We start from the raw sequence: 140,853 nt of genomic DNA, 5'->3' as shown, positions 1-140,853 counted from the left end.
TTTGCACCTTCCATCGGAAGGACATTAAGCTGGAGGACCCTTCCTTCTGCGAGCCCTGGTTTTTGGTGCACATGAAAGAGCCCATGACACCCTGAACAAATTTTGAAATTCCTGCAACATCTTCAGATGAACGTCAGGCCTGGTCAGCCGATTAGTGAAAGACTTGGGCTTAAAAAAAAAATACAACTTCCCCAATCAACAACACACAAAGATGGGAATATTTAAGTTGGACCGTTAAAGAAGTCGGAGAGATCGATGTATGATCTGAAATGATCTTTCATTGTGCTGTATAAGAAACCAATGCACCGGTTGCACACAGAGGAGTTCAATGGATGAATCTCGTTTGTCAGTCTCAGGAATGCAAAACCTTCACGAGGATTTCTGAAACATGGACAGCTGAGTACTGATTATCATGTTTCCATTTCTGCTTGCATATTCTCTCTAAAATGCATCACTGATTCCATTAAGATTGGTTCGAATGTAGTCCTAATCAATGATGGGCTGTAGTTCTAACAAATGGTTTAGACTGACATATCACTCGGAGAATGACTTGCTTTCGAAATAAAAGAGCCAAGAGAGCGATGGAAGGATGCCTGCAGAATGAGAAAATGGGCGATGGCAGAGGAAGAAAGAAAGAGGCTTTCTCAAACGGCATGGTAATTACGGTATTGTGGAACTTGGAGCTCCTGACTGAGATGAATTGGGTTAATCAGCTCCCACGAGATGGAGCTGCAGAACAGAGGGCCTTGCCTGGCAAATCAAGACGCATCTTTGAGATTGTATTCCAGATCCCTCTACTTGAATATGTGGCATGGATACCACAATGGTGAATCCAAATTTATATATTTTAAAATGTTTCTCTGCAATTATGAGTTTAGAAAGTACATCGTCAGGCCCAGTCTGCTGTGTGTGCACAGTGTACACACTCATTTGTTTGTGAGTCGAGTATTGTGATACCATATTGTGCATCGCGTGAACAACAGCGGAGATCGAAGGGAGGAGGTTGAATATGTTCACAATGTGAGATCGTCGTTAGCAGCAACTGCCCTGAATAACTATTCGGACACACGAGGTTGAACTGGAGCAGGTAAGGTGGTGGTAGAAATTTGTCTACGTGAAACGAGAATGGGACAATTAAAGGAGTGCAGTGAACTGGGTTGCGTTTCTCGTTTCTTGATCCTGGCTGACTTCTCTTGATCCTGCGAGTGGTCTGCTTCCAAAAAGCTAGCTAATCATTCTGAGACTCGTTTGTGCTGGCATCGATTTTATGGTCTCTCTGTGTTCGTTGTTCTTCGTATTGAGTGTTAAATCCTTTGTATTTTTTTTCGTGCGAATTCTATTTATTTCGACCCTGTGTTTAACGCTTGGTTAGTTTTGGGCGACTTGGTCTTTTTTCCACCCCAATTGGTTCCCATACCAGCTCGCTGTGTGTTCATTCCCTGTTCCATGATACACCACCCTCACTTTAATTATTTCATGACGAGAAAACATACCCGGCAGGTCCCTCCTCCCACCCTTCCCCTCCCCACTCTTACCCCTTCCCTCGCCCCACCCTCCCTCCTCTCACCCCACTCCATTCTCCCACTCTGTCCCTTCCCTCCCTCCTCCCCAAGTCCACACATTCCCCTCCCTCCTTCCCAGCTCCCCAAATTCCCCTCTCTCCTCCCCAAGTTCACACATTCTCTCCCTCCTCCCCACCTCCCCTCCCTCCTCCCCAAGTCCACACATTCCCCACCCTCCTCCCCACCTCCACACATTTCCTGCCCTCCTCCCCACCTCCCCACCTCCCACATTCTCCTCCCTCCTCCCAAAGTCCACACATTCCCCTCCCTCCTCCCCACATTGCCCTCCCTCCTTCCCACCTCCTCACATTCCCCTACCTCCTCCCCTCCCTCCTCCCCACATTCCCCTCCCTCCTCCCCAAGTCCACACATTCCCCTCCCTCCTCCCCACATTCCCCTCCCTCCTTCCCACCTCCCCACATTCCCCTCCCTCCGCACATTCCCCTCCCTCCTCCCCAAACGCACACATTCCCCTCCCTCCTCCACACATTCCGCTCCCTCCTCCACACATTCCGCTCCCTCCTCCACACATTCCCCTCCCTCCTCCCCACATTCTCCTCCTTCCTCCCCACATTCTCCTCCTTCCTCCCCACATTTCCTTCCCTCCTCCCCAAATCCAAACATTCCCCTCCCGCCTCCCCCACCTACTCACATTCTCTTCCCTCCTCACACCTCCACCCTGCTCCACCATCCTCCCATTCAGGTACCCGGCATTGCCCAGGATCGAACTACATCTATTAGACGACCACAATTAAGCATTATTTAGAGACAAACATTTTATTTATCAAGCTGTAAAATAATATAATGAACAGAAATATCAACAAAATTGAACATATTATTGTAATGCTTTTGCGAAGACAACATTGAATGGTTTTCATCAACATGTAATTTGTTTGGTGTTCCAACTGTCGAGCAGCTAACATTTCGATCCATCCATACATTGGGACCATAGTCTGTGCAGAGTGTTGGTGCTGCCTAAGCAGTCTCCTTGGCTATTTGGCACAATCCTGGATGGGTCGCCAATCCAACACAGGATACCAGCAAGCTGGCACTCATTTTGCCGACCTCAGAAGGATGACAGGCTGAGTCAACCCCACCTGGTATTAATTCAACAGCCAAGGGGGATTTGAACTCAAGATCCTAGGATCCCAAGCTCACCACCCTCACCGTTAAGGCAACACCAGGTATACATTTCGATGACCATGTGAAAAAGATATTCAAGGCCTGTTTTGTTGTCAGACAATGAGAACGCACTCACCAAACAATTATTTCGGTGTACAGTACATGGATCAAAATCGCTTTTTAAAATTTTTCGGAATTGAGTGGAAATTTTTCAAAGAGTAAGTTAATAAAAATATTATTACAATAAAATGCTATACATAGATGTGTGTGGTTATCTTTTACCCTGTTCAGCACAAGGCTGTGAGTAGCATCATTGACTGAGGGTGTGGTAGTGCTGCAGGTGAGAGCAGGAATTTGGAATTTGGCCAGGATGCCGGAGATCGGTGCCCTTCTCTTCACGCAGGACACCGGAAAAGGGATCTTTAATGTCTGCCAATTAATTCCGGCAGATTTGGCGCTCAGTTTATCATCTATCTGAAAGACTGCACACTCATTGATTAATCACCTTGCTTGTGAAACACCAGGATGACAGTTTATAGCTGTGCTGAGATAACTTCTGTCTAATAAAAAAAAATTTAAACGACAAAATTTTCTCCCCGTCACATTTTCTTTGTCAATCTTGCTCCTGTTGACCACGTGTTCAATAGGCCCTTGCCTCCCTACCCACTTCTTGCTAAATTTTACATTGATTAAACCCTTCCCTTTCCACCCCACCTCAAAACCTTTCCCCTTTCTGCCTTCTCAAAATGACCCCAAATGATAACGAGGGGGTTCATAGAACACCTTACCCCGCACAGTCTTGAGAAAAAGGACACGGGATGGGTCGTTTTAAACTCTTACTTTGCATTTCCGACCACAATCTATATTTCTTACGAGGCACCATTTTGTCTGAGTCTCAACAATATAAACTATCGCTGAGAGCACGAGTAGGAAATTTGATTGGTTGAGATGGCATAAAATGGTGTAATATTTTGTCCAATTACTGCGAAAGTGGAGATTTTTGAAAGTGGCAAGAAGGCGATTTGTTTTCTACATTGTTCAAGTATATAATTCAATCAAAATAAAATAAAGGTTTTAAAGGCTGTAACAAAAAACAAACAAATAAAAAAAACCTTTTTCGGAAGTTTACCACAATTGGCGCAGTCTTTTGTACACCACCTTATTTAATGCGTTAAATTAGTTATTTGTGCCTGTTGTCATTTATGATGTTGCTAAAACAGTAAGTTTCCTGTTTGGAATGATTTTCAATTTTGTTTGACTGTCAAACTGACAGTCTAATAGAATTACCGCTACTCCTCTCTGCGCATGTGCACTCGAGACGACGTTCCGTACAATTTGCTGAATTCAGAGCCAACGTACTGCTAAGCCGCAGCTTCATTTTCCAATTCGTGTTATACAGTGTTCAAAATGTAACATTCAATCGAAATGAAGTTGTTCCTCAATCATAGACTGACTTCTGTAGATAGACAGACAAGTAAACAAATTGCTTCACCCCACTTTTCGCTTTTCGCACGGGGTATCAATAACTAGGCGAACTTCTGTGCCTTCGCTGATGCTGATGGGGTTTCATAAAAAGACAGCATGTTGTACTTGACAGACATATATTGGCTGCTCTTAGAGCACCCTTATTCTGGACATTTCCATCTGTCTGACCACGAAACTTTGGTCAAGCCTCAGGGCAAAACCACTCAACCGATTCCAATGAAACTTGGTAGGTAGGACCAATTTTCTGGGAATCGTGTGCTTTCGAATATGGGACCCTGAGCCCAAGCAACGGCATAGCAACGGCCCTTTAAAGTGGTCAAAAAATCGAAAAAAAAATTCGAAAAATCGAAGCTTAGAGTTCTGTGCGCAATCTATTTAGCTCCCTTCATGACAAGTTGCAGCCCTAACAAAAAAATATTTGTAGGAGGAGATAGGTTTTGGGCGAGTACATGTTGAACATTTCAGAAACGGTTAATTGCGAATATCTCGAAGAGAAAGAGTCTGATTTTGATGAAACTTGGGTGAAATGTGTACAATGTGGCATGTCCACAAAAATGAATGGTTGCTATGCACACCTCCGTTGCTTAGCAACAGCTAAAATACTTTATCGTACATCGTACACTTATTGTGGACTGTACAAAAAAATCAATACCTCCGAAACTGGACCTCCGAGGAACCTGTTTTTTTTGTGCCCAAGGAGAATGTCTTACAGCATCATATAAAAAAATATAATCTTTAGCGAATAGATAAATGGAATTACCAGGGCTGCCATTTGTTAGAGTCTCTTTGGAAACATGCCTGAAATTTCACAAGGTGGGTTTCTGGGCACAAACTAAGAGGGCTGTGATAATCATATTTATTGTGCTAAATTGATTGATCGCATGTACATGAATATCGGCTAGTTGCATCAGCCAGCTTTCCATCTAGACTCGAGAACGAGCAGCCGTGTTGCCTACCGGCTTGTCTATCTATGAATGTCAATGAGAATGTAAAATGAAGTAAAACATGTGGAAAAGGATATTTTATAACACGTAATTGTTGTTTGTGTTCCTTCCATGTACTTGTATATATCTTTATATTGCTTTGAGAATTATTACAGCATTTACATTTGTGTGCTCCTTCCGTGTCCTTTTAAAGGGCTCCTGTTGATGTAAGATAATAAATGTAATCGTTTGAACTGCTGTATTAAAGCTCGATGTACCACTTCTTCTTTCTCAATCCCAGAAGGACAGGGTGGGATCCTTAACGTCTGTCGTCCACCAACTAATGCTGGCAGACCGGACACCCGTTTAACATCCATCCGAGGGAAGGCACACACATTGATGGATCACACTGCCTGTGACACACTGGACTGACAGTTTATAGCTGGGTTGGGATTCAAATCCAGGTTAGACAGCTTAGAGGTGAATGTACGTACTGCTTGGAGTCAAGGCCATCCTGTCAACTCTGGGTTTTAAAAGAGGCAAGTAAATGTGATTGAAGGAACAAATGTTTTGATCCACATAAATAGATTATTAGGTTTCCAACCAAGTAAAAGGATTCTTACTTTTCTAATACATACATCCATCCATCCATCCATCAGGACCACACTCTGTGCAAAGCGTGGGTGCTGCCGAAGCAGCCTCCTTGGCTATTGGGCACAATCCTGGACGGGTCGCCACTCTGACACAGGGTACCATCAAGCTGGCACTCATTTTGCCGACCTCAGAAGGATGACAAGGCAGAGTCAACCCCACCTGGTATTAATTTAACAGCTGAGTGGGATTTGAACTCAGGATCCTAGGATCCCAAGCCCACCATTCTAGCCATTAAGCCAACACCAGGCTTCAGGGTAGAATGATTGGGTCTAAAACCGAAATGATGATCTGAGATCAGGTCGTTGGACAGAAGAAAGGATTTGACTTCAACTGCACTAATAGATTTCATGACCTTGCTTAAAATTGGAAGCAAGCTCAAAGGCCTGTAGTTAAGAATGTCCGTTTTTGCACCATGTTTGTGTCTTGCAGTGATGTCGGCTAACCTTCAGGCAGTGGGAAACTGCCCCAGAGAGAATGATCAAGTGAATAGAGCAGAAAGAGGATAAACAAGAGCAGCAGAGTAGGTTTTCAGGACACATGTATTTATGACATCTGGGCCTGTCAGAGAATCAGAGTCCAGGTTTGCCAGAAACCTCCTCACCTTCTCAAGTGAGAAAAACAGAGTATCCAGAAGCAGGAGTGCCAAGGGGGGGGGGGTACAAGAGGGTAGTGGAGGTGTAAAGACTGAAAGATTGGACACACAAGATTTGGAAGCAAACACAGATTTGAGGCATTCGGCCTTCTCGCAAACAGAGTTGGCTGTGGTGCTATTTGAAGTGAGGGAAGGAATGGAGGGGAAGGTGGGGGGGGGGGCAAATCTGGAGACAGACGACAAGGAATCACCAGGTCTTTGAAGAAGAAGATGAGTTGGAGAGTTCAGGCATTGTTTTCTGGCTTTCCTGAGAGTATATCCACACTTGTTCCAAGCTTTGTGGAATGATCTGAGGTTGTCTTCAGTTGGATTTGCTTTCCAGGAAGAGAAGGCAAGTTGTTTGAAGGCAACTGCCTAACTATAGGATTGTGTGTACCAGGGACAAGAGGCTAGATATGATAACTGCGGATGAGATGGTATAAATCTGTACATAAGGGAAAGCAAGCTTGCGTGGAAGGATTCCCAGGCAGTGGACACCAGTACCTGGTGTTGACTTAATGGTTAGCATGGTGAGCTTGGGATCCTAGGGTCCTGAGTTCAAATCCTGTTCCGCTGTTGAATTCATACCAGGTGGCTTTGACTCAGCCTGTCATCCTTCTGAGATCAGCAAAATGAGTGCCAGATTGCTGGGACGATTGAGCCATTTGAGTATCCTGTGTCAGATTGGTGATCTGTGTAGGATTGTGCCCAATAGCCTAGGAGACTGCTTCAGTAGCATAAATGCTATATACAGAGCCTCTGTCCCCTCTGCCAGTTACCCTGTTCTTGTTACACTCCTAACATCCAGGCTCACTGCTCAGTTCCACTCATTTGTTCCTCTTTCCTCTCACCTGTGGAATCAACTTCCCTCGTCTGTTAAGCCCCATTCTTCCTTCTCCGAATTCAAGACAGCTTTTCACCACTACATCCATACTCATGATCTATTCTACCCCAAATGACCCATTCCCAAGCACTCCCTTTTCCAGGTTATTGTGATTTCTCCTCTCCCCTCCCCCACCCCTCTCTTTTCATTTGTTACTTGTCCATTGGTTTGTGCCTTTTTTTGTTGCATCCTCACTTTCCCCTTCCTCTTCTTGCTGTCTTTTAATTGTACACAGCATAATTTTAATTGTACACTGTCTCACCCCATATGTCCTGCTCCCTACCCGATAATCTCACTCTCACTTTTACTTTGGTGTTGGTTTTTCCCCCTTTCCCTTTTGTTCACTTGCATTCTGCTCTAGCTCTTCAACGAGCCTAAATTATTTCTACAAAAAAAAAAAAGAGGTTGAAGTTAAGTTGGGGTCTTCCAAAACACATTGGATCATTAAATGTTAACTGTCCTGTTATTTCAGACATCTATGAATGCAGAACAGCAGAATATTGTTGCGGACCCAGGTTCACAGGGGTACTACGAGGGTGGGGTTCTCCCCGGGAATCGAGGCCGTCACACATGAACAAGTCTATGTTGCGGCGGGTCGCTAATCAACCGCGAACACCAATAAATTAACCATGTGACTCAGTGCCCTCCGTCTGACCACCATTTAATTGTGGTATACTCAGTCTCCTTATTGGGGAATCGTATCGTCGGCGGTTGTGACTTTTATCTTGATTGGATCTTGATTAAGGTGGCCGAGCTTACCGCGAGCACAATGCCGGACTGATGTGAGAGCCAATCTGTTGGGGAATTATATTCTCCTGGCTAAGCTAATGTGTGGACCATGCTGGACCGATGAAGGAAAAGACTAAAACGAGCTGGGTATATTTATAACAAGTGATTTATTTACACAGCAAGGGCGAGGAAAGTTCTGTGGCACAGTATTATGGGTTTATACACAGAATGTACAGCAGGGGAAAGCAAGGAATTTGTGGGTGCGGCAAAAGAAATGCAGTTATTAATAAAAGAAGACAGTGCAGAGTTACCCTGATATAAACTTCAACAAACTAACTTATGTTACGAATATTACAGTCTCTGTCTGTCTGTCTGTCTGACATACACACACACACGAGGAAATTAGATTTACCCCAGAAAGAGGAGAAGCAGTCGAGGTTTAGCGACCTCGTTGTACCTGGCACGGTCGATGGACCTATGCAACCTAATCGCTTAGGAAAGGGGAGGGTGGAATAAAACTGGGGGTGTCTACCGTGTGTGAGTGGGAGGTGCAAAATGTGGTGCAGCATGATGCAAGAGGAAGGTGTGAGAGGTGTGAATTGGTAAGCTCTTTTAGTCCATGCTTCCACAGTGGACGAGACAAAGATGGAAGAAAAAGATGTGTGAGAGAAAATTTAACGGGATGTGTGAAAATCTGTCGGTGTTATATTGGCTGTGGAACGCAGCCGAAGCCGAGCGCGATGATACGGGGATGACCCCGGCACATCTTGGAAACAACTCGCTCCGCCCCGCTCGGTTGCTGTGTCCCCTCCACTTGGTTGCACTCTTCTCGGTGAAGAGATTCGGCTCAGAGGCTGGACGAAGGAGAAAGCCTGGACGAAAGACAGATTGAGCCCGATATTCTCTCTTTTGAAGAGCCTGTGCGAGGGAGGAGCAAAAAAGCGGATCAGGATGCCTGGTGGGCGTTCCCGAGCTCTCCCATTGGCACATCGCCGTCATTCTATGCCGTAGCCACGCCCCTTAAGACTCGAGTCGAACTTGACCTCAGTCGCTCTCAGGCTCCTGCATGCAATGGAGCTCCGTAATTCCTATGGGACGTGCGCTTTTGGGGGTGCTCTCTGGCCATGAACGTGCGATGGATTCCAACTGAACGATGTTAGTTAGCAGAGCGCCAGAGGTATCCAGACATCACCGAATGAATCTCAGTGCACATTCGTGCTTCGAGTTATACATGCCAAAGTATTCTGGCTTGCAGGCACCTGCTCTATCCTCCATTCCCCGGCATCCCCAATGACTGTTGTGAGCGTCCAAGGAGCTGATGGCAGTTGCGGTGGTTATCTTGAGGTGAGGGACGTGCTGTAGCATCTGCGGTAAAGTACTTGAAGCATTCTAAGCAATTGTGGAGTTTGTGGTGAAGTGGTCGAGTGTAGGTTGTTCTGGGGATTTTTTAGGAGACATTTGTAGTGATCATCTTAAGCATTGTGGCGTCGTGGTGAGCATGGCGAGGATCTGAGGTGAAGCGTCGGTTGGTTCATGGCGCGCATATGCAAACGAGGCTATCATATCGAGCGACTGGCCTGACGTGCATGCGTGGTTTGGTTTGTGAAATAAAGGGAAGTAAAATAAGTGAAAGAAACAAAAGAATATAGGATTGAAGACATAGCGAAAAGCCCAACGCAACGCATCTTGTCCCATCTACCCGCTAGACATATGGAAAGGCCGAACTAAATGAATAAGATCGCTATATGTTGGGTGCCATTGCCTTGGAGGAGTGCCGGTTTTGCAGAACCACAACAACATCTTTATAGCTTGAAGTATTCATAAAAAAGGTAAATGCTTCGTGGAACCGAAAAAAAAGACAATTTCCAAACATTGTTTTATTGTGTGAGAAATGGCGTCGGAGGGTGGGGCTGATGTGTCATTGAGAGTTTTAACTTCCCAGTTTGACTGCAGCTCGATGGAATACTGCTAGCTACCCTCTGAGCCGGCGCCCCCAGCCAAACACATTTCATTTCTTGATGCCATGGAAACCAAGGCCCTCATAATCATTGGAATCTCCTGTGGGGAAGCTGAGTCATCAGGCCTGTTACTCTCACATCACAGACGGTCTGTGGCCTCAGTCTTCTTCTAGCTCCTTTCTGGTCTTGCCCCATCTGCCCTTTCTGTGCTTTGCCCTCCTCCTCACACCCCTCCCCCACTCCCCCACGTTTCTGTGTGGTGCAAGCCATCTGCCAGGAACCCACTTCTGGTGAAGTTCCTAAAATCCAAGCTCACCGTACTTCAACTGATTTGCTCCTCCTTTCTCTCACCAGTGGAACCAACTTTCTTAGTCTGTTCAATGCCATTCTTCCCTCCGGGCTTCCAGACGGCTGTTCACACCCATATGTATCCATTCTATTTTCTCCCCTCATTAACCCTCCCCAAGCTCACTCCTTCCTTTCCAGGTCATTGTGTTTCTGCTCCTCTCCCCTCATCCTCTTTTTCATTATTTCTTTCAATGTTGGTTCACACCTGGTTTTCCCTTCCCCTTGTTTCTGTGTTAGAGTTTGTATCCAGCTTGTTCACCCCTGTGTCCTCCTCACTCTCCCCTTCTCTCATTCTTCGCCATGCCCACTCTTCCTCCAAGTGTCCCTCTGTTGTGTCCCTATACATTGCGGTTGGTGTGTTTACCGTCTTTCCACAACATTATTTTGGATCTGTTGTGTTCTCTAGCTCTTCCATGAGCCTCAACTTTGTGTACAAAAAGAAAATGAATACAGTACATCCACCAGGTTGAGAATGTGCTGTTCTCCTTTTGCGTGTACAATACTTTGCTTCACACCTGATTTTTTTTTTTTGAATTATTTTTCGATTAGTTTGTCCTCTAATAATGACACCATTAGGGTTCGGTGCTTCCTGTGCTCAGTGCTTTTTCAGCTCACACAGTGGCTATTCCAACGCAAGCCAATTTTGCATGCCTTTCCCTTCTAATACCAGCAATTCCCTCTTCCAAGCAGCGAACAAGCTACATAAGCAAATGAGCATGTGTTGCTAATGTTCACAGGAATTAGAAAACTCATCATCGAAGCGTAAACTGTTGAAACACAGTACCAAAGTTTTTGTTTTTTTTTAAAACTCGCATAAATCTCACTCCATCACTTCTCCCCTGCTTTCTCCCTCACCATGATGAAACTGCCTCTCCCACCACCGGGAGAGGAAGATAGACAGGTTAGACCTAGATATATTGGTGTAAATATGTGCTTCAATAAATACAACTACCATCTCACATGAACTACTCACATTCATATTACAAGCGTATTTAGACTATGGATGTTAAAATGTCGACAACGTATTCGCAATAAAATCGGTCAAATTCTCTCCACACATCATACCTCTCCTGAATTGTGAAAAAGGCCTGAACAGAATATCGTTTGCAGCAAACTATTTCATTATTGTTAGCTTCGTCCGGTATGGACCTTGTGCAACGACGTCGTAAGATCAGGTGAACTTTGTGTGTGCTGCCATATTGGAGATCGAGCTCAAGTTGTCACTGTTGTTCAAGAATGAACAAAGTTGGAATTGGAATTAATTACACTCGAAGTTTGCTCAAACCCTCGATTTTTGTTGCCAAAACGATGCATCTTGAAAAGATATCAGGAGTGGAGATGGATATAAAGTTATTGTCGCTATCCTGGCTAAAATATTGTGGGAAGCAAGCGGTCTGTCCTTCTTGGGAGCTCCTTGACACCATGTTACACTGTTTGCTGTCTCAGAATGTGCTGGCTGTCTCAGTAAAATTTTCTTCACACCAAACAGATTCACAAGGTAGTTTACATGTTTCAGGTGAACGGCCTTCTCCCGATACGAAGGGCAACTAATTATATTCTAAATTTGCCAAGCAGAGTTGAAGTTGACTGCATGGCAAAAGAACAGCTGGACAAAGGCCATCTAATATATATATATATATATATATATATATATATATATATATATATATATATATATATATATATATATATATATGTAATTACTTGATCAAAACAGCTTGTCACTATGTTCTTGGATACTATTTGTTAAAATTTATTAGTGTCTCAAATTGAGACTTCATTTCAAAAGATGCAAAACGGGGAGACGCATGGCCATTGGGACTCACCCGTCACCCATGCCTGCCAAGAAGGAATGCGTGTCCCGATAGCGCTTTACCTTGGTTTTTGGCCAGCAGTTCAAGGCTGTGTCGGAATGGTGACCCGTCCAGGATTGTGCCCAATAGCTAAGGAGACTGCTTAGGCAGCACTAACGCTCTGCACAGAGTATGGTCCCAATGGATGGATGGAGTTCAATGGAAATTTTTTTCACTGTGGAGCAGATTTGATGACTTATTGCAATCTGGCACAGGGGAAGCCCACCTGTGGAGCTCGGGAAAAACAGACCAACCTGCTTGCTGAGCCAACCATAAGCCAAACAGGACCCCACCTTAGCACGCCCACACAGAAGGTCCCTGCATCCCCATAGCTTTACCATCATTTTTGCTTCACAGAGCAAAGGGTAAAACGTCACTTGGGGAAGAATTGACAACCTTTTGCAATGCTCTCATTTTCCGTAGGTGATGTGGAATACCGCTGGGGAGCCCGCTGCCTTAAGCGGCATTAGGACGAGTATCACCCTCATTTTTAAAGCAGATTATCACTCTGACAATTTAGTTCACTCAGAAATAAACCCCAAGAAGGGCTGGAGCAGTGAAAGTGATCAACCCTATATAAAGTGCAGTAAGCAGGAGAAAAGGCAATTGTACAAAACTAGGAACTTTGTTTGCATTCACGATTTAATTTGTACATTTATACACTGAAAACCGTTTTTGTTGGGCAATGTCAATTAGTTCAAGCAGGATAAAGCACAAGCATTCTTCAAATGAAAACCACCCAGCAGGATAATTTTAACATATCACAGGCAATGTTAACCAGACTCGGTGGTGTAATTGGTTGGAGCATCCACTCTGAGTCTGGAAGGTCAACGGTTGGAACCTGACCCCGAGAGAGTCATACCAGACTTTAAAAATAGGACGTGCTGCTTCCTTGATGCACAGCATTTAAGAAGGATGGAGCACAGACAAACAAGCATTGCGCAGGCTTGATGGGTCTAATGGCCTCATGCGTTGAAATTCATTCTCCGGGAATTCTTCTTACTTGGCAAAAGTATTTCGCTTACGATTTTGGACCACAGTTTTAAAGCAATCGTTTGGAAAATGGGAAATGGGGCCAAAAACGATATATAGCGCGATATCCCAAAAAGTTGTGGACGAGTTATATGACAATTGGTGAATGAGTTGGTTAGGTGACAAGAACGAGCCAATTGGATTTAGGTTCAGGTTCGAATCCAGATCTGGCCCATCAGTTGGATACAAAATGTAAACTGTTCAGCCTGGTGGAGGAATGCGCTCTACCAAGTGCCATTCTAGTTACTTCCACCACTGAAGGTGAAGGAGGTTATGTTTTCAACCCCATCTGTTTGTTTGTTCGTCTGTCTGTCTGTGAGTAGGACATCTCAAAAAGTAGTGGACGGATCCAGATGGAATTTGGTGGGCAGGTGAGGTGTGTGACAAGGACGAACTGATTAGATTTTGGTGAAGATCCGGATCCGACAACTCAATTTTTTTCGTGATTCTTCACCATTGAGAGATCGGGACAAAAATGATATATAGCATGATATTTACCTCCGCCACCGAAGGTGAAGGAGGTTATGTTTTCACTCCTTTCTGTCTGTTTGTCTGTCTGTTTGTTTGTCTGTTTGTGTACAGGATATCTCAAAAAGTTGTGGGCGTATCTTGATGAAATTTTGTGGACAGGTTCAGTGTGTGACAAGGACGAACTGATTAAATTTTGGTGAAGATCCAGATCCGGATCCGACGACGAGAATTTTTAAAGTGATCCTTCACCATTGAGAGATGGGGCCAAAAACTATATATAGCACGATATCTCAAAATGTTGTGGACAGATTCGGACAAAACTTGGTGGACACATTGAATGTGTGGCGAGGAAGAATTGGTTCGATTTTGGTGAAGATCGAATCCGAATCCGGATCCGATAATTTTTAAAGTGATTCTTCACCCTTGAGAGATAGGGCAAAACTAATATAAAGCACGATATCTAAAAAAGTTGTGGAGGGGATTCAGATGAAACTTGGTGGACAGCTTGGGTGTGTGACCACAACAAATTGATTCGATTTTGGTGAAGATACGAATCTGGATCTGAATTTGGGAATTATTTAATTTTTTTAAGTGATTCTTCACGATTGAGAGATGAGACCAAAAGCAATATTGTGCTGTATTGCATGACATTTCAAAAATGTCATGGTCTCGATATGTTCTCGTGGATCAAGTTTTACGTGTCAGAAGTATGTGCTCTACCGAGTGCCCTTCTATTTCATTCTATTTCGCCAAGTGTCACTTCATGAGTGAGTTCGAGTTTATTTACTCATTTATTTGTATTAGAAAATCACGTTCTGAGAAAGAAAGAACGATACATATGTTAAGCCACAGGAAAATAAATCCATTGAACTTGACACTAAAAAACATCAATTGGAGGTTTACTCGAGCTCTTCAATGCAAAAATAATCAAATAAACAGGAGTTGCATTGGCATCAGTTTTACTCTCAATGGACCAGTGCCATGAGCTAAGTAATTCACAGGTTAACCCCACGACAGGCATTCTGCCGGTTCTGCGTAACAATGAAAAAAACTGAACCTGTAAAATTACTTTGAAGTTTTAAAAGTTTATCCGAACTCAAAATCATATTCACCAAATGACCCCGATACACAAGACACAATACAACAACCATATATACTTCTGGTGAAGTTCCCAAATTTTAAGAACATGTCGCATCATTTTTTTTAGAATGTGTCGCATCGGACCGAGTGCTCCCATGAAGAGTTGTGGAGTGCCATGAAGACCAACGACCTTGATGTTGCCGATGGATGTCTTGGAACTCACCGGAGGGGGAAGAAGAATTTTGTCTCTCAAGGGACACTGGATACCATTGACCAGAGTTGCAGGGCCACGCTTAATGGCAGAGCTGAGCTGTTCAGGGAGCTGAAGCATAAAACTGTACGTGCGCTAAGGGTGGACAAGGAGACCTATGTGAGAGGAACCTGTGAGGGGGTAGAGCATCACCTGTGGTAAAGTGATTTTTGTCATGCTGACATGGGAATTCGTGCTTTGCGTTCATCCAAGCACATCCCTCGGTGTACTGCAGTGAGAGCGGACGGTGGTGGGCTCTTGACAGAGGAGTCTGACATGAACACACGCTGGATCGGTTACTTTGAGCAGCTGTACCAGGCTGATCCACCAGCTGTCGAGTTGGATGTCAGGGGTGTTACTATCCCTATTGCTGACTCTCCATCAACTGTGATCCACCTTCATTTGTGGAAACACAGGCTGTGGTGAACCGGATAAAATGGGAGTAAAGCTCCTGGGATCTGTGACATCCATGCTGAACTTCTCAAGGCTAGTGGAAATGCTGTATTCATGTCATTGCATGCAGTTCTGTGCTCTGCCTGGAACACAGGCCTCATCTCAACTGACTGCAAGAGGGGCCTTGTTTCCCTCTCTGTAAAGGGAAGAGTGACTGCCAGTACTGTAACAACTACCGAGGGGTGACGCTGCTCTCAGTCCCGGGCAAGGTATTTGCTCAGATAATTCTTGATAGGGTTCGCCACCATCTGCTTGAGTCCAGAGTGGTCACGCTTTACACCAAAAAAGTCAACGATTGACCATATCCTTGCTCTTCGGGTCCTCACCAAACGTAGATGAGAGTTTCTGCAGGGGCTGCTCGCAGCCTTTATTCATCTCTGCAAAGTGTTTGATTTATTGAACCGGATGCCCTCTGGAGGATTCTTGGTGTTCGTGGGGTGTCACCAAAACTGATGAATCTGATGTCTGAACTATACTCAAGCACTGAGAGTGCTGTGAGATGTGGTGGTACCATCTCTGACTTATTTCCAGTTGTTACTGGAGTTCATCAGGTGTGTCGACTGACCCCACACTTTTCAGCACTTGCATGGACTGGATTCTGGGGAGGTTGTCAGAGAGCTCAAACTGCAGTGCATTGTTTGAGCTTATCAAGATATCTGATATTGATTTTGCACATGATGCAGTCATCTCTGTGGAGACTCTGGATATCCTTTTGGGGGCCCTCGAGGTGCTGAATGAGGAGTTGGAGCCACTGGAATTATGGGTTTCCTGGGTCAAAACTAACATTCAGGCTTTCATTGACATCTTGGATGCTGCTTTCTTGTCTGTACTTGTTTGTGGTGAGGATGTTGAGGTCACGGAGAGATTCACTTTCCTTGGCAGTGATATTCATGCTTCTGCTGGCTGTGAGCCAGATATTCATGAGATACAAAAGGATATTCATGTCTGGGTCAGGCCTGGGGAGTCATGGGGTGTGGCACTGCCGGTACCTGTGCCGAAGGATAAAAGTCCGAGTCTTCAGCTCCTTGATGCTTCAAGTCTTGCTCTATGGATTTTGGACTTGGACTCTCATCAGGGATCTGAGACGGAGACTTAATTCCTTTTGTTCCAGGTCTCTTCAAAGAATCCTTGGCAATCGCTGGTCAGACTTTGTGTCCAACGAGCGTTTGCTGAGAGAGACTCAAATGAGATTCGTTACCTGCATAGTCCGTGAGCATCAGCTGCGGCTGTGTGGACATGTCTCATTCTTCTGATGCTGATCCTGCTCACCAGATTCTCTCAGCGAGGGAGCCTAGTGAGTGTAGGAGGCCAAAGGGTTGACCACGTGCCTCGTGATTGCAGTAGGTTGAATAAGCATTTCAAGGAGATGGGGGTGGGCCACGCATCTGCCTGGGGGATGGCCAGACGGAGGCCCGTGGAGTACCGGCGGAAAGTGGACACATCGACGCGCTGCTGTGGCACATGCTTCCATACCTGACTTGACCTGACAACACAAGAACATAGAAAGAGGGCGATAGAATAAGGATGTCTCCCTGAGGAAAGTTCACTGGTCTTTCAAGACAGAGAAAATATACTGGTTTTTAAGCAAAGTTTATCAAAGTAAGTGGAGTTTCCTGAAGAGTAATTTTACTGTGCAAGTCTCTCTTGCACTAACATGTCCTTACAGTTTGGCCACCAGTAATTACAGACTGGAACTTCACTGTGGTGGAGACCGAAATTTGCACGAATAATCCAGGCCCTGTTGACAGGCAGCAAGTTGAATCGGTGGCCGAGGAATGCAGTGGGAAGAGTTGGGTTGTCAGAAGTTATGAGGTTCCTCAGCTTCCGGGACACAATCACTCTTCAGTCTGAGCTCTCGAACACAAATTAGAAGCATATAAATCTCCAACTTTTCCATCCCTTGCCTCTCTCCATAGCCTTGTGACGCTTCTGTAGTCGGAATCCTTGCCAATTCTTCTCACTTATACATTCAAGACTCCATTTACAAAATTTGCCTCGGTTGGAGTCACAGTCACCTCAACCTCTCAATTTGTCCATTCCCTTAATGTGGCTGTTGGGCTGGAAGACCTCCCACTGTGATATATTTTAAGTGCAGATAAACCAAACTTGTTCATCGTGAATTATCACACTCCTGATTACTGTGATGTGACAGGCATATGTGCCAGTTCTCACAGCTTGCACATGAAATGTACAATCAGTTCCAACACTTTCTTTCTGCCACCCCATGAAACTACTTTTAATGACGTGCAGGAACAGAGGTCAATTCGATGACAGATAAACAGTAGCACGAGATTACATTATCTTAATATATTTTGGAACACTCTGTCATGAAGCACTCTCCACAATGAAGCACCACAACAATTGTCAGACCGAGTGCTCTTTGCCAAGGAAGGTGAAGCTGAGAAAAATGATGTCAGATCAGTGAAATCACTTGTGGTTGGTTGAGGGGCATTGCTCTAAAATAAATATCAAAATTACTTATTTAACTCATGGAACATGTTTATGAATATGTTCTTTCGCTTTGCATTTACTGTACATGTAAATGAGCTGTCATAAAATGAATTGTGCCCAGGATTATGTCAGATGTCCATTTCAATGTGTTTTTCATAGAGGAAGTGTGATTTTTAATTATCGATTTTACAATGACCTAAGCCTCATGGAGGAACTTGTGCATAAATCGTCTGCAGGAGAACGATATTCGGGATCAACGGACAAATAGACAGCACATCGAGTTTGAACGTGCGATTCCAGCATCATGAGAGTGGCGCAATATTAAAACAGATCAACATCGCAACTATGGAGCTGTCAACTCGAAGCAAAACCAAATGAGCGAGATTGCCCAGTAATTTTAGAACAATTTCCAACACTGTTGGACTGTTACACTGTTGGACATTTTGACTGTTACTCAAAATGTGTGTGTGAGAAAAGGATTAAATCTGTCTCGTGCCGATGGCGCGAGTTGACGGATCTGCAACTGGCATAGGTTGGCTGCAGGCTGCACCACAGACTCCAAAAGTAAATCGCAGTCGAATAAAATTTGCTGGAATAAACAGAACCGGTAGACTATTTTTCCTTTCAATGATATGTCTTCGGTAGTCATTTGGTTCACTACTCCTCTGCAACAAACTGGAGTACCAATAACTCTTCTGCTCATTGTGATGACTTTTAGCATGTTTGGAGGGTTTCTCATTGCCTAGAACCCATTTTATGTTTCATCGATACTTTGGCACTCATTTATTGGCCATATTTCTTTTTTTTATCAGCACCCCAGCTGTGGAATTCTGCGTCATGTCTATGTTTGAGTAAGCTTATGAGGAGGCACTGTGTAGAGGATTTCGCACTTTTGTTCTCAATTAACTCCATTGTGGGGGGGGGGGGGGGTTACTGCTCCATGCTGTGAGGATGCTGTGTATTTCTTGTCATCTGTGACACTACTTAGACTTGGGATTTGTTCCTTAGGTCTCGCGAGGCTCGCATTCATCTGCAGGTGTTATTTTCCTGTGATGGATGTTGCTCTGGAATTGGCAAGCTATCTTTTTTTTTTAGACTCGTGTTTCTCTACAAATTTCCTTTCCAATATTTTTTCTGAACAATATAGATATTACTTGGTGAATTTGGAGGAAAACACTAAGTTGAGACATTCTTGAAGTCTTAAAAAAAAAGAGTAGCTGTGAGGTCAATGGACGAAATCAACGGAACGTTTATCTATGCATGGCAACCACAATAGGAAGCAAGGGGAAGCCAAAGTTTCAGGCCTTTCCTTGATGGAGAGGATAATAGCCAATAAGAAAAAGAGAAAGAGAAAGAGGACACAAATTTGAAATTGATGAAACAAGAACAAATAATAATGTCGAAGAAGGTGCAGGAGCAAAATCATGACCAGGAACAGACAACAAATGTTGAAAATTTATTTCAGATTTGTACCTTTTAATTATTGCTAATGTGATTTTGTATTTAGATCTGCTTTTATTTTGTCTGTATTGTTTATCTTCATTTATACATCTGTGATTGCATCTCTAATCGGCAGCATATGCTACCTCATGCGTATGGATGGCACTCACCAATGTCAGCACATCTTGTTTTCATTTGCTCGCCTCGACTGCATGTTTTATTCTCATGTAGCCCTTTGATGAATTTTTTTTTAAAATATAAATGTCTCTTCTGCAAGTCATATGTGTAAAGTTCATACAACAGCTTGTGCACATAACACTTGCAAGACAAGGAGAGTAAGAGAGATCACTGTACCTTTGCATGAATTATATTACATTAGGAATGCAAGGAACTAATCGACATGGAAAAGCTATCCTCACATAATGAGCTATATGTCCAGATCATGGTTTGCCAAACAGGCCAAAGACTTACGGTACTTTTGGAAACAGAAGCAAATGAAGACTCCTTGATGCAACTTCCTTAGGGAAACTCCATTTTTGATTCGCTTGACTTTAAAATGGACAGATGAATATCAGAAGCTCCAACATTTCCTGAATATACAAACAAAATAGAAATAAGAACAAATAAATACATGTGATTGTGCTAATCTGTATGAGAAAGCAATTTTTGAAATATAAGCAACTCTAAAAACTATTTCGCCACTCCTTATTTTATCGTCATAGCCAACATTAGCTCTTTACTTATTGTGACATTAAGAATTCAATTCATTCTTAATTCAATCCATTCAGGACGAGCTTTACTCTGGGGGGGAAAAGCAGTCTATATTACATAAAAATGCCAAGATACATTTCATTTGCTAATGTGCACATCGTTGTATTAAATCTATTCCTTGCTCTGATTTCCCAACATGACGGTCAAATCTGATGAAATACAGATTTTTTTTTTCATGTCGTGAAAGCAGGTGAAGAATACTGCCATTTAATAGTGACTATGAAATTGACTCACCTGTCCCTGTTCATTTATATATACAGTATTCAACAACTGATATATTGTCAACTGAGACACATGGGTTCCACACTTTGACCACATTCCAAATCTCTTGCTTTGAATGGCCTTCAGAGCAATAACTGTGAATGATTCCGATGTTAAATTGGTAGATGGCATGTGAACTAAAGTACTGAAATTTCTGGAATGTTCTAATATATTGTTGCGGATTCGCGCCCGCCGGCGTGCGGACGGCCACGTAACTCGAATCGCGGCACGTCGCCCACCGGACGGACAATCCAGTCGTGACCCTCTCGGACTAACGCCGGGAACCAGTCACGGGTGGACCTTTCGGTCTCACCGCGATCGAGCCAATCGGCCCCCGCGTGGGATAGGGTTGCTCGCCAAATTCGACCTACCTAAGTACCCACACGGAGGGTAGACCGGGCGATCGCACCTCGCCGCAGGTCGACTTCGGACACGGGCCACTTAAGCGACCCGTTCCGTACTATCGGGATAACCGAGCGGTGTTATTCATCGGCCTCGACGGTTCGATTAATTATCGGGCGTCTTAGCCCACGACCAACCCTTTACGTGAAGCAAGATGGGGATTCAATGAAAGAAATGACGAAGCGAAGCGGGAAAACAGTTCAACAATAAGCACATTTATTTCACGATGAACGGAAAGCACACATATACAATTCCACCAAAAGCACATGTAAAAGAAGAAGACAAAAAGCAAATGCAACAATGCAGATCTATCCGACTACCGGCACACGGCAACACTTATACAATTTTACTTCACAGACGGCGCCGACAACACATATTCCCAAAGCAAAAGAAAAGAGAACCACCCTCCAGGATGAGGGGGTAGACGGGCCTGGGGCCGAGACCGTGTCGGGCCTACCCGTCTGATGGTGAGACGCGGAGCGGCGGTGGTGCCTCAACTCCGCGGGCCTCGCGGACAGTGTCTGGTAGGGGGTGGGAAGGGGGCCCCCTTTGTCGCGCGGGGGGAATGTGACCGCGGGGGGAAACAGGAGGGGGTTGCTGATGCTCGGGGAAAGGAGGATTTCACAAAATCTTGGGTCCCGCGACGAGCGTCTCCACCACGACCTCGGTCGCCCCGCCGGCCTTTCCCTCCGCAGTTACCCGAATCCGACGCGAGCACCCCCTCGTCCGCCTTCGCCGCCGCCGCCTCTCCACAGCTCCGTCCTCTTCACTCCGACTCCGCGAACTCCCAACTGCACTCCTCGACTGACGAACGCAGTCGTTTTTATAAGCCCCGTGGCTTCGCTCTTTCATCTTTGACCCTCTGCCTCCGACCTTTCACCTCGCTCCCCATTGGCCCGAGGAAAAGTGGGCGTGAATGCTTTTTGATCCATGAATTTGCATATAGCGACCGCCCTCCAACGCCCTGGAGGCGGGGCCAAACCGCCCCTCGCTCACCGATTGGACGGAACAAAAGTGGGCGTGAGTCGTTTTTGATCCGTTTTTCTGCGGAAAGTCCGCGATGCTTTTGAACACGCTGCTCGGTGCGCGCCCTACACGAGTCCAGCATCGGTGCCCACGAGTGGCGCGAGATGACGGTGATGCGATGGTGGCGAGTTGTGACGGTAAAGGTCGTGGCGGTTGTGGTGAAGCGGCGTTGTGGTTGGTGGTTGTTGTTGTGATGGCTGTTGAGACGTGGTTGGTGGTGGTAATAATGGCGGCTGGTCCAAAATAAAGATAGTAAAAGAAAAACGGCTATCCTGAAGAGTCGCAGCCCTCATGAATGACATTTATTCCCTCTAGACAACGGGTTTGGGCCTAACTACACATATACTTACCGAGATATCTCACCTAAGGGACCTGAATGGTGGTTTGCGAATTTGGTCAACCACAACACTACCCCCTCCCCTTTTTTACAGACTCGTCCCGAGTCGTCAAATTTTCGTGTGCCATCATGTGTAGTTTTCCCTAGTACATTTTACCTACGGATCCCTGAGTGCGACATTCATGGTATTCGTGTCCCCAAAATAAATAACCTAAGGGCTGAGTAACTACCTAAACAAACTCACTCACACGGACGACTTAAATAAAATTGCCGGCGCTAAGACAAACATGCCGGGGGCGCACTCATATTTACAGTACATCTTAACCTTAACTTACAAATTTTACACTAAACCATGGCCCAGGATCAATGAACTCTGCAAAAGAAAAGCAGTTAGCAGGGAGCCAGGCTGCTCGCATGCAGTCTCTGGCTCAAAACAATGCAGGTGACAGGGAACGTGGCTGGCTGCTCACACGCAGTCCAAGGCCTTCCCTTTTGAACTGAACGCAGTGAACCACAACGGTGCATGGGCTGCACAAACGTAGTCTCCGTGCCAGCTCAAGTGGCACACGCAATGAACACAACGAATGGATAGATGAATGGTTTGAACTGAACGCAGTGAACCACAACGGTGCATGGGCTGCACAAACGTAGTCTCCGTGCCAGCTCAAGTGGCACACGCAATGAACACAACGGATGGATGGATGGATGCAAACACGGTGCACGGGCCGCCAGTGCAGGCCCGTGTTGTAGCTGCCAACAGGGCAGTTCTCGCAGCTTGCAAACTGTTGCCTTGCGGATCCTGGCGCACATGGAAATGAACAGGGGGCGGCAAAGCAAAAATTGAACGGGGCTGGTGAACGGGGGCAGTGGGCATGGCATGGCCAAGGCAGCAGGCAAACACAGCCTGCAGAAGAAGGCCGCTGCAGGCAAACACAGCCGGCAGATGAACTGGCCGGCACAGGCCTTGAAGAAAAACAGCCGCAGACGATCCAGCCGGCACAGGCCTTGCAGCAAAACAACAGCTGCCGATGAAGTTGGCCAGCCTTTGCCGTTCCGTGGAGGTTGGTGGAGGGAGTGCGGTGGTGCTGGCCACTTGGAAGGCGGGCTCGGACCTACCTACCTGTCTCCCTCCCAACCTATCGCCTTTGCCTGTCACTGTACATACCCACTCCCTTAATTTGTCAAACCCCAATTTAGCCCCAACTTCTTTTTTTGTTTATTTATTTATTTATTTTTAACTTCCCCACTATAAATCGTCCCCTAACCCCCTTTTACGTCCTTGTTCGGCGAACCTATCCTGTCACCTAGCCTACTCCCAACCCCTACGTTCCCTTCCCGGAGGGGAGTAAGGGAGAGCTAACGTCCTGTGTCGAGGCCCAACTCAAGCCTCAGAATGGCCTCCCCAGAGTTCAGTGATCTATAACACAAAGTGGGTCCAGCGGCCCACAATGACAGCGAGGGGATGGATGGTGCGGAGGGGTACATCTCCTAATCTACCCTAACCATTTAACTGTTAAACTACCCCGGGGCTTTCAACAAGCACCTCTCGCTTAAACTATTGGTTCTATAAACCCAGATTCCCGTCGCCTGTGTTGGTGTCCTCACAATTTCGGGCCTCGCCCCCCAATTTTCTCTCCGTGCCCTCACACGGTCTCCTGGCTGGGACACGTGGCTCCCTTTGGCAGGCACGACCCTCTGCCGAATCTCCCGCTATGGCACCCCCGGGCACTACACTGCCTCCGAGCCTACCAGCTCCCTAACACCGGGGAGTGCCCCCCATGGCACCTCCCCTGAAACGCACACGTGGCAGGCTGGCTTCCCGGGCCCCTTTCCGAGGGTCACCCATGCCCACAACACTGCCCACGCGGCTAATGGCGCCCCGGGCCCCCGCACCAAGCAGGCGCACCCGTGCCCACTACTCTATCCCGGCCCCCCATGGGCCCATGGCCTACCACGGCCGACGAGCCTGGTGCCCGGGGTACCCACTCAGTGATACTCACTTTTCGCAGCCACGCTCCCAGCCCGTCAACAGGGCTCCTGCACCCCTCCAAATGGGTTTCGAGCCTACATTCACACCAACAACAAAACGACCTCCATTTTGTAAATTTGACTAACCCCCTAACTCACTCTACACTGACCCCGGGGTCCCTTGGGCGGGAGTCACTCCTCCCCCCAATCACTCATCGCACCATGCATTCCCCATTCGCTCCACTCACACACAGACCCGCTGGCCTCACTCACTCACCAAGCACATGCTTCCACTTCACTCACCAACTCTTCAACACACTCACCGCTGAACTCTGCCATCCTTCTAACTACATCCCCAAACTAACTCGTGCTCCCACGTCGTCCCTTAAACTACAGCACGTTCCTTTTAACACTACGTCGATAAACTACATCCCCTCTACACATCCAAAGTCTGTCACTGTCTCCAAATCTCAAAAATTCATTTTATTTCCCAACCTAAATCTCGCTATCATCCCTCTAACTAATCCATTCCACGGACTCCATGAGGACTTACCCCTGCCCCATGAAGTCGGTCTAACTAAGCTAACCCTTCCCCTCACTCGTTTCCATCCTGTGCCCCGGGGTAAGGGGGTCTTCCACCCCTTGCCCAGGAATCCTGTGCACCCGAAAGTGAGGCTTGCTGTTTTTTTTGTTTGTTTTTTTTCATGCGCAGCACCAGCGCGGCAACTCGCGCACTTTGCACCTGCCCGTGACGTCATGCAGCTGCACGTGTTCCTCGTCCCTCCCTGGACGGTACCATCCGGCAGGGATACCCCTCCTGCCGGATTCCAACCCCGCGTGCAGCCATGACGTCACCGTGCGCATAAAAAAACACAAGCCCCACGTCTCGAGGGGTTCCCCACGCGAACACATGTGCTTTGCCCGTTGGAGCTTAACACATACCATCGCGTGGAGAACCCGTCCGGTCCAAATCCATAATCCTGCCTAAGCTTTGTCCGTCCGCGGGATCGGCAAATCCACCGCGTGCGTTTCCGGACCGGGACTTCATTCCCGCAAGCGAGCACGTGGGGGTCTCGTGCGTTGCACAGCACGAACCTCGTGCTCACTGCTGGGTGAACCCGGCACGGTCCCCGAAACAACTACAGCCGCTACTCGGCTTTCTTTCTTCTGTCGCCGTCGTCGTCGCCATTCGACCCACGCACACCTGCGTGTTACGACGCTCACACTCCATTCCATCACATTCACACCGGGAGACGCGGCTGCGTGCTCCCGCATGCCAACCGACATCTCCCTCACATACCGCTCTCTCACACACACGGTCTCCCTTGTATAAACCATACCACTCACACGTGGTGCTCCATTCACTCGCGGTGCCTCATCCACACACCGTGCCTCACTCACACACGCGGGGGCACTCACCCGCGGTGCCTCATCCACACTGGCCGTTTCATCCACACACACGGCCTCACTCACACACGGTGCCTCACCCACACACGCGGGGGCACTCACCCGCGGTTCCTCATCCACACTCCGCGTGCTGGGAAGCACGTACTCCGGCACCATCGCCACCACACCACTCACACACGGGGTCGCTTCCACACACGGGGACGCACTCACGCCTTGCACCACACACACAGGGACAACCACACTGGGGATTTGTGCCCCCACAAGGGTCTCCGGGGCCTCTATACCCCCCAAGCTCTCCGTGCACCTGTCCACAGCACTCGTCCCCTCAACCTCGCGAAGCACGACCGAACTCACCTGGTCGTGACTCGCCTCAAGGGGGCATACTCCCTCCCCTTGTTCCTGGAGGAGGCTATCCCGCTGCTCGCACCGGGTCCCTGCACGGTCCGCCAGCTCACCCCCATTGTCCTCCACTACCTCCGTGTGTGTGTGTGCGTCACTTACGCCGTCTTCATCGTGTAGTCTTCCCTCTATTTTTTCTGTCTCCCGTGTCTCTGCCAACTCTTCACCCTTTACCTCCCTTGTCTCAACTATTATTTCTGTTGTCGTCACCTCGTGTCTCGTCTCGCACGTTTTGGTCTCCCCTTTTAATTTTTCCCTTTCGGTCATCTTCACGACCCTCGCCCAACACGTTCCCCGAATTATTTTTTCACCCGCCTCCACCGCGGGCCTGTCAGCCGTTGCACCCCCACCCAGCTCGTTTGCTCCCACACGTGGAGTCGCCATTTTTATCTCCCTGGTCACGGCCTTCATGCCCGCCTGCAGGCATCGGCCCATGTTCTGCGTCTCACCCCGTAGCTCTTTCATTTCCTCCTTCATGTTTGCTCCAATTCCGTTTATTTGCTTGTTCATTTCGTTTTTCATTTCATTTGTATTTGTATCCATCCTTTCGTTCATGCCTTTCATTTCGTCTTTCATATCCGCATTTATTTGTTGTGTATTCGCATCCATCCTCGTTTTCACTTCGTCCATTTGCTTGTTCATGTTCGCATTCATCTTCGCTGTCATTTCCGCATTCATTTGTGCCAGCATGGTGAATAGCTGGGCCATGTCGGGTGCGCTTGGGTGAGCCGTTTCGGCAGGGGTCGGGGAAGGGTTTTGGTGGAGAGGGGGAGGGGAGGTGTCATACACCGCGGCCGCTGCCGCACCCATTTCGGGCTCTGGGTTCAGTTGGGCGAGTTCGTTTTCCTGTACAACCAACATTTCCTGCATGGGGATTTCATCCTGAGCCATGGATTCTACACATTCTACATCCATTTCTAATACCCCCGGCTCCCGCTCGCCTTGAGACGCCATCTTGCTTCTCTTAAAGGGTTAATTTAGCTCGCTCGTAATTTGGAGGGAATCGGGGGTCGCTCCTCTCACCCCTGGACCGATTCCCGTGAATTTAGCTGGAGACAGGAGAGGCCGTTTTCCCGTTATCCGTTACCAGTGCCATGAGGAGGGCGATGGGTTTATATCCCACTCCTGACACCAGTGTTGCGGATTCGCGCCCGCCGGCGTGCGGACGGCCACGTCACTCGAATCGTGGCACGTCGCCCACCGGACGGACAATCCAGTCGTGACCCTCTCGGACTAACGCCGGGAACCAGTCACGGGTGGACCTTTCGGTCTCACCGCGATCGAGCCAATCGGCCCCCGCGTGGGATAGGGTTGTTCGCCAAATTCGACCTACCGAAGTACCCACACGGAGGGTAGACCGGGCGATCGCACCTCGCCGCAGGTCGACTTCGGACACGGGCCACTTAAGCGACCCGTTCCGTACTGTCGGGATAACCGAGCGGTGTTATTCGTCGGCCTCGACGGTTCGATTAATTATCGGGCGTCTTAGCCCACGACCAACCCATTACGTGAAGCAAGATGGGGATTCAATGAAAGAAATGACGAAGCGAAGCGGGAAAACAGTTCAACAATAAGCACATTTATTTCGCGATGAACGGAAAGCACACATATACAATTCCACCAAAAGCACATGTAAAAGAAGAAGACAAAAAGCAAATGCAACAATGCAGATCTATCCGACTACCGGCACACGGCAACACTTATACAATTTTACTTCACAGACGGCGCCGACAACACATATTCCCAAAGCAAAAGAAAAGAGAACCACCCTCCAGGATGAGGGGGTAGGCGGGCCTGGGGCCGAGACCGTGTCGGGCCTACCCGTCTGATGATGAGACGCGGAGCGGCGGTGGTGCCTCAACTCCGCGGGCCTCGCGGACAGTGTCTGGTAGGGGGTGGGAAGGGGGCCCCCTTTGTCGCACTATCTCAGCGCGGGGGGAAACAGGAGGGGGTTGCTGATGCTCGCGGAAAGGAGGATTTCACAAAATCTTGGATCCCGCGACGAGCGTCTCCACCACGACCTCGGTCGCGCCGCCGGCCTTTCCCTCCGCAGTTCCCCGAATCCGACGCGAGCACCCCCTCGTCCGCCTTCGCCGCCGCCGCCTCTCCACAGCTCCGTCCTCTTCACTCGACTCCGCGAACTCCCAACTGCACTCCTCGACTGACGAACGCAGTCGTTTTTATAAGCCCCGTGGCTTCGCTCTTTCATCTTTGACCCTCTGCCTCCGACCTTTCACCTCGCTCCCCATTGGCCCGAGGAAAAGTGGGCGTGAATGCTTTTTGATCCATGAATTTGCATATAGCGACCACCCTCCAACGCCCTGGAGGCGGGGCCAAACCACCCCTCGCTCACCGATTGGACGGAACAAAAGTGGGCGTGAGTCGTTTTTGATCCGTTTTTCTGCGGAAAGTCCGCGATGCTTTTGAACACGCTGCTCGGTGCGCGCCCTACACGAGTCCAGCATCGGTGCCCACGAGTGGCGCGAGATGACGGTGATGCGATGGTGGCGAGTTGTGACGGTAAAGGTCGTGGCGGTTGTGGTGAAGCGGCGTTGTGGTTGGTGGTTGTTGTTGTGATGGCTGTTGAGACGTGGTTGGTGGTGGTAATAATGGCGGCTGGTCCAAAATAAAGATAGTAAAAGAAAAACGGCTATCCTGAAGAGTCGCAGCCCTCATGAATGACATTTATTCCCTCTAGACAACGGGTTTGGGCCTAACTACACATATACTTACCGAGATATCTCACCTAAGGGACCGGAATGGTGGTTTGCGAATTTGGTCAACCACAACAATATACATATATATATATATATATATATATATATATATATATATATATATATATATATATATATATATATATATATATAAAAACAACATGCAGATTTAAATTTTTCTTTCATTTTGAAATCCCAATTCTTATCCTTATTTTTAACGAGTGACCAAAAATGCTTATGAAAGTTCAAGGAGTAACCCTATTAATTTGTTCATCAATTATTTGCATGAAAACCTAAATATTGTTGTCACTTGTGATTACTAAAGGTTTGGGCACACCTGAATTTGCTCTGAAGCCAATTGAAGGAAGACAAACAATATTTTAAGCAGCAATCACTTTTTAGCTGATGTAAAGAAATCTTTCCAAGCTTTCATTGAAGTACTCATACAAGAAGAAGAGAACGTTCTGCTATCTTATTATCAACGCAGATCCTTTCTTCAATAAGATCACAAGTAACAAGGAGGATTTCTAAAACATACACTTTCTAAAACACAGCTGCATAGACAGTGCCTTCAGGAAGTATTCACAGTCCTCGACTTTTGTCACATTTTATTGTGTTCCAGCCTGAATTTAAAATGGACAAGATGAAAAATTTTTGTCTGCAATGTACAGAAAATACTCTATAATGACAAAGTGAAAACATGTTTTTGGAATTTTTTACGAATCAAGTAAGAATGAAAAGCTGAAATGTCTTGCATCAATAAGTCTTCAACCCCCTGAGTCAATACTTTGTAGAAGCACCTTTGGCAGAGATTACAGCTTTCAGTTTTTCCCATTCTTCCTTGCAAATTTGTTCAAGCTTTGTCAAGTTGGATGAGGAGTGTCGGTGAACAGCAATCTTCAAGTCTTTCCACAGATTCTCAATGGGATTCAAGTCTGGGTGTTGGCTGAGCCAGCCAAGGACTTTCACGTTCTTGTTCTGAAGGATTTCCAGTATTATTTGGCTGTATGCTTGGAGTCTTTGTCCTGTTGGAACATAAATCTTCGCCGCAGTCTCAGGTCTTTTGCACTCTGAAGCAAGTTCTCCTCAAGGGTATGGCTCCATTCATTGTTCCCTCTATCCTTACAAGTGTCCCAATCCCTGCTGCTGAAAAGCATCCCCATAGCACGATGCTACCACCACCATGTTTCATGGTAGGGATGGTATTAGATGGGTGATGAGCTGTACTCAGTTTCCACCAGATGTGGTGCTTTGCATTTGGATCAAAGAGTTCAATTTTCCTTTCATCAGACCACAGAATCTTTTGCATCATGCTCTCAGAGTCTTTCACATGCCCTTTTGCAAACTCCAGCCGTGCTGTCATGTGCCTTTTTCTCAAGAGTGGTGTCCGTCTGGCCACTCTCCTATAAAGCCGAGATTTGTGAAATGCTGCAGAGATTGTTGTCTTTTGGCAGGTTCTCCCATCTCAGCTAAGGAACTCTGTCATTCTGTGAGAGTGGTCATTGGATTATTGGTCACCTCCCTGACCAAGGTCATTGTCTGGTTACTCAGTTTTGTCAGACAGCCAGTTCTATGAAGAGTCAGGGTAGTTCCATATTCTTTCCATTTCCTAATGATGGAGCTCACTGTGCTCTTGGGAACTTTCAGCAATCTAGAAATTGATTTATATCCTTCCCCAGATCTATGCTTCCTCACAATTCTATCTCGGAATTCTATGGACAGTTCCATGGACTTCACTGGAGAGTTTTTTCTCTGAGATGTACTGTCATATCAACTGTGGGACCTTGTATAGAAAGGTGCGTTTCTTTCTAAATAATGTCCATTCAATTGAATTGACCACAGGTGGACTCGTCAGGTTGGAGAGACATCTCAAGGATGATCAAAGGAAATTGGATACACCTGAGCTCAATTTGGAGTGTCAGAGAAAAGGGGTTGAATACATGTTGATGCAAGACATCTCAGCTTTTCATTTTTAATTAATTTGCAAAAATTTCGAAAAATGTTTTCATTTTGTCATTATGGAGTATTTTTTGTCGATTGGTGAAATTTTTTTTTTAATTTAATTCTCTTTAAATTCAGGCTGTAACATAACAAAATGTGACAAAAGTCGAGGGGTGTAAATACTTTCTGAAGGCACTGTATATCACGAGGATTAATTGGCCCGTACCCCGCACAGCAGAAGATGGGGTTTTGCAATCACTTCTGTGTGTTTGTCTGTCTCTCTGTCTGTCTGTCTGACTGTCTATGTGTCGCTCCGGTCATCAAATTTTAAACAAAGCTTTATAATGAGAATATGGAGAAGACAAATTAATAATTTTGTTGAAATACTTTTCATTATTAACCCCCATTGGATTTAGTCCGAAATGAGGGCTTATGGATTTGGTCTCGATTTTCGTGAGCGTGTGTGCGTGTGTCAGCAACCATATCTCGGATATGTATGGACCGATTGTATTCGTACTTGGCAAAGACAATGCACATCATTTTGCTTCACGATGCGATCAAAGATGGCTGACCGACGGCCATTTTCGTTGTTACAAAAAAAACAAACCGGTATTGAACACGTCCTCAACCATTTCACGGACATACATTTAACATTGTTCAAACTTCACACACAGATAATGAATGAAGGCTTATCTGTTTTCAAGATCGTCATTGAATGAAGGCACGTCATTCTGTTTCAAGATCAGATCCAAGATAGCCGACTGGCGGCCATTTTAGTTGCAAAAAAAACCTGATGTTGAACACGTCCTCAACCATTTCTTGGACATACATTTACCGATGTTCTTCAAACTTGGCAGGCAGATAATGAATGATCTCTTACATATGCACGTGTTTAATTTTTTTTTTTTAGATCACATCCAAGATGGCCGACTGTTGTCCATTTTGTTACTTAAATGTCTCCAACCATTTCTCAGAAATGCATGGTTCGATTTTATTCAAACTTGGCACAAGCACATTACATAATGGCTTACACTTGTACCTCACTTTATTTTGCAATCTGATCAAAGATGGCCGACTGGTAGATTCGCGGCCATTTTAGTTGTAAAAAAAAATCCCAGGATCGAACACTTCCTCAACCATTTATCGGACATGTGTTTACCAATACTGTTCAAACTTGGCACGCAGATCATGATTGATTGCTTACATGTGCACATCATTTTTTTCGAAATCAAATCAAAGATGGCCGACTGGTTGCCATTTTGTTGCTTAAATGTGTTCCCAACCATTTCTCAGACATGTATGATCCAATTTTGTTCAAACTTTGCACCAGCACAATACATGCAACTTACTTTATTTTGCGGTATTATCAAAGATGGTCGACTGGTAGACTGGCGTCTTTTTTAGTTGTACGTAAGTATGGGCCAGCCCTTAACTCTGTACAGCAAAATTACGAAAACAATAGGGGCAATGACGTTATGTCAATTTTACTTGATATGACTATCATTATTTAAAATTTTTCCCCTATTCTTCGACCATTTTTTGGCTATTTATTGCTTTATTTTTTTTTTAAACTTTATTTTTCTCAGCAATCACTTGTCCGATTCACACAAAATTTTCAGGGTAGGAGCAACCCCCCCCCCCCCATGGAGAATATTGTAATTATAATTTTGACACCATAGGTAACGTGGTATGGCAGCCATATTGGATTAAATGCAAAAAAATTAAAACTTATCTCTGAAACCGCTGATCAGAAAAATTTGAAACTTGGCATGTCTCATTCTGCTCCCAAAGGGGAATAATGGATTGTAAGTATGACATCATTGGTGAAGTGGTAGACCAGCCATAAGTGTTTTCATCAAAATTCTTGTTTACCATTGAGATTCAGTGTGTATGTCCAAGCCATAACATTTTTACCAATTGACCTTTTGTAATCAAAACTTCATCAAGCCTATTATGAGATTATGGTGAAGATAAATGAATAAAACGTACATTTTTTTTAAACTGTCGGTTTCGTCCAGTTTAGTTTGAGCACAAAGGGGACACAGACGGGAATTGCATTTTGAAATGCTTTCTCATTAATTATTTTTCTTATCACTGCTTGTAAATTCACCTTGCAATGTTGCCTAATTAAAGGCTTTTTCTTCTCACGGCTAACATTGTTGTATTGTTAAGTTTGTTTTGCTTTTACAGCAGGCAAAGGTCAGGGCAGAGCATGAATTGTGTAGCATTAACTACGATTTGCTTCATGAAGCTTGTTCACCCCCATGTGTCCTTCCTCCCTCTCCCCTTGTTCTAACTCTCGCTCTCATTTATACTTGACTGTTCTTGTTTCCCCCTTTCTATTTTCTTCCCTTCCATTCCACGAGCCTCGATTATGTCAACAAAAAACGATAAGTGTAGCGCGAGCTGGTGTGCTTTCTGACAAAAAGAATGTGCAGGAAGCATGTTATGGGACAAACGTTGAGTATCCATGTGAGACTGGAGCCCACAACTTGCTTTCTCCAATATTACATGAAGACGTTAATGGATATATGAGGTGTTTCAAAAAGCCCCTCGGGTCAAATCGGTCGCAAGATCCTTTTCACACCAGTTGTTGGACTGCATTGTAACGAATGCGTAGGACTGGTTTAAACATCAACTGAGTTTCCTTTCTTCTCACTCCATATAGACTGTAGCATCCGGTGAGGATGCCCCGAGCACCAAGACCACAACATTTATTTCCTTGTTCAAATTCCCTCAACTTTTAATTAACACGTCGCATATACTCTAAATTGTCAGGATCGTATGTCTGTTACAGAAAAAACAAGAATATCTGAATGAAATTACTTTTCGAAAATTGTCAGCTTAACACTGCTTTATGTAACACAGCACCATACGTGCATTCAAGTGTTGACTTAATTGAACTGTGCAATGTAGCGATATGCTGCATGTGAGGGAACTTAAAGGATGAGTTGTGCAACTGCTTCAACTAAAATGGAGGCTGCCAATAAGTTGAAGTAACAGACAACAATCACAAAACTGCAAAGAACAAAGGCACATAATATTTGAGAATACACGACTTTTGAAAATGACGTAATCCTCAGAATGCTCAGCACACATGACCACAAGTTGCTAGCAACAACAGTAATTCGGGTAGGGAACGTATTGTTGCGGTTCTGGGAACCGCATGCCTCCAAGGCAATGGTATCCAACATATAGTGGTCCAAGACAGTTATTCCATGAATATACGTTTCGATAGCCCCTTCCCTTTTGTCTTGGGGGTCAAATGGGACGTGCGTTGTGGGGATCTCATCGCTAGGTTTGCTTACACCACTAACTTCATTTCTACTTATTTCTGAAGTAAATCAGAATTTGCGTCCAACATGTGCAGCACGTGCCGTGGTCGGGGGAGGGGAATAGAAAGCCGCAACAACACCACGAGCAGACAGCGCAGCTGCGAGGAAGCAACGATATCCTCGAACGAACCTCTGCCGCAAGCTCGAGATGATCGTCTGACGTTTCCAATGATCTGGGATGAGATTGCCGGTTGCATTGAAAAGGCATACGAATGAATATCTCTTAAAGAGGCTGCACGGATGTTGTTTTTCACAACACAGAAGCAAGTGACCCAATATCGGCAAAAGCGTGGCTAGTAGCTTGGTGCAAAAAGCTACATCGCCAGAGGCCCATAATAGGAAAACGACAACCACGCCACATTGTGCACGATACGGGCGGCACGTACTTTTCAACCCATTTCTGGACTAATTATATAAGCACCCTCTTTTCCCTCCATTTCTCCATCTGACACATATCTATATCCATTTTCATTCCAAACCTCAATCCAATTATTATATCCGATCATTCCCCTCAATGCCTGACACAGATCGGAGTTGGGCCCACACACACGATAACAGAATCGGGCGAACGCGCTGGCCATGTGCTTAATGGCAGATCCGCACGCACTGTGGGGAACTGCTCAAAGGCAGACCCGTGTGCCGCTCGCGACACTTTATTATCATACAGAGCAGGACACGAATGGACACATCTTACCATCTGTGAATGGGTTTGCCATAACATCTTACCTTCTTGCCTCTCCGGCCAGCAAAGCCGAGATCAGGCAGGGGCATGCTGTACAGCTCGGGCCATCTGGCGCATCACGGAGCAGGCACATTGACAAGTGATAGCCAGGGGTGCCCGTGCAGGCATGCCGGGCCAACATTACCATCAGCCGGTCATCAGGGCATGGTCCTGGAGTTCGTGCAAGGCAATTCATGTTGTGGAGCTTGGTGTGGGGCAATGCATATCATGTCATAAGGTTGGAGCGAGACGATCCCACAGCTTGGGGCCATCTTGCCGGAAGTGGAGTGGAGCTGCTTCCGGCCATTGCAGCCGGGCCGTGTGGGGGCCGGGGCCAATCAGAGCGCCCAATTCGGGTGACGACGCATCGCTTCGGGGTGGCCCCCCGCCCCGCACTGCGGGGTTAATAAACGGCGGATGGCGAAGCCGTTCTCTCTCTCTCTCTCTCTCTCTCTCTCTCTCTCTCTCTCTCTCTCTCTCTCTCTCTCTGGATCTCCAACTCACCTTCTCCTCCCATTCACTGCGACTCCGCCTTCTTCACCCGCCGTTATCACTCTGACTCCGCCTCCTCTTCTCCGACCTTCTCCACCCACACGTCACTGACTCCACCCACCTGGTCCCGCCTACTCGCTCTCGACTCTGCCTTCTCCGCCCAAGTCCCTCCCTGCACGCCCGACGGTTGCATCTCATTCTCTGGACCGATGCGAGCTGCACGAAGTGCCACGAAGCAAGAAACAGCATGCCAGCTGTCAGGGAGGTATCGGCCAGCGGAGCATCCCCCCAAAACGTATTGGTGGCGCGACCGGCAATCGTGCAAGGTATTTAGAGACCATTAGTGTCATCTCCTCTCCTCCTTTTTCTCTTCATTAACTCCTATTCATCGGGCGGAGAGAGAGAGAGAGAGAGAGAGAGAGAGAGAGAGAGAGAGAGAGAGAGAGAGAGAGAGAGAGAGAGAGAGAGAGAGAGAGAGAGAGAGAGACAAAGAGAGAGAGAGAGAGAGACAAAGAGAGAGAGAGAGAGAGAGAGAGAGAGAGAGAGAGAGAGAGAGAGAGAGAGAGAGAGAGAGAGAGAGAGAGAGAGAGAGAGAGAGAGAGAGAGAGTGTGTGTGTGTGTGTGTGTGTGTCCTGGTGCCTGTCCTCATAAGTTAAGATTGCAGAAGATTATTATTATTATTTCTGGTAAAGTCTGCTCTGTGTCTGCTTTCGTAAGTTGCTTGTACATTATCGCACCTCACACTTCTTTCTATCCCTGCATTACACACCAATAAAACTATTCACTGTACCACATAACTTTCCTCGGTTGCTTGTAAATAAATTATTATTAGAAATGTTCCCAGCTCGTTTTTTCTGTTCTTTCATTGATCTAGCATGGTCCGAATCTTAGCTTTGCTGGAACTTTATTCACAACGATCCGTTCCTTTTAGCCGGTAAGTCCTTGGCAATGTCGCTTGGCTGCATCCGATCCGGTTTGGACAAGGCGTACCGAGGGCGTGTTCCCCGGTAATTAAATCACTTGATTAATTAGGTAACCCAGTTAAACCCATAGACGGAAGGACCTTCGGTCACACAGTTGAGTTATTGGCGTCCACGGTCGATTAGCAACCCGCCGCATCATGGAATTATCCGTGTGCGATGGCCTACAATTCCGGGGAGCCTGGTGGGAGCCGAGATAGCTTATAAACCCCCTTGTGGCCCTCTCACCTGACCCCCGGCCCACAATATATTGTGTGCCAGAAAGGATCATAACCTAAAATGGCTCAAAAGGCTTACAAAGGAAGCCAAAAATACTTGTAAAAGTACCTGAGAGAAGTGGTGCACCACTGCACAATTAAACATTTGGAGAATTCTGATCAACTCATCCAAAAAGTTGATAACTTGTCGCCCACCTTGCAACCGCAAAACCTACTGACAATGTAGGCCCATGCAAGGCCTGTGGATGGATTGTGGATGGCACCTTCTACCCGACCTCTCTGATCATCCTTGTCATTGAGTGGACTTTGATCCATGCAGGATTACCTCATGTGAACATGGCAGGCTTGGTAATTTAATGGCTGCTTGAAACTGGAAAGGTGATGCCGTCGTTCCCAACATTCAGGCAGACTTCCCAGAGGAAGGCACCATATGTGGTTTGAGTGCTTCTACACATGTATTTGAAGGTCATATCTGGGTCTGTCAATGCACAGGAGTAAGTTTTTAAAATGATGATATTTACTTTTAAGCATGTTTGGGAGAAAGGAGTGTGGGATTGTGAGTCAAAGATAAAGGGGCAGAGGAGCTCCTTGTGAGCTGATGGCCATCCATATCTAGTGCCTAACTCTGTCTGTGGACGTCCTCCTGCAGTTGGGTTACTTTTCTGAGGAGGTTGGTGGGAGGATTTGCATACTGGCCACCATAAAACCCTTCATTCCGCAAAACAAAAGAAAAATGCAAAGAAAATTGAAAACCAACTCTGTGGGAGTACATCCTGTGCAGCTGCCCTTCACGGGGCAGCTCACAAAATGACAGGATTGGGGCAAAGCCTTCGGGACCCCTACTCTTTGATGATAGGAGGAAAAACATGAGGTAACCTTCCTAGGTCAGATTGCGGTAGTGTGTGTTGGGGTGGTGCTGAGGTGTCGTCCACCAGATGGTGGTCTCCTTGGGTTAGCCTGAGGCGATCCCTTCGGGTGGATGGTTGGAATGTCCTATCCCTAAGAGAGTATGATCACCTGTCTATTTTGTCATCTGAGCTCAAGCATTTGAACATCGGTACTCTCTGAGGTTCAGCACCAATGGGAGTGCTGGGAAACGTCCACCAACCGTCCTGATACACCCATTGGGTTCCTCCCATGCCAGATGCCTAAAAATACCATGTGAATGAGTTCAGCAGAGTTCTGGGTAGAGATACAGAGAGAGAAAGAGAGAGAGAGAGAGAGAGTGATTGAGAGAGGTAGATAGATATATAGATAGATAGATAGAGATCTGCTTTTGGCAAGGTCGAAGGTACGGCATGGAAGGCAGAACTCAGTTATATATATATATATATATATATATATATATATATATATATATATATATATATATATATATATATATATATATATATATATCTCGGTATGTTTCTGAATGGTGCCTGTCCTAGTATCAGTGAAGAGTGTGTAAGTTCATGATATTGGAATAATTCTGTCATTGGTTGTTATCTCCATTTGCAGGTTTCACATTTCGCCTGGAGACACGAAACCCTCAGTCTGAACCTACAGTCTTTCTCGCCTGTGGCCTGCACCATATCCTTCATTGTGTCTTTGTAAATATTTTCATTCCCTTGTTAATAACAAACCTGCTTGTTATGAATGTACCCAGCTCACCATGTCTTTTCTTGATTGGTCCAGCACAATCCGCACACAGTATAGCAGGGAAGTTCTGCCCCACATAATATGCTCTAATTAGCCGATGCATACTCACAGCTCCACTCGGCTGCACTCGATCCAGTGAGTAATTGGAGTACACATCGAGGGCATGATACCCCCCCCCCACCCTTTGGTGCGGCCATCCACATGTAAGGCGTCAAGTGAGGGAGTGTAACCCTGCAGAATTGGCAGTACCAATCTGCACCCGTGGTTGCTCAGCAACCCACCAGAGCATGAACTTATTCGTGCCCGGTGACCTTAGGACCAGGTGTTCGGGAGGAACCTGAGCGTTTCCCCTCGTGGTTGAACTCGATCCCCGAATCTGTAACAATATTTTCAGATTTTGCTTCAGATTTTGACTCTTATTAATCATGATAGACGAGGGTAATATGGGTCAGTCCATTATTACAAACAAGATAAGACAGGTCCACACAAGTCACAAGGGGAACACATTGTAACGATATTTAACATCATATAATTTTAATAATAATGTAATTGAATAAAATGATTGTGCCTGTTGTGTCGCTACAGGGTGTTTCAAAAAGAGTGATGCAACTTTAAATGTTTATTTACAAAAATACAGAAACCTCAGGAGTGTGAACCAAATATTTCTTGAAAGCTTTTGACTTGGTATTTTCTATCACTGATTGATATTGCAGTAAGTCACTGTTAGAGTTGCTGAGAGCCGAAGGTCTGAAATTGGCATTCACGTAAAATCCTTGTAATTGACGTTCTCGATGTGTGCCCCTCCCCGTTTCAGCCAGGCATCGATTCTGACTCCAAATGTCTGTCCAGCTTTTTTGTCGGTCTCATGTGGCATTGCCTGGGGTAGTCTGACACCTCCTGCTTCAGATCATCCAGTGTGGCAAGGCGGTCGGCATAGACAAAGCCATTGACAGCACCCCAGAACCAACAGTCCAGAGAGTTCAAGTCTGGACTATGGGGTGCCCAGTCATAAGTGGTACCCAGAGCAACGAGGCGGTTTCTGAAGAGCTGCCGCAGCAAAGTGATGGTGTCACCAGCTGTATGTGGGGGTGCACCATCCTGCATAAACCAGGTCATGCTGAGCTGGTTTGGGGTGACCTTTTGGGCTCTATCATAATGCAACTTCTGGAGCATGGCCCAGTAGCACTAACCGTTGATCATCACCATTCTGCTGTTGACATTCTCAAACCAGTTTGGTCTTAGCATTCCCTATCTGGCATTGAAGGTGCAGAAGCATGTGACCATAGGCCCTTTCAGGTACCTCTCAGTGATCTTCTCAGGTGGTTCTGCCCCTCAGAAAATGTTGTTGTGGTTGTTGATGGCATCGTTCAAGTGGAAATGAGCTTCATCACTAAACCAGATCAGGTTGATCCAGTTTGGGTACCACTTCATCCTGTCACTGAGCCAATTGCACATATCAATTCTCCTCACATCATCTTGACTCAGTTTATGCCGAATAGAGATGATGTATGGGAAAAACTTCAATTCCTTAGTGAGGATATGCCAGACTGATGTTGGTTTGATGCCAATCTCCTTGGAGCACCAGTGGCAGGACTTCTTGGGACTGTCTCATATGACAGAGCCACCATTTTTGTCTTCTGCTTCACTGTCAATGGCATAGTTGAGCTACGGAGCTAGAAATCGCAGGGAACAAATAGCACGATAACAACACCAAATCCTGAAAAGGAAAGGGCTATAGGTCAAAAAACAAAGAAATAGCAGGAAGTCAAAGTTGTATCAATCTTTTTGAAACACCATACTTCGGCCAATTTACAAATTCCTCCCGTTACTTGCGAGTGGCTAGTCATTGGAGAGGTTAATGAGAAGACATGGGTTGCAAAAACCCAATTGGTTTGAGTTTCGTTCTGATGGCTGCTCAGATATCTGTTCATGAAAGACATGTACTGCAGGGTGTCTTTGTTCAAAGAAATGCCACAATGCCATCCCAGCACATCCTGCATAGGGGCATGGGACCTCCACTATCACCTTTACTACTACTATACGCAAGGTCGGATTAAGAAAGCCGAAGTAAAGGACCCCCCCCGCCATCCTCCCCCCTGGTATTGAACAAAAAAAATCCAAATTTCAAATAAAATCCAAATTTATTTATTGACAGATGTGCATGGCTCCCTCCCCTCTCCTTATACAGAGCTACGCCACCTATGTGCGGGTAGCGTTGTAGCTCTGTACTTATATTGTCAGATGTGAAGAATTACATTTTATATTTGTACTTTTTCATATAATTCCGAAACAACGCGAAGGTATTTCTAGAAAATATCGCTGGCTTAAATTTGCTACAATTTACTTCTAGCATGGCAATGAGCTGAGAAATGATAAATAAAGGTAGATGCAAATCAAGGTAAAGTTTGAGGGCTTCCCCAAGCTGTAGGACCCCTGCCTATCTATGCTCTTCAGGCACCATTGTTAATCCCGGCCTGACTTGGCAATGCCGAACCTCCAGTGTATTCCCTGTTAAAAGACTGCTTTGGTAGCAGTAATGTTCCAGGCTCGGAGCATCACTTGGATAGATGTACACGTATTACACATCCACAGTGAACGAATAAACATGGATATTCAGGTAAGGATACTTGTCACGCATCTTGGGGCATTCTTACAGACTGCAAGGGCAGTGGTCTAATAAGAACGAGCGGGCGGCCAATGCAGGTCGACTGGAGAACCATGATTTAAACTCCCAAATTGTTTAATTTACCAAGAAAGTGCACCATGGAGCACTTGAGAGACACCACCTGGTTAATAAATAAATTATATTACATTTATTACAAACACTTAGTGACAAACATTGGCATTAGAGGGAATCAACCAAGTGAAATGCATAAGCTATATAAACTCAACAATGAGCGAGCAGAGAAACTATGGCTGGGGGTGGGGAAAAAGATAGTCAATTATGGAAAAATACTGGGGGGGGGGGTGGGAAGAAATGAGGCACGTCGTGCGGAGCTATCAAAATGGAGGAGGTTCAGCACTTGTAAAGTGAAGGAAGCAGTACAATGTGCAGCACTGCTTTGGGAGACAGAAAAGGCTTGCAAAGAATGATGAAAATGATACAGACATTGGAGTTTTCATAAATGACAAGGTGGACTCAAGCCAGATGCTCAGCATCACAACACTATACCCAACAGTTCCAAGTCAGTTCTCATTCCGACAAAGTCTATTTGTGCACAAGCTGCACAAGCTGTCTAACAAGCACACATCAGGTCTCTGATCGTAATGGTCCAACTGACTATATCCTCACTATCACTGCCCATATCACTTCAAAGCCCGACTCCGACTCTGCCAGTGCTTGAGCGTGCTCACAAGGATGTCCCTTGTGAACCGGCCACAATTTCCCTCTGTCCAATCAGGACCATGTCCCGACCATTTGAACACAAACCAACACTAAAGTTGGCCATGCAAATATGGTGAAGAAAAATCACCAACAGGGAACACACCAACGGAAGGATTGAGGAACAAAACAGAGGGAAACTTGGAGAATTAAGGTAAGGATTGAATGACAGCAAGGAGAGGACACCGGGGGTGAACAAAATGAATTGTGAACAAGATGGATGCAGCCACAAATTCTCAATCACAGAAGTGGAAGGTTAAACTGAAAACCTGGAAAGTGGTGTGCTTAGGAAGGGTTAACGTGTCGAGAATAGATCATGGTTGTGGAATGCATATGACCTGAGATAGTGGTGAACAGCCATCTTGTAGCCCTGGATGGAAGAAATAAATTGAAGAGACTGAATAAGTTGGTTCCACAGGTGGGAGAAAAGAGGAGCGAATGAGTGGAGGTGAGCAGTGAATCTGGATTTTGGGAGTTTCACCAGAAGCGAGTTACGAGCAGACTGTGTGCACCCATGCGCCCTTGTGATTGAATTGTAGCAAGGAGGTCACCAGACTATTATTCCTTCAAAATTGCCAGTTGAACCTCTGGGACTACAAAGGAATGCAACAATGCTCAAATGTAGATCTGCTTTCTCAGGAAACTATTCAACAGGCTACACATTAAATTATTTATTTATAAAACTCTAGCAGGGGTACCCCCGAAATCTCCCTGGTGCTGTTCTCAATCTTGTTAGCATTTTGAAGAAATATGATTTTTTTTAATGTTTTTTTTTAAATTTGTGGGGGACAAAACCAATTCTCTACACCCACAAAGGAATGGGGTCAGGGATCATTTAATATTACCTTTCACATTGCTACAAAGGCAGAGGCACTATAGAGCAATTAAAAAAAAAGAAGTTTTTGATCCAACTTTTGTAGAAAAAATAAAATAAAATGTTGCCGAAAACACTACCCGGAACTCACTGATGAACCTCTGAAAGTTTGACGAAGATCCGTTTGGCATCTCAGAGAAAAATGGAGACACACACAGAAACACACACGTACTACTCTCTTACAGTACAGATAACTGGGATGCTTCTGCGCTTCACATCAAAAATGACATCATCACAAAAATGACGTCATCATTAAATTGTAAAGCTTTGAGTGCTCGCTCTGTTTGCAAAGGTATTAATCAGTGCGCCATTTAGTACTGTTCGGTTGTGCCGATAGTCAGTCACAATTAGGTCACAGGACCTCACTTATTTTGACTTCCTTCTGTGGGGGAATCTGTAATCTAATCGATCGTCGATGTCGATTGTCCCCCGAAAAAACACATCGATGGAACCGAATGAGAAAATCCAATCCGACTGTACCAATATCGACTTTGACATGTTAAGGAATGTTCTAACATCTCGTGTGAAACGGATTCAGGAGTATATCGATGCTAATGGCGAAGAGTTTGAGCATCCGTTGTAATTTACTGCTTGAAAGGTAAAACAATGAAGGATAAATGGTATATCCCTTCGGTGCCTAACTTATGCCACACACTGTAATCCATGTACTTTAACATAAACGAAGTGACCTCTTTTTGTCTGAACAACATATTCTCATTCATATGCTTCAAATAGTAATTTTTTATAGTCAGATATCATTGATGTCTCATGATAATTCCAAAGGGAATTGAGCCCACCATCCTCACCAAAGCGCTTAAGACCGAAATTCATCATTATCTCAACTACAATCCCACATCCCACAAAACCAATCTTGAATACAATACTTGTGTGCAAATCCCCATTAAACCTGTTCAGTCTTGCATAAGGTACCTCTGTAATTTTCCCAGGATGTTGTTGTCGTGGGTACCAACATTGATGCTTGCTTTGAAATTTGCATCAGTTTGTTATTCTGTGTTCCAAATGAGATTCGTGTGTTCTAAATGAGATTCGCACGTTTACTCAAGTGTAAAGCTTGTCAACTAGCCAGCCAAGCAGGGATCAGATTATTCAAACAAGTAACAAGGCATTTGCCCATGCAAGTGAACATCCATTTTTGCCAGTCACCGTTCAACCATGAAAGCAATTTTTCCATGGCGGTCAACCCACCAACCAAATGAACTACTGGCTCGCCATGCTATCCAAATGAGAACGGTGAACCGACAACAAAATTTATTCAAAAGCTGGTCCTTTCTTCAGACGGAAAGCAGCACGTACTGACTGAATCGATTGTCTGCTAAGTGTGGCAAAAAGTAAATGGCAGAAAAGCAACAGTGGGTGGGACATTGCTCCTGGAACCCCCCCCCCCAACTCCTGGGGGGGGGGTTCCACCGTAAACAGTACCGAGGCACGAAAAACCATGGTAATTTAAATGCTAAGCTTGACTGCACAAGGCAGAGCATTGCCTGGCCTCCGATAACTCTGGAAGTTGGCCCAAAAGGCTCATTTAACGAATGTCACCGCAGCAGCATAACCCCTCTCAGTTAGTTTGACGACAATGATGGCCATGATGGTGGTTTGTTTGTTTGCTAATTTGTTACTCAGATTTATGGGGTTATTAATCTGGCATTTTGTGCACAAGCTGCAGATGCATGTGTATTTCCATCAATAATCAGCAAGTATTGCCATCTCATTATCTAATGCAGGCAATGTGAATGCACGGAGTGATCAAAAAAAGGTTTGCAGAAATGCAACGTTTTGTCTGAGCTGATCTCTTGTTGGAGTCACTGATGAGGTTATAGGCAAGGAACAGTCCGAATGAAGTGAGCTGTATTTTTTATTTTACAACCAAAGGTCAAGGCTCATGAAGGAGCTGAAGGGCAGAGGGTTGCTGCTTAAGGTTAATGAAAACACAGGAGGCAAGCAGCTGATCGACACACACACACACACACACACACACACACACACACACACACACACACACACACACACACACACACACACACACACACACACACACACACACACACACACACACACACACACACACACACACACACACACACACACAAATGAGAGCAACTGAACTGCAGAATAGCAAGGGGAAAGGGTTAATGATGGTAGAAAATATCATGGGTTAAGAATAGGGGACAAATTGAGATGGCAAAGAACTGCAGGGAGGAATGTGAAAGGACAGACTGAGAAAGGTGATTGCAAAGAAAATTAAAACAAAAGAAAAGTTATGATTTATTAAGGTACTTATCCAAAAGTAATCTTTTGTGAAAAACAATACGATTTTCCCTGATGATATCCACATTGCAGATGGAGCAGCCGTCTTATCACCATTTCTGTAAATTATCATTTTGGATGCAGACAGTGGCTCCTGAGTTTTTTGGGGCTTTTTGCATACCAAGTCGAGGCTCGCGAAAGAGATAATACACAGAAACATATAACAAAGCAGGAGGCAAGAGGGGTGGGAGAGGCAAGCACAAAATAGTGGGAAACAGAGACAATAGGATATCTGTGGAAGGGAGAGGGATGGAGCAGGGAACATGGGATAAGCAAGATGGGACTAACGAGAATTTCAGGAAGGAAAACAGGGAATTTGAAGGAGGTGAGTTTGAGGTGGATTCACGGGGGTTGAAAGGATCGTGGTTTTGGATGAGGGAACATATACGATGGTGGTGAACAGCTCTTTTGAAGACCTGGAGGGAGGAGTGGGATTGGAGAGAGTGTGGAAGTTTCTTTTAGAGTTGGGGAAAAAGAGGGATGAAAGAGTGAAGGTGAGTAGTGATTCTTGATTTTGGCAGTTTCACCAGAAAGGGTTTTTGGCAGACCTTGAGTGCCCTGAGGTATGGGGGGGGGTGGGGTGGGGGGGGAGCATATCACAGACAGAGCAGGGGGTACAAGACCGGAAAGGAGATGGAAAAAGACAGAATGACAACTGACCTGCCTCCAGTGAGAGAGTGAAAGACCCAAAGACTGAGCCTTATCAAGGAAGATACCAAATGTATCTAAAAACCTTGGTTTCCACAGCGTGAAGTCAAGCTCGGTGTGAGGCAGGAGCACCACCACAGAGGGGGAATCAGTACTCCATCTGCCTGCAGACGAAAGCTTTGTAAGTAATTGGAAGCTCAGGTGTACCAAGGAAGGACTTTGCACGATGGAGGATGCCCTTTCGGGGACTGGCTTTGGACACCAGCTTGGAGATGTGGCTTTCCCAGGAAATATCATGGCAGATAGTGAGAACCAAAAGCTTGAATGAAAGGACTTTTTCAAGGGGATTGTTGAGAAAGTAGATGGGGTGGGGGGGGGGGGTTCCAAATGGTCCTTTCAGAGAGACATGGTGAGGGCGTGAGCTTTGTCAGGATTGAAAGACATGTTCCAAGTGTTTGACCAGCTTGTGATTTTATCCACGTTTGCAGAGAGTGACGAGGCTGCTGCCTGCCGATCAGAGGGATGAGAGATGGTACAGCAGAGAATGGAATCATTAGCAAAGAGATAAAGAGGATTTTCCAGAGAATCTCATAGATCGTTATTGTCAGGTCAGGCCAGATTACATCTGTGACCTGCTACAGGTACCATTTAAACATGTACGAACCTGTTTCCTCATCGGATTGTCGGCGACTAAAAGGTTTCTCCAACCAGGTTTCCTGGTGAGGAGGGTGTATGATATGGACACCCAGCAGGATTAAAAACAAAACCTGTCAAAGGGTGGAGGACCCCCTTGTGAGTCAACTGCCATCCATATCTAGTGTTCAAGAGTGTCTGTGGATGTCCTCCTGCACTTGGCTTACTTTGTTTTTGGAGAAGGGTGGCGGGATTTGCACTCTGACCATTGTAAAACCCTCACTCCACAAAACACAAAAACACAAATAAATCTGAAAACCCATTCTGTGGGAGTACCTCTTGTGCAGCTGCCCTCTGCAGAGTAGCTCACCAGATGATGGGATTGGGGCAAAGCCTTTGGGAGCCCCACTCTTTGATGATGAGGAAAACCACGGGGTAACCTTCCCGGGTCAGATTATGGTAGTGTGTGTCTGGGTGGTGTTGAGGTGTCGTCCACCAGACAGCGGTCTCCTTGGGTTAACCTGAGGCGGTCCCTTCGGGTGAGTGCCTGGAATGTCCAATCCCTAAGAGAGGAAGATCACATTTCTATGTTATTATCTGAGCTCAAGTGTTTGAACATGAGTATTGCAGCACTCACTGAGGTTCACACACTGGATAGTGGCAAGATTATTATGGGTAGTTGCTTACACATACTATTGGTTTGGTCACTCTGTTGATTACCATGCCCAAGGAGTTGCTGTAGCTGTGTCCAATAAGCTGACTCCAATGATAATTGAGGTAACACCGGTCAACGAGCGTATTATGAACCAAGTTTTCATCACTCCTTGGGTGTAATTTCCCTGTTCTCTGTATATGCTCCAACTGAGGTGAGTAATCTCACCGTGAAGGATGCATTCCATGCCACGTTCGATTCTTCAATTGATCAATGCCTCACGTGAGATGCTCTTCTTGTCTTGGCCGGGAAGTTCCTTGACTTTGCAAGAAGTCATGGACTTAAGGCGAATGGTTCATGGTTTGAGCGCCCATCGGCTTATCACTGGACTTGGTATTCCAATGATGGTGGTGTGGTGGAGATCCACCACGTGCTCATTGATGGACACTGGAGGATGATTCAGAACTACAGGGTGTACCAGAGTGCTCAGTTCCTCAATACCGACCACAGGCTTGTGGTAGTAACTCTGAAGTTGCAGCTTAAATCCAGGAGAACGGTACCATCCCAGCCAAGGCTGGATGTTGGCAAGCTCAAGAATGAGAAAGTAGCTGAGGAGTTTGCGAACAGGTTGAGTGGGGATTTGGGGGTTCGGGTATTTTGGGGAATCCTAAAGAGTTGTGGGGAGCCTTCAAGACCACCCTCGTTGATGTTGCCAATGGATATCTTTGGACTCACCGGAGGGCAAAGAAGAATTTTGCTCTCAAGGGACACTTGATACCATTGACCATTGTCGCAGGGCCAGGCTGAATGGCAGAGCTGAGCTGTTCAGTGAGTTGAGGCTTGAAACTGTACATGCGCTGATGGTGGACAACGATGCCTATGTGCTTGGAATCTGTGAGGGGGTAGAGCATCACCTGTGTTCAAGTGATTCTCACCCTGATTACTTGGGAATTCATGCATTGTGTTCCTCCAAGCATGTCCCTTAGTGTACTGCAGTGAGAGCGGAGGATGGTGGGCTCTTGAAGTCCAAAGTGAAGGCCAGCTGGGCTGGTCAGTTTGCGTGGCTGTACCAGGCTGATCCACCAGCTGTTGAGTTGGATGTCAGGGGTGTTAGTATCTGTATTCCTGAGTGTCAAAGCGGAAACACAGGCTTCGGTGAACCAGTTGAAATTGGGTAAAGCTCCTGGGATCTGTGGCATCCATGCTGAACTTCTCAAGGCTGGTGGAAATGCTGCACTCATGTCGTTGCATGCAGTTCTGTGCTCTGCCTGGAACACAGGCATCATTCCAACTGACTGGAAGTGGGGCCTTGTTGTCCCTCTCTGGAAAGGGAATGGTGATCGGCAGGACTGCAGCAACCACCGAGGGGTGACACTGCTCTCAATGCCGGGCAAGGTCTTTGCTCGGATATTTCTTGATATGGTTCGCAATCATCTGCTTGAGCACCAGCACCCAGAGCATTCAGGCTTTACATGAAAGAGATCAATGACTGAACGTAGCTTTGCTCTTTGGGTCCTCATCAAACGCAGACGAGAGTTTCGGCAGGGGCTGCTTGCAGCTGATATTGATCTCTGTAAAAGGGTTTCATTCAGTGAATTGGGATGCCATCTGAAGGATTCTTGATCATTGTAGGGTGCCACCAAAACGGATCAATCTGATGTCTGAACTATACTCTGGCACTGAGAGTGCTGCAAGATGTGGTGGTACCTTCTCCAACTTATTTCCAGTTCTTTCTGGAGTTTGTTAGGGGTGTATACTGGCTCCCACACTTTTCAGTGCTTGTATGGACTGGACTATGGGGAGGGTGTTGCAGAGATCAAGCTACGGCGCATTGTTTGGGAATGGCAAGATCTCTGACCTTGATGTCACAGATGATGCAGTTATCTTTGCAGAGACTCTGTATATCCTTTTGAGGGCCCTCGAGGTGCTGATTGAGGTGTCGGAGATGCTGGGATTATGGGTTTCCTTGGTCAAAACTAAGATCCAGGCTTTAAATGACATCTTGGATGCTGCTATCTTGTCTGTACCTGTTTGTGATAAGGATGTTAAGGTCACGGAGAGATTCACTTACCTTGGTAGTGATATCCTGTATCTGCTGGCTGTCAGCCAGAGGTCAATAGATATCTTGGTCAGGACTGGGGAGCAATGGGTTCACTGGATCATGGGGTGTGGCTCTGTGCAGGAGGATGAAAGTCTGAGTCTTCAAGTCCTTGGTGCTTCCAGTGTTGCTCCATGAATGTGGGACTTTGACCCTGACCAGGGATCTGAGACAGAGACTTAATTCCTTTGGTGCCACGTCTCTTCAGATAAACTCTGGCTATCGCTGGTTGGACTTTGTGTTCAATTTGCAGTTGCTGATAGAGACTCAAATGAGATTTGTTACCTGCATAGTCGGTGAGCGTCAGCTGAGGCTGCATGGATATATGGCTCATTTTCCTGATGCTGATCCTGCTCACCAGATTCAGCGAGGGAGCCTCATGACCACATGCCTCGTGGTTACAACAGCTTGATCAGCATCTCAAGGAGATGGGGATGAGCCAAGAATATGCTTGGGGGATTGCCAGAGAGAGGCCCCTGGAGTGGAGTGGAGACGGAAGCAGAAAGTGGATGCAGTGACGTGCTGTTCCGGCGGATGCTCCCATACTTGACCTGACATTGATGAAAACCAGAAAAAGCACAGGGCCAAAAACACTGCCTGAGGAATTCCAGCCTGGATGGGAAGAGGAGATGAGAGAATTCCCTTACGAGCCACGCATTTCCTGCGAGAGTGAGCCATGAGTTGAGATTGCCTTGAATACCATCAGAGAGTTTGGTGAGCAGTGCGGGATGCCAGACCTTATCGAAAGCTGACGATATGTCCAGGGAGATAGCTCTGATGATATATTTGGTATTTCGGACCTCCATCAATTGTTGTAAAGCAGAAGCAGCATGTCCAGGGTTGAGTGACCTGGTCTAAATCCAAATTGATGGTTGGAAATCAAGCCATTTGAGGAGAGGAAGGATTTAATGTCAGAAGCGATGATGAATTCCATGCCCTTGTTGATGATTGGGAGCAGGATGATTGGTCTGGAGTTGCAAGGATGCGTTTTTGCATCCATTTTATGTAGAGCAGTAATGTTTGCTGATTTGCAATGAGATGGCAGATGACCTTGATCAAATGAGTGCATGAAGAGAACACAGAGAGGGTGAGCAAGAGCAGCAGAGCAGGTTTTTAGAACATGAGGGTTGATGTCATCCGTAGCAGTTGCAGAATCTGAGTTGAGGTTTGCCAGCATGCTCTCTACCTTGTCAGGAGAAAAGGACACAGTGTCCAGAAACAGCTGACTGCGACTAGGTAAGGTGGGTACAGAAAGCGATGGGTTTGGGACACAAGATTTCGAAGCAAACACGGAGTTTAGGCATTCAGCCTTTTCACCTGCCATGTCAGCTATGCAGCCATTTGAGGTAGGGAAGGGGATGGAGGGGGAACATACACCAGAAACAGACTTAACTAGATGCCACCAGGATTTGGAGGAGGGAGACAGGTTTGAGAGTTCATACTTGAAATTAGAAATATGTTGTTTCCTGGCTCCCCTGAGGGTAGTCACACACACACTTGTTCTGAGCTTTGTGGAAGGAACTGAGATTGCCTTCAGTTGGACTTGCCTTCCAAGAGGCGAAAGCAAGTTGTTTCAGGAGAACTGCCTGGCCACAAGCTCCAGTGTACCATGGGCGGGAGGAAGGGTGGGACAACTGAAGACGTGATAGGATAAATCTGTGCAAGAGAGAGAGCAAATTACTTTGAAAAAATTCCCGCACGAACCACTCGCTCAGTGACGGAGCACGAACCACTCGCTCAGTAATGGAGCACAAACCACAGGCTCAGTGACGGAGCACGAACCACTTGCTCAGTGATGGAGCATGAACCACTCACTCAGAATGATGGAGCATGAACCACTCGCTCAGTGACGGAGCACGAACCACTCACTCAGGGTGATGGAGCATGAATCACTTGCTCAGGGTGATGGAGCATGAAACACCCGCTCAGGGTGACAGAACACAAAACACCCGCTCAGGGTGACGGAGCACGAAACACTCGCTCAGGGTGATGGAGTATGAAACACTTGCTCAGGGTGACGGGGCATGAAACACTTGCTCAGGGTGACGGGGCATGAAACACTCACTCAGGGTAATGGAGCACGAAACACTCACTCAACGTGACAGAATACGGAACAATCGCTCAGTGTGACAGAGCACAAAACACTCGCTGAGGGTGACTGAGTACGAAACACTCGGTCTGAATTACATGGTGGGCAATAGCGTCCGCAGTGAGTGAACGATTCGCTCAGAAGGATTAGCACGGTACTGCTATCGATTGTAAGGCATTGGGCAAGTGGCTTAAGCACTCATGCAAACACTCCAATGAAATGGTTGATAAGGAACAGTTACCCAGGCTGTCGCTGCATCCCATAAAGGATCCCTTTAACTTTGGAGCCGTCTTCACCACGCATGCAACAGTTAATGAAGTAAAATGAATTTGTTCAAATAATGACTTTATCCACAAAAGAGTTGCAGTGTCATGCAGAACAACCCTGGAGACACCCCAAAGTTCAACCTCCCATGAAAAAAACATTACAGTTCATCGGCCACCTTGCCTGCTCGTCTGTGCATGCGTCACCTGGTGCATCAGTTTGGGGTCTGTGTCAACGTTATAACTTTTTTTTTTTAAACACCCGTTTTTACTTTTTTTTTAAACCAGATTTGCTTTGATTCCCTGCAGAGCACCTCGCAAAACCGCTGAAAATATAGACACAGATCTGCCAGACGCTATGGATGGGGAGTTCCTCTGGGGAACAGAGCGCAAGGTCCAGCAGTGATTGTGTTAAATCATAAAGCTCAATGAAGCTTGTTAATTTTGGCATGTTCCTAAATTTTTTGTTTACTCAATATAATTCTCCAAACAGTAGAAAAATATGTTTAATGCTTTGGAAATTTCCAATTTTCTTGTGCATCTAAGGAGGAGGGAACATAGTCTAGCTTGCTTAAAGTAAATTGGTGTATCGGCTTAGTCATAAGACACGTTATTTCTTAAAATTATCAAATTTCACAACAAATTTCAACACTTGTTTAGTCTGGAAGATATCCGATCCTCAAAACCGAAATAATATTTCGAGGATATACATTAATCAGCCTGTGAGAGTACATCATGGAAAATCATATCAAATAATGCATGAAATCACTCCAAGCTACTAAATTGAAAACAATAGCACTTACAAAAGCGATGTATACAGCCATTTGTAGCTATGATGAACAGGCATTCGATAATATGAGTGAGGAAAGTGAAAAAAAACTTTATCGTTAAGAAATCGTTGCGGCCTGTTCCAAATCGAGGCATGATTGAGCAGGCCAAAAAAACATGGCGGCTGCAGACCCCAGCATGGTTACCCAGGAAACGCCTCAAGACCCCAGAGAGCGAGGTGGCCAAGGATCGCCTGATGAAGGATATAATTAAATAAGGCCGTTAATCATCTTCAAAAGGGATGTTTTAATTAACTCAATCATCCAATTTTCACTCTTGCACTTCCTTGGAGCTTTCTTTGTAAGCATGCAAAGTTTCAGGCTGCCAGGCATTATGGTTTTGGAGTTATGGAGGACACACACGTGCACACACATGACACACACACACACACACACACACACACACACACACACTTGTATAGAATACAGAAGATGGATAGTTAGAAAGATATCCAAAACCTGCCGTCACTCGTCTGTTCTGTGGTAGGCACGTGATAGCACTGGACCAATCATGTTTGGTGTTGTACTTTGAGCTGCATAACTAATGCTCGGCAGCCTCTGCTTAACTTTTTAGTCCCCTAATTTTTGCTCATTCGCTTCTGATTTTTCAAGTATATTGGTCAGTCAATTTTGTCATTCTGTCTGTGTGTTTATCGCCTACAGGTCCTAGTTTTAAAACAATCTTCATGAAACTTCAGCGCTTGGTAGAGTTTGTCAAAAGGAATAAGCCTATTGTTTTTGAGGTCTGAAGGTCAAAAAGGTCCTTCCTCAGCCCACCTGAGCTCCTTACCACATATAAAGCTTTTGCCCACAGCCTGATGGAGTACTGCTCTCCTTTCTGGGCTGGTGCTCCTGCCTCTCACCTTTCTCAGCTTCACGCTGTGGAAACCAAGACATTTAGGATATTTGGTATCTCCTGCGGTGAGGCTGAGTCTTTGGACCCCTCACTCTCTCACCACAGGCAAGTCTGTGGTCAAACTGTTTTCTTCCATCTCCTCTCCGGTCTCGCCCCCATCCCTTGCTGTTTGCGATCTGTCCCCCGCCCCCGTGTTCCATATTTCCACAGGGCGCTCAAGGTCCGCCAGCAATCCCCTTCTGGTAAAGTTACCAAAATCACAAATCACTGCTCACCTTCACTCTTTCATTCCTCTATTTTCCCGCCTTTGGAATAAACTCACACATTCTCTTCAATCTCACTCTTCCCTCCGTCTTCAAAACTGCTGTTCAACACCACCTCTTATCTTCCCCCATCCAAAACCACAATCTTTTCTACTCTCGCTAACCCACCCCAAACCTACCTCCTTCAAATTCCCTGCTTTCTTTCCCGAAAGTTCCCTGTCGTATAATGTCCTGAAAGTCCCTGTGGTGTCCATCTTGTTTACCCCGTGTTCCCATTATGTCCTTCCCTCTCCCGCCACTCTTGTCTCTTGCCCCCTTTGTTGTGCGTTGTGTGGTGGCTCTCATATGAGCCTCGACAATGTATACAATAACAAACAAAAGAAAGGTCAATAAAGACCAAAGGTCAATAACTTTGGGTGGAATTTCTAAAATCCTCAATTTTCATCCGATTAACTTGAAGTTTGAAGAGGATTTCCTCATTTCCTCATGAAGAGGAAGAGGAAATATGATTTCCTCATATTTCAGGTCACTGAATTCAACCAGCTAATCATTTTTGAGGTCAACATGGACCAAAAGGACAACATACCAAAAGGACAACATAGGCCCAAAGTCAACAACTAAGGTGGTGTTTCTAAAATCCTCAATTTTCATCCGATTGACTTGAAATTTGAAGAAGATTTGCAAAGCAGGTCACTAAATTCAACCACTAATTACTTTTGAGGTCAACAGAGGCCGAATTTCTAAAATTGTCAATTTAAATTCAAATCACTTGAAATTTGAAGAGGAGTTGCAAATTTGGTTGTTGAATTCAAACACCAATTATTTTTTCGATCAAATATGTTTTATGGATTTTTAAGTATCATGCTCTGCATGATGTCTCTCCTTGTTACTTGCAAAATCGAAGATTTTTCAAGTATATTGGCTATTCTGTTTTGTTATTCTGTCCTTTTGAGTTTGCCTGTGTTTCTATTTGTCACCAACAGCTCACAATTCGAAATCGATCTTAACGAAACTTCACCACATGGTAGCGTTTGTTACAAGGAAGAAGCCTATTATTTTTGAGGTCAAAAAGTCAAAAGGTCAACATTGGCCAAAGATCACCAACTTAGGTGAGATTTCTAAAATGCTTAGTTTTCATCCAATTGACTTGAAATTCGAAGAGGAATTATATTGCAGGTCACTGAATTGAAGTAGCCAATTATTTTTGAGGTCAATATCGACCAAAAGGTCAACATAGGCCAAAGTTCAACAACTTAGGTGGGATATCTAAATTCCTCAATTTCCATCCGATTGAATTGAAATTTGAAGAGGATTTATATTTCAGGTCAATGAATTCAACCAGCCAATTAGTTTTGAGGTAAACATCAACCAAAAGGTAAACATAGTCCCAAGGTCAACAATGAAGATTTTGTTTGCTTTGAGCCACTTACACAATCTCCTGTATCTCTTTTTCAAAACCTCCGAGTAAACTTTCCTTCAATCATTCGCTCCTATGTGTACTACAACCAACTTCTTCCTACCATGACCCAATACAATATCATTTACCCTTCCTTCAATGTCCCTAACTCCCGCTCTTTAAAACTACACAGAATTCTATACCTACGATCCTTCCGGCAGAATGAAGAATCTACATATTTAATTGTCTCATCATCTACAAAAACTGTCTCCCACACCTCATGTCGACCAATCTCAATTGCTGCACTTTCACCACTACCTGCACTCACTGCACCACCACCACCATCTGCACTCACTGCACCATCGCCACTGCCTGGTCCCACTGCACCGTGGCCACTTCGTGGTCCGTCTACATCGTCGCCACTGCCTGGTCCTGCTGCACTGTCACCACTGCCTGGTCCTGTTGCACTGTCACCACTGTTTGGTCCTGCTACACCATCACCACTGCCTGGTCCATCTACATCGTCACCACTGCCTGGTCCCTCTACATCGTTGCCACTGCCTGGTCCTGTTGCGCTGCACTGTCACCACTGTCCACTCCTGCTGCATCGTCACCACTGCCTGGTCCCTCTATATCGTCACCACTGTCCAGTCCTGCTGCACTGTCGCCACTGCCTGGTCCTGTTGCACTGTCACCACTGCCTGCTCCTGCTGCACCATCACCACTTCCAATATCCTCAGCAACCTCACTCCACATCTGTAACCAACTATTATCTACAAATTTCTCACATTCTGCGACTTGCTGCAAATTATACAGTATATCTATCCGTTACTTCAACCTAGTAATAACTATCCTCAAGTGGGCCCCCCTTTCCTACAACAGCAACATTTCCTCCCCCTTTCCTACAACAGCAAGAACCCTCTGCTTCCACTATTCTTAATATGGCTTGGGGATATAATTTTTTTGGGGGGGGGAGGGGAGGAGTGAAGGGTGTGGGGGGGTGAAGGAGTAGATACACCTTGCTTCAGTTTTTTGAGGGTGGAGGGAAAAGGGGAAAAAGGACGAAGCTGATGGTCCAGAAGCAACAACACCAGAACAAGGAAGCGAAAACGAGGCAGAAGAAGGAGGGCACGTACACCCGACTATGAAAGGTAGGCCCGACTTCAGCACTGAATTATTTTGGCCAGTCAGACATGATCTTGCTGTACAGGAATGCCATGCATAGCACGAACATGTATATTTTATCAGGCAGCCCATATTTAATGTGGGCAGAGGCAGGTCCGAAGTTTCACATTCAAGTGAAAATAATCCTTACAAAGGTTTGTGATTTTACGTACAATTATCCAATGTATACTTGTATCTATACTAATAAAAGGCAATGTGTGTGTGTGTGTGTGTGTGTGTGTGTGTGTGTGTGTGTGTGTGTGTGTGTGTGTGTGTGTGTGTGTGTGTGTGTGTGTGTGTGTGTGTGTGTGTGTGTGTGTGTGTGTGTGTGTGTGTGTGTGTGTGTGTGTGTGTGTGTGTGTGTGTGTGTGTGTGTGTGTGTGTGTGTGTGTGTGTGTGTGTGTGTGTGTACTGAGCTGTAGTAATACGACCCCAAAATATATTCGTTATAGTATCTAAACACAAGGGTACGTTGTTAGTCATGTCGGTTGTAAGAGTGGGTGCGATTAGCTGTGAGTTATCGAACAACACCACACACACATGTTAACAGATAATAATACAAGGGACTATGACTCACTACGGTAGCAGCAGCAAATTGAAAATGTTGATCATTCGAATGGGCTAAAAAAACTAACCCAGAATGTGGGTTGGGGACTATCATTGGACACTTGATACAATATAATTTTTAGTTTATACCTTGATATCACCCGAACTGACATTCAGAAGTAAGAATGTCTGGTTTTGCTTCTTCGTGGCTCTCTTGATCTTGCACTTATTGGTGAATCACTGGTAGTACTACCGAAAGTAACCCATCCCACCTGGTGCATTATCTTGATCTAAATCGAAGTGTTTGCATTTTCGGTGATGTTGGCTTCTGGAGTGTTAGTGTCTTTCCACTGATGCCCACAGCTTCTGAATTCTCCCCAACTAGTGTACAACAAGCAAGGTATTTTCTCTTTGGCTCCTGCGACGTTTGTACAGAACTCCATTGTTTCGGTGGAGTGCAGCACTGCGTGTCATGCCACCTCGTGCAGAGGCTCTGATTGGCTGAATGATCGCAGCCTTATATGGAAGTTATGATTGGCTGGTTAAGACTCACAATGATGTCATCATTTGGAGTTTCTGTTTGTGTTTTTAGTTTACTTTTTCATGAAAATAGTTCCATAACCCTCACTTTTTGAAGATGGGAACATCCCTGAAATTGATCAGTGGTCCTTAAACATATTGTTGGGCTTTTGAGAAACTGCTTTTGTAAATGTGCACTCACGAGACGTCGGTCCTTCAGAGTAGTTATTTCCGTAATAAATGATTAGAATAGTCCCTTACCTTGAGATGGGTCAGTGAGATCCAAAATGCGTTGTAACAGGTAGACGATGATTCACCCCCAAATTTTTATTTTACACATGGAAGGTTGGCGGCCAGGCGATGCAGCCATTTGATGTGGGCATGTGTTGATCCCTTCCATACATTCCCGTTGTCGTTAATTTCCTCTCCCTTTCTCTTGTCTCACACCACACATGAGTACACACACTTTTATTTAATACAGATTGTCGTTTGACACTATCTTCTCCAACATGCACAGAAAGTAACCAAGACATTAAGTACAGTTACATAACCTCAAGCTCCCCCGCTCCAAAGGGGATCCCTCATCCCGCAACGCTCAACCATTAACCCCATTGTAAGCCTTTGTGGTGCCTCTCACCTGCCCGGGCGATGTTTGGTCAGCATTGACCTGAGAGGCATCAGCTCCGTTTGTCTCCCCCATAATCATTCTTGCGTGCCTCGAACCAGCCAAATGCTCGCTCACCTGAAGCGGTGCCAAGAGGTCTGACTCTTACGACAGCCGGAAGCACCGACTTGGATGACTCGCTGCAGAAACTCTAATGGGCGGGGCTCGTGAGGCGCACAGGCCATGCCCAATGACGTTGGTTCCATTCTCAAAGCTTCCAGGCCGTGCTCATAAAAGAGAAAACCCCAGAGCATTTGTTCTCTGGGTCTTTCAACGGGTGCCAGAAACTCTTTTAACAGGTGCCAGACACACTTTTAACAGGTGCCGGACACACTTTCAACAGGTGCCGGACACACTTTCAAAGGGCATCGGACACTCTTTCAAAGGGTGCCGGACACTCTTTCAACAGGTGCCGGACACTCTTTCAACGGGTGCCGGACACTCTTTCAACGGGTGCCGGACACTCTTTCAACGGGTGACGGACACTCTTTCAACGGGTGCCGGACACTCTTTCAACGGGTGCCGGACACTCTTTCAACGGGTGCCGGACACTCTTTCAACGGGCGCCGGACACTCTTTCAACGGGCGTCGGACACTCTTTCAACAGGTGCTGGACACTCTTTTAACAGGTACCAGACACTCTTTCAATGGGTGCCAGACACTCTTTCAATGGGTGCTGGACACTCTTTTTACAGGTGCCGGACAATCTTTCAACAGGTGTCGGACACTCTTTCAATGGGTGACGGACACTCTTTCAACGGGTGACGGACACTCTTTCAACGGGTGCCGGACACTCTTTCAACAGGTGCCGGACACTCTTTCAACGGGCGCCGGACACTCTTTCAACGGGTGCCAGACACTCTTTCAACGGGCACCGGACACTCTTTCAACGGGTGCCAGACACTCTTTCAACGGGTGCCAGACACTCTTTCAACAGGTGCCGGACACTCTTTCAATGGGTGCCAGACACTCTTTCAACAGGTGCCGGACACTCTTTCAATGGGTGCCGGACACTCTTTCAACGGGTGTTGGACACTCTTTCAACGGGCGCCGGACACTCTTTCAACGGGTGCCGGACACTCTTTCAATGGGTGCCGGACACTCTTTCAACAGGTGCTGGACACTCTTTTAACAGGTACCAGACACTCTTTCAATGGGTGCCAGACACTCTTTCAATGGGTGCCACACACTCTTTCAATGGGTGCTGGACACTCTTTACCGGTGCCGGACACTCTTTCAACAGGTGCCGGACACTCTTTCAACGGGTGCCAGACACTCTTTCAACGGGTGCCAGACACTCTTTCAACGGGTGCCGGACACTCTTTCAACGGGTGCCGGACACTCTTTCAACGGGCGTCAGCCACTCTTTCAACGGGCGCCGGACACTCTTTCAACGGGTGCCGGACACTCTTTCAATGGGTGCCGGACACTCTTTCAACAGGTGCTGGACACTCTTTTAACAGGTACCAGACACTCTTTCAATGGGTGCCAGACACTCTTTCAATGGGTGCTGGACACTCTTTTTACAGGTGCTGGACACTCTTTTTACAGGTGCTGGACACTCTTTCAACGGGTGCCGGACACTCTTTCAACAGGTGCCAGACACTCTTTTAACAGGTGCCAGACACTCTTTCAACAGGTGCCAGACACTCTTTCAATGGGTGCTGGACACTCTTTTAACAGGTGCTGAACACAATTTCAATGGGTGCCAGACACTCTTTCAACAGGTGCCGGACACTCTTTCAACGGGTGCTGCACACTCTTTCAACGGGTGCTGCACACTCTTTCAACGGGTGCTGGACACTCTTTCAATGGGTGCCGGACACTCTTTCAACAGGTGCTGGACACTTTCATCAGGTGTGGGACACTATTTCAACAGGTGCTGGACACTCTTTCAACAGGTGCCAGACACTCTTTTAACGGGTGCCGGACACTTTCAACGGGTGCTAGACACTCTTTCAATGGGTGCCGGACACACTTTCAACGGGTGCTGGACACTTTTTTAACAGGTGCTGGACACTGTTTCAATGGGTGCCGGACACTCTTTCAACAGGTACCAGACACTCTTTTAACGGGTGCCGGACACACTTTCAACAGGTGCTGGACACTCTTTCATCAGGTGTGGGACACTATTTCAACAGGTGCTGGACACTCTTTCAACAGGTGCCAGACACTCTTTTAACGGGTGCCGGACACTTTCAACGGGTGCCGGACACTCTTTCAACGGGTGCTGCACACTCTTTCAACGGGTGCTGCACACTCTTTCAATGGGTGCTGGACACTTTCAACGGGTGCCGGACACTTTCAACGGGTGCTGGACACTCTTTTAACGGGTGCCGGACACTCTTTTTAGGGGTGCCGGACACATTTAACGGGTGCCGGACACACTTTCAACAGGTGCCGGACACTCTTTCAACGGGCGCCGGACACTCCTTCAACAAGTGTTGGACACTCTTTTAACGGATGTTGGACACTCTTTCAACGGGTGTTGGACACTCTTTTATCGGATGTTGGACACTCTTTTAACGGGTGCTGGACACTCTTTCAATGGGTGCCGGACACTCTTTCAACGGGTGCCGGACACTCTTTCAACGGGTGCCGGACACTCTTTCAACGGGTGCCGGACACTCTTTCAACGGGTGCCGGACACTCTTTTAACAGGTGCCAGACACTCTTTTAACAGGTGCCAGACACTCTTTTAACAGGTGCCAGACACTCTTTCAACTGGTGCCAGACACTCTTTCAATGGGTGCTGGACACTCTTTCAACAGGTGCCGGACACTCTTTCAACAGGTGCGGGACACACTTTCAACGGGTGCTGGACACTCTTTTAACAGGTACCAGACACTCTTTCAATGGGTGCCAGACACTCTTTCAATGGGTGCTGGACACTGTTTCAATGGGTGCCGGACACTCTTTCAACGGGTGTTGGACACTCTTTCAACAGGTGCCGGACACTCTTTCAACAGGTGCGGGACACACTTTCAACAGGTGCCGGACACTCTTTCAACGGGTGCCGGACACTCTTTCAATGGGTGACGGACACTTTCAACGGGTGACGGACACTCTTTCAACGGGTGCCGGACACTCTTTCAACGGGTGCCGGACACTCTTTCAACGGGCGCCGGACACTCTTTCAACGGGCGTCGGACACTCTTTCAACAGGTGCTGGACACTCTTTTAACAGGTACCAGACACTCTTTCAATGGGTGCCAGACACTCTTTCAATGGGTGCTGGACACTCTTTTTGCAGGTGCCGGACAATCTTTCAACAGGTGTCGGACACTCTTTCAACGGGTGACGGACACTCTTTCAACGGGTGATGGACACTCTTTCAACGGGTGCCGGACACTCTTTCAACAGGTGCCGGACACTCTTTCAACGGGCGCCGGACACTCTTTCAACGGGTGCCAGACACTCTTTCAACGGGCACCGGACACTCTTTCAACGGGTGACGGACACTCTTTCAACGGGTGCCGGACACTCTTTCAACAGGTGCCGGACACTCTTTCAACGGGCGCCGGACACTCTTTCAACGGGTGCCAGACACTCTTTCAACGGGCACCGGACACTCTTTCAACGGGTGCCAGACACTCTTTCAACGGGTGCCAGACACTCTTTCAACGGGTGCCAGACACTCTTTCAACAGGTGCTGGACACTCTTTCAACAGGTGCTGGACACTCTTTTAACAGGTACCAGACACTCTTTCAATGGGTGCCAGACACTCTTGCAATGGGTGCTGGACACTCTTTACCGGTGCCGGACACTCTTTCAACAGGTGCCGGACACTCTTTCAACGGGTGCCAGACACTCTTTCAACGGGTGCCAGACACTCTTTCAACAGGTGCCGGACACTCTTTCAACGGGTGCCGGACACTCTTTCAACGGGTGCCGGACACTCTTTCAACGGGTGCCGGACACTCTTTCAACGGGTGCCGGACACTCTTTCAACAGGTGCTGGACACTCTTTTAACAGGTACCAGACACTCTTTCAATGGGTGCCAGACACTCTTTCAATGGGTGCTGGACACTCTTTTTACAGGTGCTGGACACTCTTTTTACAGGTGCTGGACACTCTTTCAACGGGTGCCGGACACTCTTTCAACAGGTGCCAGACACTCTTTTAACAGGTGCCAGACACTCTTTCAACAGGTGCCAGACACTCTTTCAATGGGTGCTGGACACTCTTTTAACAGGTGCTGAACACAATTTCAATGGGTGCCAGACACTCTTTCAACAGGTGCCGGACACTCTTTCAACGGGTGCTGCACACTCTTTCAACGGGTGCTGCACACTCTTTCAACGGGTGCTGCACACTCATTCAACGGGTGCTGGACACTTTCAATGGGTGCGGACACTCTTTCAACGGGTGCTGGACACTTTCATCAGGTGTGGGACACTATTTCAACAGGTGCTGGACACTCTTTCAACAGGTGCCAGACACTCTTTTAACGGGTGCCGGACACTTTCAACGGGTGCTAGACACTCTTTCAATGGGTGCCGGACACTCTTTCAACGGGTGCTGGACACTTTTTTAACAGGTGCTGGACACTGTTTCAATGGGTGCCGGACACTCTTTCAACAGGTACCAGACACTCTTTTAACGGGTGCCGGACACACTTTCAACAGGTGCTGGACACTCTTTCATCAGGTGTGGGACACTCTTTCAACAGGTGCCGGACACTTTCAACGGGTGTCAGACACTCTTTCAACGGGTGCTGCCCACTCTTTCAACGGGTGCTGCACACTCTTTCAATGGGTGCTGGACACTTTCAACGGGTGCCGGACACTTTCAACGGGTGCTGGACACTCTTTTAACGGGTGCCGGACACTCTTTTTAGGGGTGCCGGACACATTTAACGGGTGCCGGACACACTTTCAACAGGTGCCGGACACTCTTTCAACGGGCGCCGGACACTCCTTCAACGAGTGTTGGACACTCTTTTAACGGATGTTGGACACTCTTTCAACGGGTGTTGGACACTCTTTTATCGGATGTTGGACACTCTTTTAACGGGTGCTGGACACTCTTTCAATGGGTGCCGGACACTCTTTCAACGGGTGCCGGACACTCTTTCAACGGGTGCCGGACACTCTTTCAACGGGTGCCGGACACTCTTTCAACAGGTGCCGGACACTCTTTTAACAGGTGCCAGACACTCTTTTAACAGGTGCCAGACACTCTTTTAACAGGTGCCAGACACTCTTTCAACGGGTGCCGGACACTCTTTCAATGGGTGCCGGACACTCTTTCAACGGGCGTCAGCCACTCTTTCAACGGGCGCCGGACACTCTTTCAACGGGTGCCGGACACTCTTTCAATGGGTGCTGGACACTCTTTTAACAGGTACCAGACACTCTTTCAATGGGTGCCAGACACTCTTTCAATGGGTGCTGGACACTGTTTCAATGGGTGCCGGACACTCTTTCAACGGGTGTTGGACACTCTTTCAACGGGTGTTGGACACTCTTTCAACGGGTGTTGGACACTCTTTCAACGGGTGTTGGACACTCTTTTAATGGATGTTGAACACTCTTTTAACGCGTGCTGGACACTTTTCACGGATGCTGGACACTCTTTTAACGGGCGCCGGACACTCTTTCAACAGGCGCCGGATACTCTTTCAACGGGTGTTGGACACTCTTTCAACGGGTGTTGGACACTCTTTCAACGGGTGTTGGACACTCTTTCAACGGGTGTTGGACACTCTTTTAACGGATGTTGAACACTTTTAACGGGTGCTGGACACTCTTTTAACGGATGTTGAACACTTTTAACGGGTGCTGGACACTCTTTCAATGGGTGCTGCACACTCTTTCAACGGGTGCTGCACACTCTTTCAATGGGTGCTGGACACTTTCAACGGGTGCTGGACACTTTCAACGGGTGCTGGACACTCTTTCAACGGGTGCCGGACACTCTTTTAACGGGTGCCGGACACTCTTTTAACGGGTGCCGGACAATCTTTTAACGGGTGCCGGACACTCTTTCAACGGGTGCTGGACACATTTAACGGGTGCCGGACACACTTTCAACAGGTGCCGGACACTCTTTCAACGGGCGCCGGACACTCCTTCAACGAGTGTTGGACACTCTTTTAACGGATGTTGGACACTCTTTCAACGGGTGTTGGACACTCTTTTATTGGATGTTGGACACTCTTTTAACGGGTGCTGGACACTCTTTCAACGGGTGCCGGACACTCTTTGAACGGGTGCCGGACACTCTTTCAACGGGTGCCGGACACTTTCAACGGGTGCCGGACACTCTTTCAACGGGTGCTGGACACTCTTTCAACGGGTGCTGGACACTCTTTCAACAGGTGCCAGACACTCTTTTAATGGGTGCCGGACACTTTCAACGGGTGCCGGACACTCTTTCAACAGGTGTTGGACACTCTTTCAACAGGTGCCGGACACTTTCAACGGGCACCAGACACTCTTTCAAAGGGTGCCGGACACTGTTTCAATGGGTGATGGCCACTCTTTCAATGGGTGCTGCACTCTCTTTCAACGGTTGCTGCACACTCTTTCAACAGGTGCTGGACACTTTCAACGGGTGCTGGACACTCTTTTAACGAGTGCCGGACACTTTCAACGGGTGCCGGAAACTTTCAACAGGTGTCAGACACTCTTTCAACGGGTGATGGACACTCTTTCAATGGGTGATGGACACTCTTTCAACGGGTGATGGACACTCTTTCAACGGGTGTCAGACACTCTTTCAACGGGTGTCAGACACTCTTTCAACGGGTGCTGCACACTCTTTCAACGGGTGCTGCACACTCTTTCAACAGGTGCTGCACACTCTTTCAATGGGTGCTGGACACTTTCAACGGGTGCTGGACACTTTCAACGGGTGCTGGACACTCTTTCAACGGGTGCCGGACACTCTTTCAACAGGTGCGGGACACACTTTCAACAGGTGCTGGACACTCTTTCAATGGGTGCCGGACACTCTTTCAACAGGTGCTGGACACTTTTTTAACAGGTGCTGGACACTGTTTCAATGGGTGCCGTTCACTCTTTCAACAGGTACCAGACACTCTTTTAACGGGTGCCGGACACACTTTCAACAGGTGCTGGACACTTTCATCAGGTGTGGGACACTATTTCAACAGGTGCTGGACACTCTTTCAACAGGTGCCAGACACTCTTTTAACGGGTGCCGGACACTTTCAACGGGTGCTAGACACTCTTTAAATGGGTGCCGGACACTATTTCAACAGGTGCTGGACACTCTTTCAACAGGTGCCAGACACTCTTTTAACGGGTGCCGGACACTTTCAACGGGTGCCGGACACTCTTTCAACAGGTGTTGGACACTCTTTCAACAGGTGCCGGACACTTTCAACGGGTGTCAGACACTCTTTCAACGGGTGCTGCACACTCTTTCAACGGGTGCTGCACACTCTTTCAACGGGTGCTGCACACTCTTTCAATGGGTGCTGGACACTTTCAACGGGTGCCGGACACTTTCAACGGGTGCTGGACACTCTTTTAACGGGTGCCGGACACTCTTTTTAGGGGTGCCGGACACATTTAACGGGTGCCGGACACACTTTCAACAGGTGCCGGACACTCTTTCAACGGGCGCCGGACACTCCTTCAACGAGTGTTGGACACTCTTTTAACGGATGTTGGACACTCTTTCAACGGGTGTTGGACACTCTTTTATCGGATGTTGGACACTCTTTTAACGGGTGCTGGACACTCTTTCAATGGGTGCCGGACACTCTTTCAACGGGTGCCGGACACTCTTTCAACGGGTGCCGGACACTCTTTCAACGGGTGCCGGACACTCTTTCAACAGGTGCCGGACACTCTTTTAACAGGTGCCAGACACTCTTTTAACAGGTGCCAGACACTCTTTTAACAGGTGCCAGACACTCTTTTAACAGGTGCCAGACACTCTTTCAACTGGTGCCGGACACTCTTTCAATGGGTGCTGGACACTCTTTCAACAGGTGCCGGACACTCTTTCAACAGGTGCGGGACACACTTTCAACGGGTGCTGGACACTCTTTTAACAGGTACCAGACACTCTTTCAATGGGTGCCAGACACTCTTTCAATGGGTGCTGGACACTGTTTCAATGGGTGCCGGACACTCTTTCAACGGGTGTTGGACACTCTTTCAACGGGTGTTGGACACTCTTTCAACGGGTGTTGGACACTCTTTCAACGGGTGTTGGACACTTTTAATGGATGTTGAACACTCTTTTAACGCGTGCTGGACACTCTTTTCACGGATGCTGGACACTCTTTTAACGGGCGCCGGACACTCTTTCAACAGGCGCCGGATACTCTTTCAACGGGTGTTGGACACTCTTTCAACGGGTGTTGGACACTCTTTCAACGGGTGTTGGACACTCTTTTAACGGATGTTGAACACTTTTAACGGGTGCTGGACACTCTTTTAACGGATGTTGAACACTTTTAACGGGTGCTGGACACTCTTTCAATGGGTGCTGCACACTCTTTCAACGGGTGCTGCACACTCTTTCAATGGGTGCTGGACACTTTCAACGGGTGCTGGACACTTTCAACGGGTGCTGGACACTCTTTCAACGGGTGCCGGACACTCTTTTAACGGGTGCCGGACACTCTTTTAACGGGTGCCGGACACTCTTTCAACGGGTGCTGGACACATTTAACGGGTGCCGGACACACTTTCAACAGGTGCCGGACACTCTTTCAACGGGCGCCGGACACTCCTTCAACGAGTGTTGGACACTCTTTTAACGGATGTTGGACACTCTTTCAACGGGTGTTGGACACTCTTTTAACGGGTGCTGGACACTCTTTCAACGGGTGCCGGACACTCTTTCAACGGGTGCCGGACACTCTTTCAACGGGTGCCGGACACTTTCAACGGGTGCCGGACACTCTTTCAACGGGTGCAGGACACTCTTTCAACAGGTGCCAGACACTCTTTTAATGGGTGCCGGACACTTTCAACGGGTGCCGGACACTCTTTCAACAGGTGTTGGACACTCTTTCAACAGGTGCCGGACACTTTCAACGGGCACCAGACACTCTTTCAAAGGGTGCCGGACACTGTTTCAATGGGTGATGGCCACTCTTTCAATGGGTGCTGCACTCTCTTTCAACGGTTGCTGCACACTCTTTCAACAGGTGCTGGACACTTTCAACGGGTGCTGGACACTCTTTTAACGAGTGCCGGACACTTTCAACGGGTGCCGGAAACTTTCAACAGGTGTCAGACACTCTTTCAACGGGTGATGGACACTCTTTCAATGGGTGATGGACACTCTTTCAACGGGTGATGGACACTCTTTCAACGGGTGTCAGACACTCTTTCAACGGGTGTCAGACACTCTTTCAACGGGTGCTGCACACTCTTTCAACGGGTGCTGCACACTCTTTCAACAGGTGCTGCACACTCTTTCAATGGGTGCTGGACACTTTCAACGGGTGCTGGACACTTTCAACGGGTGCTGGACACTCTTTCAACGGGTGCCGGACACTCTTTCAACAGGTGCGGGACACACTTTCAACAGGTGCTGGACACTCTTTCAATGGGTGCCGGACACTCTTTCAACAGGTGCTGGACACTTTTTTAACAGGTGCTGGACACTGTTTCAATGGGTGCCGTTCACTCTTTCAACAGGTACCAGACACTCTTTTAACGGGTGCCGGACACACTTTCAACAGGTGCTGGACACTTTCATCAGGTGTGGGACACTATTTCAACAGGTGCTGGACACTCTTTCAACAGGTGCCAGACACTCTTTTAACGGGTGCCGGACACTTTCAACGGGTGCTAGACACTCTTTAAATGGGTGCCGGACACTCTTTCAACGGGTGCCGGACACTCTTTGAACGGGTGCCGGACACTCTTTGAACGGGTGCCGGACACTCTTTCAACGGGTGCCGGACACTCTTTCAACGGGTGCCGGACACTCTTTCAACGGGTGCCGGACACTCTTTCAACGGGTGCTGGACACTCTTTCAACAGGTGCCAGACACTCTTTTAATGGGTGCCGGACACTTTCAACGGGTGCCGGACACTCTTTCAACAGGTGTTGGACACTCTTTCAACAGGTGCCGGACACTTTCAACGGGCACCAGACACTCTTTCAACAGGTGCTGGACACTTTTTTAACAGGTGCTGGACACTGTTTCAATGGGTGCCGGACACTCTTTCAACAGGTACCAGACACTCTTTTAACGGGTGCCGGACACACTTTCAACAGGTGCTGGACACTTTCATCAGGTGTGGGACACTATTTCAACAGGTGCTGGACACTCTTTCAACAGGTGCCAGACACTCTTTTAACGGGTGCCGGACACTTTCAACGGGTGCTGGACACTTTTTTAACAGGTGCTAGACACTCTTTCAATGGGTGCCGGACACTCTTTCAACGGGTGCTGGACACTTTTTTAACAGGTGCTGGACACTGTTTCAATGGGTGCCGGACACTCTTTCAACAGGTACCAGACACTCTTTTAACGGGTGCCGGACACACTTTCAAAAGGTGCTGGACACTCTTTCAACGGGTGCTGGACACTCTTTCAACGGGTGCTAGACACTCTTTCAACGGGTGTTGGACACTCTTTCAACGGGTGTTGGACACTCTTTCAACGGGTGTCGGACACTCTTTCAACGGGTGCGGCACACTCTTTCAACGGGTGCTGCACACTCTTTCAACGGGTGCTGCACACTCTTTCAATGGGTGCTGGACACTTTCAACGGGTGCTGGACACTTTCAACGGGTGCTGGGCACTTTCAACGGGTGCCGGACACTTTCAACGGGTGCCGGACACTCTTTTAACGGGTGCCGGACACACTTTCAACGGGTGCCGGACACTCTTTCAACGGGTGCTGGACACTCTTTCAACAGGTGCCAGACACTCTTTTAATGGGTGCCGGACACTTTCAATGGGTGCCGGACACTCTTTCAACAGGTGTTGGACACTCTTTCAACAGGTGCCGGACACTTTCAACGGGCACCAGACACTCTTTCAAAGGGTGCCGGACACTGTTTCAATGGGTGATGGCCACTCTTTCAATGGGTGCTGCACACTCTTTCAACGGTTGCTGCACACTCTTTCAACAGGTGCTGGACACTTTCAACGGGTGCTGGACACTCTTTTAACGGGTGCCGGACACTTTCAACGGGTGCCGGAAACTTTCAACAGGTGTCAGACACTCTTTCAACGGGTGATGGACACTCTTTCAATGGGTGATGGACACTCTTTCAACGGGTGTCAGACACTCTTTCAACGGGTGTCAGACACTCTTTCAACGGGTGTCAGACACTCTTTCAACGGGTGTCAGACACTCTTTCAACGGGTGTCAGACACTCTTTCAACGGGTGCTGCACACTCTTTCAAAGGGTGCTGCACACTCTTTCAATGGGTGCTGGACACTTTCAACGGGTGCTGGACACTTTCAACGGGTGCTGGACACTCTTTCAACAGGTGCCGGACACTCTTTCAACAGGTGCGGGACACACTTTCAACGGGTGCTGGACACTCTTTCAATGGGTGCCGGACACTCTTTCAACAGGTGCTGGACACTCTTTCAATGGGTGCCGGACACTCTTTCAACAGGTGCTGGACACTTTTTTAACAGGTGCTGGACACTGTTTCAATGGGTGCCGGACACTCTTTCAACAGGTACCAGACACTCTTTTAACGGGTGCCGGACACACTTTCAACAGGTGCTGGACACTTTCATCAGGTGTGGGACACTATTTCAACAGGTGCTGGACACTCTTTCAACAGGTGCCAGACACTCTTTTAACGGGTGCCGGACACTTTCAACGGGTGCTAGACACTCTTTCAATGGGTGCCGGACACTCTTTCAACGGGTGCCGGACACTCTTTGAACGGGTGCCGGACACTCTTTGAACGGGTGCCGGACACTCTTTGAACGGGTGCCGGACACTCTTTGAACGGGTGCCGGACACTCTTTCAACGGGTGCCGGACACTCTTTCAACGGGTGCTGGACACTCTTTCAACGGGTGCCGGACACTCTTTCAACGGGTGCTGGACACTCTTTCAACGGGTGCCAGACACTCTTTTAATGGGTGCCGGACACTTTCAACGGGTGCTGGACACTCTTTTAACGGGTGCCGGAAACTTTCAACAGGTGTCAGACACTCTTTCAACGGGTGATGGACACTCTTTCAACGGGTGATGGACACTCTTTCAACGGGTGTCAGACACTCTTTCAACGGGTGTCAGACACTCTTTCAACGGGTGTCAGACACTCTTTCAACGGGTGCTGCACACTCTTTCAACGGGTGCTGCACACTCTTTCAACGGGTGCTGCACACTCTTTCAACGGGTGCTGCACACTCTTTCAACAGGTGCTGCACACTCTTTCAACAGGTGCTGCACACTCTTTCAACGGGTGCTGCACACTCTTTCAACGGGTGCTGGACACTCTTTCAACAGGTGTTGGACACTCTTTCACCAGGTGCCGGACACTTTCAACGGGCACCAGACACTCTTTCAAAGGGTGCCGGACACTGTTTCAATGGGTGATGGCCACTCTTTCAATGGGTGCTGCACACTCTTTCAACGGTTGCTGCACACTCTTTCAACAGGTGCTGGACACTTTCAACGGGTGCTGGACACTCTTTTAACGGGTGCCGGACACTTTCAACGGGTGCCGGAAACTTTCAACAGGTGTCAGACACTCTTTCAACGGGTGATGGACACTCTTTCAATGGGTGATGGACACTCTTTCAACGGGTGTCAGACACTCTTTCAACGGGTGTCAGACACTCTTTCAACGGGTGTCAGACACTCTTTCAACGGGTGTCAGACACTCTTTTAACGGGTGCTGCACACTCTTTCAAAGGGTGCTGCACACTCTTTCAATGGGTGCTGGACACTTTCAACGGGTGCTGGACACTTTCAACGGGTGCTGGACACTCTTTCAACAGGTGCCGGACACTCTTTCAACAGGTGCGGGACACACTTTCAACGGGTGCTGGACACTCTTTCAACAGGTGCCGGACACTCTTTCAAAAGGTGCGGGACACACTTTCAACGGGTGCTGGACACTCTTTCAATGGGTGCCGGACACTCTTTCAACAGGTGCTGGACACTCTTTCAATGGGTGCCGGACACTCTTTCAACAGGTGCTGGACACTTTTTTAACAGGTGCTGGACACTGTTTCAATGGGTGCCGGACACTCTTTCAACAGGTACCAGACACTCTTTTAACGGGTGCCGGACACACTTTCAACAGGTGCTGGACACTTTCATCAGGTGTGGGACACTATTTCAACGGGTGTTGGACACTCTTTCAACGGGTGTTGGACACTCTTTCAATGGGTGTCAGACACTCTTTCAACGGGTGCTGCACACTCTTTCAACGGGTGCTGCACACTCTTTCAATGGGTGCTGCACACTCTTTCAACGGGTGTCAGACACTCTTTCAACGGGTGTCAGACACTCTTTCAACGGGTGTCAGACACTCTTTCAACGGGTGTCAGACACTCTTTCAACGGGTGTCAGACACTCTTTCAACGGGTGTCAGACACTCTTTCAACGGGTGCTGCACACTCTTTCAAAGGGTGCTGCACACTCTTTCAATGGGTGCTGGACACTTTCAACGGGTGCTGGACACTTTCAACGGGTGCTGGACACTCTTTCAACAGGTGCCGGACACTCTTTCAACAGGTGCGGGACACACTTTCAACGGGTGCTGGACACTCTTTCAATGGGTGCCGGACACTCTTTCAACAGGTGCTGGACACTCTTTCAATGGGTGCCGGACACTCTTTCAACAGGTGCTGGACACTTTTTTAACAGGTGCCGGACACTGTTTCAATGGGTGCCGGACACTCTTTCAACAGGTACCAGACACTCTTTTAACGGGTGCCGGACACACTTTCAACAGGTGCTGGACACTTTCATCAGGTGTGGGACACTATTTCAACAGGTGCTGGACACTCTTTCAACAGGTGCCAGACACTCTTTTAACGGGTGCCGGACACTTTCAACGGGTGCAAGACACTCTTTCAATGGGTGCCGGACACTCTTTCAACGGGTGCCGGACACTCTTTGAACGGGTGCCGGACACTCTTTGAACGGGTGCCGGACACTCTTTGAACGGGTGCCGGACACTCTTTGAACGGGTGCCGGACACTCTTTCAACGGGTGCCGGACACTCTTTCAACGGGTGCTGGACACTCTTTCAACGGGTGCCGGACACTCTTTCAACGGGTGCTGGACACTCTTTCAACGGGTGCCAGACACTCTTTTAATGGGTGCCGGACACTTTCAACGGGTGCTGGACACTCTTTTAACGGGTGCCGGAAACTTTCAACAGGTGTCAGACACTCTTTCAACGGGTGATGGACACTCTTTCAACGGGTGATGGACACTCTTTCAACGGGTGTCAGACACTCTTTCAACGGGTGTCAGACACTCTTTCAACGGGTGTCAGACACTCTTTCAACGGGTGCTGCACACTCTTTCAACGGGTGCTGCACACTCTTTCAACGGGTGCTGCACACTCTTTCAACGGGTGCTGCACACTCTTTCAACAGGTGCTGCACACTCTTTCAACAGGTGCTGCACACTCTTTCAACGGGTGCTGCACACTCTTTCAACGGGTGCTGGACACTCTTTCAACAGGTGTTGGACACTCTTTCACCAGGTGCCGGACACTTTCAACGGGCACCAGACACTCTTTCAAAGGGTGCCGGACACTGTTTCAATGGGTGATGGCCACTCTTTCAATGGGTGCTGCACACTCTTTCAACGGTTGCTGCACACTCTTTCAACAGGTGCTGGACACTTTCAACGGGTGCTGGACACTCTTTTAACGGGTGCCGGACACTTTCAACGGGTGCCGGAAACTTTCAACAGGTGTCAGACACTCTTTCAACGGGTGATGGACACTCTTTCAATGGGTGATGGACACTCTTTCAACGGGTGTCAGACACTCTTTCAACGGGTGTCAGACACTCTTTCAACGGGTGTCAGACACTCTTTCAACGGGTGTCAGACACTCTTTTAACGGGTGCTGCACACTCTTTCAAAGGGTGCTGCACACTCTTTCAATGGGTGCTGGACACTTTCAACGGGTGCTGGACACTTTCAACGGGTGCTGGACACTCTTTCAACAGGTGCCGGACACTCTTTCAACAGGTGCGGGACACACTTTCAACGGGTGCTGGACACTCTTTCAACAGGTGCCGGACACTCTTTCAAAAGGTGCGGGACACACTTTCAACGGGTGCTGGACACTCTTTCAATGGGTGCCGGACACTCTTTCAACAGGTGCTGGACACTCTTTCAATGGGTGCCGGACACTCTTTCAACAGGTGCTGGACACTTTTTTAACAGGTGCTGGACACTGTTTCAATGGGTGCCGGACACTCTTTCAACAGGTACCAGACACTCTTTTAACGGGTGCCGGACACACTTTCAACAGGTGCTGGACACTTTCATCAGGTGTGGGACACTATTTCAACGGGTGTTGGACACTCTTTCAACGGGTGTTGGACACTCTTTCAATGGGTGTCAGACACTCTTTCAACGGGTGCTGCACACTCTTTCAACGGGTGCTGCACACTCTTTCAATGGGTGCTGCACACTCTTTCAACGGGTGCTGCACACTCTTTCAACGGGTGCTGGACACTTTCAACGGGTGCTGGACACTTTCAACGGGTGCCGGACACTCTTTTAACGGGTGCCGGACACACTTTCAACGGGTGCTGGACACATTTAACGGGTGCCGGACACACTTTCAACAGGTGCCGGACACTCTTTCAACGGGCGCCGGACACTCCTTCAACGAGTGTTGGACACTCTTTTAACGGATGTTGGACACTCTTTCAACGGGTGCCGGACACTCTTTCAACGGGTGCCGGACACTCTTTCAACGGGTGCTGGACACTCTTTCAACGGGTGCCGGACACTCTTTGAACGGGTGCCGTACACTCTTTCAACGGGTGCCGGACACTCTTTCAACGGGTGCTGGACACTCTTTCAACGGGTGCTGGACACTCTTTCAACAGGTGCCAGACACTCTTTCAACGGGTGCCGGACACTCTTTCAACGGGTGTCAGACACTCTTTCAACGGGTGCTGCACACTCTTTCAACGGGTGTTGGACACTCTTTTATCGGATGTTGGACACTCTTTTAACGGGTGCTGGACACTCTTTCAATGGGTGCCGGACACTCTTTCAATGGGTGCTGGACACTCTTTCAACAGGTGCCGGACACTCTTTCAATGGGTGCCGGACACTCTTTCAATGGGTGCCGGACACTCTTTCAACAGGTACCAGACACTCTTTTAACGGGTGCCGGACACACTTTCAACAGGTGCTGGACACTTTCATCAGGTGTGGGACACTATTTCAACAGGTGCTGGACACCCTTTCAACAGGTGCCAGACACTCTTTTAACGGGTGCCGGACACTTTCAACGGGTGCCAGACACTCTTTCAACGGGTGTTGGACACTCTTTCAACGGGTGTTGGACACTCTTTCAACGGGTGTTGGACACTCTTTCAACGGGTGTTGGACACTCTTTTAATGGATGTTGAACACTCTTTTAACGCGTGCTGGACACTCTTTTCACGGATGCTGGACACTCTTTTAACGGGCGCCGGACACTCTTTCAACAGGCGCCGGACACTCTTTCAACGTGTGTTGGTCACTCTTTCAACGGGTGCTGGACACTCTTTCAACGGGTGCTGGACACTCTTTCAACAGGTGCCAGACACTCTTTCAACGGGTGCCGGACACTCTTTCAACGGGTGTCAGACACTCTTTCAACGGGTGCTGCACATTCTTTCAACGGGTGTTGGACACTCTTTTATCGGATGTTGGACACTCTTTTAACGGGTGCCGGACACTCTTTCAACGGGTGCCGGACACTCTTTCAACGGGTGCCGGACACTCTTTCAACGGGTGCCGGACACTCTTTCAACGGGTGCCGGACACTCTTTCAACGGGTGCCGGACACTCTTTCAACGGGTGCCGGACACTCTTTCAACGGGTGCCGGACACTCTTTCAACGGGTGCCGGACACTCTTTCAACGGGTGCCGGACACTCTTTCAACAGGTGCTGGACACTCTTTTAACAGGTTCCAGACACTCTTTCAATGGGTGCCAGACACTCTTTCAATGGGTGCTGGACACTCTTTTTACAGGTGCTGGACACTCTTTCAACGGGTGCCGGACACTCTTTCAACAGGTGCCAGACACTCTTTTAACAGGTGCCAGACACTCTTTCAACAGGTGCCAGACACTCTTTCAATGGGTGCTGGACACTCTTTCAATGGGTGCCGGACACTCTTTCAACAGGTGCTGGACACTGTTTCAATGGGTGCCGGACACTCTTTCAACAGGTACCAGACACTCTTTTAACGGGTGCCGGACACACTTTCAACAGGTGCTGGACACTTTCATCAGGTGTGGGACACTATTTCAACAGGTGCTGGACACCCTTTCAACAGGTGCCAGACACTCTTTTAACGGGTGCCGGACACTTTCAACGGGTGCCAGACACTCTTTCAACGGGTGTTGGACACTCTTTCAACGGGTGTTGGACACTCTTTCAACGGGTGTTGGACACTCTTTCAACGGGTGTTGGACACTCTTTTAATGGATGTTGAACACTCTTTTAACGCGTGCTGGACACTCTTTTCACGGATGCTGGACACTCTTTTAACGGGCGCCGGACACTCTTTCAACAGGCGCCGGACACTCTTTCAACGTGTGTTGGTCACTCTTTCAACGGGTGTTGGACACTCTTTCAACGGGTGTTAGACACTCTTTTAACGGATGTTGAACACTTTTAACGGGTGCTGGACACTCTTTCAACAGATGCCAGACACTCTTTCAATGGGTGCTGAACACTCTGTTCCCTGAGGCATGACGTCATTCATTCTGTTCTCTTTCAACGGGCGCCGGTCACTGTTCCCTAAGGCACAACATCATTTGTTCTGTTATTTTTCGATGGGCGCTGGACATCCTTTCTTTCTTCGGGGTCGGACATGCTCGCTCGGTTCTCTCATTGGACCACTATGTCACTCGCTCTGCGGAGGTTGCGCTGCTGGTTCTTGGCACTTTCACCCCTTTGGATTTTACCCCACGAACTGTCATAATGGGCGAGGATCGAGGCTTCGAGTAGGTGGACGGAGCCAAGCCGATTAATAGGATTGAACCAACGACACTTCAGACACATCTGGTAGGATCTCACACTTAGGCTATCCCCTCACACATCTTTCCTCCATTTTTCTGCTGCATCTTTCTCAGTTTCCCTTTTCAAATGAACTCGCAAAACACACACACACACACACACACACACACACACACACACACACACACACACACACACACACACACACACACACACACACACACACACACACACACACACACACACACACACACACACACACACACACACACCGCTCTTCTCCATGAACCCGAGGCAGCTCATAGTCTTTCTTCCCCCCACTTCTCTCCCTCAGCGTTGAACAGGGAGGGTACTTCTGGCCCCACCTGATAGGCTGAGGCCACAATTCCTCATTTTCTCTTCTTCTTCTTCTTTCGGCTGTTCCCGTTCGGGGTCGCCACAGCAGATCATCCGTGTGATCCGCATAGTGATTTGGCACATGTTTTACGCCGGATGCCCTTCCTGACGCATCCCTGGTCGCCTCTTACGACAGGGATATGGTACACCTATTTTAACCGGGTATACACCGGCCCAGTATACTGGTACTCATTTCGCCGACCTCGGAAGGATGACAGGCTGAGTGAACCCCCTGGTGTATTAATTCAGTGGCCCAACGGGGATTGAACTCAGGACCTTTTGGATCCCAAGCCGCAACCCGAACCATTGCGCCAACACCAGGCTGTTTAATTCCTCACTCTCTCTCCCTCCTTTTTCCCCTCGGTTGAGAATGCTTGGCCCATGTACTGTGTCAGTGGGAGGAATGTCACTTGTTAAGTTTGCTCTGTGTCTCTTTGCTTTTTCTCTGATCTCATTGCTGTACAAATTGCTTAATTTCTTCCTCATTTATTCCCATGCCGTTAAAATCCTTACGTTCCCTTTCTCCCCTTTTTCTTGCTCCCCACTTGAGTAAAATAAACCTGTTCTTGTTGAATCTACTTCCGATCTGTCCGTGTCTATCTGCTCCACCATTGGTGTAGCACTGTCCACACGCAGATAGCTGAGGAGGTGAGAATCCCGACGGTTCGGTTTGCAGGGTCTGGCGTGTGCTAGCGGCACAGCTCGGCCGCATTCAAGATCACCAGACAACATAAGTAGCACATTTGCCGAGGGTGCGTTCCCCGGTCAGAGGCCACGGGACCCCCAAATTAAATGGTTGTTAGACGGACAGACACTGGGATTCGTCGTTGCTTGATTGGCGTTCGTAGTTGCATCGTAGTTGTGTCCCAACCCACCGTGGGATGAAGTTATTCGCTCCCAGTAGCCTCAGGTCCCGGTGAGTTTGAGAGAAACTGGGGATTTCCCCCTCGTAGTAGGCTCGAACCCCAAGACCGCAACAATATGTAAGCTTGAATATGAGGTATTTCCAAAATAGAGATTGTGGAATTGCAACTCATCCAAGATCTTACCTCTCAAAGGTATGACATACTGCCGAGGAAACCTGTCACCTTTTGCAAGAGACTTGTTCGAATTAATTCCATTGTGATGCAATTACACGGCAACACCAACTTCCACCCCCATACAGCTCACTTTAAAATTCTGTAACTCCTCATAGATTAAGGGAATGATTTCTTGACAACCACAGACCAATTAATTTATTGACATGTGGCTGAATAAATTATATTGCCTTTTATATTTTCACTGACCATAATTTTCCACATCATGGAATTAGTCATGGACCTTGAATTTGGGATGCATTATTCTCTTGTGAATTTGTACGTTATTATCCTGTTGGCCATAAGAGCATCGGTAAATCAAATAATTGTGTTTTTCTATCACAAATGTCAAATGATGAAAAATATATACAAAGCTGGGACCATTTGAGGGGAGAGAAAGTGGTTCCATTGTGATTTTTGGAGAATTTATCTGAGATATCATAATAAGAATGAGGCCACTACTTTTCGAAATTAAATTTGGATAGATTTGATCTCTTCTCAATGACAATGCACGACCAAAATCTTTTGTGGGTCATGACATCATATGTGACAAAAAAACGAGTTTATTCCATCATGATAATTTCCATACGTTCAAACAAGACTTGCACAACAAGTTTATGAGCATCGAGAAAGTTTTGTGGCTGAAACACTTTTTATTTCTTTCCTTTAATACTGAGAATAATAGAGCTCAACTCGAGTGAGTGGCTTGGCCTCAAAACATTTTCAATACGTTGAGACTTTATTTAAGATGAGACTAGTGAGACTCATTGATTCAACTTGAGACTCAGCTGTTAAAATTCCAACACTTTTAAGATGAGACTAGTGAGACTCATTGATTCAACTTGAGACTCAACTGTTAAAATTCCAACACTGCAACTCGAGACCTTTCTCATCATCAAAAAAACCCTTTTGCACTTTAGAATAACAACTTACTCGTAAAATCAGGATTTACTGTACGTGATGGTAATTCCGACCAGACAGCTCTGTCATTCTTCAATTTCACTCATGCATACTGGGAATGATCAGTTTCAGTCGCAGTTACATTCCTGAAAGACATGACTTCAACTGAAAGGATGTCAACTTCTTCTTGCACATGGAGGCTGGGGCACAACTATGCTGGTGATGCTGTGCCCTTCTACCAGTACACTCTTACTCAATTCACCAACCTTGGAAGGATGACAGGCTGAGTCAACCCCACCTGGTGTTAAGTCAGTGGCAAACAGGGCTCGAACTCAGCACCCAAAGAACACAAGCCAACCACACTATCCACAAAGCTAACACCAGGCTGAGAATGTTAACTGATCAGCTATTTCGCATAATAATTCACTAAAATACCTGAGATGCATTTCAGCACTCCGATACTCCATATATAAAGTCTTTAAAAATCACAAACTTCACAATTCAATGAGGAAGAATAATCTACAATAATAAGTGTGTGTGTGTGTGTGTGTGTGTGTGTGTGTGTGTGTGTGTGTGTGTGTGTGTGTGTGTGCGTGTGCGTGTGCGCGTGCGTGTGCGCGTGCGTGTGCGCGTGCGTGTGCGCGTGCGATTGATATCGCCATAATTTTGGTTTCAGAGGGTGGAGCGGAGAGTCCTCCGAGAACTCGAAGTATCCACTTTTGTTTCGGTGAAGGATAGGGATTCATGGCCAAAGTTGTGAAGTTGTGTTGTTCTCAGAGTTTTGTTCCGAGGGTTCCTCTTCAGCATTGCCACTGAGCCCCAGACAGCCTCCAAGTGTAGTTCATTTATGGTAATGTTTCCAGGGATGGTTTGAAGTGTGTGTGTATAAATATATACAATATATATATATATATATATATATATATATATATATATATATATATATATATATATATATATATATATATATATATATATACACACGCATATACACATGAAAGATGCTGTTGTTGACTGCTGTCTCCAGATGTGGGTGTGTTTCAGCAGGTGGAATGGTGACCTACCAGGTCCCAAAGTATCCACCTCCGTGTGTATGTCTGTGTGTCCAAGTCTATATATTTTAACTTTAAATTTCTTTTTTCTCTGAAACCACCTGTCTGATCCATGTGAAACTGTTAAACACAGGAGAGACTTCCCATGAAGAATATTTTATTGATAACTCTGATGTCATCGGTCATATGGTATGGCAGCCATATTTGATCAAAGGAAAAAAATTGGACATCTTTTTCTCTGTAACCGCTCAACGATAAAATTATAACTTGGCATACTCGTATGTCATAAATGCGCCTTTGGCTATATAGTGAGATGCTCACTTTCAACTCATTTGTTCCTCGTTTTTCCTACCTGTGGAACCAACTTCTACATCCTCTTAAATCTCATTCTTACCTCGAGGTCTTCAAGACAGCTGTTCATCACCATCTCAGATCCTCCCCATTCCAAAACCATGATATTTTCTATCCTCATTAACCCCATCCCGATCCCTCCTTCCAAATTTCCAGTTTTCCATCCTGAGTTTCCTTCTGTGTCCATATTGTGCACCCCACTTATCCTCTCCTGCCCCTCATTCCTCTGCACACCCATTGTTTGTCCAAGTCTGCCTTTATCCTGACCTTCGGTTATGTTGTTGGTGCTTCCCCCCTCTCTCAGCTGTTCCTTTTGTCCTGTTGTGTCCTGATCCACTCAGTGTATTTGTACTAACTCTTCCACGAGCCTTATATATATGTATATAGACTGTGTCGATATACTATATATATATATATATATATATATATATATATATATATATATATATATATATATATATATATATATATGACATCATTGGTGAAGTGGTATTCCAGCCATAATTGGTTGAATCGAAATCCTTATCTAAAAAAACCAGAAACTTAATATATTTGATCTCCGACCCGATGCGAGTGAAGAATTAAATTTATGGCGTCATTAGTCATGTGGACTGGTGGCTATATTGGATTGAAAATAAAAACATTTTAAAAATCTTCTCCAGAACTGCTCAACAGATCGATGTGAAACTTCATACATATATTTTACTAGCCATAGAGAATAGAGTTTGATATTTTTTTTTTTTCATATTCACCTTCATTGATGCAATTTATGCTCATGTGCACAAAAGTGGTTGTTAATAATCGAATAATTAATAAATAAAGCTGCAGATAATGGTGATGTATGTGATATAATTGGGTGCATGGATGAAACGGGTACATGGGCCATAACAGCAGTGGCCTATAATGGTAGCGTGTTAAGTTAACGATGGTATATTTGTTCAGAATGAGTGCGTGAGGTGAAACTATGCGCTCTACCGAGTGCCGTTTTAGTTTCATATAGGTTTTATCATTCTGATGTTGGGGTTGAGTCGTAACACGGGCTAAGATTGGTTGGACATAACACCCCCTAGCTCATAACACATGTTGTGCTGCCATAGTTTGAAAGTTACAGCGCTTGTCTCATAAACTATGTAGGGCTGAGTGAATCAGGCTTATTGATTTGACTCTGCATGACCTAGTTAGATCTTGGAAGCTAAGGCTGTACGTGAATGGGAGATTTCCATGCATGGAAGGGCAGGCTGTTTAAAGCTGATCATGGAAGGCGAGATCTAGCTCATTTGGTATAGCAGTTTCACTCCTGAGCAGTCTGGTCCTCAGTTTGTTTCCCTGTGTCAGAGTCAAATCACACTTACACTGCTATTGTGGGACAGTGCCTGCAGGAGCTGCTGCATCCTGGACCGGAATCTTGGAGTATTGCCTTCACATGAAATGTTAAAGATCCCACTGTAAATTATTAAATGATGAGGCCATTATGCCAGTACTCTTCCGGAAATCCCTGTCTGGAGATAAAATGTGATGGGTAAAGGAATGGTAATGTTAATTACATTCATGAAGAAATTGGGGGTTAGGACACAGAAGATAAGTCAACTGTTAGATTAACTAATTAATGAGGTGTGTACATGGAACAAGTGTCAGGACACAAGTATCTTCCTACTTTATCTCACTTACATTGTTTCTGCAAATTGTAAAAATGCCCCAACTAAACGCCCATTAAGAAAGTACTTTTGACCTGAATCAATTTAAACATTGATTGCAGCAAAGATTGAAACAAAGGGTCCCATTTTGGTTGTTTAAACAGTGCAAGACTTAAAAGCTGACTTACATCGTTAGTTTTAAGTTTTTCCATGTTGGTGCCCAAGGAAAGCTTTGGTGAATAAAAAAAGAAAAAGAAGAATCAACCAATCTTCATTACGACTGCAAAAACTTTTTGCTTGGCTTCTTTGTTCACCAAACTTTTTAAGCACACCTCATGTCTAAATGTATCGGAGTTTTTATGAAGGTTTTGACGTTTGATACCACGATATGTGCAACACAATCTCATTCTTGCTGTGCAATGATCTTGATTGAACCACTTTGCCCATGAGCTTTTTCAACGTGAAAAAAAACGTTGCTGCTCCTGGCAAGGAATATGCTCTTTGCCTGCAAAATGCAATTAGGAGAGAATTGGAACAAGATCCATCTGATGTGAATCAAAGGCACACGTTTGAGGCCACTGGTGGTGCAGCGAGGCAGGCATTACACGGATGCTTCAACCACAAAAGAAAAATGAAAATTAATGTCCCGAGGCGGAATGAGATTTCAAAAATGCCTTCTCTCTGTTCAGTAAATTCCCATGCAGCAATATGGGAGTTCAAAACGAGCTTCGAAAATTAAGATATTTTCTTGCGATGGAAATTAGTCACTCATTATATGTTCAAAAATGAAGAGGAAAAGGGAGAGTGACCATCACAAAAGCATTTCCAGTTATTTCCTGTTTCCCTAACCCCAACAACTCAACATTCACTGAAAAATCTACTGTGGGGTATTCTCAGAAAAATCCTCAACCTTCATTCTCATGAGATCTTATTCTGCTCAATAAATATACTTAATCTCACGAGGGGCCCCATTTCTTACTCGAGATGCATAAAATATAGGACCAAGAAGAGCACTCGTTGAGCGCATACCTCAGCGAGGCTGAACAGTTTGCGTTTTGTATCCAATTGATTAGCCGGATCTGCATCTGGATATTCACCAAAATCGAACAAATTCTTCCTTGTCACACCCCCAACCTGTCCACGAAGTTTCGTCCAAATACATACATAACTTTAAAATATCCTACAAACAAACAGACAGACAGGGGAGAAAACATAACGTCCGTCCATCTCCAGTGGCAGAGGTAATAATGGCGAAACGTGTGTGCAGTAAAGCTGTCTGATTTTTTTGCCTGTGGTATATTGAACCACTGCCCAGAAGGTATAATATATGTATAAAAAAACATAAATAATTGTGAACATTAAATGTGGATATGGAAATGTATATATCTATATCTATCTGTATATATATATATATATATATATATATATATATATATATATATATATATATATAGTTGCAGGCTGGGGGTCGGTGGCTGGAGAACGACCACGAGGTGGGGGAGGTTTGTCGTCTCCCACCAGATTCCCCGGAATTGCAGGCTGTCGCTCTGGATAATTCCATGATGCGGCAGGTCGCTTAACCGACCATGGACGCCAATATCTCAACCACGTAGCGTAGGGTCTATTTGTCGATAACCAATTTACCTAATTAACTACGCGATTTTGACTACCGGGGAAACCACGCCCTCGGCACATCTTGCTCGAACTGGGTCACTCTACCGACTGCGATAGAGTTCCAACTATCGACTACCAACTCTGGTTCAGGTGCAGCCGAGCGGAAACTGCCAAAGCCGTGCCGGCTGGAATGAACGGATTATCGGGTAAAAAACCCGTCTAAACTCAGATCAGAACCATGTTGGACCAATGAAGGAAAAGACAAAAACGAACTGGGGACATTTCTACAATTGTTTATATACAATAAAAAGACACAGGGAAGACTTAATGCGGATATGCAATTAATATTTACAATGATCAAAAACAAACACTTAAACAGTTTCTACATATAAGACGGGCCCACACGGAGACACACACACAAATGAAAATAAACCCAGAGTTCTTTATTGGACCCTCACAACCGAGGAGAGAGACGAGTTGGGGGTCAGAGTCCAGCTGGTTACCTGACCGTTGGAGGAAGGGGTGCTCCGTGGTGCGGCACCTGACAATGGTCGTTGGTTTGGTCCCCAGTCACACCTGTGGGACTCGTGGCGGAGCTCAAGTGGTGAAAAGCGGGTCCACGGGGGGGGGGGGATCAGGTTCGCTCTTTCCTTTCCTTGTAGAGGGCCAGCAGGGACACGTTCACCGCCTTCACGACCTTCTGCTCAACCCTCCGCTTCAAAAGAGCTGCACGCTCAACAACAACCCTCAGAGCCCTATCCAAAACCCTGTCAGAAACCCGTGGAGAACTTCCTCCAAGACCCTTCTTCCTCAATCGACTCTCAACCACCACAACCCAGTCAAAAACCTCAGAAGAACCTTCGTAACAACCCCTGCCTCAGAGAGTGCTCAGGAATTTATGGACCTCCCTCAACGGGGCGGGCTCGCTCGAACAGACGTCACTCCCCGCCCTGATTGGACAGGCTCCTATGGGTTTGCCTTTTCTGGGTGGGGTTTCGTCCCCTGCCGGGAAACCCCACCCACTCTTCCACGCGGGTTCATACTTGTCGTGGAACAGTATCAATGTTGCAAAGGTCGTTGTGAAAGAGATACAACGTTTGTGGAAGCCGAGAAACTGGAACCGCGAGATCGTGCCTCAGCACGTCAGGGTGCGAGAAGGCAGCCGGTTGGCGGTGACGGGGGATGGGATGGTTGTTAGATGGCGTGTTCAATGTAATAACCTAACTAAAATAAATCGCAATGCACGCTTTTGATTCTCCCACTAGACAAAAGGAAAGAGATCTGACTACACACATACTTAACGACATAACTGACTTTTGGGACATCTGTATGTTGAATGCATATGGTTTCCAGATCCGAAACAATATATATATTTTATATTAATGTGTATATATAATATGTATATATAGATAATATTTATGTATATATATATATATATATATATATATATATATATATATATATATATATATATATATATATATACATATATTGTACATATATATGTATGTATGTATGTATGTATGTTCCCGAAATACAGCCAAAACGGTACACGACAGCGCAAAATTTTTAGGGCCACCTTACTCACCATTCGCCTGTGGTGTGCAGTATCAAGTTTCGTTCAAAATTGGGCAACGAAAAAAAAATTAAAATATCAATTCCCGATTCAGTCAAGTACTCTTTGGGAGTATTTGATCAATGCAAACAGCCTCAGTGATTTAGTTCGCTGGAGCTATCTTTTTTTTTCATCAACCGCTGTCACAACGGGAACTCAACAGGTTCACAGGTCGTCTCGTGTGTGTGTATATATATATATATATATATATATATATATATATATATATATATATATATATATATATATATATATATATATATATATATATATATATATATATATATATATATATGAAATGGAAAATACACATTCAGGCCAGAAATAGAACCAAGGTCCTCTGGTGAACCATACCAATACACAGACACATTCACATACACTTGGATGTAAAAGTGTGAGTCAAGTAAGAACAAGCACTGGCATGGTCTTCCAGAGGGCCAGGGTTGAATTCCTGGTCTGAGCAAGTATTTTAGCACATATTCAATACTTCTGCCACCGAAGGTGAAGGAGGAAATGTTTTCACCCCTCTCTGTCTGTTTGTTACTTGCAAAATCGAAGATTTTTCAAGTATATTGGTTGGTCGATTTTGTTATTACTTGCAAAATCGAAGATTTGCTGCTTTGTCTGTCTGTCTGTCGCCTTCAGGTCACAATTTTAAACCGATCTTCACGAAACTTCACCACATGGTAGAGTTTGTCATAAGAAAGAAGCCTTTCTTTTTTAGGTCAAAAGGTCAAAGGCCAAAGGTCAACAAGTTCGGTGAGTTTACTAAAATTCTCAATCTTCATCTGATTGACTTGAAATTTGAAGAGGATTTATACAACAGGTTGCTGAATTCAACCACCATATTTTTGCGGTCAGATTTATTTCATGGATTTTGCAAGTCGTGCTCTGCACGACGTCTTCTTGTTTGTTTGTCTGTTTTTCTGTCTGTCTGTCTGTCTGTGTGCAGGATTTCTCAAAATGTTTTGGACGGATGCGGATGAAATTTGGTCGGCAGGTTGGGTGTACGACTCCAGTGCCCACTCTAACGAGTGCCTTTCTCGTCTTAAGTTTGTTTCCATGTTCATTTACAACTGTGTGTATGTATGTGTATATGTATATATATTACAGTTGGGTGCAAAAGTATGACTCCACTCGGAAATTTATTAATTGAGACCAGATAACAAAGTAAACGAGAACAGCATTCGGGAGAGCACATACCTCTGCCAGGCTGAACAGTTTATGTTTTGGTTCCCACTGATAGGCCGGATCTGGATCCGGACCTCAATCAAAATCTCATTCGCTTGTTGTTCTCTCCGAACCACCTGATCCACCAAGATTTGTCACAACTCGTCATTAACGTTTTGAAGCATCATGCTATGCAGTATATCGTTTATGGCCCCATCTCTCAATGGTGAAGAATCACTTAGAATTTTTTTTTTTGCATATTCGGATTTGGATTTCACCAAAATCAAATTGATTGGTCCTTTTCACACACCCTGCCTCTCCACAAAGTTTCATCTGAATCCGTCCATAACTGTGAGATATCGTGTTGTATGTCGTTTTTAGCACTATCACTCAATGGTGAAGAATCACTTTAAAATTCTCGGATATGGATTTGGATCATCGCAACTCAGTCAATGTGTGGCTCTTGACAGAATCCTTTCATCCCCTCTCCCTGTCAAGGCTAGAATACCCAAGGCAGTATTCTGGGCCCAGTCCTATTCCTGATCTTGCTAAATGATCTCTCTGACTTTCTGAAAAATCCTCTTTATCTATTTGCTGATGACTCCACATTCTGATGTGATATTCCCCATCCTTCAGACAGAAAGGCTGCAGCCTCTTCCCTATCTTCAGACCTTGATGAAATCACAAGCTACCCAAACATTTGGAATATGCCTTTCAATCCTGACAAATCTCACACTGTCACTTTCTCTCTCCAAAATGATTGTCTGGCATGTCCCTCCTCCCCATCTACTTTCTTAACAATCTTCTTGAGAAAGTTCCGTCATTCAAACTCTTAGGTCTCACTATCAGCCATGATCTTTCTTCGGCAAACCACATGTATACGTTCATTGCACAAAGTTCTTCCAAACCTGAACTTCCATCTACCTACAAGGCCTCCAACTGCAGCTTGATGCAGTTCTGCTCTCCCTTCTGGGCTAGCTCCCTGCCTCACATCTTGCTCAGCTTGATGCTGTGGAAATAAAACCTTCAAAATTCTTGGAATCTCCCATGATGAAGCTGAATCTATATGTGCCGATCACTTCATGATCGCAGAGAGATCTGAGACTTCTGTCTTCTACCACCTCCTTTCTGGTCTTGCGCCCTCTGATCTTTCTGTGCTTTATCCCTCCAGATTTCTGCAGGACACATATGGTCCACCATCAACCCCCTTCTGGTGAACCTACCTAAATCCAGGATCACTGCTCACCTCCACTCATTCGTTCCTTTTTTTCCCACCTGTGGAACTGGCTTCCACATTCTCTTCAATTTCATCCTTCCCTTCAGGTTTTCAGGACAGCTTTTAACCACTATCTCAGATCGTCTCCAATCCAAAACCATGATCTTTTCTACCCTGGTGAACCCCCCCCCCAATCCCTCCTCCATCCAAGTTTCCAGTTTTCCCTCTTGGAATTTCCCTCTGTATTATTCTTGTGCACCCCATACATTATCTTATCCACCCCATGCATCCTCCCCAGCCACCCATTCCTCCCCACACCATTTGCTTGGCCAAGTGTCTCTATCTTGATCTTCTACTCTGCTGTTGGTGTCCCCCTCCCCTCTTCTCTTCTCTTCTCTCTCTCTGAGGTTCCTTTTGTGTGCATCTCCACCGTTACTTTTGCATTCTGTTAAGTCATGATCATTCAATATACGAGCTCTTCCTCGAGCCTCGACAAATGTATACCAAAATTTATATAAACATAGCCTAGTTATGCCATTAGTTCATATTTAGCAGAATAGTATAGTATCTGTGTGAAAAGGATATCACATATCAAAGTTCATTCAGATGATAATTGTGTTGACCTCACCCTCGAAATGTGTCGAAGCCCCCACTTTCCTTTTCTCTCCTTTTTAACCCCTAGCTTCATTCCTTTCTAATCTATCTGTGTTTCCCTTATATTGAACTGTTGGTCCAGCTCAGCAAGTCAAATGGAACCCCTCGTAGGCCAATATGGCAGACCTTGCGACCACGTGCTGAGATATACTGCCACAACTTCCTGGCAGAGGTGGGCATGTCGCTGGGAGAGCCAATGAGCATGTGGTTGTGGGGTGGAGGGAGTGGGGGGGGTGGAGTGTTGGACATACAAAATCACAGCTCGTTTTGTCTCGTCTCATGCAGTTTGGTAAAAGGGTCAGAAGAGGGGTTCTTGTGGACCAGTTCAGTATTTGAAAAGTTTGGCACAGCAGTAAGTTCGGGAGAGGGTTGAAGCATGGTGGGACAACTTGTGGAAACTTGGCCAAGTGGTGCGATAAGGATGGAAGGACACGGACACGAGTATGCCCAAATGAACCCACATCTACCAGGCACGTCTCATTCCCACAGATAAAAGCCTGCCATCTCACCCTTGCTTGACTCCTCAAGACCTCATGCAGGCATCGCGAGTGGAGAATGTTCTCGAGCTCTCTGGTCTTGTCCATTTCCTATCTGTCAGGTGAATGAGGAGATAATATAAATTTGCTAAAAGCTGATCGAGGTATCATAGGCGTGAGGGTTCTTGTATGTTTATAATTGTATCGTATGATAATTGTAATAGTCTCTATGTACTAAGCGAGTGACGTCACAGCGGAAGGTAAGACTCCACCATATTGAGTGGCAAAAAATCATGGCAACCACACATGTGTCACCCGAACTTCTGGGCTATTTCCATGGATTAGATGATATTTCTAAGAAGAGGTACTGCGAAAAACTGAAGCTGTGTGGTCTTAGTGAAGATCCTTACATTATTTATCAGGATAAATGGACAACAGAAAGGAAATTTTAGCCTCAAATCATTTTCCCTGACATCTGTGTTTACCTTGTTGAAACGCCGAGTCCTTGCACTCAAGCCAGCCTGAAAGTCTTCACGAGTAGGGACGCTTACTCATATTATGTCGCCGGGTTTGTTAGTGACATAATGTCAACGAAAGCTGACAAGAACTGTATTATCGTGAGGGCAAAGGTCAGCCTGTTTTCTTTCATTTCACTATTATTGTATTATCGTTGTTGCTTGTTTTGTTCAGCAACCGGCGTGACTTTTTTAACCTGACTGCTGCCACAAGTTAATTTCAAGTGAAGTTCTTGTCTAAATGCTAAGTTTGTAGAAAATCTTCTTCGTTCGTCAGTTTGCTTACAGATACATTATATTTTTTCCATGACAAACATCCGGTGTCATGCCACACTGCTGTGGATATTTCCAAGTGCTAGTTTTTTTTATGTTTTATACATATCGATGTGACTTTCTGTGGTGAAACAACTCAGAACTGTGCACGTTCGACAGCTGTTAGAAAGGCGATCTGGTCTATCTCATTGTGTCAATAAAACAAGGGATATAATGCATTTTAATGATACAAATTAGACAATATTTTGTTACCACCGGCTATTAAATACCAACTACTGAAATAACGTGTCAGAAATTAGTTACATACCGGAGACAAAATGAAGGCCTCACAACCAGTCATGTTCGCCAGGTCGCCATTTTTCTTTTCTCAGAACCGATATCCAAAGATTTCGTCGGTCTACTTCGGCGGAAAAGCGGTAAAACTGGACTCCGGAGCCTTTAGTATATCGCTGAGTACATCCCGGGGCACAACAACTCTTACCCATTTGCAGAAAAAAAAATCGCTTGCTTTGAAATAACGGTGTCGTTGAAGGGGAGACCATCGGTTGTTATGGACACGGTAATACCTTCTTGCCACTCAATATGGCAGAGCTGCCAGAGTCACGTGACCGGTGACGTCATCTGAATAAGGCCTATACATGCTTTTTATCTCTTCCCTGTTCTTCCCATGTATTATGATTATTATTATTATTATCAGTACGTGCCCGTACGTGCATGCCCGTACGTGTGTGGCCGTACGTGCAACACCAAAAAAACTTTCCAACCGCGAGCCAGAAACAACAACTACACAGGCCGTTCCTTCGCACGTGCGTGGCCGTACGTATACCTCCCAACGCCCTACCGATTTTGTTAGTCAGACAAACCGCATTTGTAAATTATTATTGGAAAAAAAAATTGTTGTGTTTTTTCAGTTTTGTGTTCCTTTCTCACTGACAAGATCGTATTACACGCGGCCGCTTCTACATTCTACAAAACTCGTGCCTGACCTTGATTTCTTATCTCGTCAGCGATTGGTTATTGCTTCCAAACGAAGCATGACCAATCAAATGGGACGACAGGAAACAGCGGGCATTCATTTCAAGACAATGCACTATTTTCCATTCCTCATCAAAGACTGCAGTTATCAGAGAGGACTCATCGCTTCAGTTCACGACAACAATGCAAACACCAGAAAAGAAAAAAACCACCCCCACGCTGGGTCAACGAGTTTAAGCCAAGTTGGACAACAGAGTTCAAGTGTATCAAGGCTTCGCGTGAGGTAAACTGTAAATATGTTATGAAATCAGAGTGGCCAGTCATTTTATTCATAAAGATGTATCAGTGAGTTTATGTAAACTCTTGTGTACACGTATGGGCACATACATGTGGAGCTTGGACAGTCAGTAATTTATGGAAACGTGACTGATGATCATGATGTCTTAGAAAAATAAAGATTGGTGAGTAGATCAACCATGTTAAGTTTTCTCTTTTTCACGAAAAATATGTTGATATATTTCAGCTAACTGTGGTCTCAAAATGCAGGAGATTGCACCATTTTGCTTCATTTTTTTGAAAAATTTCCGGGGGGGCATGCCCCTAGACCCCCCTAGGGACACGTGTGACGCCAGCCTACCGCTTTTCCTTCCAAAAAGGTTGGCAGGTATGCCGGTACGTGCAAACCAAAAAAAAACAAAACTTTCAAACCGCGAACCAGAAACAACCACACAGGCCGTTCCTTCGCTCTCGCGTGCCCGTACGTGCGTGCCCGTATGTGCAACCCCCTCCCCCCAAAAACCAACAAACAAACAAACAAACAAAAAAAACTTTCAAACCGTGAGCTAGAAACAGCCACACAGGCCGTTCCTTCACTCTCGTAAACGACGACTTCATTGAGGCATTGTGTTTATCTATAAATGCGCATAAAAAAATCGAGAAATTATTACAATACATTGTCGTCACTATCCGGAAGTAGTGCATGCCCGTACGGAATGTTCCCATGCATTCCACGAAGTAACAACCACTGTGATACTTACACACACAGAGTTAATTAATATCAAGTTTACCTCCCTGTCTTTGCTTGCCATGACATTCGTTGCCATTGACCATTGCCACTCCTATGCCACGGTAACTAAGGCGCCCTTTCCCCCATCATAACCGGCACGGCACGTGACGTCATCGACACGTGACATCATCGTCGGCCGGCCTCGCACCGGCCTACGCAACCACGCCTACGCAGCAACGTGTCCTTTCATTGGTTGGTAAATAAATGGCCATAACCTGGGAAGCACTTGTCCGATTAATATCAAACCTTGAAAAGGCACATCCACAGGGCCCCAGCAATATACCTGGCATGTTTCAATTCGATCGGACCAGTGGTTGACGAGAAACAGTGGTTACAGGCACACACACACACACACACACACACACACACACAGATTGCTGGAATTATAGATAGATTAATATCATTGATTAAACCTCTTGGTCTGGAATACGTTTCTTTAATTTGACATTTATAATCGCAGCTTGAGTAATACTCATGGCAGTTGGGAGTTGGCACTTATTCTCGTCAGGACGTCAAAAACTCACATTATCTTATGGTTCCTCGGGGTCCCTCAGCCCCATAATTCTGAACTAGCATAACCCACGCTCTGTGCAACATGTTGGGGTGGGTGTGTTTGAGAAAGGGACTGATGCAGAGTATCAGTAGTAATTTTACTTTAATGCAGTAAGTGGAATACGATTTCACTGTTTCAGAACCATTTTATTTACTTTTTTGTACCATGCACCTCATATGGTCTTTGAGATAATGTAAGCCGAATATCACGTTACTCGAGTGCAGAACAAAGTCGAAGATAGCGCGACACGAAACCACAAACTCGGAAATAATATATAAGATGAACAATGAACCTACCACAGCGACAGATTATTTGAAGAGTTTTCTGTACACCAAAAAAATGAAGCAAATATCTATTTGACTTTCCCGGTGGGTGGACTCTGCAGTGGCCTGGAAAAGAACTCACTCCCCTTCAAAGTTTTCACATTTTGATGACACCTGAGCTTATTTCATACTTTCAAATCAAACTTAATATATAGAGTCTTCACAAGCAATTCCAAAGTGATAAAGCTAAAAAAAATGCAGATAAAATGTGAACAAGTGAGATTAACAGAGAAAATTAGATGATTCTCAGTTGCATAAGTATTCAAACCACAAACCCAATCCCTAATCAACCCAAAACCACTTCAAGAGCAAATTATTTGTTTGAAAAGTTACAAAATAAGTGTAGTAGCTTCCAGCTGAATGTAATCAGTGGTTCAACTTAAAATTTAAACCCCCCCACTTATTGAAAGAGTTTCAGGTGCAACTCACTTGGTCAACCAATAAGGCAAATGTGAAGACCAAAGAGCTTTCCAAAGAAGTCAGACATAAAGTGGTGGAGAAGCAACATTCAGGTGAGGTTTATAAGATTTCAAAGTCACTCATTATTCCTTTGAGTAAGGTGAAATCCATCATTAAGTGGAAGACGTATCATACCACCCAGGCTCTACCCAGATCAGGTCGCCCATCCAAAGTCAACAGCTGGGCAAGCAGGAAACTGGTTCAGAATGTCACTGTAAATCCAATAATTACTTTGAAAGATCTGCAAGGTTCAATGTCTGAGACGGGGACCAGTGTTCATTCATCAACAATATCCTGTTCCCTTCATAATGCTGGCCTCTGTGGGCAGGTAGCAAGAAAGAAGCCATTCCTGAAAAAGATGCATCTAAAAGCTCATATGGAGTTTGTAAAAAATCATCTTCATGATACTGCAGGCATGTGGAGAAACTTTTTGTGGTCAGACGAGACAAAAATTGAACTTTTTGGTCTAAATTCAAAGCGTTACATCTGGCTTAAGCCAAACACTCCACATCACCCAGTCAACACCATCCCTACTGTCAAGCATGACAGTGGCAGCATCATGCTATTGGGCTGCTTTTCATCAACAGAGACTGGAAAGCTTGTCAGTTTAGAAGGGACAATGGAGCATGTAAAGTACAGGAGAATCCTTGAAGAAAACTTCCTGGAGTTAGTCATGAATCTGAAACTGAGTTCACATTTGAATTTGAAACTGCTGAATTCACATTTGAGCAGGACAATGATCCGAAGCACAAAGCTAAAGCCACACTGGAGTATCTGAATAAGAAGAAAATAATGTTCTTGAGTGGCTCAGTCAAAGTCCTGAATTGAACACAATTCAATATTTTTGGTGAGACTTGAAGATTGCAGTCCATCGACAATCTCCATCACACTTGGCAGAACTAGAGGAATTTTCACATGAAGAATGGGCAAATATTTCACCATCTCACTGTCTAAAGCTGGTAGAAACCTACCCCAAAATGATTTGTTGCAGTCATTGCCACAAAAGGTACTTCCATCAAGTACTGACCTCGGGGGCCAAATACTTTTGCTACCAGTGAATTTTGATTTGTATATCTTTTTTGCAGGTATTCCTGACCTGTAACCTCCTTCAAATGTAACAGTGTTTTGATTGATCTCTTCAGTTATGAATAAAAAAATCATTTGGAAAATTTGTTTCTTCATAATTTGTAATTCATCTCAATGTGGCATTACTGGTCGGGTTGAATACTTTTGCAGGCCACTGTAGACTCTACAGACAGTCCATCGCTAAATCGACTGTGATCATTCAGGTTGAACATTCCACCCCGTATGCACTAATAGGGTGTCCACCGTAACAATAACTTCACCACAACCTACTTTGTCCCCTGATCTTTAAGTGTTTCATATGCCCTGAACTCTAACACCATGCTATACTGGTGACCTTCCGGATGTGACACTGTTCCTCCAAAAGTTTCACTGATGCAATACTCATTGGAGTTTTGGACACGAGTATAACAGAAGTCAATATTTTGCCAAATTATTTCAGAAGCATGGGCTTGACCTTGGTGAATGAAGATTTAGGTCTCAGATTCTGATTCATTATGCTGTCTCAGGCACAATTGTGAAGCTTACATTCTGTACATATACACTTACACCGATGACCCATGGGAATTTGGTAAGATTATTTCCCCATCTCTGCGAACAGTGTGATTGAAGATTTGGGTGTTTATGTTTGCATGGGAATCTCATGACAATAACTGCTCGAGCTGTTGCTGCCTAGAAATTGGAATTGGATTTAGGAATGCAAATGTATTGCTGCAATACACAGGGATCGAGTTTCAAAAAAATAAAATTCACTGCTTCTGTTTGTCATACATTTTAACAGTTCAATATTATAATTTTAAAGTAACCACTCCAATAATTATCACTCTCAAGATCCGAATGTAGAATCTTTGAAATAATAATGTTGTTTTACATTGTTATTCAACAGGCGTGGAAGTAAAACATCTTAAATTTGTGCTGAAAATATGTAATCATGACCCATCTAGTGTTGCAACTATAAATTCAAATTATCGACATATTCGGACTACGTTTCACTCCAGTGCCTACAGAAAGTCTGCACCCCCATTCAAAATTTTAACCTTTTGTTGTCTTTAGCCTGGAATTATATTCTATTAAAGCAGACTTTTTCAACCTTATTCACACATCGTAACCTACAACTTCCAAGTGAAAAACAAATTCAACAAACTTCAGAAAATGAATTTAAAAATACAAAACTAGAATATCTTGGTTGGATAAGTATGCACTCCCCTTATAAAAGCAAATTACAAGAAAAAGAGAAATCAGAGATTGCAGACCCTCACCAGGACTTTTTTTGAGTGGTGTATTTTTATAGGTTTTTGGGTAAATCCAATATGGTTGCCAACCATGTGACCTATTATATCATATGTGTGAACCCATTGTTCCTCATGGACAGGTTGTCATACGTGTAAAGTTTTGCCTCGATTTGTTCAGCTACTTCAGAGAAGAAGAATTTTGGAGGTTTTTTTTTCTTTAAACAATATGGCTGCCGAATCGCGTGACCGATAACATAATGAAAAAGTTTCTGTGGACCATTTTATCCCTAGATGACCTTCAAAAATTTTCATATTGATCGGATGTGGCGTTATACTTATGCAATTATTACGTCATAACGAGGGCAGCTATAACGTCATAAAATTCACACTCATTCCCCATGAGGAGTACTTGCCACATGCCAAGTTTCAATTTTTTCCTTGGTGCGGTTTCAGAGATAAAGAGGTCCAAAGTTTTTCTGTTTTTCAAATATGGCTGCCACACCACGTGACGTATGACATCATAATTATCATTAAAACATTACACGTGAGTAGGAGCATGAATGGTGAAAATTTAATCTCAATTGGATGAGCAGTAGCGGAGATAAACACGAAAGTTCTGTGAGGACAAACAGACAGACAAACAGACCCAAATGCAATACCCTCCCCTTTGGTGAGGGTAATTAGCTCAGGAGTAACCAATCACCTTCAAAATCACACACCAAGATAATTGACCTCCACCTGTGTTATATTGTCGTGATTCTGATTCTTTCAGAATAAAATCAGCTGTTCCTGCAGGTTTCTCCTGTTGGGTAGTGCATTTCACAGCAAAGTCTCAACCATGAGAACCAAGGACCTTTTAAAATACCTCCAGGATATAGTTGAGGAAAGGCACAGATCAGGTGATTGGTATGATAAGGTGATCATATCAGGTGATCAGGTGATCGGTATAAACATGTTTCAAAGGCCTTGAATATCCCTTGGAGCACAGTCAAGACGATCATTAAGAAGTGGAAGGTGTATTATATGGTACCACCAAGACCTTGCCAAGATCAGGCCATCCCTCCAAACTGGATGACCAAGCAAGGAGATCATTATGAGAGTGAGGATTCATCACTTCTTTGGTGTAATTCCCTGGTCTCTGTATATGCTCCGACTGAGGCGAGTGGTCTCACCGTAAAGGACGCATTCTTTGCCACGCTCGAGTCTGTGGTTGATCAGTGCCCCAGGCGAGATACTCTTCTCATCGTTGGGGATTTCAATGCATCAACTGGAACTGATAGGGATGGTTATGAGACATGTGTTGCTCCACATGGGTCTGCAACTGTGAACCAGAATAGCACTAAGTTCCTTGACTTTGCAAGAAGTCATGGAATTAGGGTGGCTGGTTCATGGCTTCAGTGACCCAGGCTCATCCCGAGACTTGGTATTCCAATGCTGATGGTGTGGCAAAGGAGATTGATGATGTGCTCATTGATGGTCGCTGGAGGATGATCCAGAACTGCAGGGTGTACCGGAATGCTCAGTTCCTCAATACTGACCACAGGCTTGTTGTAGCAACTCTGGAATTGCAGCTTAAATCCAGGAGAATGGTACCATCCCCACCTCGGCTTGATGTTGGCAAGCTCAAGGATAAGAGGGTGGCTGAGGAGTCTGCGAACAGGCTGAGTGGAGATTTGGGGGGTCTGGGTGCTTTGGGGGATCATGAAGAGTTGTTGAGTGCCTTCAAGACCACCGTTCTGATGTTGCCGGAAGAAGTCCTGGAACTCACCGGAGGGCGATGAAGAATTTCGTCTCTCAAAGGACACTGGATACCATTGACCAGAGTCACAAGGCCAGGCTGAATGACAGAGCGGAGCTGTTCAGGGAGTTGGGGTGTAAAACTGTACATGCACTGGGCGTAGACAAGGAGGCCTATGTGCGAGGAATCTGTGAGGGGGTAGCGCATCACCACTGGTAAAGTGATTCTCGTCCTGCTTACAGGGAAATTCTGGCATTGCATTCCTCCAAGCCCGACCCAAGGTGTACTGCAGTGAGAGCAGTGGGTGGTGGGATCTTGATAGAGAAGTCCGAATTGAAGGCACTCTGGGCTGATTAATTTGAGCAGTTGTTCCAGGCTATTCCACCAGCTGTTGAGTTGGATGCCAGGGGTGTTACTATCCCTATTGCTGACCCTCAAATCAACTGTGGTCCACCTTCGTTTGTGGAAACACAGAATGCGGTGAAATGGTTGAAATGGAGTAAAGCTCCTGGGATCGGTGGCATCCATGCTGAACTTCTCAAGGCTGGTGGAAATGCTGTACTCGTGTCATTGCATGCAGTTCTGTGCTCTCCCATCCCAACTGACTGGAAGAGGGGCCTTGTTGTCCCTCTCTGTTTAGGAAAGGGTGATAACCAAGAGTGCAACAACGATCGAGGGGTGACGCTACTCTCAGTGCTGGGCAAGGTCTTTGCTCAGATAATTATTGATGGGGTTCGCCACCATCTGCTGAAGCACCAGCGTCCAGAGCAGTCAGGCTTTACACCAAAGATGTCACCAATTGACCATGTCCTTGCTATTCGGGTCCTCACCAAACGTAGACGACAGTTTCAGCAGGAACTGCTTGCAGCCTTTGTTAATCTCTGTGAAGCGTTTGATTCAGTGAATCGGGATGCCCTCTGGAGGATTCTTGGTCTTTGTGGGGTACCACCAAAACTGATCAAACTGATGTCTGAACTGTACTCTGGGGCTGAGAGTGCTGTGAGATTTGGTGGTACCATATCTGACATATTTCCAGTTATTACTTGAGTTCGTCAGGGGTGTGTGCTGGTACCCACACTTTTCAGCACTTGTATAGACTGGATTCTGGGGAGGAGGAGGAGAAATCAAGCTGTGGTACATGGTTTGGGAATGTCAAGATCTCTGACCTTGATTTCGCAGATGATGCAGTTATCTTTGTGGAGACTCTGCATATCCTTTTTGGGGTCCTCGAGGTGCTGAATGAGGAATTGGAGCTGCTGGGATTATGGATTTCCTGGGTCAAAACTAAGATCCAGGCTTTCATTGACATCTTGGATGCTGCTTTCCTGTCTGTACCTGTTTGTGGCGAGGATGTTGAAGTCACAGAGAAATTCACTTACCTTGGCAGTGATATTCATGTCTCTGCTGGCTGTGAGCCAAAGGTCAACAGATCTCTGGGTCGGGCCTGGGGAGTCATGGATTCACTGGATGATGGGGTGTGGAGCTGCCAGTACCTGTGCGGAAGGATGAAAATCTGAGTCTTCGGGTCCTTGGTGCTTCCAGTCTTGCTCTATGGATGTAAGACTTGGATTCTGACCAGGGATCTGAGATGAAGGCTTAATTCTTTTGGTACAATGGAGACTTAAGATTGAGACTTGGAGATGGAGACCTAATTCTCTCTCTTCGGAGAATGCTTGGCTTTCACTGGTCAGACTTCATTTTCCTGACACTGATCCTGCTCACCAGATTCTCTCAGCGAGGAAGCCTTGTGAGTGGAGGAGGCCAATGGGGCGATCACATGCCTCGTGGTTGTAGCAGGTTGATCAGCATCTCAAGGAGATTAAATGGGCCAGGCATCTGCCTGGGGGATAGCCATCCAGAGGCCCCTGGAGTACTGGCGGAAACCAAACTCAACAACGCGCTGGTCCGTCGCATGCTCTCAGACCTGACCTGACCTGGGGTGGACACTTATCCAACCAAGATATTCTAGTTTTGTATTTTTAATTAATTTTCCGAAATTTGTAGAATTTGTTTTTCACTTGGAAGTTTTGGATTACAATGTGTAAATGAAGGTGGAAAAAGTCTGATTTAAGGCAATTTTATTCCAGGCTATAAGGCAACAACAGATGAAAATTTTCAAAAGCGGTGTTGACTTTCTTTTGGCACTGCATTTACGTGAATGTGTACTCTATTTTACTCTTAAATATAATTTTTTGAGCCTTTTCATAACATTTAATGTGCCATCCAGACATTCAGACATTCAGACATTCAGATATTATACATTAATATAACCAGACAATCAGCCATCCGACAAACCAGGGAGTTGAATACGTTTAACCTTTCAATCTCCGGGTTTACACGTCGAGCTTTGATTTTTAATATCACATGAAACCGACTACTCTGATGTTGCAAGTGCTGGGATGATACATTTCAAAACACACCATATTTTGCTGTGGATCTGGAGTCTCCTGTTGAATCTAAATAGTTTCAGACAGTTAATATACAGCAATATTCTGACATGTAAACATTCTAAAATATCTGCTGTTTTCCCTTCGATGGTGTTTGGAGATCTGCCCACTCTTCTGATGTAGGTCAGAGGAGCATTCAAATGTTTGACGAATGTCCAAAGCATCGGAGTTAATTTTTTGAATTTGTCAGTATACATGGTTATTTGGAAAATATGTCAATGTATTAATGACATATAATTATATGCACCTCATTAGACTTTTTGCCATGTCTTACACTGTAGTAAGAATTTTATTCATGTTGTAAGAATTTTGGAGCGTGTCACACAGAAGAAGGATCTGGGGGTGGTAATAGATATGGGAGGTAAGCAGGCAGCACAGTGCCTGGTGAGCTACAGGTAAACCAAATAGGGTTTTAGGCTGTATAAGGAGGGGGATCAATTATAAATCAAAAGAGGTGGTGTTAACATTGTACAGGAATTTATTGAGGGCCACATCTAGAATATTGTGTGCAGTTCTGGTCACCACTGTTCCGGAAGGACATATATGCCATTGAGAGGGTTCAGCGCAGAGCTACTAGATTCATTCCGGGCAGAGCTGGACTCAGCTATGAGGAGCGGCTGAAGGAGACAGGGCTTTATTCACTAGAAAGGAGGCGGTTACGAGGAGATATGATAGAGATGTTTAATACGATGAAAGGTATAGATAAAATAAGTGCAGATGAATTATTCAACAGAGTAGACAGTGATAGAACCAGGGGCCATAGCCAGAGAGTAAAGAAGAGGAGAGTTAAGATGGTAGCAAGGCAGGGGACTTTCACTCAGAGAGTAGTTAATGCATGAAATGGCCTCCCTGGAAAGGTCGTGGCAGCAGAAAAAGTAGATAAGTTTAAATTAGAATTAGATAGGTACTTTAAAGTTATGGAGATAGAGGGGTTTGGGGATGTTGATAAGATGTTTACGTAGTTTGAGTATTGATGGGTGATTGTGTACGGAGTGCTGTTGGTGGGGGTCTTGTTAAAGGGGGGGGGTTGTGTGGTTTATGTGTGTTTTTAACCCAGCCCATGCTCCCTCCTGGAGGGGAAGAAAAGGGAAAAAAAAAACCCAATTTTTTTTTTATTATTTCATGAATTCAAACCATTTTTTTATTATTATTTATTTTCTTCCTTGGATCTTGTGTAGATGGGTTCGTGTGATGTTCGCGCAGGTATGATGGGCTGAATGGCCTCCACCTGTGCTGAATTTCCTTGTTCCTTGAACTATTTTAACACTCCCCATCTGTACTTCCAGTTATGTCTCACCGAAATGGCAAGATGAATATATTAGAAAAGCTCTCCTGTTGATTTGGCATTCATTCAGTGACTTTTATCAAGTGCCAGAGTAAGCAGAGATAGTGAAAATGTCAATGAACAACGTGTGCACGTCTTAATGGAGGGAGCATTCCATGTTTACCACTAAAGCAAAGGTGTACATCCCAATGATTTTACCACTTGCTCATTAACTACAAGGTACTGAAGTGAAAAAAATTGATTTCATAGTCACTCAAGCAAAGCAGGAGAAAAGATGATTTAGGTTGGCCTTTTTCGATGTGAAAATAGATGCAGTGCGAGGATGAATTCGTTATTATTTAACAGTAGGATTTGCTTTGGTTCGAAGGTGATTTCACATCTTTCCCATTTTAGAATTGTCCAAAAGCTGAGAAGTTGAATTTTATTTATACTTGACTTTGGATCTTGGGTTATTCTCATGTGCAACATTGTAATATGCGATGCATCTTCCTTGGAAGGCGTTATCAAGCTGATTATTTACGCACATTCGGATTCTGTAGCTGCCTGGGATAAAACTAGTCATGCAGCTTTGAGCCATGACAAACATATGTCGACAGGAAAGTTTGCAGCTTATCTTCTTTATGTTTCTCTTGTGAACCACAAAACTTTTTTTCCGCAATGTGTAAGGCTCGTGATTAAATGGAAGGTGAGGGACGTTGGGACAAAATTGAACAAATCAACACAATGTATGTGATTTAAACGAGGAGTTACAGCATCAGTACCACCGGGTGGAGACTCAAAAAGCAAAATACCAGACAGAATACCCCAATAGTTTAATTTCACAACAATCCACACTCATCGGAAGCAATTCTATTTGAAAGTATGTACAACATTAATTCCACAAACATATCAACCTGAAGATACTCGTAGATGTACCCCATAACATTATGTGTTATATAAATGTGATAAGCATTGGCTTGACTACCTCATCCATTTCTACGTCATGTAAAAAGGCTGCAGTGGCCTCACGACGCTTCGTGAATAGTACAATTAGAGATCGTCACACACATAAAGTGGTGAGTGGGGGACACATAAACATGAAAATAACATGAATCATACCTTTTTATGATTACTGGTATTGGTAGAAGTTTAAAGTAGCCAATTTATGGAATTCCTGTGGAGTGTTTTTCTTTCATTTATTCAAAAAGCTGCTCTGGCAGATTACCTGCATCGACAGAAAGGTAGGATTGTCATTTTTGTGTGTTATTTTTCAATTGAATGTTGTGGACAATGAACTGAGATGTAGGTACAAACTCTAAATCCAGCTAACTATACAAACATGACAGGCTGGTGAATGAATGAAAAAGATTTAGTCTCACAATCTCATCTTTGCTGACTGGGTTAAGTACAGTTTACCTGGTAAATCTTGCATTCCGACAACATATGTTTGCTCATAAACCTGATAATCTTGCTTCAAAAATATAATTTTAGCACCAAAGTATTATGGCATACCTATTCCATCCTTTTCTTTACAAGCAACACAATTGGGTCTCCAGGGGAATGCAATGGAGAATAGGTTGATTAAGCAACAGCCTAACATGGAGAGTGGAGACAAGCAGGGTTGGATGCCCCCTTGTCAAAGCACGAGATATAAATTGGAATCAGGGAGGGATGAAGGACTCGGCAATTAATTCCCGATTCTTTCATTTGCTTCCCAGAGACTTGGGGAATAGGATGTTTGTCCATGTGATCTGAATTGCAATAGGATTCCCATGTACAATAACACAGAATGTTCGAGGCCTGCTGTGCCAGTTTCCTTGATGGATGGCAACAATCGGGAAAGAGAGGACCTCACTGTCTGCTTGTGCTGGGCTACAGATAAGCCCCCCAGCATGCCTGGTAATGGAAAGGATTGGTTGTCTCTGCAGTGGCAATGCGGGGCTGCTGCTTTTTTGAGGAAAACCTTCCTGAAGCAGGAGGCTAGCAGCATGAGGCTTATGGGCATGTGCCAAAACCTCTTTCATGCCCCAGAAGCCATTCCGCTTTGTAAGCATTCTTTTCACGATAACAACACCAGTCAGGTGCTGTTTTAATCGATAAGAAAGAAAGAAGCTGAGAAAAAGGGATATGGAGCTGTAATGCAAATGCAAGAGGCAAAAGGGTAGGATTTGGGAAGTGTGAAAGAAAAGATTGCCTAATTAAATTTAAAATAAAGCCGGATCTGGTTTCGGACCTGAACTAAAATTTAATCAGCTTGTTCTGGTCACCTAACCAACTCATCCACCAAGTTTTGTTTGAATCCGTCGACAACTTTTTCAGAAATCCTGCTATATGTCGTTTTTGGCCTTTCTCTCAATGGTGAAAAAATAACTTTAAAAATTCTCGCATCCAGATCCGGATTTGGATCCTCACCAAAATCGAATCATTTCATCCGTGTCACATACCCAAGCTCTCCACTAAATTTTGTCCGAATCTGTCCACAACTTTTTTGAGATAATTTGTTCACAAACAAACAACAGACGGGGTGAAAAGAACCTCCATCTACATTCGGTGGTAGAGATAATAAACTCTAATGTTTATAAATATACACGCACTCAAGAAGAACAAAGAAAACAGCAAAGGACAGTGGAGATCATTTGTTGAGAAGCATGTTGGTATCAGTTACGAGAAGCTGAAGGAAAAAGATGAGACAAGAATGAATAACAACTTGTGAGGAACTTGTTATGGGAGCTAAATACACACGAGCGTCTGTTGGTGAAAATGTTTCATGCTTGCCTTGTCACAGAGCTTTACTTCTTTCATTTTATTGTTACCACTGGGAGGTTGGAGCAAAATTAAATACTTTGTCAAAATAGCATAAAGCGTTTCAACAAATCGGCATCATTTGATACCACTCGGTTAACATTTAATGCACATGATTAGATGGCGATTGTCTTATTTACAGATACGAATATGGCATTGTTTATAGCGTTTTGCTACATCAACGAAGCATCTACATATTTTTGCCATTATCTTGCTCAATGCAACAATTGAAAGGCAATAAAAAGCACCATTTGTAATTTCTTAAGACTATCTGTAAGTGTGACCGTGATTTTGAAAGTGACACCGGGGTCAATCCATGTTAAATTAGTCACTAAAAAAACCCAAAGTTTCGGACCGCTGCGTCAAACGGTTTTCTGGATTTGGGTCATTAGAGTTTGACTTAACCTGGCACCTGCGATTAAACCTGCCTACTCACCTGAATCACCTGCTAACTACCTCCAAGTACTGCTGGAATGCAGAGAACAAAAGCTTTCACACCTTCATATTCATGAAGATAATGTACGTCAACCATTGATGTGAAGCACTGAACAACCAATAACTAAAATATACAGTGAATAGTAATGAGTGTTTGGACAATCTCTTGTAAATTTTTTACTATTGTTGTGTTGCTCGCAGTCATTAGTTTTTGTTCCGTTTTATTGTTTTTGTAACAGTAGCGTTTGGCTTTGTGCTTGCTATTGGAGGCTTAACTGACTATAAACTACTCCTGCTTGGCTGCCATCATACCAGGTATAATGACTGGAGGCTGGAAAAATTAAGAGAGCCCATTAGAGGATGGATGTAATTCGTCTTATCTTTCCTTTTTTGTTTTTATTGCAGATCACTTTCAAAGTTGCCACCATATCTCATAGCTTTCTTGACTTGAACCTGGGTTGAAAGTGCACAAACCCTTTGACGAGCCACTCCAGAAAAAAAAAGACAAAGAACATACAGAAAGTGGAATAAGAACTTGCCCAAAATAATCCAAGATGGAGTTTAACCATAAAACATAAGCTGTGCAGACAGTCCAGAGAAGTTCTTGAATAGCTTCCTGCTCCAGCTGTGGAAATACCATCAACCTCCAGTTCTTCAAAGGCAGAGTCCAGCAATACAAATATGGGCAATGGTGTTTTAGTTGAACATCATGAGCATTCTGGCAGGGATATTCGACATTGAAGGAGTTACTTTAAATGATTGGGGAATCTACACTCATCAAGTAGAACCCCTGCCAAGAAAAATATATCCTGCCACCAAAGAGGAAAAAGAAACGGGTGTTACATTGAAGAAGCTTCACTTTCCTTGATGGATGGCAACAATCAGGAAAGAGAGGACACTATGGATAATTAAATGGCAACCAAACATCTGCCACGTGTGTATCCAGATCCAAATTCAACATATAATATTGCACCAGATAAGAAACTGGAAAGCAAAAGTGTATCAACGAACAAGAAAAACTTTTTCATGAGATGACAGCTGAACGACAGGTTCAAAAACAGACAAAAGGAATGAAGAAGTGTAAGGGTTGACAGTTGGTTCCCAGAGTTGGAGTATCTGAAAAATGTATGAAGTTTTGCAAAAGAAATTGCATGGCAAGGACAGCAAAACAGTTCGTTTGAAGTGAATGGGATTCTGTCAGGCCTAAATCTCAAGGCAGTCAAACACTTGAGAACTCTAGAACGGCATTCGGTAAGAGTGTCCATCCATAACTTTTTGAGATATCGTGCTATATATCGTTTTTGGCCCGACCTCTCAATGGTGAAGAATCACCTAAAAAATTCCATGATCCGGATCCGGATCTGGATCTTCACGAAAACATGAAAAAATTCGTCATCGTCAAACACCCAACCTGTACACCAAGTTTTGTCAGAATCTGTCCATAATCTTTTGAGATATTGTGCTATTCCTGTACATTGTTTTTGGCTGTACCACCCAATGGTGAAGAATCACTTTAAAATTACTGGATTCATATCCAGATCTTCACCAAAATATCACAAATTCGTCCTCGTCAAACACCCAACCTGTCCACCAAATTTTGTAAAATTCCTTCTATAACTTTTTGAGATATCCTCCTCACAGACAAACTAACACGGGTGAGAACAAAGCTTCCATTCGCTTTTTGTGGAGGAGGGGTCGGGGGGGGGTGATGATAAATTCGAGCCGATAAAATAATTTACCTTCTCCAATAATGAGGCAAAATGTATGTTGGTACTATTAAGAGATGTATCTCGGTCCTCAGGAAACCAAGAGATATGTGACAGATATCTACAATGACCATTGGTGGCTGGTATTCGTCATGAATACCAATTGAGACGTGCAACTGAACTTCCTCCATCCACCTGTTCCTTCCTCTTTTCTTTTTCTATACTCGATGACCAGATTTCCTTCTTGTCCATGTGAGTGATTTGTTGATACTTGCTGAGCTATCAACTGAAACTCTTTAGCCAAACGTACGAGTTGTTAAAGGAGGAAGCATCGTACGTGATCGAAGCACTTCAGGAAAGATGAAATAAGTAAATGGTTAGTTAACAATGCACAAAGACCGATGTAATGACACATGATTGATTTCAGATCCCAAAATATGTTGAGAAAGTGTTTCTTTTCAACCTGAAATCATCAAAGATTGGTTCCAGGTGTATGTCAGATTGACCAAAAGAGCTACAGTGAAGCAACGGGTCACACACAAGTGAAAGTATCTCGGTGACTATTTGAGTACCGTTTGTAAGATTTCAGGATATTCTACACACTTCCACAATATCATACAAAAAAGTCAACTTTTAAGAAAAAATGTTGGATTTTTTGAAAAAATAATCTTTCAGGTGAGGTCAGGTCGAATCGTTTGACAGAACACTGAAATTGTCGCACAATATGGAGTTGTTGGACCTCTCTAAGTGTTCCTAATTTCCTTGGAATCAGAGAGGGTCAAAAAGGCCCAAAGTGATTGATTTGACATGGAATGACCCACACACAGGGGAGCAATTCTGTAGCTGAAATTGCAGTCACTGTATTTCCATTTATTGGAAAATAGGAATTTCCTCCTCAGAAGAAGTGCATGCCACCTTGTATGTGAAGGTGTGAGGAAGGGGAAGGGGGCACCTCGATCTAATGGGCAATTCACTAGAAGTGTATTGTCATTTTTGTCCCAATCTACAAGCAATGCAACAGATCTGGGACAGACATAATGAACAGCTAGCCATCTGTTTTTAGAGAAAGAAAATTTGATGATGGAAAGCAATCTTGATTTCTACGGTAATACACGTCATTGTCAATTTGTCACAATCAGGAGGAAAAACGACATTATGATGACCTCTGACTTTAAAATATTTGGACATGGGATATCAAGACATCGTAAGGATGCAAACTAGAGTTGATTGATGGAGAATGAACATGTAGAATGACAAACAGTCATAAATATTACAAGAAGTCATGTATCAGTACTTGGGTTAACATGCATACTTTTCTCTAATCTACCATGAAACATTGAAAGGGAGAGCAGGACTAGATAAAAACATAGAGGTGTTTTAATGATGGGAGACATGAAGCAACTAAAGTGATGATTCGCAAAAATGAACATTATGGAAAAAAAAATTGGTTCATTAACATTCTCAGTATACTCATTGTCTTGTTTGACCAGATTCAGTGGCATAATGGTTAGAGCGTCTGCTATGCATTTGGGAGCTCTGAGGTTTGAACGCAGGCTGAATCATTCCAAAGACTTTAAAATTGTATGTGTTGCTTCCTTGCTTGACACTGCCTTTAAAAAGGCATAGAGTAAAGACAAACAACCATAAGTTTGCAATAACAGCACAGGCTTTGATGGGCCAAATGGCCTCCTCCTGTGTTGAAGTTCCTTGTGAAGGAACTTGTATTATTATTATTATTAAACTTGAGCGTCATTCAAGTTATGTTGAAAATACAGTGGGTGCCGATTGTTCATGTGGCATCTGCAAGTATTCTTGCTAGATTTGTTGCTGGATGCTGTACTTTTGTACTTTGATTAACCTTTAACATGTCATTGAAATACCCTCACTTTCAAAACAATTTCCTGTGAAGAGTGTAATAATAACTAAAATGAGGCAAGATATATGGTGGAGAAAATGGGTCGTCGACATCAGGAATCGCTGTACCTTTAGTCAGAAACTGGTGCAGAAGCATCATGGTGGGTTTCTCAGACATGGTTAAGTTTCAGGAACCATTGTTTCAAATGGACATTTATCCAGGCAGTGCAGATTGAATCCCGTTAACATTTCAAAGTGTCATGGTAGATTATTTGGTTCACTGGATATTTTTCATGAGGAACAAATTCGTACTGCTTTTATGTCTGGGTGCCTTGAAAATAGAGCTTGCTGCAGGAGATGGAGATGTGGATGCTGGAGATCTCTCTTAGAGAAAAGAATGAGGATATCAGGAGGTGGGCAGGAGTAAGGGACATTAACGAAAGGGCATGGGAAGCTCTTATGCATTGGCTGCGGTGTGTGCTTGGGAGGGAGGATGGGAACGTAGTCAGGCAGCCTTTTGATGTGGATGCAATTGGCAGGAGGAATAGGGCCAGACGAAAACTGAGATGGATGAGGGTGGTTGAGAGGGAAATGATAGCGGTGGGGATGCAGAGAGAGGATTCTCGAGATAGAGCGGTGTAGGGAGGGAAATCTCATGCGACTGACCGCACAAGGTGGAATTACTCGTGGCATTAAAGTCGTCGCAGTAGTTGTAGTTTGGTGTCATTGTTATAAATGGCGATCAGCATGAAGGCAATAGTCCATTAAAGCATTTTGAAACATGTATCACCACATTGCTTCCACATGGAGATCATGTTGAAGTTAGCCTCCTCACAGCCCTGAAAGTAAACCTTCGTGTTGATGTGAAAGACAAAAAAAAAAAAAAATCTAGGCTCATGGAAAAGTAAGGACACCTGGTAGGCAGGGTGGAGGCATTTGAACGTTGGGGGGGGGGAGGGAACGCACACCATTTGAACTATGACGAATTACCAAATGATAGATGGATTATTAAATTGCAACCAAACAGACATCAGGAGTGGTGCACGCTTTCTGGCAGATCCGGATACATCTAATGGGTGGAAGTACATTCACGCTGGCTTGCACCAAGGTAAACCTTTATGTCTATTTTGAATTTTCGGTATATTAATTTGATTTCCGTTTTATAACAGCGTGATAATGCCTCGTAATTATGGCAACAGCTGTTACTTTTATCGTATTTTAACTTAATGCAGATTAAGTGCTTCAGAAAGGATACATGCATCACGTTTTGGAATATGCTCTCAGGAGCTTTTCACTTTGTCCTGTTTTGTTCTCCATCAGCTAATTCTGCTGCTAAGCCAACTTCTCATGCCTTTGAAATCCTGTTTATCTTCCTGGGTGATTTTTTTTTTTGTGTGTAATCTTGTCCAGTGGTTTAGTTTCGGTGACTTACCCTGCCAATCAATTCATTCGTGAGCCAACTGTTAAACTCAAACATGAAATCCTTGTTTTTGTCGGAAACGCATTTGAACTCGAACACTTTTTTCTTGGAAGCAAACTCAAAACCTATCTGATGTTCACCCACATTCACACCAAATTTAAATGCCTTTTTCATGCATACACAACTCAACCCCCTTTTATACACAAATTATGGATGAGGAAGAAGGTTTGAAAAAAAGGATAGGAGAAAGTGCAGAATTCCACATCGGTTTTCAGTTTTAATGAGAATGTATGGAATTCATTATTTTGTCAGTGGTTGCAAAAGCTTTCTCTTTAAATTTAAACCATTTCAGTAGAATTAAATCAACCATACTGAAATAACTAAGCCATCACAAACCACTTCTTTATTATTATTTTTTTTTTTTGCTACATAATGCTGCACATTTTCTCTTTAAATTCTCATTGAATGAAGTGCAATCACTTGATGTCAGAGTAAAATATATTTATCTAAACCCCTTTATGTCAGCCATTTGCATTTCAAGAGGAATTTTTTTGTAAAAAATATTACAAATAAGATGCTCACAACGGTTGAAAACCCCCAATGTTCACTACATGGCCAAAAGTATGTGGACAACTGCTCATCCATCATCTCATTCCAAATTCATGGGCATCCATGTGGAATTGGTCCCCCCCCCCCTTTTGCTGCTATAACAGCCTCCACTCTTCTGAGAAGGATTTCCACGAGATGTTGGAACATTGCTGCGGGGATATGCTTCCATTCAGCCACACAAGAGCATTAGTGAGGTCGGGCATTGATGTTGGGCGATTAGGTCTGGCTCGCAGTTGGCGTTCCAATTCATCCCAAAGGTGTTTGATGTGGTTGAGGTCAGGGCTCTGTGCAGGCCAGTCAAGTTCTTCCACACCGATCTCGACAAACGAATTCTGCATGGATCTCGCTTTGTGCACGGGGTTGGGGGGGGGGGGCATTGTCGTGCTGAAACAGGAAAGGGCCTTCCAAAAACTGTTGCCACAAAGTTGGAAGCACAGAATCATCTATAAATGTCTTTGTATGCTGTAGCATTAAGATTTCTTTTCACTGGAACTAAGGGGCCGAGTCCTAACCATGTAAAATAGCCCCAGACCATTATTTTTTTCTCCACCAATCTTTACAGTTGGCACCCAGCATTCGGGCAGGTTGCGTTCTCCTGGCATCCGCCAAACCGATATTCGTCCGTCGGGCTGCCAGATCGTGGAGTCTGATTCATCACTCCAGAGAACGCGTTTCCACTGCTCCAGAGTCCAATGGCGGTGAGCTTTGCACCACTCCAGCCAACGCTTGGCATTGCACATGGTGATCTCAGGCTTGTGTGTGGCTGCTCAGCCATGGAAACCCATTTCATGAAACTCTTGACCAACAGTGCTTGTGCTGATGTTGCTTCCAGAGTCAGTTTTGGAACTCAGTAGTGAGTATTGCAACCAGTTTTGTTCTGGATTTTGACAGTTTCACTAGGAAGGGTTTGCTAATGGACCACATGCATCCTGCAGATACCTGCAAGGGACAAAAGCACTGAGGGTGCCGAGGGTGCAAGACCAGAAAGGAAGTGGAAAAAGGCAGAGACCACTGACCTGTCAGTGATAGCAAAGTGATAGGCCCATAGACTCAGCTTTGTCATGAGAGAGTCCAATGAGCTTAAAGTCTTTGGTTTCCACAGCGTCAAGCTAAGCAAGGTGTGAGGCAGGTGTGACAACCCAGAGGGGAGAGCAGTATTCTATTAAGCTGTGGATGAAAGCCTTGAAGGTGGATTGGAGCTCAGGTTTGCCAAGAAAGGACTTTGCATGATGGAGGATGCCCAGGCGGCATCTGGCTTTGGAGGCCAACTTTGAAATGTGGCTTGCCCAAGAGAGATCACAACTGAGAGTGTGACCCAAGAGTTTGAATGACTAAACTTCCTTGAGAGGATTGTTTCAGAAAGTAGATGGGGAGGGAGGGGTGGTGGTGGGGGGTAGTTTGCCAGGCAGTCCTTCCTGAGAGAGTTCGTTCGAATGTGAGATTTGTTAGGATTGAAATACATATTCCAAGTGTTTGACCACCTTGTGATTTTGTAAATGTCTGAAGAGAGGAAGAGGTTGCAGCCTGCCTGTCTGAAGGATAAGGCATATCAGGGCATAAGGTGGAGTTGTCAGCAAATAGGTAAAGAGGATTTTCCAGACTCAGAGAGATCATTGATGAAGATTAGAAATTGGACTAGGCCAAGAACACTGTCTTGGGGCTTGACAAGGCTCCAACCTTGACAGGGAGAGGAGATGAAAGCATTCCATTGAGAGTCACATGTTGGCAGTTGGAAGTTAGTATCAGCACAGTAGGAAGTCGGTCAGCCATTTGTGGAGTTGGCCTTGGATGCCATTGGCAGAGAGTTTACAGAGTAGGGTGGGATGCCAGATCGTATCGAAAGCATGAGATATGTCCAGAGAGACAGCATGTCTGACATTGAGGGCCTCCATTCATTGTTGGGTGAGTTGAAGTAGCATGTCCCAGGTCGAATGACTTGGTCTGAAACCAAATTGATGATCTGAGATGAGGTTGTTGAAGGAAAAGAATGATTTCATATCAACTGCAATGATTGATTCCACGACCTTGCTGATGATTGGAAGTAAACTGATAGGTCCGTCATCAAGGGGTTCAGTTTTTGCACCTTTTCTCTGTGAGGCAGTCGAATGATGTTGGCAGATCTCCAAGCAGATGGAAGATGACCTATACTTTTGTGGGTGATATGAAAATTTAATTTATTTTCAGAAAAATTAAAAAAAATACATTTAAATTCAGGATAATAGATGATTGCTTCATCCAATTTCCAGTCAACTCCACACAAGATTTTGTGGTAAAGTTCATTTTCCTTTTCCTCCCAGCATTATCTGCCATCAACAAACTCTCAAGTCCCAACACAGAATCCATCTTACTTCCTTCATATTCTCAGACCTTGTTGCTGTACTTCTAATCCCATTATTAAACTCCATAACCCTGCATCGAATCCCGATGCTTTGTCAGCTTATCAAGGTGATAATTCCACTGGTAGTTTTGCTGTTAAACCAGCATGCTAATAGGCAATCAACTAACCCAGATTAATTGTATATCTAATCCGATTCATCATTATTCCCCCCGTCACGTAACATCTTCACTTTTGTCTCATCAACAAGGCGGCTTGTCTCGTGTCAGCCTGACATAGGTCATGAATTGTGATGAGGCTAATCATGTTGTATTCTTTTGTTGTGACCATCACAACACGTGGAACTCAATCGGATCACAAGCAGAACGAAGATAGTTAAATTCAGTAATTTCGTTTCTCAAATCGATTGCATTGCATTTTCATTGAGGTTTTCGTCAACCGATGTATGCAATTCTTCGCGTGGGTTTTGGAATCAAGTCTATATGATTTTAGTTGCCCGTTTCTTGAGTGAATTGTTACCTCCGTCACCGAAGATGAAAGAGGTTATGTTTTCACCCCTGTCTGTCTTTTTGTTACTGACAAAATCGAAGATCTTTCAAGTATATTGGTCAGTCGATTTTGTTATTCTGTCTGTCTGTTTGTCCATTTGTTTGTCAATCACCTACAGGTCAAAATTTTAAACTGATCATCATGAAGCTTCACCACATAGTACAGTTTGTCATGATCATGAAAACGATTGTTTTTGAGGTGAAACGGTCAAAAGGTCAACATAGGCTACAGGTCAACAAATTTGTCAACTTTCTAAAATCCTCAATTTTCAACCAATTGACAAATTTGAACAGGATTTTCAGATCAGCTTACTGAATTCAATCACCAATTATTCTTGAGGTCAACATTGGCCCAAAGGTCAACATAGGCCAAAGGTCAACAACTTAGATGGGATTTCTAAAATCCTCAATTTTCATGTGATCGACTTGAAATTTGAAGAAGATTTATATTTAAGGCCAATGAATTCAACCAGCCAATTATTTTTGAGGTCAACACAGGCCGAATTTCTAAAATTGTCAATTTTCATCCGATTGACTTGAAATTTGAAGAAGAGTTGCATATTTGATCATTGAATTCAACCTCCAATAATTTTTGAGGTAAAGTTTGTTTTATGGATTTTGCAAGTGTCGTGCTCTGCATGACGTCTTCTTGTTTGTCTGTCTGTTATTTTTGTGTGCAGGATGTCTCAAAAAGTTGTGGATGGATTCTGATGAAATTCGATGGAGAGGTTGGGTGTGTGACAAGGACAAACTGATGAGGTTTTGGTGAATATCCACATCCCGATCCAGGTACTAGAATTTTTTAAAAAGTGATCCTTCACCATTGAGAGATCGGGGCAAAAACAATATCCAACACGATGTCTCAAAATGTTATGGATAGATTATGACTAAAACTAGGTTTGGTAGGTGACAAGAACAAGCCGATTAGATTTTGGTAAATATCCGGATGCAGATCTGGCCTATCAGTACAGTAGTATACAAAACGTATACAAAAAACACAACATATAGCATGATATCTCAAAAAGTTGTGGACGGATTCGGATGAAACTGGGTGCAAATGTTGGGTGTGCAACAAGGAAGAATTGGTTCAATTTTGGTGAAGATCTGAATCCAGATATAGATATGAGACTATTTTTTTATTTTTGAAGTGATTCTTCACCATTACGAGATGGGGCCAAAAGCGATATATATATATATATATATATATATATATATATATATATATATATATATATATATATATATATATATATATATATATGATATTTCAAAATTTATTCGACCCGTTATATTTTGACTGGATCAGGCATTGCGTGGGAGAAGTATGTGCTCTACCCTTCTAGTTTAGTTCTGCGTTCGTTGTTTGTATGAAATTTTTGATTACTCTTCTCTCCTACTCTTCATGAAGGACACCGTTGGATCTTTAACATCCACCAACCAATGCTGGCAGACAGGATATTCGTTTAACATTCATGCAAGGATTGGCGCTGCTAGACTCCATGGCACTGGAGTCTGGAGTTAGACTGGAGTTAGACTCCATGGCACTCCCCCCCCCCCCCAAGTACTGCAAAAGCAAATGTGTTTGAAAATGAAAAACAAGGAAATTTGCGTTCAACACTCTACAATGTTCAAAGATATATATTTATTTATTTATTCAAATGCAGCCTGAAGCTGCATCATTTTCTGGGGGCACAGCTGTGCCAATGATGCAACTCCCTGTGCCATGGATGCAATGTCCCCTGTTCCCAGTAATCTAGCACTCATTTTGCCAACCTCAGAAGGATGACAGGCTGAGTCAACCCATCTGATGTTAATTTAGCAGGTATTGAACTCAAGACTCTAGGATCTTCAGCCAGCCACCTTGACCATTGAGCTAGCACCAGGCTTTTCAAATATTTAATTAAATTAAATTAAAATAAAATAAAAGTTTTAAAGGTTGGAGGAAAAAAAAAAAAACCTGAATTGGAGGTTTCACGTCGTTGATGCACAAAATTGAAAATCTTTCAAAACAGTAAACTTTTACACCACTCTATTTAACACGTTAAATTCGTTATTCGTGCATGTTGTTTTTTACACCATCCTATTTTACACGATTCGTTTTTTGTGCCTGTTGTTTGTGTCCTTTATAACTTACATGAAAACAGTAAGCTTACTGTTTACGCAGCGACGCGCTGTTCTGGCACATGCTCCCATACCTGACCTGACCTTACTGTTTGGAATGATTCTCAATTTCGTTTGACTGCAAGGCAGACAGACAGACAGACTGAAGTAATTGTTTTACCGTGCTGTGCACATGCACACTCAGGACGAGGTGATTTATGTTTTAGAGTTCAAAATATAAAATTCAATTGAAATGAAGTAGTTCCTTGTTCATACACTGACGGACAGAATGAAACAATTGCTTAAACCTGCTTTGCGCTGCACGTGCGGGGCAACAAAATCATTGCTCTACCCTTATAGACACTGACCACTGCAGGGTTGCTGATAAATAGTCTAGGATAATGCTTATCATTTTCACTGGTGATATGGAAGGGCTGCCAGCTGCAGAATGTGGGAGATGATGGGGGTGGGGGGGGGCTAGGGGCTTGCTCCATCATCCCCACCACAAATGGAAAGTGTGGGGGGGGGTGGAGGGAAGAAGAAGAAAAGTAATCAAGCCTGCGCCATTTTGGAAGGATTTTCTCACTTTTCTCCAAACACAGGAGAATCGAACAAGAACATATAGTTTTCCAGCAGAGCAAGCAAGAAGCGCTCATGTGGCACACGTGGAAGTCATTTCAGTGAAGTTAGTTCGGTGAAGTCAAGGCGGTGGAGTCAGTTGTGATGGAGTTGGTGCGATGGAGTCAGTGCCATGGAGTCTTGGAGTCTTACTGTACACTTTTTAGTTGTGGTGTGCTTTCTCGAGCTCTCATGACTTTGGACCCTATTGGTGCTCTGGAAGCCCCCTGGTTCATTGTAAAATAGATGGAGGGTTCGTGTATGTGCCATTTTGGTGTCAGCCTCTGTCGGACTTGTGTCTGGAAGGCTAACATGAGTGTATTCCCGGTTTTGTTTTTCAAAGGGACGACCCACGCATATCTTCTCCTCAAATAAATAACGGTTAAAGCATACTTGTACCCCTTATCATAAATGAGTTCAATTAAATCAGTGGACCAGATATAATCAACTTCCTTGGAATAAACTTTCCTTCTCTGAAACTTTGTGATTATTGGTTTATGTAATTCATCAGCTAATTCCTCTTCAATCTTAATGACATCATTAGAGCCTATAAGTTTTTTGAATTTCCAAGCCCAAGTTTCAATTTAGCACTGATCATCTTCTTCATGATGAACCTATCAACTTTTTCTCTCAAGGTTGGATTTTGTATCAGAGACGAATTGTACAACATTTCTCTATCGGCTTCATGTTTTTCTTCCAACATCGTTCTATTCCCGTAATCAATATCGTGTCTCATGCACACTTCATCAACCCTATTGATAGTTTTGCTCCACGGTTTAGGATTGTCAGCCTCATCTAATCTTTTATTCAAGTTTGTTCCTGGACCACAGAAAGAATACCCTGGTAGATGTAATTCGCCTGGTATTCCAGTTGTTGTAAATTTACTTCCTGATAAAAACTTTTGTATATTTCCCCCTTGTTTGTGTTTGGTGATGAATTCACTCTTTTTTGAGCCACACACCGAACATATACCTTTTTGTATAACCCTATTAATTTTTACTTTAACATATGAGATATTTTTACTCTTGGTTTTCTTTTTACATTTTAGACAATAACTCATTTATTTATGTGAAAAATTACAACAGAGTGCGAAAACCTTTTTTGTTTCCAACATGCACATTTGAATGTAAATTTTTAAAGCATAAAGAATCTTTAGAAATGTCTTCACTCTTTCCTCCATTTATTTAAGAAAAAAAATGTAAACCTTTAATCAAATCAATTACACCAACATCATCAATAATATAATTTTTTCCTTCTTTCTCTTCTTTATCTTCACTTTCTCGTTTAAATCTTCTCCCTGAAACCGATGTTAATAGTCTTGATGTATATATTTCTAATAGACTTGCCAATTCTTTGTTTTCCTCTTCGGTGCGTTGAGATTTATTTATTTTCTGTAATACCCTTAATCTTTTTATAATCTCACTGGTTTCCATATTTTTATATTTATTTATTCTCTCTCTTTCCTCCCTCTCCCTCTCCTCCTTCTCTCTTTTCTCTCTCTTCTCCCTATTCTCTCTCTCTCTCTCTCTCTCTCTCTCTCTCTCTCTCTCTCTCTCTCTCTCTCTCTCTCTCTCTCTCTCTCTCTCTCTCTCTCTCTCTCTCTTCTCCCTCTCCTCCTTCTCTCTCTCTCTTCTCCCTCTCCTCCTTCTCTCTCTCTCTTCTCCCTCTCCTCCTTCTCTCTCTCTCTTCTCCCTCTCCTCCTTCTCTCTTTTCTCAGTTTCTTCAACTCCTTCCTCATCCCTTACTATCCTTGAACCACTTTCACCCCATAGAATATCATACATAGATTCATCACGATTCTGCGATACTCTTGAATCCACAATTGTTTTTCTGATAAGGCCTTAGTTATTTTATAACTTGGTTTACGGATCCGCGACGGTATATTTGCCGAAATGAAATATAAATATAAAACACATTTTTAGCCTTTTATATTTATACATTTTCCGCCGAAGGTGTAAAAGTTTCAAAACCCGAAATGTAAACGTCGGCATTTATTTTCAAAATATAATTTAGTGCGCGCGCACCAAAATGCTGAGTCGCGTTTAACCGAGCTGCGCAATAGAGCTGCGCAGTCGTCTTCGGTCATGGCGTCTGAGCAGTGGCCAGCGTGGTTCAGATTGACTGTTGCTTCTGGGGCGAGAGTGATTGTTTGTTGTTTTTTTTATACCTTGTCGAGGCTCGTGTGAGAGCTAACACACAACACACAACACACATCATGGGGGACATGGGACAAGAGAGGAGGGAGTGGGAAGAACAAAACAGTGGGGAACAGAGACATTAGGAGATCTGTGGAAGGGAGAGGTATGGGATGGGGAGCACGGTGAATACAAGATGGACATAACAGGGACTTTCAGGAAGGAAAGCAGGGAATTTGAAGGAGGTGGGCTTGGGTGGATCATCGGGGGTAGAAAAGCTCAAGGATTTGGATGGGGGATGATAAGAGGTGGTGGTGAACAGCTGTTTTGAAGGCCTGGAGGGAAGAATGGGAATGAATAGAGTGAGGGAGTTTATTCCAAAGGCGGGAAAAAAGAGGAATGAAAGAGTGAAGGTGAGCAGTGATTCGTGATTTTGGTAGTTTTACCAGAAGGGGGTTGTTGGCGGACCTTGAGCGCCCTGCGGAAATGTGGTGGGGACAAATTGCAGAGAGAGCAGGGGGGGCGAGGCTGGAGAAGAGACGGTAGAAGACAGAAAGACCACCGACCTACCTGCGGTGATTGGGTGAGAGGCCCAAAGACTCGGCCTCATTGTGGGAGATGCCAATGATCCGAAATGCCTTGGTTTCTACAGCGTGAAGCCGAGAAAGGTGGGAGGCAGGAACACCAGCCCAGGTGGGAGAGCAGTACTCCATCAGGCTGTGGACAAAAGCTTTGTAAGTGGTCAGGAGCTCAGATGGGCCGAGGAAGGACCTTGCACGACGGAGGATTGATAGTCGGCAACTGGCTTTGGAGGCGAGGTTTGAAATGTGGCTTTCCCAGGAAAGGTCTTGGCAGATAGTGAGACCCAGAAGCTTGAAAGAAAGGACTTCTTCCAGAGTATTATTGAGAAAGTGGATGGGGGGGGGGGGTTCTAAACGGTCCTTTCGAAGAGACATAGTGAGAGTGTGAGATTTGTCCGGATTGTAAGTCATGTTCCACGTGTTGGACCAGTTTGTGATTTTATCCACATCAGCAGTGAGCGAAGAAGCTGCTGCTTGCCGGTCTGAGGGATGACCGATGGTACGGCAGAGGGTGGAGTCATCAGCAAAGAGATATAGAGGATTTTCCAGAGAGTCGGAGACATCATTGATGAAAACCAGAAAAAGAACAGGGCCCAGAACGCTACCTTGAGGAACTCCAGCTTGGACAGGAAGGGGGGGGGGGATGAAAGAACTCCATTTAGGGCCACACGTTGACTGTGACAGGAGAGGAAGTCTGCGAGCCATGAGTGGAGATGGCCTTGGATACCATTGGAAAAGAGTTTGGTGAGCAGGGCAGGGTGCCAGACTGTGTCAAAAGCACGTGATATATCCAGGGATACGGCTTGGATTTCCTGGCATTGAGGGCTTCCATCCATTGTTGGGAGAACAGAAGCAGCATATCCAGGGTTGAGTGTCCTGGTCTGAAACCAAATTGATTATCAGAAATCAAGCCATTGGAGAAGAGGAAGGATTTGATATTTGAAGCAATGATGGATTCCATAACCTTGCTGATGATTGGGAGAAGGCTGATTGGTCTGTAGTTGCAGGGATCTGTTTTTGCACCTTGTTGTGCAGGGCAGTGATGTTTGCTGATTTCCAAGCAGATGGCAGATGGCCTTGAGCAAATGAGTGGGTGAATAGAACAGAGAGAGGGTGAGCAAGAGCAGAAGAGCAGGCTTTGAGGACACGTGGGCTGATGCCGGCTGGACCAGTTGCAGAATCTCAGTCGAGGTTTGACAGCAAGCTCTCCACCTTGTCAGGAGAAAAGGACGCAGAGTCCAGGGACAGTTGGGTGCGACTGGGTAAGGTGGGTAGAGAAAGTGATGGGTTTTGGACACAAGATTTAGTTGCAAACACCGAGTTTAGGCATTCAGCTTTTTCACGTGCGGTATCAGCACTGCTGCCATTTGAGGTAAGGGAGGGGATGGAGGGGGAACATACACCAGAAACAGATTTGATTAGATGCCACCAGGATTTTGAGGAGGGAGAGAGGTTTGAGAGTTCAGACTTGAGAGGAGAAAGATGTTGTTTTCTGGCTCTCCTGAGGGTAGATACACACTTGTTCTGAGCTTTATGGAAGGAACTGAGATTGCCCTCAATTGGGTTTGCTTTCCATAAGGCAAAGGCAAGTTGTTTCAGGACAACTGCCTCACCACAAGCTTCAGTGAACCAAGGGCGGGAGGAAGGGAAGGACAACTGAAGACGAGAGGGGATAAATCTGTGCATGAGGGAGTGCAAGTTTCTTTGAAAGAATTCCCAGGATGAGTTGATGTTGGAGAAAGTAGAGATAGAAGACCAGTCTATAAGTTTGAGGGCTGCTTGGAGACCCTGGCAGTCAGCTTGAGTGAAATGCCATGCTCGACGGCACTGAGGTGGTTCTCTGATAATAGCCAGAGATGTCCACTTTGGCAAGGACGTGGTCAGAAGAACCGATTGGAGCGCAGGAAGAGCAGCAGATATTGTCAGGGAAATTTGTCAAAATCAGATCCAGAAGAGAATGAGTTCCATTGGTTGAGATCCGGGTAGGGAAGCTGACCGATTGAGTCAGTCCCAATGAGTTGCAGAAAGCTTTTGCTGAGGTTCCATGACAGGTGAGAGGTACCCACACCTAGCCAACTGGCATGATGACAATTGAAGTCGCCACATATGAGGAAGAGAGAGTTTGGATGAGAAGATAGAAGTTGGCCATGTTTTCAGATAGTGAGGTGTAGATGGATTCATCACTGTTAGGTGGACGGTACAGTACACATATAAACATGAGGTGGGAGTTGAGGGGAAGCCGTAGCCAGAGATATTTCTGGGGGTGTGGGAGAGTGAGGGCAGTGCATGGAGAGTGAGGAATAGCGTCTTTGATGAAGAGAGCAACTCCTCCACCAGGGTGAGGCTCAGGTCTGTCAAACCGGAGGAGGGAGTAACCAGGGAGAGATACTTGGGAGTCAGACATGTCTTGGGGGAGGAAAGTTTCTGTTAGGCAGATTATGTCTGGTTTGTCAGTGGCAACCTGTATGGAAAGATCTGAAAGGTTTGAGCGAAGGCCCTGGATATTTGAGGTCCATACTTTCCATGGAGGCTTTGGGTGCAGGGGTGGGTGGGGAGGGGGAGGGTAGGACAAGGGACGGGGGAGGTAAGGAGTGTTGTTGAAAGAGTGTGGGGGATTGCAGAATAGCTAATGGAGGGGGCCGAATGAAGAGAAAAGGCTCTGTGGTGCTGGGGGAGAGGGGGGACAAGAGAGGGGGAAGAAGGCAGTTGAGGATTTGAGGAGGTGGAGTGAAGAGATGGGGGTGAGAGGGCAGTGGAAGGAGGCAGCTTTGTGGGTGGGAGGGCGGGGCAACTTTGAGAAGGATGAGTGAGGGGGATGAATGGTGGGAGAAAGGTGAGGGGGGAGTTTTTGAGAGAGGTGAGAGGGAGGCTTGGAGGGAGAAGATTGGAATGGTTGCTTTGAGAGTGAGGGGTGAGAGGAGTGAGTTGGCACTGAAGTTGGAAAAAAATAATGGTTGATGGAAAGTGAACATTCATAGCAAACTGGCGTTTTTGAAAGTTTTAGGTCAGTTATGCGATTAAACACATTTCTTGAGGGATGCAATAAAGGCGAATTCAGAGAATGGAGAGAAGAAACGCTGTAACAGTTGGATTTTTTTTAGGCAAGGTATGAAGGAAAGGTCGAATTGAGGCAGTCTGTTTAAATAGTCGAAGAGTAGTGCATTCTGATACAGTAAAGAGTACCACACGTGTGAAAGAAGAAGATGAAGCATTATAAGAGATCGTTTTTGTTATTACTATTAATGTTTGACAGAGTTTTCAACAGATTAGGTCATGGAAGTGTTGTAGAAAAAAAAATCGAGGAAGAAGAAGAAGAAGAAGAAGAATCGGAGAAAGGAAGCGGGTTTTTTTTTTTAGATAAGAAATAGAGTGATTCGTTGGGATGGGGGATGTTAAGAAAGTGGGAAAGATAGAAATTGAAGATAATGGGGAGAAAAAACAAATAAACACGATCGTACACCGAGGGTAACAAAGGGTAGGCCTCAAGCCTCAAGGATAGGCCTCAAGCACCCAGCAACACAAGTTCGACGAAATCTCACAAAATAGCACAATTTTTGAAACAAAACCGAACTAGGAACACACAGTAACATGTAGATGAGAAAATAAACAGTTAAAACGGGACAGATAACGACCGGAAACTTAACTTTGAGATCGTCATCAGGGAGCCCCCAAGGAGACCTGCCAATGCTCCAAACCCAGGATTTATTTGAAAATACCTCATTCTTATGTTGTAGAACATATTTATTAAAATACCAAATACCCTTTTCTTGAAGGTATGCTTGGACACAGAAATGATAATTTTCTTGAAACCTTCTTGCTGTCATTTATGTGTCAGAAATATATGACAGATTAATATAATGACAGGAAATACCTCCCCATCTTCCCATAGTTAAATCAGTTTGTATTTCCTTACTTATTATATATAATCCTGTTCTTTGTGTTTTCATGATATAAACTATGGCAAAACCATTATTGATTTTACCCTTATTAAATTATTTTATTTGTTGTTTGCCAATCGTGCTTCCACAAATCTCATTCTCAGCACGAAGTGGATAATATTCTTCCTTATGAGACTGATTTAATTGTTCCAGGTCTTCCAGGTTAATTTTAAATGATCAATTATACCCTAAATCAATCATATCATATCCCCCATTGTTCTATTCTCATACAAACGATACGCCCTTCTTTATAAAATTTTATTTTAATTGTAACTGTGAATTCTGTATGACCCGGAGATAAAATCAACACTTCTGTATCTTTGGAATACACGGCCGTTTTATTGAAGGATATATATTGTGATAAATCACTTAATCTCACCAAGTCGAATGCGTCAGTTGGGCTTGGATAATTTATTAATTTATAAGCATTTTTCATTTTAATATTTTTTGCCATACTATATGTCTGTCGTTCAGCCTGTGCCTTTGTGTAATAATTTGATAAATCAATATCCAGTTCTTGGGATACACCAAAAATAGAACCATCTTTACCAACATAGGTCATTTATATTAGATTAAATATAATGTCATTAAAAATTTTATTTTTGTTGACTTGAAATAACACATACAGACATAATTGACCACAACACTTGGAATTTAATTCTTGGACTTGAAATGTTTGATACACACCATTCTGTAAGAATTTTATTACTTCAACAGGTGGTGGAAAACCAAAACGATCAAAATAATATTTGTCTTGACTATTAAAAATACAAATCCAATGAGAACCGTTCCCATTATTATCTTCTAAGTTCATAATAATATTATTTGTATGTTTAGGCAAGTTTGTTCATTCATCTCTCATACAAATAGCTGCATTATGAATTTTAAATTTCTTATAGACTCTGTGCACACACATATAGTGTGAAAGAAGAAAGCATATCTCCAACTAACAATCTTGCTTTATCAGGCAGACTTTCAAGTTTTTCAGCAAAATCTACAATTACACCACTTCCCCTAATTTGTTTCTCCAACTCTTTGTTACGTCTTTCCAATTATTTTTGAGCCCGGAGTTGAGCCTTCCTTTCGTTGGCAGTTTTCACCGCTGCTGAAATACCACCCGTCAATGCTCCAGCCGCACTTAAACCAGCAAATAGAGGAATTAGAAACGGGAGAAATCCTCCACTCGTCTCTCTTATTGAATATTTCTTCAACATTGGTTTTGACATTTTAATTTTAAGTGAGCCAGTATCATTCAAGATTTTCACCTGTTTTCTTGTGAGCAAAACATCAATTCTTACTGCTCCTTTTCTCTGAATTGTATTAACATTAATCATACAAGGCTTTTGATTTTGAATACAAGATGATAGTTTATGAAGATTGATTTGATTAACATATACCTCAGTTGGCACTATACTACTCATTTATTTATCAAAAAAATTATGTGAGACTAATCATAACACCATTATCTGGATTAATCTGTAATTCTGTTTCTTCCAAAAGCAAACAATATGTATCAACTTCTTCACTCTCTTCTCTTTCAATGTATAGGGAAGTATCCACTCGATTAGACTTTATAGTTTCCTTTTGAGCACTCAGATCAATCGCAAAGATTGCATACAGACTTTTAAATGCTGTAATATCCAAAATGGGTTCTTTATTTCCATTGCTTTCACACAACTTTTGGTAAGACTTGTATGCTTCAGCATAATCATTTTTTCCCCAATTAATTTCCAATATATCTCGTGGATAAAATGTTCCATCAAGAGAAACGCGAAGTTGTTTCACCTTGGCCTTATCACTCAATGCATTATTCTTATCAGTAGCAGTATCACCATCTGGTCTTTTTTAAAAATGAACCACAGATATCGTAGCTTTCCTTCCAGACCACCCAAATTCCACGTGTAAGTGGTTTGGTTCAGTTTAACGTGTTGGCATCTTCTTTTAAGGTATGATACATTGAGTGGCTTGAGTTAAGTCTTCTATTCAACATCTCTTCTGTTTTAAGATTAGGAGAATATTCACTAATATACCAACTCATTTCATCATTTAGAAATTTATTCTGATCAGAAAAAGCATTAGCCACACCAAAAAGCAATCTATTTTCATTATCATTCCTTTGCAGTTGAAACCTAATTTTCAGACCATGCAAAACTTTATCATGATCACAAAATCCAAATATACCTTTAAGAATAACTGCCATAGTAAAACTATTACCTGCTTTTGTATCATCGTTATACATTCCTTTCCTTTGACTATATCCAGGGTCTGTGTTTGTTCCCGTTGCCATATCAGGAATAAAACCTTCGACAGCCCCCTTTCCCATTCTATCACTGAATGAATATAGTGTAAATTTCATCACTTCAGATGAAGCAGAGACATAATCAACCGCTTCAACTTCTTGTGTTCCAATGTACAAACGAACACTATCAAACATTTTCCAGAAGAAATCATTTACGAGTGTAGCGTTTGTGTTATTCCCAGCCTTAGTGAATGTAAATTTACACAACAAGAAATTTTCGGCAAGATTCAAAGAAGTTTGTTGATTATTTATTTCAAAACATTTTGTTCCATTTGTATTACAGTCTGTTCCAGTTATGGCATTTACCTTGAAGTAGTCTTCTTTTTTAGTAGAGTTTGAGATAACAATGGTATCATCCAAATCATAGATACTATCAATTGCTTCCATACTTGTACTTATTTTGGAAAAATGAAGTTAAAACTTTTGAAACCCTGACCCAAGTATTTGAATTTTTTTCTGTCATTCTGCAGGAGACAACTGTGTTTTGCCTTTCTTAATTTCTTTTATTGCTTGCAATTTATGAGATTCCTTTTGGGCATCTTTTGTACTCTTTATAGCACCCACTACATTTCCCACAGCAGAAGCAGTTGAACCAATTAGGTCTTTATGTTTAAGAATAGTTGAACCTATGCCCATTAGAGTATCAATTATCCCATCTCCTTTTTTTTGCGAAATTGATATCCGACACCCCTTTGTCTCTTAGGTTTATAGCATCCTCTACCAAGATACATACCTTCACCCTTGTAGTATGGGGAAAGGAACATCCCATCCCCTGTAATTATTTTATATTTTCCAAACTCGTGTTTCCTCACAATAACCATCATATTTATTTATTGGAAAACTTCACGTAGGTGAATTCTGATGGATATAATTTCTCCATAAAAAGAAATCATGCGATTATCTTGGTCGGTTATCCAAAAATTCACTCTGTATATGGTTTTTTCCTGATAAAGGAAGATAAACCAGATTTTTGGGTTCCATTTTGAATTTATAACCAATTGAGGTTGAGTATGCACTGAATGAAAATATTGTATTTGTTCTTATTCCATCATCATAAGCACCATCAATCAAATCACAGTGAATTCATACCGAATTTATGCCTGAGGATATTTGAATGACATTATCACTGTAAAACGTTCAATTCGTTTCAATCTTTTTTGAGGAGAAACCCAATAACTCTCCAAATGAATTATCAATTGTGAAATCAACCTTGTAGTTATTTTTAAGTTTAATCGTTGATTTGGAAGTATGTTTTTGAATATCTATAACAATATTTTTGGTTCATCACCCTGTTATTTCATCAGGCGAGCAATTTCGGAAGATATTTGAGAAATCTCGTATGCTCCGGGTGAAACTGTTATCGTTTTGTATCCACTTCCCAGATTATAACTAAACTTGTCATTTTTCTCGGTGATATTAAACAAGGTATGAGAAATTTCCATGGACAATAAAGATGCCGCATATTATTTTATGGCGTCAAGTTGTCGTGGGTATGGGAATAAAGATGTGTGGTCGCTTGTTGTGAAATTAAAACTCAGGATTGTGCTTCTCATCTTATCTAATATGGGATAAAATGTCTTTGTATTGACATTTATTAATTATTTTCATGTTCATCAACTGGTCTAAAATGGCTGATGCTTTATTAAAACAATTATTTCCAGCCTTCTTACTACCTAACAGCAATAACAGTCTATTAACTAATTGTGATGGGTCATTTGGAAGTAAACTAATACCTGAACCAAGGCTACTTAAAGCCTGAATAATGTTTCTCCTTCTCATTCTTCCTACTTTTACCAGATAGACTAACCCTATAATTAAGGGAGTCCAGCAGATCAATATATACTCTATCATCCTTATTTTTCATATCAAATGGTTTATCAAAATACTTTGATTCATCCCTCACAGTTGAACCTTGTTTTCCATCTTTTGTGAGAAGAAATATTAATCTCGGAGTTAGTTTGACAGGAGGTTGAGCAGAACTCAAGAACCTTAATTCATCATTAAATATCAATCCCTTTTCTTGAACAAGATGAAATGTTGCTGGTTGTTCTTTTGGAATGAGTCCTGCTTTGGTTTTTGAATCCGCTGAATATTCATTGTTTTGAAGAGCCTTCACAATATAATCAGCGATTTGATTAATCTCTTCCAGTTGTTGAAATAATCCATCATCATATTCTAATTCTCCTATGTGCCCTAATTCTTCCTCCGTCATTTGACTGAAATATTTTAACAATCGAAGTTTTTTTCAGAGTATATTCTATTTTGGGAAATGTGGAAGCATCTATAATTTTTTCTTGGGAAGTTTTTAATAGTGGTTAAAAAAAATTCTCTTGTTTTCTTTCAAATGCTTCTTCACCCGTTAGTTTTTGTCTGCGTTTCTTCTTTATGTCTTCCTGTTGCTTTACAACTTTTGAAACCAACTCTTGATGATCCTTAAATCTTCTTGCTCTTTCTTTCGCATCCATTTATTTATTGGAAAATATCATTCACTGAATTATAACGGTCAACAGGAAAATTTTCCTTTTCTTCATCATTAAAGTAGATGTGTTCAAATAAATCCTTTTCTTTAAATATTTCATCAAATTCTTTGTTAACATCAATACGAGTTGTAATTTCTTCTTCACTAATACTTGTATCTCAGCTTTTCATACGTTTGTGTTGAGTTTCTTCATCAACATCAAAACCGAATAATAAAATCTTAATCCCATTACCACTCAGATGTTTAATACTTTGTCTCATTCCTTCTGGATTAGTTTCTAATATCCCAAGACCACCAGATTTTAGTTTCTTTAACTCACGCTTACAATGTGAATATTTTGTTGTACCAAGAGAAACCTCCTCAAATATTTGACCTTCATTCCTCAATCGCATATGTTCCTCAACTGAAATATAGTAATACTCTTCACCTTCCACTTCTCCAGGTCTTATTGCTCGAGTTGTTGTTGATACAATACGAATACATGGTGCTTTTGAATCAAATTTACAATATTTTCATTTGTACTATTCAAGAACCTTGATTTATGTTTTTCCAGAAGCAGATTTACCCAAAAGATTTATCATAATAGTTGTCAATTATATATGTAATTGTTTATAAAATAAAAAATATATCCCTTAATATCTCATCTTGTTTCAGAAGCCTGGTGTTGGCTTAGTGGTTAGGGTGGTGGCTTGGGATCCCAGGGTCCTGAGTTCAAGCCCCGTTGTCCGCTGAATTAACACCAGGGGGTTGACTCAGCCTGTCATCCTTCCGAGGTCGGCGAAATGAGTGCCAGTGTACTGGTCCTGGTGTATGTCCCGGTTAGAATAGGTGTACCATATCCCTGTGTGTCGTAAGAGGCGACCAGGGTTGGCGTCAGGAAGGGCATCTGGCCATAAAACATTGCCTCAAGAAAAAGCCAAACCCCTGCACAGCAGGGAAAAATGGCTGTAAAAACGGTCATTTTTTTTTTATCTCATCTTGTTTCACAACAATATATTTGTATTTTTCAGTCATGTGCTTCATATAATCCCCAACATCCTTTTTACTACATAATGTAGAACAATTGTCTCTCCAAAAATTGTTTAAATCTATTGATTTTAACTTGAATAAAATAAAAGTATTAGCATTGTTTCTTATTGAGCGACGAGGGAGTTGAAAGTATGATTGACTAAGATAAATACAATTACAACAAGAATGTCTCCTTCTTGTGTAGTAGCTATCCATTACCGTTTGATTTCTCTCATTTACACAATCATCAAAGATAACGAGTTTCTTTTTTTAATAATCCAAATCATGGGGAGAAGGTATATCATCCGTATTATCACTAAGAATACAAGTTATCGGTTTTGATTTCTTTTTTTTATCTCTGTGTATCACAAAATAGTTGTATTATATTTTCAATGTTGTAATCATTTTGTTTGTTTTGAAGTTTAAATAAACCGATTATATCTTCTTTTTGAAGACCAGCATTAAAACCTTGTGAGAGTAGTTGATACTCAGGTTGGAAACTCGACTTTGTGAAAATTATTAAATTATCATAATCTAAAAAGTTGGGAGTAAGGAGCATCTTTAAAAGTAAGCAGGTTTTTCCATATCCGCTTGAACCAACTATTCATCTTAATGAATTTGGAAGATTTTTATGGTTGTTAAATTTTATCTTATTTTCCGAAATGGGTAAAACATCATTCATTTATATATTTGGAAAGCAGGTTATTTCATTTTTTATTGGCTTTTTTGGAAACTCGTTGTTTTATCTGAAGTTGAGGTTTAATTTCAAGATAATCCATTATTTTATTTATACAATATCTTGTGTTGATATTTTCCTGAAAATGACAATCGTTAATAATATAAATCATCAATCCACGAAACATTGTAGTCATTTGTTCAGTCTCTTCTCTTGTAAGAAAAGGTATATTATCACCCTCCTACTTTACATTCATTTATCGAATCAATCTTGTAAAGTAATTCATTTTTGGTGTAAATCTCAAAGAATTATATTCCTTTTTATATTTTTTATTATCATTAATTAGAGGATAATCACAGAACATACATTGTTTGTAGGCTTTTGACTCTGTGTTTAATCCCCGACTTTCACACGCAGGACAATTCTCAAATTTGTCATGTGGAGAATCAGGAAATTCAAGAGGCTCAAAATCTAGTGAACTCTTCATATTTATAAAGTAAAACTTTACTTCAAATAAAATTCATCTTTGGTGTCATCTTCGGTACTTTCATTGGTGCTTTCACTATCATCTATAAAACTACTTTCATAACTATCATTTGAACACAAACTCTCGGTATCATAACTGTCTTCTGTTCAAACAGAGATACTATCATCACTCTCATATCTTCAAAATCTTCAGTTGAGTTATGACTCATATTTAATTAGTATAATAAACATTACCATCTATATCGAGATATTTTTTTCATTCATAGATTAAACTACTACATTTTTTTATATTAAAGGTAATTTTAAAATGATCCTTAACTACTATTGAACGAAATTTAATTTTAACTGATATGTTAACATCCTTTATGGTGCAGTTAGCCTGGTGTTGGTGCAGTGGTTAGGGCAGCGGCTTGGGATCCAAAAGGTCCTGAGTTCAAGCCCCGTTGGGCCACTGAATTAATACACCAGGGGGTTGACTCAGCCTGCCATCCTTCCGAGGTCGGCGAAATGAGTACCAGTATACTGGGCCGGTGTATACCCTGGTGAGAATAGGTGTACCATATCTCTGTGTCGTAAGAGGCGACCAGGATTGCGTCAGGAAGGGCATCCGGCGTAAAAACATGTGCCAAATCACTATGCGGATCATACAGATGATCCGCTGTGGCGACCCCTAATGGGAACAGCCGAAAGAAGAAGAAGAGGAGATGTTAACATCCTTTATTTCATCAGGATTTACATCTTTAGGGTTGTTGAAAAAAATACAAGTTTCTCCTTGCATATTACAGATGGTCTTATATCTTTTCTTTCTAAAGCTTCATCCATAAGGTTTTTCTTTTTTGATACTTTTTCTTGTTTCATTGCTTTTTATAATTTTGAATATATTGTCAGAAGGAGAGGATAAACTTTTGTTAGAGCTACTTTAATTGATGTTCTTCCAGATATACTAAAAGCCCTTCCACTGAAGGAAATTGAAGAACTCATATTATTCACCATAATAAAAGCCTGATGTTGGCTTAGTGGTTCGGGTGGTGGTTTGGGATCCTAAGGTCCTGAGTTCAAGCCCTGTTGGCCACTGAATTAAAAATACACCAGGAGGTTGAGTCAGCCTGTCCTCCTTCCGCGCTTGGCAAAATGAGCACCAGTTCTCTGTTAAGGAGGACACTGCATCAGCAGCATAGCCACGTCCCAACCAATGATGCAACCAGCAGCCACAGGCTGCACACGATAGAGAGAGATTCACCATAATTGTTTTTAGCCAATAGTTGTTATATTTATCTTTGTTCAATGTTACATCCTCAACATATTTCTCAGTATCTTTTACAAATGAAGAGATTGATTGAAAATTGTCTTTTGTGTCTTGATACATTGTATTTATTAAGTGACAAAAGTTGGAGGATAAAATGATTTTAAGCACAGATTCACCGATAAATTAAACGGAATTTTCATCAAGAAACTTTTATTTTAAGCAAAGTTTTGTTATATAAATGTGGTGAATACAACGTACTGCGATGTTTGTAATCATGAATATAAATTTTATAAAAAACACCTTTCAAACCAACAAACACACATTCAATCTTTTCAGACAAATATCTCCACTTGACCAAGAAACAAAACATTGTGATAGATGTGATAATGATACTCATTAAAAATTTTATAATAAACACCTTCAATCATGCAAACACAAGAACAATGAAGAAAGGGAAGGTGCCACTAAATTTTCCATTGAAAACACCAATTAAAAACACATTAAGTGAAATGAAAACTTTTAAGTTTTATATGGGAGTAAAATTGAATATGGTAAGGGAAGGTGATGAAACTACTCCCTACATGAGGACAAACACCCACTTTATCTCATCATTTTAAGATTTTGTATGTTTATGATGAACTGATGTTTATGATGAACTCCAGAGACAATAACAAGATGTTGATAACACTGTAGTTGGTTGTGGATTTGCTATTACAAAAATAATCTTTTTAGATATACACATCTTAAAATCAGATCCTCTTCAAGCTTATTCTTATATTGATTTACCAAAAGAGATAAAACTTAAGAAAGCGGTTGTTAATATTCAAAACAAAGATAAATGTTTTCTATCGTCTGTTCTTGCTCACTTACATCCTCCACAATGGAAACCTGAAAGGGTTGAACATTATAAGAAATATGAGAATACATTAAATGTTAAAGATTTAAAGTTTCCAATGTCAATGAGAGATATTCCTAAATTTGAGAAAATGAATAATCTATCTGTTAATGTATATGGATTAACGGATACAAACAAAGTTCAGATATTAAAAATTTCAAACAACTATAAAAATGATGAAACACATTGACCTTCCCTACTTTACTTTAAAGGAAAAATCACATGATGCTTTCATCAAAAATTTATCAAGATTAACCAAATCACAACTATACAAGAGAAAATGTAAAACGTATCCTTGAAAGAGATGTCTCAACTCCTTTCATACAAAAGAATGATTAAATCAACATGCAAAATATTGTAGTAATCATAAATCAACTGTAATCAATTTACCAAAAGCAGGTTCAAACATGTCATTCAAAGATTTTCACAAATCTATAAAACATCCGTTTGTGATATATGCTGATTTTGAAAGTATCCTTGAAAAGATAGATACTGTTTCTCCAACTCCAAATAAATCATACACAAATAAATATCAAAAACATACCCCTTGTGGTGTCTATTATTATATCAAATGATCTGTTAGTGATGAATACAAAAAGTTAGAACTTTATAGAGGAGAAGATGCCTCAGAGGAGTTTGTAAGACGATTGGAAAAAGACTAAATAAGACTAATAGAAATAATGGTTAAAACCTTTGAACCAATGTCATTGGCAAAGGGGGAGAAAAAATAATTTAGAAAGAACAGTATCTGTCATATTTGTGAGGAGAAAATTGAGGGAGAGGTCAAAGTTAGGGATCATTGTCATCTTATTGGAAAATATAGAGGTCCAGCTCATTCCTGTTGTAATCTTAATTACAAGCCCCCAAACTTTATTCCTGTCTTTCTTCACAACAACGCTCATTATGACACACATCTATTAAAAAATGATCTTTCAAAGACATCTGGTGGTATTTCTGCCATTCCTAACACTGATCAAAAATATATCTCATTAACAAAAACAATTCATACATCCCCCATAACCCATATCAGATTTCTTGACACATACAAGTTTATGGAAAGTCCATTATCTAACTTAGCATCAAATATTAAAAACTTATCGAATCTTAAATCACATTTCTCAAATCAAGAAGAGATTGATCTCTTATCACAAAATGGAATATATCTGTATGACTACATGGATTCATTTGAGAAGTTTAAAGAAACACAACTTCCTTCAAGGGAAAGTTTATATCGCAAGTTGAATAAAACTCATATTTCCAATCGAGATTATACACAAGCCATAAAGGTTTGGGAGAAGTTTAATATAAAGAATCTTGGAGAATATCATGGTTTGTATCTTAAAACTGATGTATTGTAATTGGTTGATGTGTTTGAAACTTTTAGAACAGTCTGTCATAATAAAAATCTTATGGATTAGACTCCGTTCACAATTACACAGCCCTGGGTTTGGCTTGGAGTGGTATGTTAAAATTGACAAAACAGAATTTGGAATTAATCAGTGATATAGATATGCTTTTAATGATCGAGAAGTCTAAAAGAGGAGGAATATCTCAAGTATGTTCCAACAGATATGCTAAAGCAAATAACAAATATCTTCCTGATTATAATAAGAATGAGGACAACCCTTACCTGATGTATTATGATGCTAACAATTTTTATGGGTGGGCTATGTCTCAATCTTTACCTCATGGAAAACTTAAATGGGTTAAAGAAAAACATTATGAAAAAGTTTTACAAGACATTGTTGTCTCCTCTCAAAAAAAATTGGATGAAGCTGAAGTTGGATATTATTTTGAGGTTGATTTAAAATATCCAGAATAACTTCATCACAAACATAAAGACCTACCTTATGCCCCTGGTAAAGGAAGTCCAAGAAAAGAATGGTTAAGTGATTACCAACAGTCATTTAATATAAAAGGTAAATCGACAGAAAACTACTTACTACATTAAATGATAAAGAAAATTATGTTTTGCATCAAAGGAACTTGAGAAAATATTTATCTGTTGGGTTGAGAGTGAGGAAAATTCAGAGGATTTTGAAATTTATACAAAGTCATTGGTTAAAAAAGTACATTGCTTTTAATACAAAAAGAAGAACAGAACCAAAAACAGATTTTGAGAAGGACTTTTATAAATTAATTAATAATGCTGTATTTGGAAAGACCATGGAAAATGTTGGGAATTGACAAAACATAAGACTTGCTACATCTTGGAAACAGACTTCAACGTTAATTAATAGACCAAGTTTTGAGCGAGCGAATGTATTTTCAGAGAACTTTTGTGCTCTTCACTTGAAAAAAGAGTATTGAAATGGATAAACCTATTTATATAGGAACATCAATTCTTGACTTGTCAAAGTCATTAATGTATGACTATTATTATAATAATTTAAAATCAAAGTATGGGGATAATGTGTCATTGCTATATATGGATACAGATAGTTTTATATTTGAAATCAAGACAAATGATGTACATGAGGATATGATTGATAATATTGATGTATATGATACAAGTAATTATAAGTCAGGTGATGTGTTGTTTCCATCAAAGAATAAAAACGTTATTGGTAAGTTTAAAGATGAATTGGGTGGGAAGGTCATGAGTGAATTGATAGGATTAAAGTCAAAGTGTTATGCTTTTACATATATTGATAATAATAACATTGAAAGGTGTGATAAGAAGCTAAAGGGAATAAAGAAAAATATAATCAAGGAAACAATAAACTTTAAAAATTATAACAACTGTTTAACCTTAAAGAAGGAAGAGTACAGAAAAATGAATACAATAAGAAGTTATAAACATCAATTATATACAGAAGAGATAAATAAGAAAGCATTAGGAACTTTTGATGATAAAATGTATATTTTAGCGAATGGAATCACTAATCTCCCTTGTGGTTTAAGTATAAGTGTTAAGATATTGGGTTGGGAATTTTAACAGGCTACCGCTCTCATTTTACTGATTTATAAATGATAGAACTAAGAAATAACCAAACCAAAGAGTGGAGATGTAATCAGCCTTGGTATTTAAATGGAAAACCTAAAGAATGTGAGAAATATCAAATAAGTCTTATTGAAAAAATAACCGGGGGAAAAGGAGATAAAACAAATAAGCAGATAAATTTAATTACAAATAGGTTGGAGGATGTAAAGAAAAAAATGTCCTTGAATGGATTGAAAGCTTTGATGGTTATCAATTGAACAATGGCAAAACAATTTACGACCATCTCAAAATGATATGTGGCTCAGGAGGTGGTCAAATAAGAGCTTTAAGAGAAGTTTATAATTTCATCTCTGCTCAACAGACACTTATACCAAGAACCAAGTTCCAAGTTATTCTTTGTGAATATACTCGATGGAAATGAATGTTATAAGAAAATTAAGTTATTCCCTAAAGTCGAACATGGGCAAATATTCGGTGGTTCGCTCTTTGAGTGGAATGAAAATATGAAAGGGAAGAAGTGCTTTAATCAGTCAGTCTCAATCTTTCATAGTCTCAATTTTACATTTGCTTTTATGAGAGGGAAGGGGATAGGTGAGGAGAAAATCAGTCTCAATTTCACATTTGCTTATATGGGAGGGAAGGGGATCGGTGGGGAGAAAATCGATCTCGATTTTACATTTGCTTGTATGGGAGGGAAGGGGATAGGTGGGGAGAAAATCAGTCTAAATTTTACATTTGCTTGTATGGGAGGGAAGGGGATAGGTGGGGAGAAAATCAGTTTCAATTTTGCATTTGCTTGTATGGGAGGTAAGGGGATAGGTTTGAGAGAAAATCAGTCTAAATTTTACATTTGCTTGTATGGGAGGGAAGGGGATGGGTGGGGAGAAAATCAGTTTCAATTTTACATTTGCTTGTATGGGAGGGAAGGGGATAGGTGGGGAGAAAATCAGTCTCCTATTTTGGGCTTTTGGGGCTTGAGTCAGAAAGTTTTTCCCTTTCCCCCCATTCATTCGAATGGGAGTCCCAGAAACCCCATTTATCATCTGCTCACCCCCTGACTATTATGTTCTTCCTAACTACTGAGTTTAATCCAATAGCCACCTCTTATTCTTCTCCACAACCTGTGCTCCTATCTTTTCTTTCCATCACTGTTGTGAATTGTCTTCCCCTTGGTAGTTTATTCTCAGTGTTTTTCAAACTCCTTATTAAGATCATTACCACTGCTTCAAAGCCCACCTCTCTCTCTTCTTCTTCTTCCTTTCCACATCCTTGCATTGACACCAATATCTGCCTCTTGTCCCGGTTCTGCCTCTGTTTGGCTTACGTGTCTGCTTCAGCTTCTTCCCTCTATGTATACTTCCATTGTTTTGACTTCTACTTCTGCATCTACCTCTACTTCTACCTTTGGCCACAGCACTGACCTTTGTTCCATTTATCTGAGCAGATGATTGAGTTCTACTGGAGCAGTCTCATTTCAAGGAATAAGCTCGGTGGTTTACCATTGCTTTCCCAGCAGTAGTCAGGACAGGTATCTGTACTTTTGTGAGCTACCAGTCCAGAGTGACTACTTTTGACTCCCACAACCGAAGTCTAGAAGATGAGACATCGATCTTTCAATGTGCACTCTGAAACGACAGCCAACTTGATTCCCCATATATACATTCCCCTTTCATCAACCATTCCTCCTAAATCGGTTCCCTTATTCTTTCCTTATCTCCCATTTTCTATTTTCTCAATTTAATTTTCCATAATTCAACACCAACGCCCCCCCCCCCCTCTTCCGCCCTCCTTATGTGATACATTGTTGACTTTAAACTTTAAATTGCTTGAATGTTCATCTTTGAAACATACTCACCTGTAAATTGCTATTTTGTTTGTTTTCCTTCTCCATACAATATTCAACGATTATAATCTCCAGCGTGTTTTTAGAGGCTGTATATTTATTAGGTTATGCAAATATAGTGGAAATTTCGATCCACCCCACACCTGTATTCCCTTCTCCTCACTCCTCCGTCTTCTCTGGTATACAGCATGTTCGCAGTGACTCAGAATAAGATCTAATCGATTAATAGCTGAACCTGAATAATAACAACGTGCATATGTGATATACATTTATATATATATATATATATATATATATATATATATATATATATATATATATATATACATATAGATATATACATATACGAAAAGTGACAGGATTGCATAAACAGGGTGGGCCAGCACAGACAGCTGCAAATTTGACGTCTCATTCTCATGGGCACATCTTTGATGCCAGAGAAAGAGACTATTGTGGCGCATGGGAGAGAGGCAAGCTGCTGCTGGGGCACTGCTGAACACTTGTATACAGTGGGTCTGGTAAATAGTCTACGTGCCATCTCTGGGCCCAGATAACGAGACAACACTATGCTATTGACAAACCAGGCAGCTCATCATGTTTGGACAGAGATGGGAAAGTGGGGCTTGGAGGGCAGACAGGATTGGTTTCTAGGGCTTGAACTAAGGCATAAAGCCAAGGGCTATGAAAAATTGGGATTCTGCGAAGAAATGCCACGGACTGATGTTATCCACATGCAGAATTTATTTTTATTTTCCATTTTGGAACATCACATTATTACTGGGATTCATGCTTCATGAGCTGTGAAAATGTTAAAAACACGAGCAAAGGATTGATGCTCAATATTATTGAGTGTTTCCTTGTACAGTGAATGGATTGATGGACAATACATGAGCAATGTAATGATGGACAATATTGTTACAGACGCAGGGTCTGGGGTTATCAGGAGGGAGCTCCTCAGACCTTTACTCGACCTCCAGTCCTGAGGCCGCCAGTCACAGATAACTCTGTAGTCTGAAAGGTTGCTTGGCAACCATCGCCGCCAATTTGAACCACCGATCGTAGCAGGGTTTTCGCTCCTTGGTTACGCACTACCTTAACGTTGGCACGGAAACCCTAATTATGGGTCACACCCTCAATGGTCACCTGTCCATTTATTATGTATGGCCGAGCAAACCGTGGATGGCTTTTGGCTAATCCCAGAGCCAATCAGTGGGGCAAAACTTCCTGTCTAACTAAACTTATGCAGGATGGACCAATGGAGCAAAGGACGAGAGTGAGCAGGTCGGAAACGTTTAATAGTTTAACAAGCACATTTATTCAACAAGCACAACAAGGTTTATTCAATCAGCAATGGCAGGAATTTACAACAGCAATCACGAGTATGTATTTACAATGGATGGACAGAAATCACGATGAAAAGGCACAATTAAAAGCTACATGAGAAAGCTGACGACTTTAGCACTTATGAAGCCCACTTATATGGTCTTATTTATGCTTAACACAGGATATGGTGCACCATCAATCATTCCAGGGAAATGAAGAGAGTAAAAGAGAGAAAGTAGATGGAGTGCACAGTGGAACATGGGTCTGGTTCCTGCTTCACCTTACACAGATTCGTGTGAGCTCATGCCATGTGCAGACCTGCACAGCGTGCAAGCTCCCCCTTGGTGGCCCTCACTGTTCAAACAAGCAGATGTGAGTGCAGGCTTGGCCAAAGGACTCGTGGTCAGGAGAGCTTGATGGATGAGAGCGAGACTAATCAAAAGTCCCGACACATGAGACGAGACAAGATCTTCCAGTAAAAAAGACTGGTGGAGCGCAGAGTTGAGATCTTCAGGCAAATGAGATGAGTGGAGTATCACACATCAAGAGCTCCTGGCTGGTGAGATGAGTGGAGAATCGAAGCACCCAGCAGGCTGAAGAACTTAGTAAATTAGTTAGAGACGTGTGGTGGATCAGACGCTTGGTTCATGAGAGCACTTGCCGATCTGCTCTCGTTGAACACCAAAGGAAATAAACTATTCAAGGCAGTATGATGTCTTGTTCAGTACTTCTGTCACTTGCTGAGACTCTCAATGCCACCAATGTCATCCACTTGTTTTTACGTCCACTTTCCACGGAGATCAAGCCGATCTGCCTTTTACAATCGCTGAGAGGGGGTGAGCAGTTATTGTCTCCATTGAATGCACAAAGCCAACCACTGCAGCAGTAATGATCACCTCCATTGTGTCCAAGTGGGAAGTTTTGAAGGAAATGAAAATAACAAGATTATTTAATTCCATGGTGATTTTCACATGATGAAGGATCTTTTGCACTGATCTAAGGTAATTTCGTTCCATTGTATTGAACTAATAGGTAAGTAATGATGTATGGACTCTTGAAAGGGAGGAGAGTTTTGAAGTGGGGGGAGGTTGGGAGGTTGGGAGGAAAAAGGATGAGGGGAGGGGGTTTAAGATGGAGAAACGAATGGATGGAATGTTGGACTAAAAGTGAGAAAGGTCCATAACTGCAACAATATTATAAAATGTATCCTTATTCATTTGTTACATTTCTATTGCCAGTTAAAATGGTTGCGTGTTCGACAGGTCTTGCCAGTGGAACAATTAATGACGATTGACTCACATAAAACAATGCTAATCATTTTCATAAATGTTTATTTTCTGCCAGGTTTTGTAGTTGTTGGAATAACAGGAGGAAGCAAGGAGTGGGAATTTGTCCCAATGAGAATTATAGAGTTATAAAGGGGAGTTGCATTGAAAACTAGAAGGGCACTCGGGAGAGCACATACCTCCACCATGTAATGCCTGATCCACAAGAAGATATCAGACCCATTACAATTTTTTAAACAAGAAAAAGTACTATCAGAGATTGCAGACCCTCACCAGGACTTCTTTTGAGTGGTGTATTTTTATAGGTTTCAAGGTAAATCAAATATGGCTGCCAAACCATGTGACCTATGATATTATAGGTATGAACCTTTTGTTCCTCATGGACAGGCAGTCATACATGTAAAGTTTTGCCTCGATCTGTTCAGCCACTTCAGAGAAGAAGATTTTTGAAAGTTTAAAAAGAAAAAAACAATATGGCTGCCGAATCACGTGACCGATGACGTCATGAATTTTTTTTCTCTGGACCATTTTATCCCAAGATGACCCTCAAAAATTTCCATACTGATCGGATGTGGTGTTCTACATATGCAATTATGACGTCATAACGGGGGCATCTACGACATCCTAAAAATGAGACTAATTCCCTTTGAGGAGTACTTGCTATGTGCCACGTTTCAATTTTTTCCTTGGTGCGGTTTCAGAGATACAGAGGTCCAAAGTTTTTTTTTCCGTTTTCCTAATATGGCTGCCACAACACGTGACCTATAATGACATAATTGTCATTAACACACTCCACATGAGCATTCGCACCAATCTTGAAAATTTCATCTCAATCCAACAAACGGTTTAGTTGCAGAGAAAAGCATGAAAGTTCTGTGCAGACAAATAAGAAGAAGATGTCGTAAAGAGCACTATAGCACCTTACTTGTTGACCTTGGGACTATGTTGACCTTTTGGTCCATGTTGACCTCAAAAATAATTGGCTGAATTGAATTCAGTGACCTGAAAAAAATATCCTCTTCAAATTTCAAGTCAATCGGATGAAAATTGAGGATTTTAGAAATTCCACCTTCGTTGGTGAACTTTGGCCTATGTTGACCTATTAGTCCATGTTGACCTCAAAAATAATTGGCAAGTCGAATTTAGTGACCTGGAAAAAAATCCTCTTCAAATTTCTAGTCAATCGGATGAAAATTGAGGATTTTAGAAATACAACCTTAGTTGTTGACCTTGGGCCTATGTTGACCTTTTGGCCGATGTGGACCTCCAAAACAATTGACTTCTTGAATTCAGTGACCTGCAATATAAATCCTCTTCAAATTTCAAGTCAATCGGATGAAAATTGAGGGTTTTAGAAACCTCCCTTGTTGTTGACCTTTTGACCTCAAAAACAATCGGGTTCTTCCTTTTGACAAACTCCACCATGTGGTGAAGCTTCCTGAAGATAGGTTTAAAATTGTGACCTGTAGGCGACAAACAGACAGACAAGCCGGTAGGCAGCCATGGGTCACCGAGCATCCAATGACCTTTGACCCCTAATCTGAGTTAATATAGTACTAAGTACTTACGAAATTGCAATCAAATCGATTAACCCGTATATGAGCAAGGGGGCTTTGAATGGTCATTTTGCCCGAACAATGCACTCATTGACCTTTGACCACTGACTTAGCCGAGATAGGTCAATATGTCCTGAAGCAAAGTTGTAGTACCCATTGAGTACTCTGTACCTGTGAACTTTCATTCGTATCTGTTAACCCGTGTAGGAGCAAGGGGGCTTTGAATAGTCATTTTGACCGAAAAATGCACTCATTGACGTTTGACCCCTGACATAGCCGAGATAGGTAAATATGTTCTGAAGCAAAGTTGTAGCACTCATTGTGTGCTATGCACCTATGAACTTTTATTCGTATCGGTTAACCCGTGTTGGAGCAAGGGGGCTTTGAATGGTCATTTTGCCTGAAAAATGCACTCATTGACCTTTGACCCCTGACCTAGCCGAGATAGGTCAATATGTCCTGAGGCAAAGTTGTAGTACTCATTGAGTACTATGTACCTATGAACTTTCATTCGTATCGGTTAATCCGTGTAGGAGCAAGGGTGCCTTGAATGGTAATTTTGCCCAAAAAATGCACTTATTGACCTTTGACCCCTGACCTACTCGAGATAGGTCATTATGCAAATGAGCAAAGTTGTAGTACTCATTACGGTCAAAAAGCATGTAAAGATTCATTCGATTCGGTTCAACCGTCTTGGAGTTAATGTACTTTGAATTTTCAGCGGGAATGCTCAGAGGCCCTCGGACACCCAAGTTTAGAGGGTTGCCATTTGGAAACTATAAGATATAGAACAAAATGGATGTGAAACAGCAGATAGAGAATCACCTTCAGATTATGCATACCAAATCTCATCGAGTTCCATCTACTGATAACTACTCGGTATCAATTTGAATGAAAAGTACCGAAAATGCGGTTTGATATCAGAAATCCCCAAAGTTCGTGGGGGTGCTGTGGGTGAACAAAGATATACTGTAAATCGAAAATCCGGCGTGATCGTTTGTGCACAATGCATTCCAGATGATTAGTGTGAATTTTCATGACCATCCGACCATAACCCTAGGAGGAGTCGCATTTGGCGCGAAGGCACCTCCAGCTCTCGCATATTATCGATTTTTGCACGAATTGACCTTTGACCCCTGACCTAAGCAATATCGGTCAATATGTCCTGAGGCAAAGTTGTAGCACTCGTTGCGTGCTATGAACCTGCAAAGTTTCATTCGGATCGATGCACTCACCTGGTCATGAGGGGACCTTCAATTTTCGGGCATACCCCATTTGTAGGGGGCGCTGCGGGTAAACTATTCCATATATCACAAAAAACGGAATATATTTGGTAGAGCATCCACCTGTAGATGACGCATGCCAAATTTCATAAGCCTGCGTGGGATAATGGCTTTCGGAAATGATTTCGCGTGAACGGAACCGATTTTGAAGGTTTTTCGGCTGTTGCTAGGGGACCAAAGCGTCCCTAGCAACCATCACAGTTTCCAAAGCACTAGGTCATAAGATGTGCCTACCACCAGAGTTTGGTCAAAATCGGCCCACGTTTACTACCAATTATGCTGATGACAAACGAACAAACATCCAAACAAACAGACAGAATTACTGACAATAAGGGTCACCTATTTCGGCGACCCAACAGACAGACAGACAGAATAACAAAATCGACTAACCAATATATCTGAAAAAATTTCGATTTTGCAAGTAACAAACGGACCCAAATGCAATACCCTCTCTGGCGAGGGTAATATCATGATATACATCGTTTTTAATCCCATCTCTCAATGGTGAGGAATGACTTTAAAAATTAAACAATTCTTACATCCGGATTCGGATCTTCACCAAAATCGAATCAAGTCGTCCTTGTCACACACCCAACTTGTCCGTCAAGTTTCATCCGAATCCATCTACAACTTTTTGAGAAACCATGATATACATCAGCTTAGCCCCATCTCTCAATGGTGAAGAATCACTTTAAAAATTCTCGATGTCGGATCCAGATCTTCACCAAAATCGAATCGTTTCGACCTTGTCACACATCCAACCTCTCCACCAAATTTCATCCAGATCCTGTGGTGTATGGGCGGAGCATGTATTGTATGGGCGGAGCCCCGAGTCACGGAAGGTGGTGGTCACGTGGTTGTGACAGAGGTAATAAAGTTTTATGTGCTTGTTAGGAAATGATCACATAAGCCGTAGGGTTCACATTCTTGCTAAATTAATTTGGTTCAAATGCACATCAAGCGTAAGGTCATCTTTCGCATGTGGGACAACAGGACGTACAAGCATGGAGAATTCTGGATTTCATATCGTCTTCCCTGCCTCTCTATGTCCATAGTAATGAACAATGGAGGACAAGCTCT

At 43.9% G+C, this 140,853-nt stretch overlaps 2 long non-coding RNA genes across 2 annotated transcripts in view; one reads left to right on the top strand and one right to left on the bottom strand.

Annotated features, from left to right (window-relative positions):
- Positions 1-19,360: 19,360 nt before the first annotated feature.
- On the bottom strand, positions 19,361-88,811 carry LOC147021664 (uncharacterized). Its single transcript, XR_015060595.1, has 3 exons — positions 88,536-88,811; positions 87,474-87,555; positions 19,361-19,915 (listed from the first exon to the last, which is right to left on the bottom strand). It is a non-coding gene; the product is annotated as an uncharacterized LOC147021664 (long non-coding RNA).
- Positions 88,812-111,768: 22,957 nt separating this feature from the next.
- The window catches only part of LOC147021663 (uncharacterized), an 82,915-nt gene continuing 53,830 nt past the window's right edge, over positions 111,769-140,853 (top strand). The window contains exon 1 of the long non-coding RNA XR_015060594.1: positions 111,769-111,866. This is a non-coding gene — a long non-coding RNA (uncharacterized LOC147021663). The remainder of the gene's footprint in view (positions 111,867-140,853) is intronic.

The sequence above is a fragment of the Eptatretus burgeri genome, chromosome 8 (genome assembly GCF_056783735.1).
Source record: "Eptatretus burgeri isolate ZD-2024b chromosome 8, Ebu_testis_v1, whole genome shotgun sequence".
Lineage (NCBI taxonomy): Eukaryota > Metazoa > Chordata > Myxini > Myxiniformes > Myxinidae > Eptatretus > Eptatretus burgeri.
Note: the sequence above shows the minus strand (reverse complement) of the source record. Positions and strands in the feature narration are given on the sequence as shown.